General features: G+C 42.3%; 7 protein-coding genes and 1 long non-coding RNA gene across 42 annotated transcripts in view; 4 read left to right on the top strand and 4 right to left on the bottom strand.

Annotated features, from left to right (window-relative positions):
- Positions 1–15905: 15905 nt before the first annotated feature.
- Positions 15906–18828, bottom strand: pigh (phosphatidylinositol glycan anchor biosynthesis, class H). Its single transcript, XM_049590542.1, has 4 exons — positions 18331–18828; positions 17724–17933; positions 17498–17581; positions 15906–17008 (listed from the first exon to the last, which is right to left on the bottom strand). Exons 1-4 carry the CDS (start codon positions 18508–18510, stop codon positions 16937–16939), a joined length of 546 nt encoding a protein of 181 aa, XP_049446499.1. The 5' UTR covers positions 18511–18828; the 3' UTR covers positions 15906–16936.
- A 1507-nt stretch (positions 18829–20335) lies between these two features.
- Positions 20336–30208, top strand: zfyve1 (zinc finger, FYVE domain containing 1). Of its 4 annotated transcripts, none has more exons than XM_049590480.1 (13): positions 20336–20745; positions 21215–21710; positions 21801–22044; positions 23112–23372; positions 23449–23663; positions 23840–23946; positions 24402–24510; positions 24589–24686; positions 24890–25007; positions 25344–25514; positions 26888–27068; positions 27170–27283; positions 27372–30208. In XM_049590480.1, exons 2-13 carry the CDS (start codon positions 21222–21224, stop codon positions 27602–27604), a joined length of 2340 nt encoding a protein of 779 aa, XP_049446437.1. In that variant the 5' UTR covers positions 20336–20745; positions 21215–21221; the 3' UTR covers positions 27605–30208. The 4 variants fall into 4 exon arrangements, with proteins under 4 accessions (XP_049446437.1, XP_049446441.1, XP_049446439.1 ...); XM_049590484.1 differs by having other exon boundaries at positions 21197–21710; XM_049590482.1 differs by having other exon boundaries at positions 20336–20780.
- Positions 30209–30277: 69 nt separating this feature from the next.
- wdr21 (WD repeat domain 21) lies at positions 30278–46426 on the bottom strand. Its single transcript, XM_049590500.1, has 13 exons — positions 45921–46426; positions 45707–45831; positions 40464–40621; positions 40257–40339; positions 39701–39803; positions 39397–39540; positions 37396–37445; positions 37221–37300; positions 36871–36963; positions 36349–36446; positions 36029–36205; positions 34802–34916; positions 30278–32169 (listed from the first exon to the last, which is right to left on the bottom strand). Exons 1-13 carry the CDS (start codon positions 46037–46039, stop codon positions 31934–31936), a joined length of 1581 nt encoding a protein of 526 aa, XP_049446457.1. The 5' UTR covers positions 46040–46426; the 3' UTR covers positions 30278–31933.
- Positions 46427–46569: 143 nt separating this feature from the next.
- dpf3 (double PHD fingers 3) lies at positions 46570–85743 on the top strand. 9 transcript variants are annotated; one of them, XM_049590512.1, is made up of 13 exons: positions 46570–46966; positions 60274–60434; positions 62960–63067; positions 68076–68209; positions 68404–68499; positions 69276–69348; positions 69858–69899; positions 72997–73134; positions 73336–73464; positions 80197–80309; positions 80419–80472; positions 83223–83304; positions 83444–85743. In XM_049590512.1, the coding sequence occupies exons 1-13, from the start codon at positions 46935–46937 to the stop codon at positions 83509–83511; spliced, it is 1230 nt and encodes a 409-aa protein (XP_049446469.1). In that variant the 5' UTR covers positions 46570–46934; the 3' UTR covers positions 83512–85743. The 9 variants fall into 9 exon arrangements, 5 of the variants coding, with proteins under 5 accessions (XP_049446469.1, XP_049446470.1, XP_049446471.1 ...); XM_049590513.1 differs by lacking the exon at positions 69858–69899; XM_049590514.1 differs by lacking the exon at positions 80419–80472.
- Positions 85744–87569: 1826 nt separating this feature from the next.
- On the top strand, positions 87570–89940 carry LOC125896617 (uncharacterized). Of its 23 annotated transcripts, none has more exons than XM_049589321.1 (4): positions 87570–88030; positions 89103–89234; positions 89455–89542; positions 89587–89940. In XM_049589321.1, the coding sequence occupies exons 1-4, from the start codon at positions 87997–87999 to the stop codon at positions 89765–89767; spliced, it is 435 nt and encodes a 144-aa protein (XP_049445278.1). In that variant the 5' UTR covers positions 87570–87996; the 3' UTR covers positions 89768–89940. The 23 variants fall into 23 exon arrangements, 15 of the variants coding, with proteins under 15 accessions (XP_049445278.1, XP_049445275.1, XP_049445268.1 ...); XM_049589318.1 differs by lacking the exon at positions 89103–89234 and adding an exon at positions 88971–89058; XM_049589311.1 differs by lacking the exon at positions 87570–88030 and adding an exon at positions 88778–88882 and having other exon boundaries at positions 88927–89234.
- A 1467-nt stretch (positions 89941–91407) lies between these two features.
- Positions 91408–97209, bottom strand: LOC125896606 (protein LEG1 homolog). The gene is given in 9 exon segments (XM_049589288.1): positions 91408–91622; positions 91773–91869; positions 91973–92114; positions 92802–92838; positions 92841–92919; positions 94892–94996; positions 96361–96434; positions 96517–96603; positions 96869–97209. Coding segments are annotated over 9 exon segments (1068 nt in total). The 5' UTR covers positions 97167–97209; the 3' UTR covers positions 91408–91473.
- Positions 97210–101054: 3845 nt separating this feature from the next.
- On the top strand, positions 101055–112074 carry stx7l (syntaxin 7-like). 2 transcript variants are annotated; one of them, XM_049589306.1, is made up of 10 exons: positions 101055–101123; positions 104501–104594; positions 104832–104901; positions 105099–105189; positions 105315–105452; positions 107780–107826; positions 107913–108003; positions 108118–108190; positions 109884–109966; positions 110422–112074. In XM_049589306.1, the coding sequence occupies exons 2-10, from the start codon at positions 104510–104512 to the stop codon at positions 110515–110517; spliced, it is 774 nt and encodes a 257-aa protein (XP_049445263.1). In that variant the 5' UTR covers positions 101055–101123; positions 104501–104509; the 3' UTR covers positions 110518–112074. The 2 variants fall into 2 exon arrangements, with proteins under 2 accessions (XP_049445263.1, XP_049445262.1); XM_049589305.1 differs by having other exon boundaries at positions 107777–107826.
- Positions 112075–127959: 15885 nt separating this feature from the next.
- The window catches only part of LOC125896623 (uncharacterized), a 7757-nt gene continuing 7643 nt past the window's right edge, over positions 127960–128073 (bottom strand). The window contains exon 3 of the long non-coding RNA XR_007450305.1: positions 127960–128073. This exon is cut by the window's right edge and continues 128 nt beyond it. This is a non-coding gene — a long non-coding RNA (uncharacterized LOC125896623).

Raw genomic sequence — 128073 nt, 5'->3', positions numbered from 1 at the left:
ATTGTTGACTCATCATAAAGGAGGCTCTTAATCCCAGATCACAGAATGTTTCCATGTTTTACTTGTATGATATGATGATGTTATTTTCATGTATGTACCAGCATCCAGCAAACATCCGTCCTAAAGATGCTACAAGACTCACAGCATATTTAGATAAAGATGGTGCACATTCACAGCTCTACAGAACCGGGTGTTGTAACATTAGACAAACAGTGTGAATGTATTCCATGTCAACACAACTGCAGTTGCATAAAAGCATGCCTGTTCACCACAACTGTTTATCCCAAGAAAACAACCAGAAGCTTAAGCTGTAGTGACACAGAGACGCAGCCGACCGAAAACACAACAACACTCCTGCACTGAGCTAAAAGCCTTTTATTATTGTGACCGGTGAAACTTCAGATTTGATAGCAAAGCTGCTCAGATGTTTCCATTCCTCTGAGATATACAAGTCTTTATATGAGTGTTTTGGGACTGAGTGGATGTGTCATGTAGTCATGATGGAACAGAAACTTGCTGCAGGGCTTCCCAGGAGTCGAGATAATGACACAGTCTATGGGATGAACCGCTTTCCACTGAATCTGGTCCTGTGACACCAAGCACATGTCAGATAATCTTAATGACGCTGTTTAAAATCATTTTCATGTCAAAACTTGTATCTCAAAAAAAAGAAACCTATTTTTTCATGAGCTCCAAGAGAGGTCTGAAGAGTATTTCCTCAACCCACGAGTTCATTCAGAGTGATTTTTGCTTTAGATTAACAATAAAAGGACTGATTTGCTGTATCAGTGCGTCACTTTCATTCTGCAGTTACCAGTGAAGAAGAATGTCTCACATTTCACACACTGTGTAATTTTTAAAAGGAGAGAATTCAAGATTTTCATAGAACACAGGTCACTAAAGACGCCCTCAGATGCAGCGTGAGCAATGTTGACTTAAGCCTGAGAATGTAGGAGGTAACATCCTGTACACAGGAGACACACAGGAGATAAACTTTTGGCCAAAATTCACTGCAAAATAAATTAAAATAAAATAAAATGATAAATTAAAATAAAATATAAAAATAAAATAAAATAATAAAATAAAATAAATAATCACCTTGCATTTCAAGGCTTCCAACGTATACTATGTATTTTTTAAAATCTGAATTTCTAATTTATTTCTACATTTTACGTGTAAACTCTAAAACATGCTCCTTCACTGGTGAATGCAGCATGATATGACCTAACAGTAGAGCAAAGCTTTTCTTTCACTGTTAATCTAGAGCAAAAATCACTACTCCTAAGTTTATCTCTAAGGTAGGAGATAAAATCCAGTATGTAGGAGATCAACTTTGGGCCAACAATGTCTGCATAAAAAAACACATTAGAGAGAAACTGTCACCTTGCATCTCAGGGCTCAATAACCTGCACTCTTTTGAAAATCAGAATTTCTCATTCATGCATGAAAATGACCAGCCAAAGCCTGAAGACTTGAGCCAATATTGCACATTAAATTATTTCTCAGAGCTTTTATAGTCGCAGCACAATTACCCTGTCTTTATCTTCACTGCATTCCAAACCTCACTCACTCACCTCGTCCATCGTCTGTCGCATGTGATGTCATTTCACGTGTGGAGCGTGTGCCGTCGGTATGTGGACTGGACACCATGGGTATTTGTGACACATGGGACATTACATCTCCACAATTCACATCTCTGCAACAGCTGATTACAGAGCAGGCGTACAGCACTTATCTTTGACACACATAGAGAACGTGTTCATGCCTAACTATTACCAGACATGGAGGAAACATCCCTGTCATTACACAGGAAGGTGTCTGAAAGGAGTTTCAGTGTCGGGATGAATCACTATTAGACACAAGAGTTAAAGATGAGATTCATCAGCAGGCTTTAGAAAAAGCATTAACAGGGTTGTAATCACCTGTTTACCATTGGAGGGGTGGGGATGTTCAATCTACACCTTTGATGACTCACCCTCCAAGGGGGTCTGGAGGGAGTTACCCCCAGGATACATTTTTAGAAACTTCACAGCTAAACTGACCATTTTAGAGCAATTTAAAACAAGATCAGGGGTGCTCAGAGTTTTGAAGACTGGGTGCCATTTTATGCAGTAAAGATATATATATCTTTATATAAAAGTAAAGAAAAAGAGAGACAGGGCCATGTTTGACATTGGTTCTAGCTACCATGGATGTATAAAGAGAAATGGATACAGCATCGGAGGCGGGGCCCCACCTGTTGCTCAGCGACACATGAAACCAAAAAAGTTTGACTTCCTAGGTGTAAAATTAACACAATCTTTGGCATCAGTGGTGTAAATATAAACAGTGTAGGCAGTGTAGTTACACTGGGGCCACCTGGAAACACACCTGTGTTCAAAGAATGTATTATTATTATTATTATTATTATTATTATCATTATTAATAAGAAGAAGAACTCAGGTTAAATCAAAATGGAGATATAAACCCATCTTCATCATGGTGACATAATGACACTCTTTGCGGGCTCATGCTTGTGTGAGAATTTTTGGGGTGTGAAGAAAATATATGGGTAGCGGTTGCTGTTGGAGCTGTGACACAGCCCTGTTTATTGTTTTATTGATTATTCAGTTAGGTGAACCCAGGGCGCTGGGTTCTATCTATCAGTCAATAACTTATTCGAAAAATTCCAGTCCAGCTTTCGATCACATCATAGCACAGAATCAGCTCTCCATAAAGTTTGCAATGATCTCCTGTTGACTCAAGATGCCGGCGAGTGTTCCATTTTAGTTCCCTTGGACCTCAGCGCCGCATTTGACACGGTAGACCATGACATTTTAATTGACAGGTTGTGGGCAGGAATCACTGACGTGGCCCTGAACTGGTTCAGGTCTTACCTTTTTAACAGATACTCTTCGGTATCTATAGCTGGCTCTGTTTCTTCCCCCACTGATGTCTCCTATGGTGTCCCCCAGGGGTCGATCCTGGGCCCTATTATCTTTTCCATTTACGTGCTCCCTGTAGGTGACATCATCCATAAATACAACGTCCATTTTCATTGTTATGCAGACGACACACAGTTGTACATCCCAATCAGTCTAATATAGCAGCCCTCCACAACTGTATCACAGAAATAAAATACTGGATGTCAAACCATTTTCTCCAACTCAACCAGTCAAAATCTGATGTCATTGCTATAGGTCCATCCACAACAAGAAAACTAATTTTGGAAAGCCTTGGCGATTTAACACCTCTTGTAAAACCCTCAGCCAGAAACCTCAGTATCATTTTTGACCAGGACTTTGAACTTCATGTAAAAAAAAAGTGGTCCTGACATGTTTTTATCATTTGAGAAACATAGCCAAAGTCAGGTATTTTATCTCAGCCACAGATTTGGACTCATCCATGCTTTTATTTCCTCACGCCTCGACTATTGTAATGGCTTATATACCTGTCTCAGCCAGAAATCACTTCACCATCTACAGTTAGTACAAAATGCTGCAGCTCGGCTTTTAACTAAGTCAAAAAAATGTGACCACATCACCCCTGTTTTAGCATCCCTGCACTGGCTTCCTGTTCATTTTAGGATTGATTTTAAAATTCTTTTATTTGTTTTTAAGGCCAGACTTGGGCTGGCCCCTGCCTATATTTCAGACCTTTTATCCTCACACAAACCAGCTCGCAGTCTGAGATCCGCTGATAAGGCCCTGCTGGCTGTTCCAAGGTCTAGGCTGAAAACAAAAGGCGACAGGGCCTTTGCAATCAGGGGCCCTAGACTCTGGAACGATTTGCCTGAGGAAATCAGGTTTTCAGAGTCTGTTCCTCGTTTTACATCACTCCTCAAGACACACTTTTACAGGAAGGCTTTTATGAAGTAATGTTTAAGTTGATGTAATGTTTAATTTGTATGTATTTTGTGTTGATATTGAGTGTGTGCTAATATTTTATGCTGTAAAGCACTTTGTTATTTATATTGGAAAGTGCTATACAAATAAAGTTATTATTATTATTATTATTATTATAGTGTAGAACCCCTCGTAACTACCTTATGCCATTGTTCTGCATCAGTGGGCCCATAGTGCAGATGCATTACAGACTTCTGCCAGTCGAGAGGCGAACTTCCTGTTTCGCCCTCTGCTAACTTGAATGGGAATTTAATCATGCTGCTTTTCTAGACTTTCAAAATGTTATCAGACCAAGTGAATCCTGATAGTGAAACAAATTATTTTGTGGTGACTGTGATGTTAAAAAAATGTATTCACTGATTTACGGATGTCTCTTTCTCAGTGTAAGTCTATGGGAAAGTCTTTTTGGGCCCAACTGTGACGGACCCAGAAGGGATTCAATTGTTTTGCCACAGTGAAACTTGGCTTGGAAGCCTGGCACACTTCCTGGAGGCCTGGTATCTACCCGCAACGGTCGAGAAATCTGCAGTGGTGCGGCAATGCCATTTAGACAAACAATATGCTGAAGTGCACTGTAACACTGCAACCAGTAGTAATAAATGTCAGTTTGTTACGTGTATTTATGATTATGACTACACTTGCTAAGGATTAGTCGTAGCATTACAAGTCTTTGTCTTCATATTTTTATATCACTATAGCGTGTGGGGGACATATTTAGGGTGATGCGTCTCCCACAGTATATATTATATATTATAATTACTGCCTAGTAGCATCAGCAAAGTTATAAAAGTTGGTGGTGTTTGTTTGTGGTCGCATTCTTCAGCCTCAACACTCCATGAATTAAAAGACCCTCTGTAAGTCACATGTGTTTATTAACGGCCCCTTTTTAATGTATCGCCTTTAAAGTTTAATGCAAACCACATTATTTCTGACTCCATCACTGGTCACAGACACTGCGGCACCACTGAGAGTCAAGACACAGAGGAGCTGTCATCACACAGCGATGGTATACGACTGATATGGGAGTGGGACTGGAGCGATATAATGAGGAGACGCACACAATAGAGGGACAATCAAATCACTTATCCCCAGAGTGATACAAACACAAATATGACCAGAGGATTTGAATATGGCAGTTTAGGCCTGCCTTCATACAAAGACATAAAACCACACGCTCATACGCACTCATACGCACAGTGGCTCGGCTCTTTTCTCTGGAGGCAAACAGAGAAAACGGATGTGTGTTTGCAGGCGGCTCTCTGCTGTCAGCTCCCCTGATGGACCTGTAGAGCAGGATCCTGCCTCTCTTATCCGCTGCCAGCTGGTCTGACGAGAACTCTGTCTCAGTTACCTCACATCTACCAGGTGACGCTGCATGGGCGTGGCCTGAGAGGAATTGGTTTCATTTGATTCATTGTCGTTTCTTTTATTCATTTGCATTTCAACCGACTGGCAGATTCAAAAACTCAAAAGGAGGGAGCCTCCTGGGTGGCAGCGTGCCAAAACCTTCAACAGGATCATCAAGTCGTATTAACAGTGCCATTAAAGGTTTCACTGAGGAGCAGGGTGGTTGAGGTGATAAAAGCTTTTGTAAATACATTTTGGCAGCCTCAGTGCTGAGGTTCAACATCGTCACATGTGAGACGACAGAAGGAGGGCAGCACCGGACTTTCCTGTCCAGGGAGTAAACTGTTCCCTGAGCAAACAAGAGCCAAAGTCTTCCCCTGAAGAAAAAACCTGTAAATCACACTGGCTGCAAACATCCAAAGCAAAGCCACTGCCTTCAGCTAAAGATGGATGACATTAATGTCAAAATTATCAGGGTTCAGTTGTCAGCTGATTATTCCATTCACATTTATTCAAAGTACCCATTTAAGACAAAACAAACAACGCTGGCACAGCTTTGACATCAGGACACAAGGCGGCAGGTGCATCATTTGAATCAGAGATAGACGGCAGTTTTTTGCTGCTGCTCAACGACCCTTCCGACTAGAGTCAAGGGTCACAAGCTGCACGTTTGGTCTCCTGTTGTGACCTTTCTCCACGATGAGCTGCAGCAGCTACAGTGTGCCTTTAGTCACGGGTCATGTTACAGAAAAGGATCCGAAGAGTTTTGAAAAGCGTTCCTTTGTGCCAAGACCGGTTCTGCAATGCCACCCAGGCTTATCCCTCGACCTGCAACTCAGTCTTATCTGCGCTCCTGTTGTCATTAATGTGAACACAGTGTGGTTTAATGTGGAGGAGGCTGAGCACGGTTGGACGTGAATGGATTCTGTTTTTCTTTAAATGTCCACACCTGTTATTAACACTGTGTGTTGTTATGTGTCAGTGAAAAACTATGAATCTACAGTTGTTTTTATTATCTTTTTTATACAGTCAGCTCTTTACTCATATGAGAATTTTGTTGTCTTAAAGGGACAGTTCACCCTAAAATTAAAAATACATGTTTTCCCTCTTAGCTGCAGTGATATCTATCGATCTAGATAGTTTTGGTGTGACCTGCCGAGTGTTGGAGATACCGACCGGAGAGATGTCTGCCTTGTCTCCAATATAATGGAAATAGATGGCACTTGGTTTTTGGTGGTCAAAGCGCCAAAAAACAACAACAAAGAAACAAAACAAACTTGCAGCAATGTCTCTTAACAGAAATCATGACCCAGGGTGCTGTCACACCTGCCCTCTTTGGTTCGGTTCAACTGAACTCAAGTTAATTTGCCCCCTCAGTGCGGTTCGTTTGGGCGGGTGTGAACCAGAACAACCGGACGAGGCCTTCTTGAAGAGGTGGTCTCAGTCCGGTTCCAAAGGAACTCTGGTGCGGTTGGTTTGTGGTGAGAAGGTGTTCCGACCTGGATGTGAAGCAACTGCAGTCACATGACACATTGTTTGGGTTAAACATGAGCATGTTACAGTCCTGGAGGATTATTAATGTGCACCTCCTCCTGTACTGCCTTAATATGCACATTCAGCACATCCAATGCATCAAAACATTGTTTTCTAGTTGGAGCCGCGTTTGCCTCGTTTTCAAACTGTATGCTTTGACTAAAATGAACAATGACAGCAATATAGTCCACGATGAGCAGCGCTAAAATCAACCTGCGTAGTTGTCCCTCCATTGTGACATTAGAAAGTGTCACATTTATCTTGCAAGTGTACTCTTCTTCAACGTTTGCTTTACTTCCTGGATTTTTCCCACATGGAAATTCTGACCAATCAAGAGCAGCTTTCTCACACAAGGCATTTGATCTGGTCCTCTTGTAAATGCTGCCGTGAGAACACCAACCAACTCTAGGCAATTATACAACTTTGGAACAACATGAGTCCCTGATTCAGACCAGAGGAGACCACTCTAGGGCTGACAGCAGCCTTAGTGAATCAAAATAATCCACAGACATTGTTGTAAGAAGTTTCATGGAGGAACTTTTTCTTCCTACCGAACTATACTCAACAGCTAGATCACTGTACAGAAGGAAGCGTGCATCTACTCATGGACGAGAGGCTCATGCTTGTGACAGTGTGAGATGTAAACATCAATGGTGTCCTCCTCAACTGAGCTGTAACGTTAGCTAGCTCAGTGGTGCTAGGTGAGCTACATGCTAGTTCAGTAGAAAGAAAATAGTTCCTACATGAAACTGCTCACAACAAGGTCTGTGGATCATCTTGAGTAACCAGGTCATGATTTCTTGAAAGAGACAGTGATGTTGAGGTTTTCAAATGTTTTTTTTTTTTGGCACTTTGAGCACCACAAGCTGAGTGCCATCTAGTTCCATTATACTGGAGAGAAGGCAGACATCTCTACAGCTGATATCTCCAACACTCACACAGAAACAAACTAGATGATAAATATCACTACAGGTAAGAGGAAAAATATGTATTTTTGATTTGGGGGTGAACTGTCCCTTTAAAAGCTCTTATTCTAGACATGTCCCCTATGGTTCGCTTTCTCTGTCAGTGATAGGTTGCATTTGAATGTCTACACATTTTGTAAATAGAAAGGTGATCAGGTACATTTTGACCGTTAGAGAGAAGAACAATAAGGTTGTGCAGTTAGAGTCTCTGAGGTAAGCTCCAGTGTCAGACACACAGAAGACACTGACACACAGCCTCAAATTATCACCTCAAACTCCTAACTGCTAACTTTTGAGGGGGAAAAATTTCAACATGACACACAGAGAAAATGGCTCGCAGGGTAATATGTAAATACACTCCCACAACAACAGTGTGTGTTCAGAGAAGGGAGAATGAAGTGACCGGCAACACTCCCTCCTGACGTTAGCAGTAAAGCAGGGAGGGGGTTTGTGAGATTCAAATTCAAACTGACATCGAGTTACACCTGCCTGTATGGACCGGTAGGCAGAGTGGATAAACTGACACATCTCAAACAATACCTTGATGCTTTCTTCCTTCTGCGTCTGTCAGCCAATAACTCAGTACACAAGGATAACAATACAATGATCCAATGCCACACTGAATCATGGCTTTGTATGAGAACAGTTTCTGTTGCGCTAGATGGAAAGCCCTGTCACACTATTCATTTCTGTCAGCTTTACTGGTGTATGTGTATATTTTCTCTTTTATTCTTTTTGCTTTATGATATGTCTTATTAGGGTTCGAGCACCATGTGGGGCGAGGACCCTATTGAAACCACTATGTTTATTATTATTATTATTATTATTATTATTATTAGCATTATTATTAGCATTTATGATTTTTATTTGTTATCTATGAGTGCATTTTTTGGGGCTGAAGATAATTAAAAACTCATGAAACTTTACACATACATCAGAACTGGTGAAAATTTTGATATGTTACGGGTCTCATGCTCAGGTGCAAAACAAAATTTCTACGAAGCAGCCCCCAACGCTGGTTATATTTAAGTTCTTCACTATTTTATGATTTATCTCTTGAATTCTTATTTTTCATTTTTACTGGAGTTTTTCTGTCACACATTTTGCAGCAGCATTGATAGAGGATGCCTACAAACAACCACTCCACTGTAACTGTTGTTCACGAGACGGTTAAATACTTGAAACTTTGTACTGTGACAGAATATTCTCATACAACAGATTAATGATCTACTAAATTAGCTCCTCAAAAGTCAAACAAAATAAAGCATACGACAAAAAAAAAAAAATTACATGCAAAGCAGAATCAAATAATAAACAACTTAAATGGTATTGGTCATTTTTTAGATGGTGCTCCGTCTTTATCCACCATGACATCGAAAGTACAACCAAATCCTTATAGATACATCTGGTAAAACTGTTATGTGTTCAGCAATGCCCGTTGCGTACCGCTTACTTGAAGAACACTCTCTGTAAACACGGCTCTTCTTCTTCTTCTCTCAATTTATTGGCGGATTGCAAACAACTTCCAGGTGCATACCACCACCTACTGTACAAGAGACTACTCCCTACTACGTGTCATTTAGCCTGTTTCTTAAATCCTACTGGTAAACACGGCTCCTTCTTCTTCTGTGGTTTTATGGCTGCGGGCCGCTGACTTACTTCTGCCTCCGGGTGCCATATTCTGGTTTGCTGACTTCTGCTATGTCCAACCCGACTGAGGCTACGCTAAATAGCCATATAGAGAAAGGCTTTTTTGTCACTGTTGGGTTCAAATAAATATGCGGATCTTCAAGGGGGGGGCGATACGAACTAGGGACAGTTTTATAAATGGTAAAAAGTTCCGCACAGCTGCTTTAAAGTAACTCAAAGTTCACTTGGTTTCACACAGGCAACACTTTCTGGAGGAAAGTCCTGTGTCTGTTTGACCCATCCACCACCCATACCTTCGTCCTTATGCAGACTTTCACTCTTTATACTGCTTCCTTTGTTAATCCACATTGGTCATGTAATTGCAGCCTTCTTGTTTACGTGGGTTATATGAATTACTGATTCATGATTACATGACATTGAATTCTTATGCTTGACTTTACATAGGTATACATACAGGTATACCTGACTGTAAATATGAAGCTAACCCAGCAGCCTGCTGGGTTAGCTTAGCTAAAAGACTGTAAACAGAAGAAAACAGCTAGCCTAGCTTTGTCTAAAGGTAGTCTACAATGTGTTCACAGAGCATTCCAGGGATCGCCTCCTCTGTAGGTTGACACGGAGGTTAGCATCACACTGGTTCCCTCATCAAAAAGCCTATGGGGATTTTTCATTGGATTTTATTGCTAAAAATAAGCTCTGCGGCAAACAAATGTTTATAATATTTACACATTTTGTTCAGCAGGATAGTCTTCACAATGAACAGCACTTTTATGATTTTTGAGGTCTGAATACAATCGCAAGAAGTATAAAGCTAACGTTGGGCTATATGCTACAGTCGCATGACCTGACGTCACCACCATAACAAGACTTTAAAGCCATGCTCAGCATGACGTTTTGTAGTCTCATTTAGCAACTTGTTAGCAACTGCCTTTTTAAAGACACATAAAAGCTACAGAATTCATGAGTGCTGATTCTACTGACGTATTTTATATCAGAGAACAAAATGTTAAAGTTTCTTGAGGTAGTTTTCACCACAGACATTATTTCAGAATGCTAATTCATTTCAGATCTTTAGGACTCATTCCTGATGGACTCTATTAAGTGCTATTTAGACTGGAATACATGAAAGTGATATCTTTGTGTCATTTAGCAGTCAGTTAGCTTAGCTTAGCATACATACTAGAAACAAGGGGGAAGTTAGCCTGGCTCTGTGGAAAGCTTACGCAATTTGCCTCCCAGCATCTCCAAAGCTCACTGATTAACATGTTGTACTTTGTTTAATCCAAACAAAAAAGATTAAAAATTAGGGATGTAACGGTACACAAAAATCTCGGTTTGGTACGTACCTCGGTACACAAGTCACGGTTCGGTTTTTTTGGTACAGTAATGAAAAAAATAGACAACTATTAAATATCTTTTACTTATTGGTAACCTTATTAAAACATACCACCACAGCAGTTAACTCTTTTTACACAGTTTTTGAATGAAACAAATATATATAAAATTCTGCTTTTTCACATTGTGTGAATGAAAATAGAAATATAAAAGTGAAAAATAAAATCCTGCTGTTTTTTAACACATTTTTTGAATGAAAAATATAAATATACATTTCTGCTTTAACAGTTTTACTCAATTAAAATAAAAAGTATAGTGCAGCTGGTCAGCTTTAAAGCCTGCTCAGATTCAGTTTTACTAGGAACTTACTTAGCTTTCCCACTTTGTTAAAGTGCAGTAAACAAAACATGCTTATATCTAAAGTGCAGCTTAAACAATTTTACTCAACTCCAATGGCGTTGGTTATTTCTTTAGCACGATGGTCAGGGAAACGCTCTCTTTTTAAACGACGATGATTTCGTAGTTTGCACCAGATTGCTTTTTCTAGTCGTGCCGGTTAACGTTCAAACTCGGGTGGTGTCGCTTTAGATGCGTTAGCATGTTAGATGTGTTTCCAAGTACATACCCGACCGCTGTTCTGCAGTGTCGGCACACTGCTTTTGTCTTGTCAACTTGTTTATTTCCATCTTCGTATTTTACCCTGAAACCAAAGTGTTCCCAAACAGAGGACTTAAGGTTTGCGGGTGGGTCTTCAGGTTCGTCAGGCTCACTTGCCATGTTGTCAAAATGCGAGAATGCGCTGCACAAAGTGAAAGCGGAGATTTACGGTTGGACTCGGTCCGTCGCTCAATTATGTCCGTCGGGAAACTAGATATTTTAAATGAAAATAAAAACAAAAATAAAACAAAGTAAAATAATATCCTGCGCCCAATAATTCGGTACAGGGTCGTGCCAAACCAAAAGTCGCGTACCGAACGGTTCAACACAAATACATGTACTGTTACAGCCCTATTAAAAATGTAAATTTGTTGTTTCAGAGGGGGATCATGTGCATGAATATTTCTTGACTGGGTCCAATTGTTCCTTTCGCGAACCTCACACACACCAATGGAAAAATGTTTAAGTTTCTGCAAAACACGGATATGTTACAGTTGGATGTTATTATATCGTGGATAAGTTGCAGCTATGTGGATAACTGGTGAGGTTTAGGCACAAATACCACTTGGTCGTGGTAGGAAAAGATCATATTTGGGCTAAAAATGTTTTTGTGTGGCTCGATCGTGGCTGCAGAAGCTGTCAATGTCTCAGTAAAAAACAACCGCTTCCCCCAAGGAAAAATAGCGATGACTTGCAATGACCTTTATTTTTGTTTGTCTTGAATAGTTGCTCGCCACGGTCTGCAGCTTGGCAGGTGTCTGAGGTATCTGGCATAGATGTCATACCATCCACCATCCACTCCACCCCTCAGTGACAAAGTCAGCTCCTATACTATGTCACTTTCGAAACATGGATTTGATGCGTGTGAAATGTGCAGGTGAAACAAAACTGTGGTTTGCAAGAACAAACAATGCCAACATTGTCATCTGGCTCTTGAACATGTCATGCTTATGTTTTGATGGAGACTCTAACATGTGCACGTGTGTTTGGGTGTGTGTGCACTGCAGGTGGTAAGGGCAACTCCCCGTCTCAGTTGGGCTCCAATCCAGCCTCTTGAACCTCCACCCAAACAATCTGATTTCACACTTGACACCCTTTGTATTACTGAGAACTAAAAAAAAGACCTATAACATACATTTAATGCAAACCAGCACCAACAAGACAGACGGTATTCATTTCTGCTATCTTTAAATATCAAAATGTTCACAGAAATACTGGATGTGAGGTACAATAGCAAATGTGCAATTACAGCCTTATTATAAACGGAGGTAATTAACAGTCCACACCTCAGGCTGAAGAAAGCCTCACTGTGTTTTGGCCTGTCGAACCTCTACACTACCTGTGATTTACACTCAGTGGGGATGCTGGTTTATGAGGCCTATTCACAAGCCCTGAGGTGTCACTCCTGGTCACTCCCAGGTTTTCTCCTCTGCCTGATTTCTGGCTGCTTCACACCTCCAGGAGGGACTATTATCCTGTCGGAGGGCCACTCTTCACAGCAGTGTAACGCTCCAGCCCGTGAAAATCACACCCTTCTGCTTGTTTTGTTGGCCTGTGGAGCGTGGAGTTCACACGCGGGCCTGACCGAGAACTGCAGATGGTCATCGGGAAGTAGAAAGGATGGAAAAAAACAAGGCCTGGAGGGGAAACACAGGCCGAGTGGTGGTGAAAACAAGGGCTCTGAAGTTAAGCTGTGGGCAAAGGAGACCCATTAAACTTCCAGTCATATTGTTATAGATTAGTTTTTGCCCCTGGCAGCTAATGAACACATCCTCTGTGCTTACACTGTCCTCACTTGAAGATGTATTTATATTACGGTGTTGCTTTACTTCAGAGGGAGGACAAAGTCATTAGCTATGTTTCCATCCAAAAGTGATTCGAATCTTTGGGAAATGTGCATTAAAAGAAATATGAATCCTGTGTGTTTCCATTAAATGTACGGACTTTGGTGTAAACTACGTCAGACTTAATTCGAACATAACTGTTTCCATCCCCCGTTTTGCGAATCAACATTTTTTCGAATCAACCAACACCTGGCTAAAGCGAGCGCATTTTAGTTTGTGCGAATCAGGGGATTTAAATTCGAATTTTGGCGTTTCCATCATAATTTTCCGATGCGATACTTCTAGATGCGCATCTAAACAGGCTGATGGAAACATGGATTTGTTGCACAGGTCCCAAATAAGTCTCAAGTCTTTGCATGTGAAGTCTCAAGTCTTAAGCTTTAAGTTTTGGGTCCTAAACAAGTCATAACCATCACCAGATGTAATGCTGTTTTAACAACAGAGTAATAATATTAAATTTACAAAAATAAAATTTGTATTTATAAGTTAAAACAATTATGTTAAAAAGTTACTTAACTGTTATACTGTGCACACAATGAGTGACATCGCAACAGCATTACCAGTTACATTACTGCTGAGTCGCCGTTGACATGTTGCTCAAGCACTAGTTGCTTTGTGACGGGCTGGTGTGTATCTGCTAGTTGCCACAAAATTACTCAACTGAATGCCATCTAAAGTTTTTATTTGGTCAAAAAAGACCCATGCTTCCATCAATGTCTGAGCTCCATTGTAACATAACAATTCCTCGCCCCACTGCCTCCCCATGTGCACCACGTGCACATAAAGCTACCATAGCATCAGCTAACTGCACTAAATGACACAGCACTGCAGCTAGAAACAAAATGTGATGCTTTACTGTGCCATCGAAGCACTGGAAAATGTTGAGGCCAGCTCAGCTTTTATTTGTAGCGTGTCACACCCGTCCACAGTGTCAAGTGTTGGGTGTCAGTTTGTAGCTTCATGTCACTAGCTTCCTCTGAAAATGACTTGTAGCCTGTTGCTGTGTCGCTTGAAGTGTGAGCACAGCATTAAGCTAACGTGAGCTAAGCGTTAGCTTGCTAACTGTGTTAGCACTAGCTTTGACACGAATTTTCAAACATACATTTTGCTTACTGCCATGTTTTTTGTCCAACAACCACTGACTTTCACCAGGGAGGCTGGTGTTTGCTTCACGTATGACTGTAAAGCCAAACATAACATGTAACATATGTTGGTTGTTTAAGGAAAAAACATCAATTTGGCTGTGAAAACATATGTTGAAACAGACAATGCATGTAACAGGCTGAAGTTGACACAGCGTCCCAGAACGTCAACAACCAACACACCCAGGGTACCTTGGACGTCATATGTGGACGTGGAAAGTCCATGACCAAACGTGGACATGTGACGAGGTCGCAGTGAGGATGGGTTGAGACCATCTTTAGTTTTTGTACGTGGACAAAATTATCTTTGGCATAATTTTGTCCCACTGGCGCTCAGTAACATAACATTAGTTGTTCTTGGTTCTCTCCTGCAACTTGACTGGATGCTGTCTGATCGGGTCAAACAAAGTGGATATGCAGAATTAAGTGCTGGCAATGAATAGTGTTCACATTAGCTGTAAGGAACATCAACAGAATTTGGGCACACTTACTTTTTTTTTTCAAATCAAAGGCTTAAGTCCAAGTGGAGTAACAAGTCACTGATGTTTAAGTCCAAGTCAAGTTGCAAGTCCTCTTTGATCTTGGCAAGTTGAGTCATTAAATCTGTGACTCAAGTCTGACTTGAATCCAAGTCAATTGACCTGAGTCCACACCTTTGCTTTACAGAGTGGATTGCTGCCAACCAAATTTCACAGAGTTTTAATATACAATGACAATAATCTCCCTACCTACAGTTAGCAGTGGACACTTATGATCATCCTTACTCAAAAGCCACTGGTTCCTTGCTTTGGTGTTACCTAAAGCTAGCTGGTTTTGACATTGAGAGTGAGTTTAAAAAGTTTTCAGAGCTTGAGCATTAATCTGACATGACGCATTTTGTTGCATCACACTTGTGATGGTGACAAGGTAACACCTGGGTTAATAATTGTTCCAGTTACAATTTAACAAGGAGGTTACAAGACAAAAAGTCATGTCAGCTTAGAGCACTTGTATACATCAGGATTTAAGACTTCATCAAACTGGTAGTAGTGTCTTTCCACTGCAACACAGTATTACTCATTCAGAACTTGATGCTACACACTCTGTCATTTAGTCCATGAGGTAGTAATGTCTCTGGAAACAGGTCTGGGATCACAAGTCTGATGTAAACATGATCAACTGCCTCTAAGAGATGAAGTGTGAGTAGTTATGAGGAAGTGAAAATATATTCAAGGAAGAAGGTGTGGATGTTTATTTATAAAGACACACTGTGAATACATGACATCTCACACTGCAGCTGTTTTCTGTAGCTTTCTGCACACACACACAGGGTCAATAGAAAACTTATGCAACTGTGGACAAAGAGCAGAACTTCTTGTCAGTGTATCTGAGGCGCTTTTGAGCTGAATCATGAAAAGCTGTGTATATATCTACAGTCTATGGTATATATATACACGTTGATGTATGAGCTTATGTAAGTGTGTTGCTGCCCCCTACTGGGGAAGGAAAGTAAAGCTCCTTCAAAAAAACCCAATAACCCCAAAAAGACACCAACTACCAGAGATGGCATGGTTTGAGTTTTAATGTTTTATCACATTTATTTTTTATCAAAAAGACAATGTGTAGATGCTTGTAAAATACAGACATTGGCATAATTAGTCAACTGAAATCTAAATTCATATATAAGTTAAAAAAAGGCTAATTTGTCAAAGGTATTTTTTAGTTTTTAATACGATGACAGTTAAAGTCTTTAGGTTTAAATAAGTGTTCTAACACCAGTGCTATTTTTCACAAGTTAACAGCCCAGTTTCCAGAAGAAAATGTTGGTATTGTGTGTTTCTGCAAACCATGATTACAGCTGCATGTTTCATATGAATTAAATCAACGTTTTAAAGTTGCAAAGTATATGAGCTGACTTTGTCATTTGGAGGTGGAGTGGACGGTGGATGGTGTCCACACTGATCACTGCAGACAGCGGTAGAGGACCAACAAGCAGCAAATCCAGCTGTGTTTTAGTGAGTCATTGCTGTTTGTGTGGGTGTTTTTTAACGACCCATTTGGGTTCTTCCAGCAGGGATAGTGCCACGAATAGCGCTTGTTTTTCTAGTGACATATCGCTGCTGTTCCTGTCAGGACTGTGTGCCAAACATGGGTATTTAGCCTTTTTCTAACCATAACCAGGTGGTTTTTGTGTCAAAGCATAACCACATGTTAACCACAGTGTTGTTGAAGCGTAAGGTTTCACAGCATCTGCTATATAACAGCATACAAATGTAACTTATACACTGTCAGAAGTGTACAATACCAACATCTTTCCTGCAGACTGGGCTGAGTTATTCAAGTAACTACACAACACAAGAAAACATGAAGACACTGTCAAACTAAAATTGGAGTTTCATATATGGCACAACTTGCTTTTGTATTCAACACATTACATTCACATTCATACAGGTGAGAAAAATCAAGAAAAATACAGTGTACATCAAATCAAGATGTATACAAATGGAATAAAAACTTCTTTCTGCTTTGATCCATTAAAAAGAAACTTAAAGAAACATTAAAAACATACTGCATGACCTAAAAAATTATGGTGTGTGTCATCAGCTCTTTGAGAGAATCTCCTGACAGCTTTTATAAACTGTCACCAAGCAGCTGAGCCTCGGCTTTGAGCTCTGAAAAAAGAGAAAAGGGGCTTCATTAGAAATGTGTTACTGTGTGTATAACAAGCCTTTATAAAAGGAGCTTAAGAAGAACAATCCAGCTGCCAGAAAATATGTCGGCATTGTACATTTCTGCAAACCACTGATATGTTACATCTGCACGTTATTATGTTGTTGATACGCTGAAACTTTTACAACGCTGTAGTTAACATGTGGTTAGGTTTAGGAACAAAAACCACTTGGTTATAGTTGGGAAAAGATCAAATACCCTGTTTGAGGCCAAAATCCCTGCTAGAAAAGCAGCGATGCTGCTGTTGAAACAAACATTTAAAACGTGAGTTGTCTGACTGAACCGGTTTTGTTTGTTGGTCTGGAACAGCAGTGTGCAGAAATGTAAAACGCCAACATTTTCTCCGGGCTGACAGGAAACAAAACACCAAATGTAACTTACTAAAGCAAGCTGCTTTATGGGACATGTGTACGCTTTGCACTGAACCTCACCTGAAACAATGGCACAACACTTGACACTGCGTTCGGATCTGAAGGGTCCTTCAGCAGCACACAAAGGTAGTAGATGATCTGATGCTGAAACAAAAGCATCACCACACATCAGTGCACTCTTCTTACAAAAGCATGAACTGATGTAACTGTAGAATAAATCATGGAGAATAATGATGTGATAATGTAATATGCACACACGTGACAGAGACATAAAATCCTTATTCACCATGTAAATGGCCTCATTGATGACAATATCCTTGATCTTGCTCATCTCGATGAAGGTGGTGGTCTCGCGGCCTGACGCGTAGCTGGAGGACAGCTGTATGCCCAGAGAGCCGATGACGAGCAGGGACTCGTGGTCTACCTTCACAAAGTGGATGTGAAGCATCATGCCGGCCAGGGTAACGAATATAGCACCTGACAGAACAGCTGTGTTCTGCAAGAGAGGGAGAAGACATTCAAAGTGTAGATCTTGTTCAGTGTAACATGTTAATGTGACTCGTTATATACCATCAACGACCATGCCACGTTCACAGTCACTTAAATCACCTTCCTTCCCCATTCTGAAGATCGAGTTGAACTTGAGCAGGTTGTCGTCACCATGTCTACATGCTTAAATGCATTGAGTTACAGCCACATGATTGGCTGATTAGCTATTTGCATTAATGAGCAGTTGAACAGGTGTACCTAATAAAGTGGCCGGTGAGTGTATATATGTAAATGAAGTCACACCCCAGCCACCCTCCTACGCTGATAAGTAGAGTACAGTCCCTAAGTGATAGCAGTACAGGCTCGGTGACTCAGTCAGGAGTGACACCTGTGTGTGGACTCACCTGTGTGAAGAAGAACACAGCGTACGCCAGCAGCCACACACAGCAGGTGTACACCATCACCTTACCGATGGACACTTTGGGGACGCTCACAGTGAACTCCCTGCAGAGGCTGGAGTGACTCTGACAGTCCAGAGATATGGGTTTGCCATTAATATCCGTGAACGCCTCATCTTCCATCATGAACGCGACAGAAACAAGAAGAGAAGAGTCAAAACGAGCCCTCTGAAACAGTTAGCTTAGCCGGCTAACACTGAGCACAGGTTAGCATAGAGCTAGCTGTGAACACACAAGGTCAGGCGCGTATAAAAACATAAAATGGTGCTTTCTCAGACGGGAGATGATGCATGACCACATACGATGCTAAGTCTCTGCTGTTAAATGTAATGTAAGAAAAATAATTACGTCAAAAACACTGAGTTTTCACAGCACAAGTTCGACTGAGCTGATGCCAAATTAAACTCTCTCATTAGGCGCACTTGTTACTCACACCGGGTACTTCCGGTTAGATGTGTTGTTGGTTGTGTGTTAGAGAAAGCATGTGCATAAAGTGTATGAAATTAAAACAATAAAGTAAAATAAAATACCATGTAAAGTGATAAAATATAAAATAAAATTAAATGGAAAAAATAAAAATAAATAAATAATTAAGAAATAAAATCATCATAAATTAAAAATAACAATAAATAAATAGAAATGTATATATAATATAAAATATAAAATAAAATATTTATAAAGCGTATACAGTGTACAAAGCATGGAAAATATGTGATAAATAAATAACAAGCTTAGGGAAGTATCTTTCAATATATCACATCGAATTTACCTGGTAAAGCTGTGTATAAAGTGTAAAGTGTGAAAAAATAAAATATGAAGTTATAAAATAAAAAAAATAAAATATAGATAAATCAATAAAGAAAATATCAATTAATAAAAAGTATATCACGAAATATAAAGAGATAACATATCTATAAAGTGAATACAGTGTATAAAGCATGGAAAATATGTGATAAATCCTGTATAAATAACAAGCTTAAGGAAGTATCTTTGAGTGTATTACATAGAATTTACCCAGTAAAGTTGTGTATAAGGAGGGTAAAGTGGCAAATTAAAACAAAATAAAATATAAAGTGATTAACTGTAGAATAAACTGTAAATAAATATGAATAAATAAGAAATAAAATAATAACAACAATAAATAAATAAATAAATATGTAATATATATATATATATATATATAAAGGGATAAAATAATAAATAAATTGTGTATAAAGCATGGAAAATATGTGATAAATCCTGTATAAATAACAAGCTTAAGGAAGTATCTTTGAGTGTATTACATAGAATTTACCCAGTAAAGTGACAAATTAAAACAAAATAAAATATAAAGTGATTAAATATAAAATAAAATGTAAATTAATACGAATAAATAAGAAATAAAATAATAACAACAATAAATAAATAACTAAATAAATATGTAAAAAATATATATAAAGTGATAAAATGATAAATAAAAATAAATGAATAGTGTATAAAGCATGGAAAATATGTGATATAAATTGTATAAATAACAAGCTTAAGGAGGTTTCTCAAAAAATATCATGTGTTATAAAGATTCAAGCTAAATACGGTTTAAAAGTATAATTTCTGTGGGCTGGAAAAACAAGTATTTTTTTAAGATTATTTATTTTCCACTGTATATACACCAGAACATTTTGGATTGATGTTGCAATTTCAATTCAATTTTATTTATAAAGCCCAATAGTTTGCCTTAGAGGGTTTTACAGCATCCCTCTGTCCTTGGACGCTCACAGCAGATAAGGGATACATTTGCATACCAAATTTGTGCACTATAAATAAAGAGAGAAACCCCTACTGTCAGTCGCTGTCTCCGCCTAATAACCGTGTAAACTCCGGTGTACGCCGGTTATAAATAAGAGTGGACACTACAGCAGCTGTGAGGTGCAAAGCATTATGGGTAACGGTTAGTAACTTGTCAATACACTCATCACATTTGTTCAAATATTTAGGTAACCGTCGTCAAGCTACATCTAGAAACCATTCCAGGACTATTAGTTATTACATGTGCTGTAAAATACTTTATAAAAAGATTAAAACACTGATTTAATCGTCGTGTTTCTTCGAGACTCCCACGTCCTCCATTTCCCAGAGTGCATTGCGCTCGTGTGACTTTTGAACTCTGGATAAAAACAAGCCGATCAGCTGATGTAAAAGCAACAACATCTACAGGGGTCTGACACAGAATAGCTCAGCTAGCTAACTTTCTCCACAACGTTAGCCATATGTGGCAGCGGGCGCTATGCTCCTAGACCGCGTACGTGTCCGCTCGTAACTGTGACCGTGTCGCGGCGGCAGTGAGGACAGTCGTCGTCGGTCGGACCGGGTAGCTTCTGCTAGGTCAGTGGACTGAAGCTTATTTTGTTCTCTCACAGGTGTGTCTCTTTCTCTTTGTGTCACAGACAAAGTGTGTATCACTCAGTTTCAGCACGTATTTTCGGGACGTTATTTCGAGCACAGCATGTTGACAGCTGCTACGTGACCAAAACAAGACGAGAGATGCGGGGCAGCTAATGCTAGCTAGCAAAGTGTTGTGCCAAAACAAAGTCATTATTATTCAGAACAAGTGTGGCTGACATTTCCACAAAGACTGGCTTTATAACAGGCTGAACACCCTCATTAACAGCCGGCGTTAATAGTGTTACAGCTGATTATTTATAGCACTTTGGGACAGTGCCGCACATGAGTGCTTTTTTAGGATAATTTGAACAAACAAGGTTACATCACATCTGCCATTGGGTTCTCACAGGAACCATAATATTGTCTTCCACTGCTGCTTGTGCAATCCCAGTCACTCTCCTCCTGTCAGGTGTGAGATGAGTGGTCAAGGTCCAGCTGCAGACAAAGGCATGAACTCCACACTGGGCTGTCAGGAGAGCTACGCCTGCGGGGGTTCAGATGAGGCCGCCTTTGAGTGTGATGAATGTGGCAGCCTGCAGTGTGCCCGCTGCGAGCTGGAGCTGCACCGCCAGGAGCGGATGAGGAATCACGACCGGGTTCGGATTGCACCGGGCCACGTTCCTTTCTGCGACTCGTGCAAAGGTGACAGCAGCTGCTCCGTCAACGGCGGTCGGCTCAGGGCGGTGGTGCGCTGCCAGGGCTGTAAGATCAACCTGTGTTTGGACTGCCAGAAACGCACCCACAGCGGAGTCAACAAGAGGAAGCACCCTCTGACACCCTACCCCCCTGCCAGAGCTCCCCAGGACAACAGCGTGAGTGAGGGGGAGTCACAGATGGAGCTGCTGAAGGCAGAGCTGGAGAGGGTGTGCAGCTTCCTTTTGGTGGATGAGAGGGAGGAGATGCAGGTAAATACCCAGCAGCCATCTTTAATGATTCCCTAACACCTCATTGATATGATGTCATTATAACGGGGCTGGTCTTGTGTGGCTCCTCAGGTGAAGGATGAGGACGACTTTGTGAGCAGACTGGGCTGCAGGCCAGACGAGCTCCTCAAAGTGGTCTCCATCTTTGGGAACACCGGCGAGGGCAAGTCTCACACCCTGAACCACACGTTCTTCCTCGGCCGAGAAGTGTTCAAGACCTCGCCCACCCAGGAATCCTGCACTGTGGGTGTCTGGGCAGCCATGGACCCTGTGCACCGCGTGGTGGTCATCGACACAGAAGGACTGCTGGGAGCCGGTATGGGACAAACAGTGGAGTCGTTTAAAGGGACAGTTCACTCCAAAATCAAATATACATATTGTTCCTCTTACCTGTAGTGCTGTTAATCAGTCTAGATTGTTTTGGTGTGAGCTGCAGAGTGTTGGAGATATCAGCCATAGAGATGTCTGCCTTCTCTTCAGTATAATGGAACTAGATGGCACTCAGCTTGTGGTGCTCAAAGTGCCAAAAAAATACATCTGAAAAACTCAACATCAGTGTTTCTTTATAGAAATCATGACCTGGTTACTCAAGATAATCCACAGACCTTGTTGTGAGCAGTTTCATGTAGGAACTATTTTCTTTCTCCTGAACGACACCCACCAACCATATCACTGTGCAGAAGGAAGCGTGCATCTACTCATCGATGAGAGGCTCTTGCTTGTGACAGTGAGAGAAGCTGTAACGTTAGCTAGCTCAGTGGCGCTAGGTGAGCTAGCAGTAGATGCACTCTTCCTTCTGCGCTGTGATTCTGTTAGCGGGTGTAGCTCGATAGAGAGAAGATACTTCCTTCTAGAGTTCTGCTAATTAGTCTGATTCCTTATCGATTCCTGATCAATCATCATTTTTTAGACAAGTAGCACTGCTGTCATCGTTCTTTGTGACATGAAGTCTTTCTTCCTCGCTGCCATGCTTCCTTCTTGTCGCGAGTATCCAGCAGCGTGGACGCATGAGTTTGACGTCAGAAAAACATGCTGGTTTCAATAAAAGTAAATGATTAACTTTGGTCTGTGGATTATCTTGAGCAATCTTGATTCTCAGAAAGAGCCATTGCTGTTGAGGTTTTCAAATGTGTTTTTTTGGCGCTTTGAGCACCACAAGCCGAGTGCCATCTAGTTCCATTATACTGGAGAGAAGGCAGACGATACCTCCAACATTTGGCAATTCATGGAAAAACAATCTAGACTGATAAACAGCACTACAGGTAAGAGGAAAAATGTGTTTTTGATTTTGGGGTGAACTGCCCCTTTAATATGATGACATGAACGGGCTGCTGGGAGGCTGATTTTCTCATTAACATGCATTTAACACTTGTCTCTCATCAGGAGCTAATCAGGGCCAGCGGACCCGGCTGCTCCTCAAAGTCCTGGCTATTTGCGACGTGGTCATCTACCGAACCCATGCCGACCGTCTCCATGACGATCTCTTCAAGTTCCTGGGTGATGCGTCAGATGCCTACCTGAAACATTTCACCAAGGAGCTGAAGGCAACGACCACCCGCTGTGGTCTCGATGTCCCGTTGTCCACTCTGGGCCCTGCTGTGATCATCTTCCATGAGACCGTCCACACCAAGCTGCTAGGATCAGGTACATGATGCTGTTATTTTTGGGATGTTGGACTCCTCCACTCTTGTCTGTCTCTGACTCTGTTTACCATCTTTAGACAAACCGTCTGAATCGGCCGAGCGTCTTCTCCAGGAGCGTTTCAGGAAGCTTGGTCTGTTTCCAGAAGCGTTCAGCTCCATCCAGTACCGCGGAACTCGGACCTACAACCCTCCCACAGACTTCAGCGGTCTTCTGCGCAGCCTGGAGCAACAGCTGGACAACAACACCACCCGCTCGCCACGCTCTGCCAGCGTCATCTACAAGGCTCTGCAGGTAGTAGATTGTAGAAAGAAGTGTGTGTCATATACTCATGCCTCTGAACGTTTTGTAATGTGACTTAGAGAGAACACTTCTTTGTGTATACACTATGAGTGTGTTAACATTAATATTTACATTGAACGTTAATGACTCATCGTGTCCCTCCATCTCCTCCCTGCCCCTTCCTTCAGGCTCTGAGCGAACGCTTCAGTGGGGAGATTTCAGACGAGCACATGACCAGTAACTCGTTCTTTCCAGATGAGTACTTCACCTGCTCCAGCCTCTGTCTCAGCTGTGGGTACGTGTCTCTCTGCACGGTGCAGCCGTAGTAGTTCATTAACCAGAAGGAGGAATTCAAATTAGTGATACTAAAAAAACAAATAACCTCCTGAGACCCTGCGTCCTCATATGAGCACATCACATTTTGGGTTTCTTGCACCTTACACTTCATTCTGCTTAACTTGGACCTGTTGTCCTCGTTTGTGGACACTTTGATGCTCAGTCTGCAGCTGATCCCAACACAGAAGCAGACAAGGTGTAAAACAAGCTAAAATGCCGTTATAAAGGAAGTACTCGTTTGAGGACATTAGGACTAAATTATCGTCTTGTTTGAAGACACTTGGACTTTTTGTTTTGCTTTGTTTTTGCACAACAATGTTCAGGTATTGAAATAACTGAAACATTTTTAGGATTTATCGCTCACTTGTACAACATTCTGGCCGTTCTCTCTGACATGGTGTGCTCCGATTTCAGTTCAGGCTGTAAGAGAAGCATGAATCACCTGAAGGAAGGACTTGACCACGAAGCCAAACATCGCTGCCGCTACTCTGCACAGTATGACAACCGCATCTACACCTGCAAGGCAAGTACAAGCACAGAACGCCACATATTGTGTTTGAGTCAAAGACGAGGTTCTGAGTGTCTCTGCTGAACTTCTCAGGCCTGCTATGAAGGAGGGAAGGAGGTAATCGTGGTTCCCAAAACGACGGCCTCGTCTGACTCACCGTGGTTTGGCTTGGCCATCTATGCTTGGTCTGGGTGAGTCCAGCTACCACAGAACCATTGGGAAGATGAGTGGAAATGGCTTCCTTTTAAACACAGTGTGATGAGCCCAAGTGCTAATCTGGAGCTATTATAGCAGAAAGCGTAAAGACAAATGTATTGCAGCTATTCAATTCAGATCAAGACCGAAGGAACAATCTGTCCACTTGATACTGGAACTGTTTGTTGTCTTTGCCCAGGTATGTAATCGAGTGCCCCAACTGTGCAGTGATCTACAGAAGCAGGCAGTACTGGTATGGAAACCAGGATCCAGTGGAAACAGTGGTCAGAACAGAGATCCAGCACATCTGGCCTGGGGTAAGGCCACAGTGGAACAGCCTAAATGAGATTCTGCCTAAACCAATTAAACAAAGTTGCCCAGCCAGGATTTCAAAGGCTTTAAGTTGAATGAATGTTGTCACGTCCACTGTGAGCTGCATTTGTGGTTTATTCTCACCCGTTGGTCGTTAGTAGACGCCCAGGAATCAAATGTCAAACGTGGTTTATGACCTTTTTTCATGTTAACATGAGGATCTAAGCATACTTAGTCAAAAGTGCTGCCATACTTAATGCCAGCCATAAAACATGCTATATGCCAGCTAGTATATTCATTCCTATCTTCACTCTGGTCCTCTCCCCTTGCTGTCTTTTCAGTCTGACGGTTTCTTGAAAGACAACAACAACGCCGCCCAGAGGTTGCTGGACGGAGTCAAATACATTTCTCAGTCAGTGTCTGAACTCAGCGTCAAGCCTGCCAAAGCAGTCACCTCCTGGCTTACCGACCAGATCGCTCCTGCCTACTGGAAACCCAACTCTCTTATCCTGGTATGTAACGAAAACTAGATGAAAGTGAGTGCATGTAACGTTGTACTAAAGTTGAACTTTTCTTCTCACACACTCCAAACCAAGGTCACCGCTTAGAGAGCCGCTGCCAAGAACAGAAAAGGTTCAACAGAGTCCACGCTGTTGTTAGTTTTCATAAAATTCAACTTGGTGCAAAGCTCAGAGCCTCAGCGCTTTTACTACAGTTATTTGGCACTTGTAGGTTTAATCTGCAGAGTTAGCTGGCAGCTTTATAATTTGTAGCATTTTAAAACAAAGGTTTGGTTTTGAAGAGTAGCCTTTGTTGCTTAGATGCATCAGTGATGAGGGGGATAGGGACAGATGGGTAAACCATCAACAGTGTTTGCACATAGTGTAGATACCACTGTTTATTACACACCTGTTAAAGGAACACATGACCCCCCCAAATGATCATTTGTGTATCAGTTACTCACCCAATGTTAGCTTGAATTCATGAAGAAAAACTATTTTTCCTCACATGCCTTCACAGGGAACGAAGAACCCAAAAATGGAGAAAATTCTTGATGAGTTGAAGTCATAGGGGTCCAAGTATAACAACAGCAGAACTATGTAAATCATAAGTTTACAAACTCTCACATAACTTGTCTCATTTATCCAGTTGTATGCCCAGTACTTCCCAAACAGACGGCCCTTTGCGATGGGGAACTGAATGGAAAGTGAACCTTAATCCATGCTCTCTTCAAAGCCAGACTCCATTCACAAAAAGAGTGATTTTACCTCACTGAACACGGAGCTGCTGGTCTACCGCTGCCTCAGATAGTTAGTTAGTTTGTGTGACTGTGACTTCGCTGAATCCAAACTAAACCTTTAAAACACCAAAGTCACACAATAACTAACTGATGGAGGCAGCAGTAGATGAGCAGCTCCTGTGTTTAGTGTGGTAAAATTACTGTTTTTGTCAATGGAGTCTGGCTGTGAAGAGAGGATTGTATAGTTTCACATTCCATTCAGTTCTCTGTCACAAAGGACTGTTTGGGAAGTACTGAGCATACGGCTGGATAAATGAGACTTGGATTATACTGCTTGAGTTGCGTGAGAGTTTGTTAACAGGTGTTTTGGTATAGTTTTGCTGTTGTTAAATGTGGTCTAGCATTACTTCTTTCTCTGTTTTTGGATTTTTTGTTCACTGTGGTGGCATGCAAGAACAGCAAAGTTTTCTTCACTAGTTCAATGTAACACAGGGTGAGGAATTGATATACAAATTGTCATTTGGAAGTCAAAGTATTCCTATAAATCCTACGAGGTTCCTCCATATCTTACACTCTATGGAATTATATCTGCTGTGTGACAGCTGGTAGTAGACTAAGGTGTCGTCCTCACTGTGTGTGTTGCAGAATTGCCATAAATGTGGGGAGGAGTTCCAGCCCAACGACACCAAGCACCACTGTCGTGCCTGTGGAGAGGGCTTCTGTGACTCCTGCTCCTCAAAAACCCGGCCTGTCCCAGAGAGGGGCTGGGGCCTCGCGCCCGTCCGAGTCTGCGACGCATGTTTCCACAACAGAGGAATCCCAACTGGTAAATTTCGACTTAATTTTCGATGTGATGTCAGTTTTGGTTTTCTGAATGTGAGTCTTACCAGTGACAATGATTTCATATGTGCGTGTACTCTCATGCAGAGTTACTGGATGCTGCCTTGGAGGAGGAAGGAGGCACCCTGATAGCCAGGAAGGTTGGGGAGGCGGTCCAGAACACTTTAGGAGCTGTAGTCGGCGCCATTGACATACCTCTTGGTGAGCATTACTATCTCTCTATCCAGCTGTTGTTTAGCAGTAAGAACAGTCGTATCAGTAACTGCTGCTTCTTCTCCTCCACGTCCAGGCCTGGTGAAGGACGCCGCTCGTCCAGCCTACTGGGTTCCAGACCAGGACATCCACTCCTGCAACGAGTGCCAGAGGGAGTTCTCCCCACGTCTCTCCATCCACCACTGCCGCGCCTGCGGCCAGGGAGTGTGTGACGACTGCTCTCAGGAGCGACGTGCCGTCCCCTCCCGCGGCTGGGACCACCCGGTGAGGGTCTGCAGCGGCTGCAACCAGAAAGCTGGGGAGCTCTAGCAGGACGAGGAGATGGAGACGGTGAAGGATACTGGCCTCTACGAAAACTGGAATTGACAACATTTTTTGACATTTGGCTAAAAGGCTTCAGTTCCCTTTTTGTCTCTTACGTGGCATTTAATGGCTGCCACTAGACTGTCCGTGGCAGGTTGAACTCTGTTTTTTTTTAACGCTGTTCTCACGTCACATCAGTCCCCTGATGCTATTTCACTATAATATGCCTCTATTTTACACTGTGAAGAATACAGTCAGAGTGAGACTTGAAAATCAGGAAGGTGGAGAGATAAAAACTTTTACGAGTGAGTATTGTACGTGCTTGCTCACAGTTGAGTTCAGGTAAATATCAATGTACCCCCGTGATCCTTTAAATTTCTATATCGATGCACATGAACCCCTTCGACAATCCCTCCCAGTGTGACACACCTGTACTATTAGCACCTTTTCTAGTCTGGGGCTACATGTGATTTAATAATAGTACTGACTGAGCATCTTAAACTGGTGACAGCAGGTAAGCACTCTCATTGTAAGATTGTTTCTGCAGGAGCCCTGGATGTAGAGTTCAGGGCCGGCTTCAAACGCAACGACGGAAAATCTGAAAAACGATCCACCACAATTAATTTGGTGGATGATGTGCAGTTATTTTCCTCTGCTTCAGCCCCGCAAAGCTTTAGCTTCTCTGCCACTCTTTGGCTTCAGGAGGATTAGAACAATCAGAAGCCAATGATGTACTGTAGCACTGAGATGCATTCCAATTTATATAATTACGTCTTACATAATCCCTCCATACTCTGTGGTTGTTTGTGCATTCGAATGGGCAGACGATAATAGAAGAGCCTTAAAGGGGAACCACGATGTTTTTCAACCTAAACCCTGTTTTCCCATGTTTTGTGTCAAAGTGACTCATGGGAACAACAATTTTTTAAATTGCTCCAGTACTGAGAGAGAGGGCTGCAGCTGGAGCAGCACAGGCGGCTACGATTTAACCACTTTTAGGAGGTGCGCCCCGTCAATTTACATCCATTAAAAGTGCTTGTTTTTGCCACTGACAGGCTCAGCTTGTTATTAACACTAGCTATGTTTCCATCCAAAAGTGATTTGAATCATTGGGAAATGCGCATTAAGAGAAACACGAATCCTGTGTGTTTCCATTAAATGTACGGACTTTGGCAAAAACTACAAACTCGCGCAAGTTTTCCGCAGAACCAGAAACAAAACAATTCTCGCATTCTTCTTCTTCTACGTTTTCTGGCGGTTGGCAACCAGCTTGTAAATGGCATGTGCAGGTATACAGTTTAGTCCCCTGTTATTTTTGCTGCATGTGTTTTTCCACAGCAGGGCAGGTAACAGAAGTTTACCTGTTGGAGGTGAGCTGTTTGCAGAGGTGCAGTAAGAGCCTGTTGTCTGCAGCTCTTAATCAACATCTCTCTGCCTTTACTCTTCCTCCCTGGCCTTTATTGAAGAAAAGCTGCTAACAAAGTTCCGCTAATTCGGTGATAAACACATTTTATTTCCTGTAGATTCTTCACAATAAAAGTCCCCCATCATTTTGTTATGTGAAAACTTTTATTGTGAAGCAGCAAAATAAGGAAATGTAAAGTTTTCGAGCAGCGAGATTCGAGCTGATTTTGACAATGTGACAAAGCCCACAAGATTTCAGAACTTTTTCTTTAGCGAGACTTGAACACACAACAGATTGGATCAAGCAAAAGCTATGAAAAACATTTCATTTCTCAGTTGGGTCCTTTCTGTAAGGTTTTCAGACACTCATAATAACAATTTGAGCCTGTCAGTGGCAAAAACAAACTCTTGGAATAGATGTAAATTGACGTGCACACCTGCCCTCAGAGGTCACACTGCAGCCTGTTTCGCTGCAGCACGCTCTCAATACTGGACCGATTTCAAGAACTGTCTCTATTCGTCACTTAGACATGAAAACAACGGAAAATAAGGTCCAGGTTGAGAAACACCTGTTCTCCTTTAATAATGCTGTTTGCATTGACTTTAAATTTTACATAGAATATATACATATATGGGGAAAAGTTTACTTTAATAGGGAAATTTTTAAATGGCCTCGCTTTGTTTTTAAAATGGTAGAACTACTATGTGCTAACAAGACAAATGTGACTGCAGTGGGATGACATGCAGCAGCTCTCACAGAGTGGCTGGCTCACAGTAGCAATATGGTACAGTTAAAGACTTGAAACCATCTTTGAGGCTGGCCCCTCAAAACAGGAGATACTTAGAGGAGTAATCCATTACTCTATCAACTCAGGCTGTGTAGCTAGTTAGTTAGGAGCACCACGTGAGAAGGAGACTGTACTGTACTGTACAATTATCTGACAAATATAACACGTGATGATGCAGTCAGGCTTCGACTGAAGGCTGTGAGGTCTGACTGCAGTGATGGTTAACCTGGGATTATTTTCAGTGACTGACTGGGAGAGTTGGTTTGGTTACAATTTCAATAAGCTGAAATAACACGTTGAACTATCTGGTCACCGTCCTGCTCTCGGAGAGACGTGTTCAATAAATATCACATGGAACAAATCAATACCTTAATGTTCATGTACGCTCATACAGTATGTATTAAACTGCAGAAACTCACGTCTCTGTGTGTGTGTGTGTGTATGTGTGTGTCATTCAGGAGCAAAAACAATGCAACACATCACCGTGTTTACTGATTCTTTTTTTTTTTTTTTTTGAATATAATTGTCAATCACCAACGATAAAGTGTTGAATCACAGTATAAATGCAGGATTTCCAAATTATTATCAGTTTGTATTAAAAATCAAAGGTCAATCACGTCATAAGAGCACTTATTCGAAAAGATTAAAGAAGTCTTAAAAAGGAGCAGTTCACCCCAGAATGATCATTTGCATGTCAGCTACTCACCACATGTCACCTTGAATTCATGAGAGAAACTTTGCTTTTCTTGCGTGCCTCCGTGGTGAACAAAGAATCCAAAAAGGCGAACATTCTTCATGGGTTGGGGACCACGTTAAAGTACAGCAAAACTCAGGGCTGGGCGATATGTCCTGGAAATTATTTAACAATATTTTTAGGCTATATCTCTATTTTTAAATTTCCTCAAAAGCACTGCATCAATGCTCGGACTGGGAGACAAAATCCAACATTATATTTCTGACTAAATACACTCTGTGATGCAGAAAAGTTTTATGGATGACCATTGTTTTGTTGTGTTCAAAACATAATGACACAATGACATTTTTTATCAATACTCATCAATAATAATTAAGGCAGGTGTTAGAACTAATAAAAGATCTGGTAAGTTTAGTCACTTTACTGTAATGCAGCCTTTAAACTGAGGGAAAAACACCATTTATGCCACATCACGATACAATATCCAGAATCTAAGACGATATATAGTCTCATATCTCGATAATGACATAATATCTTCATATTGCCCGCCCGAGCAAAACTACATCAAATCATCTGTTCGCAAACACTCGCACGTCTCATGCAGTAAAATCCAAGTCTTATTTATCCAGTTGGTGCCCAGCCCTTCAAACACACGCATTTTATGCTAAACATTGTGATTTAAAACACGTCAGTAAAGCCATAGACTGTAGATGAAGATGGACAAGGTGAAGACAAAGCACCTCCATCGCCCCCTGGTGGCTGGCTGCAGATGGGACACCCTAACCCAGGAGGAGGAAGTGGAAATGCGTTGTCCTTTTTTTTTTTTTACTGTCATTGGTACAAACAGTCGTATGCAGGGCTGTGGAGCTCATACATGCATGCTCAGGCACACTCAGGGCGTGCTACTTGTACTTGTAGGACTGAAGTGCAAAGACGTGTTTGGGAAGAACTGAGCAAACTGCTGAAATAAATGGGACTTGGATTCAACCACTTGGATTCCTGTGAGAGTTTGCAAATGGATGCTTTGATCTAGTTATGCTGCTGTTTGCCTTTTTCAGATTCTCCGTTCACGACGGAGGCATATGAGAAAGACTTCTTCCCAAGTTCAGTAACTGATAAACAAATGGTCATTTTTTTAGTGAACTGTCCCTTTAACTGTAGTAATTGTGTGCACTCGTCTATGTAGCACTTCTATTTCCTCTTGGCACAAACAAGTGGGTCGAAAATAACATTCCCCTGAGACTTAAATGCAACTCCTCTGAGGTCATCTTCCCAATCAAAAGTTCAGTTCAGCCTTGTGGAAATGAAACGTACACTGGCCGAACGCTTTCAGCTATCAAATACCTACAGATCTTGTATATGAATATAACTCCATCCAAACATTTGGCAAAAAAGAAATGTAGTTTTTCAAGAAATGATTTGTGAGATGAAGCATTCTCAGTCTTTTCCTTAATAAGCGCTGGCCGGCTGCTCTCCGCCGTCCTGGTAGTCAGTGTTGTACGGGAAGTAGTAAAGGTCGTGCTTGACGGCCATGAGGAGGCCGGGGAGTCCCCTGCAGCCGCCCAGCTTGGAGGAGAAGACCACGCTCGGGATCAAGTCGTTTGCAGCCGGGTGGGGTGATGGGATGGTCCTCAGTAGGTGGCCATCTTTCAGGCTCCATAACCTTGTGTAGCAATCCTGACCGACTGGGGAAGGAAGAGAAGAGGAGGAAATGCAAACTGAGAGTATTTTGTATTTGTGTATGTGTATTTTTTTAACTGAAGCTGAAGAAGAAGACACTTTGAAATCTGATTTGAGCGTCCACAGAGTCCACACTGAGACACATCTGTCAGTGTGACTGGAATCCCATTTCAAACCACCTCCAAATACAGTTCAGATCATATTTGCTGAAAACATATTTCATGTGTTTTTTCTTTTGCGGTCCAGATGTCCTAAAATCAATCTGGATACAATTTGGATATGAAAATAATTTGGACTGACAGTTTAAACAAGGCCTAAGTGTAGCAGTCCCTCATTGTTTAGTACAGTACAGTTTGGGTGGATGTCACAGCTCCCCGGAGTTGATGGGAGGGTAATTCAGGTCACCTGTTGTGTGTGTGTGTGGGCACTGACTCCTAATTAATGGAGAGCAGCTTGGTGCATTTCCCCTCTGGACCAATCAGGGTGTGACGACGCCCTTCCTAAGAGAGCTGAGGAAACAATAGGCTCGTTGGAGATGAGCCAGGCCTGCGCAGATTCAATCACTGGTGATCGGCGCACAATGCATGCTGGTTAGTTTTGTGTCCGACTTCATCCCGACTTGCTCTGACGTATTACAAAAGTGGACGGCGATAAAGCCGCGAGAGCGAGGCGGCTGCAGTTTTTAGAGCCAGGCGCTGCAGCTGCTCTCCACCGACTGCACCGCCTGGCTCTCACCTGATCTAACAGCTGACTGGTTCAGATGTCGACTCAACAATACGACGTTTTAGATAAACTTTTCATTTTTTGTTAGAGATTAAGATTGTATTTGTCTGATTTGAAGGTTTATTTTAATAAATGAATCTATCATAATTAAAACAACTGGAGACTGAGAACAAACTGATATATGGGTCTTTAATGAACTGACATCATTCAGACAGGATGTGAGTGTGTCTGTGACTTCCTGTACGGACTGAAGGCTGCTGGAAACTGTCCGACTTCACCGCGGCTTTTTGTCACCACCACCCGCTCTCGTCTACTTTACAGGCGAGGCGCAGTTCATCTCCAACGAGCCTATTCTCCCTCTTCCTCAACTGAATGCAGACTTGATGTTAGCAAACACTGTCAGTCAGAGGGCCTGTCCCATTACGTGCGCTTCATCACACTTGTGCACTTGGACACTTGACGTGCGCGTCCATGAGCTTAGTGTAAGAGCACAAGTGTATCCCATTTCTACGACAAACACAAGTGCAGTGCGCTTGATTTGTACTTTACCCACACTTACGGTAAGACTGCACCTGAGCGGTATTTGGCCAAGTATAAATCCCACAATGCATCACCAGCTGGTGGAGTTTCAGCAGTAAACTAAAGAAGGAGAAGCTAGTGAAGTCTGCCCACTATAGTTCAGTAAGTCTGCCATCATCGGGATTTTGACTGAGATGCCGCCGAAGAAATTTCAATGTAAGAAAAATGTTTTATAAATTTAACTTTATATCATAGTCCCGTTCATATCATAGCGTCACGATGGTACATGTTAGGAAGCTTTGTTAATGTGTCTGTGGTGAGGAAATTCACATCAAGCTTTGCCCTGGAGTTATTTACTAACCACAGAATTTATCTGAAATAGGGACCACGGAACAAACGCTCCAATTCATTAAGTTAAGAACGGAAAACGATTACCTGTTTACCGGGGCTACAAATGCTGCAGCTGATGGATACAGGTTCTTTTGATTGATGTCTTTATTTCCAACATGACAAATATTACAAAACAGTAGTTAACTTTTTTAACCCTACTCCTTTTATTCACTAATTAATAACCTGTAACTTTCCTTTAGATACCCAACGTAGTGTTATATATGCCAGCGTATTAACTGACTTCGTTAAATGGATGTCATGGAAATATCATGAACTGTTCATCAACATGAAAATATAATCATATATCCATATACACAGATCAGCTCAACATAAATCACAGCTGATTATCCACACCTTTTCTCATCCCTACATGAAAATTATTTCTTTACACCCTTTTCTAAACAGGATCATGTTTGGATAATGTTTTTGTTCGCGGAGAATAACATCCAATGCGCAATGTAAGGGGCGTTGTCAAGTCTGTCCCAATTTCTTTAAATATCCCTGCGTACTTGGCCACTTAATACGTGCTTGAACACTATAGGCAAATGTACGTTCCGCGTGGCAAAAAGTCTCCAAAATGTGTGCGTAACCAAGCGCACTCAGCCAAGTGTGGAAAAATGGGACAGCCCCAGAGACTCTGGCCTCTAGATCTGTCTGGGAATTCTGTGCTGTCATTTGGCTGAGCTGCTTGAGGGAGATTTTGTGCATCTTAAAACCTGAGTGGAGGGAATATTAAAGAATCCCTTTACACTAGGTCACCTGCACCTGGGCTACTCTTGGTGTGTTTGACCTAACATGACCCCAACCCCATATACAAACACACTGGTTCATTATCGAAGAGGCATTCCCATTGTAGAGACTTGTTTCTACTAGTGGATAATGATTTTTTTATGTGGTTGTGAACTGCCTCTCACACTTCCTCCTGACCTGTTGAAACCTGGGGAATCAGTGCCGCAACAAGTTTAACAGTAAAAGTTTTAAAAACCAAACTGTGTCCTGTCCTACCTGCCAACAGAAGCCCCTCAGGCTCATTGACGTGGATGGGAAGGTAGGCATGCTCGTTATAGTGCCCTTTGTACTCCTGCACTGGCTTTGTCACCCGCACGTCCCACAGCTTAATCTGCAGAGAAATAAGAGCACATAGTTATAGCAATAATAAAATCCACATGGGCTAATACTTTATGAATTATCTTCTGAAGAAGTTTGTGTAAATATAAGCTAGTTACCCATTTTCTTCCCACCTGGATCACTTACCTAACATCAGGGCCAAAACATGGTTAACATACTAGTCTTTGAGATGTTTGTAGGACCCAATCTATAACCCTCTGTTTACAAAAAAGATCTGTATTTTATTTGTTTATTTGACAGGGACAAACAGAGCTTCTGAGCTGCACCAGAGTTAGCTTTGAGCTAACTTACATCTGTAGTCTCTGGTCAGGAAGCCAGTACATGTTTACTATAGACTGTTTCCTAGGACAGTGGTTTTCAAACTGTTTGTGCCCGAGCCAAAATCTCAGGCCACACCTGTATTTATATATCTGCACAGTAGCATCTATGGTGTGTGTCATCACTCTTACCATGGCATGAGACTAAAAATAAGAAAAATAACACAGGTAGCTTCGTTTTCCCTTTTCTATCCGTGGTAGGTCGTCCTCACTCACTCACTGTTACCGTCTCTCACACTAGCTGCCAATCAGGGCTTTTGATGTGTCACACACTTATGATTCCCATGTCTGAACGACAACAAATAGCTTCCCTGAGGGTTTTCTAAAATTAAATTAAATTAAATCACATTTTTTAGCTACAGTTTGCCTCTTTATCAAAAATGCATTCATAACTTTTTGTGTAGGCCCGGTTGAATACTGCAGTAATAAAATACAGTAATGACAAAATCCCATGGCACACCTGGACTGGCATCATGGCACAAGGCATGACCTGCCCTTCTCTCCCTATGATTGGCTAGTGCTCGTTGTCTTCATTAGTTAGGTTGGTTAGGTTTATGCAAAATGAATGAACGTTGGTTAGTTAGGATAAGAATGTGAGGGTAAGCCAGTCAGAGGCAGAGTACAGCAGGGAAAGGTGGGTCATGTGTTTCCCTTCATGCCTGATGGGTGCGTGACTGGCCTGATTTGAGCCATAATTTTATCTTGAATTTAAAATCAGTAAAGTTGAAGCACCCTCTTATATAACTTAGTACTAATCTTCAAAAAATGTTCAAGCCAATAAGCTGACCTGGCCCAGCATGTCAGCAGCGAGCAGGTAGTTCTCATCCTGCAGGACGCGTACGGAGGTGATGGCTGATTCCTGATGGAAGCGGCTGGTCTTCCTGCTCTGATCCCTGCGGCCGCGCTGCCTCAGGTCAATGCTGAAGATCTCTCCTGAGCGGCAACCATTAAACAGCACAGGGACCTGAGGGAAAAAGTTGTTTTTTACTTAATTGCCTCTTCCTGTCTTTTAACATTGAGCCTTGTCAAAGAGGAATTCATACTGCATCATGTTCTCAGTGAACTCAAACATGCTTTGAATCACTTAAAAGGTAACAGATGACTCACCCTGAGGGCAAACTGCTGAGCCAAGACATCGCTGCCGGCGCTGTACGTCTGCGTTCGGCCCGTCTCTGCATCTTTAACTATCACCCTACGAGACAGGCCTGCCAACACATGCAAGAAAACATCACTTAGATTTATCAGTTTGTCAAGAGGAAATGTTTGCCCAATTAGTAATTACAAAATTACTAATACACTATTAATTAATACACTATTTTAATGATTTAAAACAACAATGAGCGCCTAGGTAACTCTGCATTCCAACATAAACTTGAAGCCCAAGATGGATGTCAACGTTTCTGTCCGAGTGGATTTGGTAAAACAACAGAAAATTTCTTGTTTCGATTCCAACGTATTGCTGTCGCTTTTTCTCTGCCAAAACAAATCATTCAAAGCTGTTCAACATCCTGAAACTACAGCCAAGCTGGAAAACTCACGGCTCCACAGAAGCCAGTTATTACGATGATCTGATTATGTATTTCATATTCAATCTTGAGTTTTAAAACAATGGGTGACAGCTGGACAAACCTGTGCTGAAGGTCTTGTCAAACTGGGGGTTGAGGCACCAAGCACAAGACCAGGCTGAGGATATCTTGAAGCTGCACAGCATCCCGGGCTGCTCTGAGGAGACAGAGGGACAGAGGAGAAATGTTACTATGGGAGGTAAGCAAACAAGACCAGCATAAAATATGGGTTTTACTTAATCACGGTCAGCCTGCAGACATTTGAGTACATTACAAAGTCAGGAATTTTGAAGCCCAGTGAGGGTTAATGAATTAAAAAGGGGTCAAAATGAATTATTCTGATTACTTAACATCATATGAAGGCAAACATGAATGTCTTAAACATCATGAGAAACCAAAAAAGATGAGTACAACCTGGGTTAGAGTTGCTGAAGAGAGAAGCAGGAAGTAAACTGACACAGCCGGGGGTGTCTGCTGCTCCTACCAGACACAGCCTGACAGTCAGCTCAGTCAAGGGAAATACAAGCAGTGGTTGAGTTTTAACACATGTAGACTGACTAAGAGCACCATTCATGCTGAAGAAGGATACAAGACGTGAGAGTCTGGGTAGTTGACTGAGGCCCAGCAGATGGAATTCACCTGAAACACAATTAGACAAACCTTTAGCTCATGGGTAGCCAAAACAAAATGACAGGTAACCAAACTAACAGGGTTTACTATGCAGGAATTTGGGTGTCATCCTTTGGGTAGTGGTGTGCACGAGGTCAGAGGTCAGAAGCCAGTTCAATGTACCCAGGATATCTTTTCGTCATCTGGCTTGACTCACCCGTCACATCGGCCGTCTGATAACCACTGCCACAAAGCTGGTTATTAACCAGTTCAGTCAACTCTGGGTTTTCCTATCCAGCCACGAGCGCGTTCATGTGGAAGTGGCAGGGGTGTTAATTACGTGTGACATCATCAGAACTATGAATGAAAGAGGCTGCGCCACGTGATATGTGATTGTGAATTATTTTACTAATGAAATAATATCTCTTTTATCCCAGTTCTAATCACACAGGTGTCTCATGTTATTTTGAGCTGCAGAGTGGAAAGGTGCAGCACTGTAAGCGATCACTGCAGACTAAAATAAACTTTGTGTAAGTTCAAATCCTGCTAAAATCATGTGTTTATTGTTGTAAACGTTTTCTCCGTTTGTTAGAAGCTCTGTTTTAAAACCAGTGGAAACAGATCCCTGAGAGAATGAAATGATTCCACTGAACGATAACAATAAAAAGGCTCCTCTTTTTTTATCTGAGACTTTTGTCCATGGATACTTTTTCTTAGTGATCTGATTGGTCACAGGTCGGGGTGTTGAAAAGTTGTGATCCGATACTCTGAAGTTAACCTGCTCCGGAGCAGGTCAGCTGTTCAGCTGTTAAGCTGCAATCAATATCCTTTATTTAACCAGGTAAAAACTCATTGAGATTTAAAACCTCTTTTCCAAGAGTGACCTGGCCAAGACGGCAGCACAAAAGCAAAATGGTTACACCAAACACACAAGACACAAATTAAGTACGATCACACACTACAGGAAAACCACAGTGGGATTACATGATTACACAGTGCAATCACAAGATCCAACTGAACTCAATTCTCTGTCTTTTATAATTGGCTTGAATTCCCCCAGAGTTACAAGATGTGTCAGTTTCAAGTCCTTCTGCACATCGTTCCAGGTAGACGGGGCAGAAAATTTAAAAGCCTTTTTGTCCAGTTCAGTTCTGACTCGCGGGACTTTTATCTGTATGATGTCCTGAGAACGCAGGCCAAATCGGCTGAGGTTTCTACACACGTGTAAACACAAATATGTAGGCAGAAGTCCAAGAATAGACTTATAAATAAAAGTCAGCCAGTGAGAGAGTCTACGAACATACAAAGATGGGCAATGTGCGATGGCATATAAGGAATAGTGCTGCACACGATAGCTGCAACCAGTAATAAAACGCAAAGCACAGTGGTATACAGTACCCAATTTCTTTAAAAACTGATCAACTGTGATTTATCCTGTTAAAAAGAGAACCACCTTCATAGTACTGAAAACCCAGAGTTAACCCCGATGTTACCTCGCTAACTTTAAATTCTGCTTTGTAGTACAGGCCTCAGGACTCCATAAAAACATAGCGACCAGGCTACATTACGGTCTCTGGCTCTCTGCTCTGCTCTGTGGATGAAAGCTGCAAGTCTGCATGTCTGTGTGATCGAGGGCAAGGTTGAGCTACACAGAGCAAAGAAGCCAAGTGGACAGGGTGAAGCATGTGCTTTCTGAACTCACAAAAAGTTCAACAAGGCAGCACCTTCCTGCAGGGCTGTGAGGAGGAGTGAGTGTGATTATTTGTGCTTTAAAACACCAGAAAAAAGCTTTGTTCTCTTTAACATTAATTCACTCTCAGTCTTGCTGGAGCACCGCTGCTCTCTCAGTTTGGTTGAATCGAGAAGTTTGAATGTTGTGTTTACCAACAGTAAGTGACAACTCCTGCAGAGCGTGCCTTTAAAATGTAAGAAGGAACATGGATACACATTCAGAGTCACTGCTCCTGTGAAACACTCCCACCTTGCGGTTGGTGAAGTAGAGGTTGTCGCACATTTCCACAGACAGAGATCCTCGGCTGCTGCTGCTGAAGTTCATGATGCCGTACTTGCAGCCTCCATGTGACACATCGTTGACTGTGAACACTCGCTCGCATGCAGAGTCCCCCTGAGAGAGACGAGGAAGAAGAGGGAGGATGTACAGACCAGCAAGTACACTGGGAAAAAACAGTGATGATTTTTCCAACTCTAAACGAAGTATAAAATGTGTTTATACAGTGCGACTGATGTACTGTATGAGTTCAAGTGTGTTTGGTGTGTGTTCTCACCACTATGAGTCTGAAGTTGTCAGTGTTGGGGTTGCTGTTGTCCGTGCTCTGGATCTCTAGTTTGTGGCGTCTCATTCCACTGACCTTCACCTCATGGACCAGCCTGGAGACGCACAGTAACCACGTTAACACTGACTAGAAACATCTGCAGACGACCAGGATCATTAACTCCCCTCCTCTCTGCTCTCTGACAATGTGTCTGTGTATTTATGTGTGTACAGAAATGTTTGACATGAGGATAAAATAAATCATGTAAATAAAATGTATTCATATAGTTGAAACTGTCAGGCTGCACGACGTTATGACTTTGTTTTAGTATGTTTCTTTTCCTGACCCGTTTTTTTAACCCACATCAAAATTGATCAGCGTCATTATTAGTGGCCCGGCAACGCTCCAAAGAAAACTCACTCTACACATACAGAACCGATTATCATTACAGTTAGACTGTTTTGCTGGGGTTGTTTTCTTTAATGTATTACAGCTGTGAGCAATGTGGATAGGATACAAGAGGACTAGCTCTGCGTCCATGTATACACACAGCAGTGTGATACAGTACCTGCAGTAGGAGTTCTCAGGCAACAGACCAAGATGTCGTCTCTGCAGCAGCAGCGAAGTGTTCAAACCTTTTCTTGGTGCTTTCTATGAAACAAACAAACATGGAACCCAAAGAGGTGATGAGAAGAAGTAGCACTGCAGTTTCAAACACAAGAAATAACATCACAATGCTACGAGCTGAAGAACAACTGAAATAATTCTGACTCACTTTTCTGGGTTTTTCATCCTCTGCCAGCATCTTGTTTCTCTCTTTCTCCCTTTCTTTCTCCTGTATCTGCTCTCTGGTCAGCGGGTTGCAGTTGTTGTGTCCGGGCAACAGGCGGAAGTAACGATTTTTCTCCGGGTCAAAGTAGAAACCAGGCAGCTCTGGCAACAACCAGTGGTAACGTTAGTTAAGTTTATTTGATATGGACATATATCAGTGGCATTAGAACTGTACATTGATGCACAAGAACCAGATGCAGTGTCTTTAGTGAAGCTTTTGAAAGTTAAAATAGTAAAAAGAAGAGAAAATATATCTACAAGTACATGAATAGTAGTTGTTCTTGCTATTCAAGTTCCTGATCATGTCATTTACAGTTGGAATAACCATGTACTGATCAGCAAGGGTTTTGTGCTGCAGTGTTTTTTGATTAAGTCTTCATGTGGGCACCAACTGTATTAAATTAGTGTGCGAGTACCAGTATGCAGTGCGTGTTATGTGTCATGGATGATGAGTCATGACTGAACACTAAACCTCTGTGTTCAGAACAAAAATGCTATGATTAATAGCTCTTCCAAATCAACTAAAACCACAGACATATATTTAGCAAGCAGACCTATCTGAAATGTAATTTTCTCTCTGTAACATATTTGTGTGATAGCATTTGAGCCTGCCTCATTATTGTAACAAAATCAAATCTGGTTCCTCTTTATGGCCTGTTAAATTATAAATAACAATTTAATTATTAGTTTCGCAGTTTAAAACCTAAAGCACCAGTCTAAAAAAAAAAGCACTACATTCTGGAAACATGATTTTGTAATAATGCTCTGTTGGTTCTCAACGCAGAGGTCCTGACCCCCACTAGAGGTTGCCAAAGCTTCACACAGGGTCACGAGGCCTTCTTGATTTTAGTGGGCCTAAATCTTACAAAAAAAAAAAAAAAAAAAGTATTGTTATTTTTAAAGTTTAGATTATCCTTCAAGATATAACGGTTACAGGATGAGGGCATGTTGAAGACCTGAACACAAGCAATAATTACAGAGTCTGAGTCTCTGCTAAACAGCCTCCCCCTAAATTAGAAAAGTATGCGGATAAAAAAAAACAAAAAAACAAAAAAAACAGAGCTAATCGAGCAATGGCAAAGTTTAAAAGAGAAGGGCACATTGAATTTGTCAGACAAAACAACACAGCAGAAGCCTATTAGGTGTGTAGGATTCTCAAGAAAACAGACTTGTATAAAAACTTTATAAAAATATCAAGAAAACTCATGTGTGGTGTAACGATCTCAGGAAAAAATAATCCAGATTGCTTCCTTGTGTTCACCGGTTTGGTTAATTGTACAGTTTATTGTTAATGTTCTGCACTGAATATAATATAAAATATCAATAGACATATGTCACTTTGTCAGAAGTTGTCAGCTTACTCAGTGATAGAAAAGGGGTCCCTTAAGGGAAAATTTTAAGTCATTTTTATCATGAATTGTATATTTGTGCAGTATAGACTCTATATACATTTTAATATAATATAATAAAATATAATAATATATAATACATTCTACATTAATACTTATTCTTTCTGAGCTACCTAACACAGGTCTGAAACTCCTTTTTACGCTTCACGCTGATGCAACTCATTTAAAACCCGTCTTAGTTGATTTTATTTGTTTATTTGTGGTTTATAGTTTGAAGAGAGATATTTGCATATCAAACTGTCCCAGATGTGGGTGCATTGGAAAATATCACTTGAGTCTTTGAACAGAAAATCCCGCACACTGCTCTTGCTCAGCTTCATTCTACAATTCATACAATGCTGTGATTTTATGGTATCATTTTTTAAATGACTTTTTCATCTTATGATTTTAAGATTTGTGGCTTTGAATCAGTAAATAAGTTTGCCTGTTTTACAGTTCTCTCATGTAACAATTAATACTTACTGTGACCATGTTTAAAGATATATATTGTGCAGAATATTGTCAATCAGCAGCTTCACTTCAAAAGAATCTGTGTCAGGAGATGTCTGGATAAATGCACATGTAATGACAGTGAGAAGTAGACTGACTGATAGATTGTTGAAAATTGCACTTATTTTTCTTAAGACATCTCAGGCTGCTCATTTGTTTTGTGAAAGGATGGATGTCCTCAGACTGTACTTGTAATTTCTTACACAGAAAAAGGCAAATATTGGAGCTGATGGCTCTTATAGGTTATGGTGCGATGGTTTTATCGGTCCGGCCCATCTAAATCAAACTGGGCAGCATGTGGTCCATGAACTAAAATGAGTTTGACACCCCTGATGTATACTATGCATTCTCAGAAATGATAATAATAATAGTAATAATGACAAACTTTCTTTACATAGCAATGTTCATACAAGAAATGCAGCACAACAAGAGGCCCATTTCCACCGCAGGAACTTAGGGGTAATTTTACGGGGCCGGGGCCGTTGGTGCGTGTCTCCACCGCAGGAACCACCCCCGAAGGACAGAGTTCCAGAACTTTAGACCCGTTTCCACTGAAGAAGTTTCTGGTACTGTTTGGGGGGCAGGAACTTTACAGGAAAGTCCTCTCGCTCCGCCCTCTCAACCACCGTGTCTCCACTGAGAGGGCGGACTAGGAGGAAGGTTCCTGTAAAGTTACCGTGCTCTGGATGAGACCAAAGAGCATGGATATCAAGAGGTGAAGCTCCGTTGAATTTTTGCCAACAGCCACTAAGGGCGCTGCCGCCATTTTGGACTGTTGAGCTTGGGCTGTTGCGCCCAGACATCATGCAAGATGTCAAGGAGAGAGGAGGAAAAAAGTAAAAGAAAACAGCGTAGTGCAATTAACTGCAACAACTATCAGTGGAACACCCCGCACCTGGCCTTCCACCATTTCCCGACAGGTAAGAACTCCTGAGGTGTAAATTTCAAAGTGTTTTCATATCAATTTAATATGCCCGTTTTGTTTAGTTTATATATATATATATATATATATATATATATATATATATATATATGGCCTCTTGGACCATTTATATCAGAACTGATTACTGCTTTAGCATTAAAATATATCATATTAAAATAGCCTATATATTATTATTATTATTATTATTACTGTCCCCTTACTGTACAAACTGTAAATAAATCTTTATTCCTGACTATGTGACATCGCCATTAATGTGTTTCTAATTGATGTTTTTTTTTTTTTTTTTGTGGTAGATTGGCTTATGGGGTGATTTTGAAGGAGTAATTATGTTAATCTTCTCATGAGTGGATGTAATATGTAGAGATGCCATCTAGGCAGTTTTTCCTCGTTTAGTTTTTTTTAAAGTCTATATTTTGCTTTACAAAAACGTGAAAAAGCAGCTGTGACCAAGCTATCACGAGGTGAGTAGCATTGTAAGCATAATTAATAGCGATATACTTCAGTTTGTCTGTGTGTTTTTGTATGCAAGCGGGTCTGCTGACAGTCCAAAATGGCGGCGGTAGGACGAAACCATGGGCGAGTCTGTTGCTGGGGGGCGTTCTATTGAGCTTCGCCTCTTGGTGTCCATGCTCTTTGATGTGACTCCTTTTAAAAAATGCGACTCCTCGTCTGCTGAGTTTTATAAATGTCGGCTATTTTGTCGCTTTCTGTTGACGTCACATCCCGCCTTTAGTATATCCAATCAGCACCAAGTAAACCCCAAGCCCCAGCCAGGAGTTTCTCAGGGCCGTTCTGAGTACCTGCTCCGAGGCAGGGACTTGTTTAGCCCCTGTAAAAAGGCCCGTTTCCACCGCAGGAACTTCGGGGGAATTTTACGGAACCAGGGTCGTTGGTGCGTGTCTCCATCGCAGGAACCACCCCCGAAGGACAGAGTTCCAGAACTTTTACAGGGGCTAAACAAGTCCCTGCCTCGGAGTAGGTACTCAGAACGGCCCCAAAAAACTCCTGGCTGGGGCTTGGGGTTTACTTGGTGCTGATTGGATATACTCAAGGCGGGATGTGACGTCAACAGAAAGCAACAAAATAGCCGGCATTTTTAAAACTCAGCAGACGAGGGTTAGCTCGTTCATATAGCTTCCTCCGCCATGCAAACGAAGAGACACGCCAGAAACCCAGCAACCACCTCAGCTCCGTCCATGTTGATAATCGTCTTTCTTATGTCTGCTTTCTTCTTCTTTGTTGTTGTTCTTCTTTGTTTGTCTCTTTGCCGCATCACCCTGGTTAAAATGGTCGCGCAATGATTATGTTTCATCCAGAGCCCGGTAACTTTACAGGAACCTTCCTCCTACTCCGCCCTCTCAGTGGAGACACGGTGGTTGAGAGGGCGGAGCGAGAGGACGTTCCTGTAGTAGTTCCTGCCCCCCAAACAGTACCAGAAACTTCTTCAGTGGAAACGGGTCTAAAGTTCTGGAACTCTGTCCTTCGGGGGTGGTTCCTGCGGTGGAGACACGCACCAACGGCCCCAGCCCCGTAAAATTACCCCTAAGTTCCTGCGGTGGAAACGGGCCTCTTGTTGTGCTGCATTTCTTGTATGAACATTGCTATGTAAAGAAAGTTTGTCATTATTACTATTATTATTATCATTTCTGAGGATGCATCGTATACATCAGGGGTGTCAAACTCATTTTAGTTCATGGACCACATGCTGCCCAGTTTGATTTAGATGGGCCGGACCAATAAAACCATCGCACCATAACCTATAAGAGCCATCAGCTCCAATATTTGCCTTTTTCTGTGTAAGGAATTACAAGTACAGTCTGTGGAGATCCATCCTTTCACAAAACAGATGAGCAGCCTGAGATGTCTTAAGAAAAATAAGTGTAATTTTCAACAATCTATCAGTCAGTCTACTTCTCACTGTCATTACATGTGCATTTATCCAGACATCTCCTGACACAGATTCTTTTGAAGTGAAGCTGCTGATTGACAATATTCTGCACAATATATATCTTTCAACATGGTCACAGTAAGTATTAATTGTTACATCAGAGAACTGTATGCTGGTCAGGGAGGAGAAGCCTCTGAAGCAGAATTTTACATGAAGAAGACAACACATTGTTTAACTTGCTCCTCAAACCTGACACCTCCAAGTCATCTAGCGGGCCGGATTGGACCATTTGGCAGGCTGCTTCTGGCCCACGGGCCGTATGTTTGACACCCCTGGTATACATCATATAGTGTGCCTTGGAAATGTCACCTTCATGAGGGTTTGCCTTGGAACAATAATGTTTGAACAACACTGTGCTGCTTGTTCAGTTATGGAAAGAGTTGGTGAGTGTTACTGACCTGGTGCAGTAGTGCTGGTCTCAGAGGAGGAGGAAGAAGATGAGGAAGATGAGGAGGAAGTGGACTGGTTCTCATATCTCCTCTGAGGTGCTCTGTATGATGGCCCAGCATCATCATGGCCAAACCTGACAACACAGCACCACTCTTACTGACGTCACAGACACACATCACTTTCTTTAAAATTAGCTATGCGTCAGAGTGTCCTTAAACATACCACTGCTCCTCCTGTGTTGACCTTTGCCGGTTGCCCCTGTACCAACCACGGCGTTGACCACCACCACCACCTCGTCGCCTGTACGGCCGCTGCCCTTCTCTCCAGTTCCACTTCTTCATCCCTGCTGTCTGGGCCGCAACGTACGGATCCCCACGCCACTGTCTTTCATTCACTTCTGTGTGTACGAGTGTTTAAGGCTAACTGAAGCGGCATGTTTACGTGTTAGCTAAATTAGCAAGGGGTATCCATTAGCATTCGTTAGCTAACGTTAGCTACACATCTTTTTCGACACCTTTATATTAATGTCGGAGATTAGACATGAGTAAACGTGAATACAGTTTTAATAGCTCAGTAAAAACGCCTTCCGTTGAAGGTTAACAATCTTTATTTACTTTATAAATGAACGTAACGTTACAGTTTAAACACCTTTTAAGCTAACTGTTGCACAGTGAGTTCCTGCCATGTTGTCCCGCCTCCCGATGCCGCTCATTGGCTGTTCGCTAACAATAGCGGCTGACGTCGCAGGCATTCATTGGTTGTCTTCTTTGTGAGCCACTAACCAGAATTATAATGAAGGAATGTGTTTTATTATATTTGACTGACAGACGATGGACACTGGAAATACTAATACAAAATATGCACCCTCTTATTTTACCCCCTTTTGATTTCAATGAATTAAAATAAATGGTTGTATTACAGGCTGTTATTGTATAAAAAGCCCAGAATAAAACCTGTAAAGGCCACTGCAGCAGAGCCCATGATATTTAACACTCTTATTTAAAACTCTTTCACTAAAATAAAGACAGCTGGATTTTATTCTGTGATATTTACTACTCTGAGGTCTGGGACATTGATGTTGACAGATTTCTCTGAAGCCACGCCTAATGTCTTGATGCTGGTGTTGTATTGGTAGGGAGCACAGTGCCCAGGACCGCATTGGCTGTTGTGTTTTTTTTCATAAGGGTCCCAAACTACACCGAGATTTGGAATATTACGTTACAGTCCTGCAGGAAAATGGCGACAGTCATTCATAATCCTCTAAAATCGTAAGTAAAATTCATTTTTTTAAAATTAAAACATTGCACATTTGACTGCATGTAAGGTAGTGACTGATCTGCACAGGGTTAAGGGTTTTAAATAAGAAGCACAAAAATGAACACAGCTGCCATGCACTTCTTGGACAGTCTCCGTGCGTTATCTGCAGGTATCGTTGTACTTGCTGTGTTGTGTAACACTAATATTAAAGCATGCACTCGTGCACAATGTGCAGAGAAAGCGTCTCCAACCCGCGCGTAAATGTCCGCACTTTGTTTCTCTCTCCACCTCATGCACTTGGTTTCACTTAGACAGAAAGTTGCCACCGTGCACATTCTGCTTTACAAACACGGCTGACAGAAGTTTGCATGCAGGTCTTCTTTGTCAGTGGCAGGCGGGTGGATTTGCATAGATAATTTCATGCAATTAATGTCACAAAGCGCACATTGAGAGGGCGACTCTCGCTCGCTGCGCGGCTCGGGCTTTTTGCTGCGAGTGTCAAACGCATGTAAACAATGGATGGCGGTTTGTAACATGTTATTAATATACAGTGTTGACCTCCTTTCGTGCATGTGGAGGGAAGCTGCGATGTAAAGCAGATTTAGGGGGCGTGCAGTGTCCCTGAAGTTAGATTTTTACAACGGATGACTTAAAGGTGGCAGTGTCAGATCTTTGCAATGGGCGCATGGATGTTTTCTGATTTGCCACCTTTAAGAAAATGTGCAAAAACTGCCAAATATATAAAATAAATAATTAAAAAAGACCCTTCTTATGTGTGTCCTGCAATAAGAGCACCCGTAACTTCCAGCTCAGGCCATTTTACTGAATGCATGTCTGTCTTCCTGCTGGCTGACAGCAGATGTTTACCACTGGGCATGTGGAATGTGCACAGAGTTAAGACCCTTATCCTAAAATCTGTTGTGCAAAGGGGCCATACATGAATGTCTCTGATGCCGTGGATAAGTGTAGCATAATCCACATCTATGCTTTCATTTAAAAAAAAAAGTAATAACATGGAAGTGTGAAGAAACCTTGTTGAACTGTCATCAGTCATCTGCTGTGCATCCTCTTAAACTGACAACAAAACTGAACCATTAATGTGCCAAATAACATTTCTCTGTATTTATAGTCAGAGGAGAAAACAAGGAGGGAGAGAGAGAGGACTCAGGATGCTCTTGTTTTGCAGAGCTCTTTGTTGACAAGCCAAAGAAGATCCTACTGTACAAAAAAGGCTTTAAGCTGCTGTATTCTACTGAAACAGATTAGGCTGTGGAGAATGTAGGTATATGGGTGTTTTGTGTGTGTGTGTGTGTGTTTGCAGTTGTGCAAGCAGAACAGCAGATTAGGATCGTCCCAGTATTCTCCTGGGTCCATCTGTTGAGAGAGGGAGAGGTATATGTAAAGACAGACAGACTGATGGAGGAAGGGAACCCCATCTGCCCTTCATATATGACAGGATTCTCTCAGACAGGATTGCCCCCCCCCCCCTCCCCTGCATGTGATATCTGCAAAAAGGGAAAACAATGTGTGCATATTAAGAGAAAACTGTCTTGTTGGAGTGTGTGACTTTATGGGGAATAATGTTGTGCTGCAGTTTTTAAGGCCGTTTTTGAGTCCACTGTATGAAACAATAGGGCCGGCTTGTCATCTGTCCTCAGGATGTAGCTGGTAAATCATACGCAGTCACAGAGAACGTGATATAATCTTGCCTGCTCTGAAAGATGAATTGCAACCATCAGCAGCTCACAGTAAATACGTCTGGCTCTCCCTCGGCTCACTCAGACATGTTTAGCTGTGCATATTTACTTGATTTATTTAAACTCTCGTGTTTTTCCCCTACAAAGACCTCTTTGTGATTGAAACCTGGGTGGCCTTGGACTTAATGAAGAGCTGACATGAGAAGTATTCAAATGAGCGATGTAATTTACATGCAGAGATGTGCGTGTTATGTGTGCTTTTTCTATCATTAGGGTTGTGATGAGGAAGAAGAGAGCTCAGGTGGAAGGTGGTTTGGGTTGTGTTTGCATGAGGGATTGAAAGAACGCAGGCTGAGATTTAGGGAAATTTTAAAGGAGGGGGTCAACGTGTGTGTTTTTATTATGTGTGTTTGTTGGATGCGTGGGCGGTTGTGTAGCTGCCCACCCCTCCCCCAATTTGCGTGAGAGGGAGCGTGAGTGAGTGATGGAGGTTTGGGGGGTAGGTGGGAGGGTGGGGGGGTTGTCTGTCTGGCTGCATTTACTGCATACATTTATACTACACCCTCAGCACAGCGGCGAACCCTGGCCTTTGTCTATGTGAGCCCGGGGAGTGGGAATGTCCGGGAATGGTTTCCAGGCATTGGGAGTTAAATGGCCAGGAACATTTTTTATAGAAAGCTCCATGCAGTGATCAATCCTTTTTTTCCTCCCCGTTGTGCACATGGAACTGGCACATGTTTCCCTCTTTATGTTTCTGTGTGTGTGAGATTACTGACATGTGAATGGATGTTGTTCTCCACATAGCATCTGAAACTGCATCTGAATCAGGGTTTCCCCTTTGCGACACCCTTTCCTCCCCCCTCCGTCTGCACTCTGCACCTTTCCCTTTCATTCCCTTTGTGTGTCTGTTTGCGCACGGACAAGCACGCGCGTGTGTGTGTGTGTGTGTGTGTGAGTGCGCTCGTGCGTACACACATCCGCGTGTTTGAGAGAAAATGAGTGTGACAGGGTTTGAAAGGGAACACGTGTGCCCCGGGACATATCGGACCCCTCCTCTTCCCTCCCATTCTGCCTCCTTGGCTCCTCCTCCTCCTCCTCTTCTTCTTCGTCTCCCTCCTCTCTGCTTCACCCCGCTGCTCGCCCTACAAAGTACCACAAAGACGTCTATCAGTGCCCACATGCTGCTGCCACTTCCTCTGGGGCCTCTTACCTATTCCTTGCCAAAAGTAAGCTTCCTCTCCCCGCTCTATCTTTAGTGGTGCACCCCCATCATTCCCTGACACTACCAGTGGTGTTAAAATGTTCCTCTGAGGTGCTGTGTGTGCGTCCTGGGCAGATCTTTATGAGAAAGATGTGTCTGATTGTTCGTTGGAGAGGTTCGTGTTGTGAAAGAGTCAGTCGTTGATACAGTTTCGCATTACCTCTGAGTCAGTGAGCTGAATGAGGTCATGCAAACAACATTTAAACAGTTCATGCTGAGAAATGCTGTAAAGTCATACCGGCTATTATCAGCTCGTCAGTGGGCCCTTTCAGTTTTATATATTCCAAAATTATAGTATGTCAAAGACACGTTTTGTACTATGTACATTAGATGTGATTTACTCAAGTATACAGTGCAAAAAGACTCACAGCATGATACTAGTACTCAAAAACAACATTCATATTGAGCCACTTGAGCGACTGCGTAGTTACCACTAAATGCAATGTAGTGCTACTCCAAGAACTCTTAGTTACACAAAAAAACGTAACATAAGCATCACTTATGAGCTTTTTCTAGCACTTTCAACTGCATCACGAGGCCTTCCCATGCTGTTCAAAATATTCTGAATTATAAAGCATGTATCTAAAACCAGGGTTTGTTATGGAGTTAATCAGAAAACATGAAAACATCCATCCATCCATTGTCAGCCGCTTATCCAAGGACGGGTTGCGAGCAAAGTATTCTAGACGTTCCTATTCCCAGCAACGCTTTCCAGCTCCTCCTGGAGGACCTCGAGGTGTTCCCAGGCCGGACGAGATGTATATATACTCCTTCCAGTGTGTTCTGGGTCTGCCCCGGGGCCTCCTACCAGTGGGATGTGCCTGGAACACCTCTAACAGGAGGATCCCGATCAGATGCCCGAGCCATCTCAACTGACCCCTTTTGACGCGAAGGAGCAGCGGCTCTACTCCGAGCTCCCTCCAGATGACTGACTCCTCCCCCTATCTCTAAGGCTGAGCCCAGACACCCTACAGAGGAAACTCATTTTGGCTGCTTGTATCCGCGATCTCATTCTTTCGGTCACTACCCAGAGCTCATGACCATAGGTGAGGGTTGGGACGTAGATGGACCAGTAAATCGAAAGCTTCCTCAGCTCCCTCTTCATCATGACGGTCCAGCACCAAACTGCAGATCCTTCTCATGCTCCATTCTCCCCTCACTCGTGAACAAGACCCCGAGATACTTGAACTCCCTTGCTTGATATAAGATGCAGTAACACTGATGTATCCCTAACGCAGGATGTCTGTGCACTCAGAAGCACAACTGTTATGAATGTCCATGAGCTGTTGAACAAGTGTCCTATTTTATGCCGTTGTTTGTTGGGGGTGCAGCTCAGGATACAGGAACAAGATCAACAAACCGATCAGCAAGGCAGGATCCATTATCGGCCTGACCCCTGACTCATGAGAACAGGGTGTCTACAGGTCGTCTTAAAATGTCTTAGATTCAGTGTTGCAACAGTAAGGCCTTAAAAGTCTCACATTTGAATTTGTGAGGTCTTAACTACTACAAACATTTGATCTAATTTTATTTATCCATTTTTAAATTTCTTTTTGTGAAAATGAGTGAAGCCATTCTCTGTAAAAGTCCACACTTCTAATGTTACAAAACTATAGTACCGTCATTTTACTTCATAACCATATTCCTACGTAACACTGACCTCTGCACAAGACCACATATATACCACTTGCCTGCAGTGCTTAAATAAGTAAAACAAGATTTGTCCAAAAACCTTTCCTAAATTTGGTTAAAAGGTGTACTTGAAATTGACCCTAACCCTGAAGACATTATCATGGAGCAAAGAATAAGTAGGAAGCTCTAGAGTGTTGTGCAAAATGAGGATCATCGTTCAGTGTTTTTAGTGAGCTGAAGAGCTCTGTTAGTGATCGGCTCGTTGTGTCCAATAAGTCCTTTGAACCTGCTGTGGTGACGTTTTTTAAGACCACTGTCACTGAGTGTTACAGTCACACTGATGTTGCACTGTTTATTACACTGCTGTGCTCTCCACTTATTTTGCATTGCCTTGAGTTGTGATTTGTCTCTCCTGTTGTCTCACTTGTTATCTGTCCTTTGCATTGTATTGTATCACATTACATTAACAACATCTAATAAGTGTTAAGTTCTTTTCTCGTGCTTCCCTGTTGTTGTTTCAACAGAAGGTATAAATCATAGCACCTCCTTCAAATGTCATATTAAATGTTCATAAGTACAGAGACAGAGCAGTATATCAACACCACCACAGCTCTACTGCACACACACCTGCAAGAATGTCAGCACACACACACACACACACACACACGTCTGGCTAAAAGCAGAGTCTGACTTGTTAATCTAATTAGAGGTTTCATTTTGTGGTGAAGAAATAAAACCAAATTAGTTGGTGGTTGTTGGATGAAATCCAGAGTGAAACCTTTTGCAGATCACCAGAGGCTTTTATGTTTCTTTAATTTTCCAAGATGAACACCTGAAAGTCTTGCAATTCAATTTTCACATCACAACAACAAAACATAAAAAGAATATGTTTTTAAATCTGCAGCTCAGTTTCTGTCGTCTCTTGTCTGTCTGTCTGTCTGTCTGTCTCTGGTGATGTCACTGATGCTGTAACCTCAGCCATCAGCCTGGATGCTGCTTCAAAGCAGAGAGCTCATTAAAATGATTGACAAAGATGTGATTCTAGTACAAGACCGACAAAACACCTCCTGCCTCAGGGCTTTTTTTTTTTTTTTGCTTTAACCCAAGAAAGAAAACAGTGTTTTTCATCATTTATCAGTCCGTTCTGCATCTGATTATTTTCTGAAGTAACTGAAGAATGATTTAGTTTATAAAATGTCAAAAAACAATGTCCGTTATATTCAACGTGACGTATTGGAATTAGGGCTGTCAAGCTATTAAACAAATTAATCTAATTAATTATAAGCTCTGTGATTAATTATTCTAAATGAATGGCATTTATCAACTTTTGCTGTAACGGAATTTAAAAAAATGTCAATTCAAATGGATTTTGGACACAACTGTCCCCCTGTCCTCTACTGCTGAAAATGGTCTGCAGTCCATTTTGTAAGGGACTTAGTTAGTCGGTCACAGGTAGACTTAAGTGGGATTTATACTTGTGTGCAATCATTCACAGACAAACACTTGTCTTTATCTGGACACATTTTCCCCACAAATACAACATGCTAATGTTTTTAGCACAAGTCTATGGCATTTTGCATTGTAAAACTTAGCTTAGTGGCAAGCGGACTCTTCCTCTGCTCATATGAAGCCAGGGACAACAGCAACATTTAACAAAGGTAACGTTACAAAATTCAGCTCCATTACAACTCACAAGGTTCACTGACACAACAACTGTCTAGGGCTGTACCCAAATATTAAGATATTCTAATATTCGTTTCTATGGGTAGGTATTGGTATAAAAATTTGGTATTCGATATTCGTTTGGTTTTTTTAAAACATATTTTTTTGGTGCTAAATGTAGTCTTTTTGTTGTTGGTAAATGTAGGTTATCAATAAAAATAAAAATTTTAAATTGCATTGTCAAAAATGTGAAAATATAGTATCGCCTACCAACTGAGCTTGTGCGCACGGCATGCTTGAGCACATCCGTCTGAGGCTGTGGATCAATGCCAAGTTTTACCACTTTATCACTATTCCCTCTAACTTGTGGCTGTTTTTTCATTATCTTTTGAATTTAATATGAATTATGGAACCGTTTTTGTCAACGTTTGTTTCCCCCGTTTTGTACAATAAATTATTGTTTAAAGTTTCTTTTGGAGCACGTGACACAAGTGTGTTTTGAAAACGGCCTCGGACTGTCACCTGCTCAACGCATCAGTACCTTCAGATGCCATGACAGTAATAGCCAATAACGTCAAAATATCATTTACAGACCGATTTAACAGACAATCACTGCTGCCTGACCCGCAGGTCCATTTGCGGGTCTCGTGGGTTACAGGTCGACCCGCGCTTCACAACTCAGCTCAGTCTATAAGGCTGTGCTTGTTTCAAGGGTTCCGATTTAATCAGAAGACAAATTAAACAGGATGACTAGCAAAAGAAAAGAAAGCATAGAATAATGTACTGAAGGAGACTGTTGTGCCATCACATGTTTTTGTGGTTTGAGAGCAAAGATCCGGTTGCTGCTGTGCAAAACTCCGCAATACACTTAGGTCCATTTCCCTGCACAGTGGCCACCTTGTGGTAAAACATATTAATGAATGCTCATTTAAACTATTAGTATGGGCTTATTTAGATGTAATAGGCTACTAGGTTACCTTCATTATAATGCTCAAATATGTTTTCAACTCCCCACAGATTTTTTATTTTATTATTTTTTGGGTCAAAAATGGCTCTTTTGATAGTAATGGTCGCTGACTCCTGATCCAGACTATGTTCCTTTTTATACATGGCATTAACATGCGTCTTGGGTGATCCGAACACAAGTTGACAGAGCTAAAAATGTGTAAACAACCAGCGAGACACATTGTGATCCAATCACTCAAACCACTTGCTGAGGTGGTCTGGGGACGCATTTGACCACATATCTTTTGTAGTGTAAACACTAATGCGTCCTGATGCGTCCCCAAGAAGGACTACAGCATCAGTGCAGGACGTGGTGGTTGTTTTGGTAGCGGCATGCTAATGTCTGGGTCTTTAGATGTGTGTTAGTTTTCAGAACTTGTCGAAACAGGAAGGAAACATGTGGATGAAATGAGGAAATGTAGGGAGAAATAGGACAGTGATTTATTATGCCACTGATGAGTTCTTTGAGTGATTAATTATTCAATTTAGCACGGAGCGAACGTGCTGTGAGCAATACATAACAGACAGAGACACGTTGCGGATTAGAGTAAGATTGATGGCAAGGAGTGACAGCAGACATCCAAACAGAAGGTCTGATTAATAGAGATGACGATTAAGCTGAGGTTTGAATATGCATAACGTCCATAAGCTCTGTCTCTGGGAGCTTTTACCTGGAAACAATGACAAGACTGGCCGTCACACACAAAGCTCCTTTGTGCTTGTATGGAAGCAATTGAGACAATCACAGTGGTATACAGACACACACACACACACACACACACAAACACACACAGCAACTGCAGATTCCATCAGTATCCAGGAAGCTGTTGACCAAGAGGAATGTGTTTCTCCGACATGCAAAACTCCTCTTACATAAGCTCCATCACTAGGATCAGCCATACAGTCGACTAATGGGCACAAACAGGAGCACAGTACAATCTCTGATGGTTGAATCTGGTTTGGGCGAGTGGGGGGAGGAGGTATCAGGACACGCAACCCACAGACAGATGGTCTTGGAGGCATATAGACACACACACTGTCTCTTTACTCTCACTTAGCCAAACACATGTACACACACCTCTCAGACAAAATGCACAGCAGTCAAACAAACAGGCACGAAACACTCGCTTATGTAAGAGTTTATGAAGCTGCCCGAGGACGTCACACAGACGCTTTGTTGCTGGAAATGGGACAGAAACGTACAGGCGATATGGGATGACACAGGGGAGGAAGAAGAGTGGGGAAGACAGATGCCTGTAGGTCCACACACACACACACACACACACACACACACACACACACACACTTCAGCCCAGAACAACAAATAGTGAAAGCAGAGATAACGCTTCACCTCTGGGAATGTGAGTTATGTGAAAGGAAGTCTCTTCTGGAGATTTGGATTTGACTGGATCAGTGCGACTGCTGGTCCGTCGTCATACTGTAAAAACACGCGTGGCTTAAAAACACCAGCTGCCTTCCTCATTTCTGTAGGTCTCCTGACACAAACCCCAGCCAGCAAATGCCACATGTGTTGAAGCGCGGACGTTAAACATACACTGTGGCGCTGGATGTGCACACAGAGCCACTATAGAGGTTTTACTTTAGCGTGTTTGCTGTGGTGCTGTGAAAACAACAGTTTGTGGGTTTAAGTGTGGTGTTACATGCTGGACTATTTGTTTACTGGTAGCAATGACTTCCTGGAAATAGACAGTATGCAAGGTGTACCAAGGTAGCTGTACTGTGCCATATGTCAGATTTGTCCAATGTTCCTGTTTCCCCTCTTTTTACTCATACTTTCATTTCCTTTTTTCATGGAGCTATATATACGTATTCAGAGCATTAATGTAGCAGCAAACCACTGTTTGCTATGTGAAGATATAGCAGAGTAATGGCGTTCTGAGGAGAGAATGAAGTCACACCTATTGAAGTAATCCAAGCTTCTCTGTTCGTTGTTGTGGTACGTTACAGCTGTGCATGCATGTTAGTGCATGTGATTCCAGTGTGTGTATCCCACTGGCTAGCTCATCATCTCTGCACTGCACTTAAACAGTGGTTACTAAAGAAAGATGGGAAAACAAAGGAAACTTTGTACTATCACTAGAGGATTGGGAAAATTTAAATTAAAACTAAAACTAACATTTGCTCTAAGACTCAAGATGGATCAGTTTGAAAAATGCTGGAAAGGATGGATTGATTTCATTAGCCCACATAGATCAGACTTCAGGCTATAACGGAACACCATTTGTAATGTAACCCCCATGTTTTTTCTATGCTACACGCCGTCGAGTGATGACGAAGGTCCAGTCCGACCAAAATGTTAGTGTTACTTATAAACTGTGAAGTTGAGCAAGAGCAGTGTGCGGGATTTTCTGTTCAAAGACTCAGATGATATTTCCTAACGCACCTGCATCTGAGACAGCCGGATGTGCAAACATCTCTCTTAAATGAAAGAAATTTTTCACAAGGGGGGAATTCTCCACTTATGCCGTTTTTCCATACACTTGCTGGCTTGGCTTGACGTGGTTTGACTCAGCACGTCAGCCCAGTGTGGCAGGGATTTACATCTACATTAAAACAGGGCTACCCACTTGAAGGTGTGTCTAGTGATAATGTCGATGACATTTAATAGTAGCAGGTTGATCCATGGCCAAAGGTCTCCCGTCATTTTGCAGTGTTTTATCATCAGCAGTAACTTAAAGGGATAGTGCACCCAAAAATGAAAATTCAGCCATTATCTACTCACCCATATGCCGAGGGAGGCTCAGGTGAAGTTTTAGAGTCCTCACATCACTTGCAGAGATCCAAGGGGAGAGGAGGTAGCAACACAACTCCACCTAATGGAGGCTGACGGCGCCCCAGATTCAAACGTCCAAAAACACATCATTGAAACCACAAAGTATCTCCATACTGCTCGTCCGTAGTGATCCAAGTGTCCTGAAGCCCCGACATAAAAAGTTGTTTGGAAAAACCTCATTTGAACTCTGTTTTTAGCCTCATTGTAGCCTGTAGCTCTGACTGCCTCTCTGGGCACCGCGCTCATGTGTGCGTGCCTGCGCAAGACCAGCGAAAGTGTTTACATCACGTGACACGTGCACCGCAGGGGGAGACGACAGTAATCACAGTAGCTAAAAGATCATTTGCACTACGGTCTTTTAGCAAAGGACAGCCCAACATGTCTGAAGACTTTTAAACTGAGGAGGAACAGCATTTCTTGGTTGAGCCGTATTTGTTTGAGCCCGAGTATACGGACGGAACTCAGGCTACTGGACGAAGCAGCCGCCGCAGCTCATGAGCCTAACCCTCAGCCAGCCGCAGAATACCGGAGTTGAGCACTGGAAACCTGCTGGTGTAGTTGTTTCAAATGCAAAGCAGTGCTAACGGATGAGGAAAGTCTTTGCTGCTCAGACTGGGAATTGGCGATGCCTGCACTTGAGAATCTGGACATCAGTACAGACGAGACTGCTGCTCTTCAGAGACCGTGCATCACCGATCACCCTGTGCGCGAACACGTGAGCGCGGAGCACAGAGAAGCAGTCAGAGCTACAGGCTACAGTGAGGCTAAAAACAGAGTTCATATGACGTTTTTCCAAACAACTTTTTATGTCGGGGCTTCAGGACACTTGGATCACTACGGATGAGCAGTATGGAGATACTTTGTGGATTCAATTTTGTGTTCTTGGACGTTAGTCTGGGGCGCCGTCTGCCATTAGGTGTGCTAGCCGCTCCCCCCGCCGATCTCTGCAAGTGATGTGAGGACTCTAAAACTTCACCAGGGCCTCCCTCAGCATATGGGTGAGTAGATAATGGCTGAAATTTAATTTTTTGGTGCACTATCCCTTTAACACAACTTATATACTGGTTAAAGCCAAGATTCATTCAGTCATTTTCCATAACTGCTTATCCTGATACATGGTCGGGGTGGAGCCTATCCCAGCTGACACTGGGTGAGAGGCAGGGTTCACCCTGGACAGGTCACCAGACTATCACAGGGCTGACACATAGAGACAGACAACCATTCACACTCACATTCACACCTACGGACAATTTAGAGTCACCAATTAACCTGCATGTCTTTGGACTGTGGGAGGAAGCTGGAGCACCTGGAGGAAACCCATGACAGTAAAATAAAGTAGATATGTGAAAGTATAAATTGGGACACAGGAGAGAAACTAAACTCCAAACCACAAAGATTCATTGAGAAGCTATAAAAATACTATGAGCTGAACACAAAGAGACTTTTAAAAACGTGCTTCTCTCTGGTCTCCTGAGAAAACAGGAGTCGAGGGTCACAACACAGGCTTGTTTTAGAAAGTAAAGGGGGATAAGGGGTATCCGTCAGGGTCTGGCTGTGGTTGGCGAGACGTCAGTGCTTCCCTCTTGGAGGTGATCTGGCACACTTTTGGCCAGACTCCAGAGACAGGTGATCTCAGGTGCAGCTCTGCGCAATTCAACACGTTAAAACTGACGATGGGAACACAAGTCCGCACGGCTAGATTTGACACCAGAGGTGCCAAAGGAAAAGCCCTACTAAATGCTTCACATAGGGGGTATTTATACATTTTAGGGGGTGGGTGGTGACTGTTTATGTTTTGTAACGTTGCTGGTAAAAGGCACAGCACTGTACATTTTACAACAACCCACCAGTTGGGAACCACTGGTACAGAGCTTCATTAACCACAAATCAAGTCCCTTCTCCATACCTGTCTCCTCCTCTGAACCCTCCCCCTTTCTCCTCCATCAGTACATGCACTACCTGGCTCACTCCCTGCTCCAACCTCTCACCCTTCTCCCTCCATCCCTCCATCCCCCATCCTCTTCCTCCTCCGTCCACCCTCTGCCTCCCTCCACCTCCAAACACTGCACATCTTTGTGAGATTCAGTGCGACCAGTGTGCTGGTCTTTGTCCAGCTCCGAATTCTTTACATATCTGCGCTTGGCCAGGCAGACAGACAGGGTGACAGACAGGCAGACAGACATGTATGCACATAAACAGAGAGAGACAGACAGCATCCTGCTGCTGCTTTGGGGATCTCCAAAGGATACTAGTGACATTTCTTCTTCTTTTTCTTTTTAACATTTTTTAACTTTAAATTCACTGATTGGTTATTAGCATAGGACGAGGTCTGGAAATCATATACAGCAAACTGTGCCCAAAGACTGTTGACTCATTCACCTCTGGAGCTGAGCCATGTGTTCCCCTGCTGGCTAAGACCCCATTAGAGCTATATTTCCTCTATCTCCCCCTCTGGATTTCAGCTATGTGATTAAATAAAGAATAACCTACTTGAGGTGGATATTTTATTTTTGGCAAAACTGTTAATCTTGTTTTTTTCTGTCTGTCTCTGAACATCTTAGCTGCAGAAATCTTCCCTCTAGACTGGGGCTGTGGAGGTTATTGATGGCTCACATCCTGATTTAAAACCTCATGTGGGTCGATAGTGTGTGCGTGCATGTGTAGTGTGTTGTGTGGACTTCGATCCGTCCCTCTCTCTTATCCGTCATTTTGACAGGATGAAACATTTCTTCTTATTCTTATAGTTCATTATCGTTTCCCTGCATAAGTGTGTGTGTGTGTGTGTGTGTGTGTGTGTGCGTGTGCGCCCTCACAGCTCTCATTGTGCTTGGCCTGTATGGATGCTCCTTCACCTCGCCTGTCTTCATGCTTCGTCTGCTTTATGCAGCAAATCCAGACTTTGCGCAACACACTGAGCCAAAATGCAGAGAGAAGTCTGGGCGTGTTATATTAAGCTAAAGTTAACCAGGACTGAACAGGCCCGCTCGTACTTGATTTGCAGACCATACCAACTCTTCAGCCGCCCAGCACATGTTATTGCCATTAACCATCCAAAACTGTTAGTGTTTAGCTGATAGGACTTTAAGAGCAGGGGTGACTCAGCGCACAGAAAGCAGAAATTGAAGCCGCATGCTGCAAATAGCTGAAATCAATGACGGAAATGGGACCAGAATGTTACTTGTGGTCAACCTGAGCCTGCTTCTTCTTGTCTGTCTGTCTGACTGTTTACCTGCCATGTTCTCTGTCTGTCTCTCTGTCTGTGCTCAGGCTCGGTGACCAGTTCTACAAGGAGGCTATCGAACACTGTCGCAGCTACAATGCCCGTCTCTGTGCTGAACGCAGCGTGCGCATGCCCTTCCTGGACTCGCAAACGGGTGTGGCGCAGAACAACTGCTACATCTGGATGGAAAAGTGCCACCGTCAGCCAGGTGGGAAACACAGTCTGATCCACTGAACACACTCAGCTCATATGGCTTTAATGTATATGTAAATATTTATGTTCTGAATACTGTAGATCTGGTTTTTGTTACCATTCCTGCTTCATATAAGGAACAGTGTGACATTCTGGGACATATGTTTGTCACTTTCTTGCTCAGAGTTAGAGGAGCAGCTGGTTAGCTTAGCTTAGCATAAAGACTGGAAACAGTGGCAAACAGCTAGCCTGGCTGCGTCCAGAGTTTAAAAAATCTTTTTGTTTAATCGCACAAAAACTAAACTGTACCGTCAAACCATAGACTGTACAAAATAATGGACATAGCCACCGTGATGCCACCTATTAGTTTGTGGACTCCTGTTTAAAAGCCTTGTGTCTGGCGGTTTGACCGTCGCCATCTTGGATTTTTGAGGCCAGAAGTAACTAAATTTGGAGAAGAGGGTGGAGGTAACCATAAGGGCTGTGTCCACCAAAGTGCTTCAGGTCCGTTCTCTGTCTGTGGGACAAGTGACTTTCACAAACTTCAAACTAGGGCTGTGCCATATCATAATGTTCATGATAATACAGATATCATTTTTAATATGGTATGAAAAATTCATATCTTGATAATCACAATATTTTGACTTGTTGACATGTGACGTCATGCTGTTACCCACGGCAACAACAAGCATGGCTGAAAGAGAAATTAATACCAGCTCCGCGGTGGTTCCAAACAGAGGAGCAGCTTCGGTAGTGTGGAATAAACTGTGAATGTTTTATGAACAGCTCTGGACTTCTCAGACTCTTTTAGCGACTTACTGCTCAGAGGGAACTCAGTCAGCGGCTCCTCTGGCAGCAGCACAGCGTCTCTCCCTCTCCTCTCTCGCTGTGTGCACACGGGAGTCGGTGACATCAAGTGATTTTGTCATAAACCTTTGGTGATGTAAACCTACGTGACGCCCGCAGCTCGACAAAAAACTGAGAGAAAGAAATGAGAGATAGTTTTTTTTAATTTTTTAACTGAATATTAGAAGGCAAATTGTTGACATGTAAAACTATATCACTTATTTTGTTGCGCATCTGTGTTCTTGATTAATAATAAAATGTTCTTTTCCTAATTTGTCATGTTGTGAAAATTACCCTGAAATATTGTGATATTATTTTAGGGCCATATCGCCCACCCCTACTTAAAACACGTGGAAATAGTGGCAGCTATGGCTACACTACACTCTGTTAACCTGGGGTTATGCCATGGTTACGTTAACTAACCAACGCTGTCGCTGTGGTAACAACTTGTCACCACCTGTCACTCAAAGTGACCACGCCCTTAATTACACATACCTTTAAGCCTTTTATTTCTGCTGTAAAGTTGGACACTTTTACTTTGGGGTCTGTGGGAATTTACTTGCTCTTGGAGCCAGCCTCAAGTGGCCATTTGAGGAACTGCAGTTTTGGCACTTTGGCATTTGCTTTATTTTTCAGCCCCGGAGGTGTGCCAGACTATTCCTAGTGATTACCTGGAGTCTTGGAAACCATCATTGCCAGGCAGCCAATATAGACACCATGAAATCTGACATGATAATTAGTGAGCTTTAGAGCGGCTGGTAGACAGATTTCATAGACAGCTGTTTCTCCATTTTCAGTCCATATGCTAAGCTAAGCTAGGCTAACTAGCTGCTGGCTGTATATTGAATGCACAAAGAGTGGTGTCAATCTCCTCATCTAACAGAAATGCTGAAATGCATAAGAAAGATTTAATTTATCGATCTCCTCCCTCAATAAAAGTGAGTCACCCCTTCCTACAGTTAACACTTGATGATTTATCCTGAGACATGCAGTCAAAGTGCACATCTGTGTCGCCTGAACAACCAAAGGGAACAATCTGCTTTTTACCGAGAGCTGGACACAAATAGCCTGTCCTCCATCTTGTATGCAAAGCCCTTCAGGCCACACCCTATACTTTGTGGCAGACCTAACTCACATTATATGCATTTATTCTGGGTTTATCCCTCCGCCCCCTCCTTCTCTTTTTTTTCTATGCTCATATTGACAGAAAAAAACACGCTTACTTCCCTCCATCTCTGTCCTCTACCAAGCTAATGGTGGAATATGATTAGACACAGATAACCAAAATATTTTAAGCACAAGACGTCTGCTTGGTGTCAAAGCAAAAGTATTTAAATTGCTTTTTGGAGAAAAACCATCCTCGACGTGAAGTTACATTTCTGATAGGTCTGACAAAGTTCCCAAAATTCCAAGTTTTATAAGAGTTTCTGGAACCTGGCTATAAGAGCAGGAGTTTTCTGAATATGTGGACCATTAGCCTGAGCACTGACAGCGGGACATATTAAGTGTCAGGAAAACAAAACCAGTCCACTGTGTGTATTTCTGTGTGTGTTTTTGTGTGTGTAGGGGTCTCAATGCAAGTTTTGTTAAAGTTGTAAGCCTGCCAGTGGTTGTTAAAATTCTTCCTGTGTGCCTGTGTCTCTGCATGCGTGTTCGCCTATACGTATATGAATATGTGTATGTGTGTGTGTGCAGGCCAAGCAGCAGGACAGATGTATACCTACCCTGCTCGTTGCTGGAGGAAGAAGAGGCGACTCCACCCTCCTCTGGATCCCCAGCTCCGCCTGTGTGAGCTCAGACTAGGTAAGACAAACAGCACATACATACACACGCTGCACATTGACATTCATTGCACAGTGATGGCTGCAGCAGTGTTGACCCACAGTTACACAATGAAAGCTGCTGAAACCGGTGCATCCGCTCCTTTTTGCACTCGCGCCACTGTCACCTAAATGCACATGTATGTTGTGCCCTCTGCGCAGAGAGCTTAGGCGTGCTCAGTGGCGTTAATGTTCGCTATCTGACCATCTGGCTCTGGTTAGCCCCGTCTCTCTCGCCAGGTCTCCAGGTTCATTCTCTCCCTTGAATCAATGCCTTCTCTCACTGTTCTCTGGCAGTACACACACACACACACACACACACACACACACACATACATAAGCTCACAAACACCCCCACACATGACTCTCGCTCTGTGTTGCAGCACAGAAGCACCCTAGCTGGGCCTCTATAATCATTTGTCCATGAGGCATTAGAATGTAAGTGAGTCTTATGAGGTGGAAGTGTGTGCATTTTTTTATGTGCATGCATATGTGTGTGTGTGTTATGGGGGATTTTAGGAAAGGAATGCCTCAGGAACCTGATAAGGGGGAGAAATAAAGGCGAGTCTTTGTTTCGGCTTTGCCGCACTATTGTTTCCCCCTCGCTGTCTTCCAGACGCAATATAATACTCCACAGCGTTCCCCCAAGAACGATTCAGCTTTAAGCATAAGAGTCATTTTCACGGAAAAGAAAGAGAGAAAAAACTCCCCCGAAGCGACTAACTAAAGGGAAAGAGAACTAGCGATATGTTGTAGTTAACAAGAGCAGGAAAAAGCCTTTGTAGGGTGAAAGAAAGAGTAGAAGTCTCCAGTTTAGTTTTTCAGAGATCCATTTCTGCAGTTTGGCCCAGATATCTATCATAACACGACAGAGGAATGTGAGTGCTCCCCTTTCAGGCTTTTGGAAACGCTTTATGTTTATTTAATGCTTCCTGAGCAGAGAGGTTTGTCTGTGCGTGTGTGTGTGTGTGTGTGTGTGTGTGCGTGAGGATACACAGTCACAAGGTTGCTTTGAAATAGTTTTAAACCAGAATTGTTTTGTACAGTAGATTCTTGGCTTTTTCTTCATGTCACTGCTCAACTTGTGGCCGTGCCTCAGCAGCCATTTTGCTTCCATCAGTATAAACTCCGTATTTAATCTGATTTAAAAGGCGAAAGTAAAAAGAATAAGAGCGAGATATTTTTGTGATACTCAACATGAATTTTAAGATTAACAAAAAGCAACAAGCAAACACTTTGAATCCACTTCTTTTATAGTAATTTTTTGTGTGTTTTTCTTAGTTCATGTCTCTTAACCTTACTCTGTGGCAGTGGCTAGTTTTTAAAGATTATTTTGGGTGGTGTAATTAGGTTCATTTTGTCTACTCAAAATAATTAAGTGTACAAAGTTTTTCTTTTTCTTGTCTTTTTACCAGACATTGAGTTTTTAAGGAGATGTAGTTTACCTTGGCATGTTTCGACTGTCCCTTCAGTCTTCTTCAGAAGCGTCTTCTTCAGAAGCGTCATCTGATGTGCGTCATGACGTGTCAGCTGGTAGTATCCCGGAGGCGTGACCAGCCTGGCAATCTGACAGATTTGCCAGGCCGGTCTGCGAGCGCATACAGAGGACAATGAAAAAACACAAAATAAACGCAATAGTAAAACCTCACGCAAAACTCTGCCAGCTTTTAGTTCACCCAAAAGACAGGATAAACACGGACAAAAAATGCAACGTAATATACGAAATCCCATGCATAACGTGACAAAACATACATAGGAGAAACAGGAAGAAGCTTCAGTACAAGAAAAACAGAACATAAAAAAGAATGCGAAAAGGAAACGACAGGACGTCTCACAAGATCACAAAAAGAAAAAGCAGAGCAGGTGAACCTAAAATCAGCCATATCAGATCACTGCAAAATAATCATGTCATGGACTGGGACAACGCAAAAGTCAACCGATCATGAAGCAAAAAGTTCAAACGTTGGATCAAGGAGGCCATAGAGATCAGGAGGCGGGCCAGGGACACCATCAACCAGGATGAGGGGGCTTTCATGCTGTCACACACCTGGGACTCTCTCCTCCAAAGAACACCGGGCGGTGGGAGGCGTGACCAGCCTGGCAAATCTGTCAGATTGCCAGGCTGGTCACGCCTCCAGGGTACTACCAGCTGATAAAGACACGTCATGACGCATGTCAGATGATGCTTCTGAAGAAGACTGCAGTGACAGTCGAAACATGTCAAGGTAAACTACATCTCCTTAAAAACTCATTGTCTGGTAAAAAGACAAGAAAAAGAAAAACTTTCTACACTTTTTTTTTACACCAAAATTATTTTGGGTGCTTTTGCCTTTGATTGATAGGACAGTGCTGAGTGTGAAAAGGGGAGAGAGAAAGGGGATGACCCATGGCCGCTGCGGCAAGGACATTGCCTATGTACGTGGGACGCCCACTGAGCCACTGGGTGCCCCGGCATTGGCCAGTTTACATTACAGGGTCACTCCAGAGAATACGTTTAGCACTTCCATAAAGTTTAATCCTGATGTAAAGTGCCTAATAAGGGTCAAGCTCTAAAAATTCTCGATCCATTTTCAAGCCATTTTAGACAGAAGCACTCTTACTTCCATATGATGAAAACGGGCTGCCAGTCGTCAGGCTCAAAGATTGGCTGTCAGCCTCCTGTGGTATGCAAGCACAGCACAGCTTGAGCTTATCAGTGGCTTTGAACAACACCAGGACGTGGGTTTGATACCTCTCTGCCTCCTTTATGCATCTTTGCATCTTGTTTACATGTGTACATCTCGCCTGTGCTTAGCTGTTTTTACAAACTGAAATGGAGTCGCTACAGCCGTTAAAGTGAAACTGATCTTCAACCAGTTCTGTCATCCCAGTTGAGAGCTGGTGGCACCATGGTGGCATTGGGGAAAGCCCAACACTAGGGATGCACGAGATTGGATTTTTTGCCGATATATAACAACTCATTTGGCTGATAACTGATGCTGATATATCCACTTATTTCCCTACCTAATTGTAGTGATCATCAAGTCTGGAGTGGAATTAACATCATATTATTCATTCCTCCTCTTATCATGACGGCCCACCAGCAGATGGAGACGTTAAATACAATGCTTCTCAATGTATGTAATATTCATTCATTGTGCACATTAAGAAAAAGCATGTTGACTGGTTCTCATAGTTTATTTTAAAGCCGATATTAGCTGATACCGATGACGTGCCGATATTATCGTGCATCCCCACCAGACACCATTCATCTGTGCACCCTGCCCACACTGCCACGGCAGAGCTGGTTGAAAACTAGCACAGTCGGCAGACCTTGGGGCTGAGGGTCTGATCCTGGACTTTATAAAAAGGTGGCAACTAGGTGCCAGATCGTTAGCAGCACTCACCCAAGAGGAAGCTACGAAAATCATGGACACAGCGTCAGAAAAAAAAACACAAATATAGCGAAGGAGAGTGAATCTGGGGTTGTCTTTTACTTTCACTTTTTCTGGCGATGTTGACAAACAGTAACTGAGTTTTCTTTGCTTTTCGCCGGAACATTCAGCATCACATTCACTCCACAATGTTTAACCTGGAGAGTAAAAGAGGGGAGGGTGAGGAGGTTATAAAGGGGAAGAAGGATGGGTATGAGTAAAGAAAATGGGGGAGAGGTAAGCAAAGGAAGGAGGGATTTGGTGTAGAGGAGGAGAGAGTTTGTCAGCAGAGAACGGAGGTGAAGGAGGAGGCATAGTTTGGGGAGGGGTTGGGGTCGGCCAGGTTTAGGGACTGTGGAGAGGGAGGAAATGTCTTGTCAGTGCCAGCAAGTCAACCCACACAGACAGACAAAGAAATGAGAGGAGGAGGAGGAGGAGGAGGAGGAGGAGGAGGAGGGAAAGGAGGAGACCCAGAGGTACAGCAGCTCTGTATTCAGTAAGAACATCTCACAGCCCACTGCCTTTCTTATCACATCCCTACTTTCATTCTGTTCTCATCCCGGTGTTAGAGTTCAAAGACGAGGACAGAGAGTAAATGCTGCAACCAGTTCATCTCCACGGAAATGAAAAGAGGGAGAGGAGGAAAGATAAAGGAGAAGCAAAAACAAAAGAAAAGACAGAGTGTTTTTTAGTTTGGTTCATTATGTCCTCCTGTCTAACTGCGCACCTGGTGCCACTGTCACTAACACTCCCTTCACATCATTTACAGAGCAGCAGAGGGAACGCTTACACAGTGTCCACTGTGATACTGATACTTTTTATCTGCTTTGGCCAATTGGCGTTCAAGAAGCTTTTTAGGTGTTTTCTAAATACTTTGACCATTTAGATCATACATCAGAGTTACTGCCTCAAGTGAGGGAGTTCAAGTATCTCGGGGTGTTGTTCACAAGCAAGGGTGGAATGGAGAGTGAGATGGATCGGCAGTTTGGTGCGGCGTCTGCAGTGATGTGGGCGCTGTGCTGGAGCGTCAAGATGAGGAGGGAGCTGAGAAGGCAGAAGCTTTCGGTTTACTGGTTGCATGGTCATGAGCTCTGCGTAGTGACCGAAAGAATGAGATAGCAGATACAAGCGGCTGAAATGAGTTTCCTCCATGGGGTGTCTGGGCTCAGCCTTAGAGATAGGGTGAGGAGCTCAGAGATCCGGAGGGAGCTCGACGTAGAGCTGCTGCTACTTGGTGTCGAGTTCAGGTGGTTCAGGTGTCTGATCAGGATCCTCCTGGGCGCCTCCTGTTAGAGGTGTTCTGGGTACATCCCACTGGTAGGAGGCCCCGGGGCAGACCCAGAACACACTGGAGGGATTATATATCTCATCTGGTCTGGGAACACCTCAGGGTCCTCCAGGAGGAGCTGGAAAGTGTTGCTGGGGAGAGGGACGTCTGGGGTGCTTTGCTTGGCCTGCTGCCCCCGCGACCCGGCCCCGGAAAGGATGGATGATTAACTATCAAAAGAGTTTTATAAATTAATTAAGGAAGAACACCTGCCATCTCAAATGCTTTTTTCCTTCTCCTTGCCTCCACAGAGGCCGAGCTGGCCCCTAAGCGCGAGGCTCCCCCTGGCGAGGCCACAGCCTTGGAGGCCCTCCTGAGGGGGGACAGCCTGGTGGAGAAAAAAAACAGCATCTGTAAAGAAGAGGAGACGCTGCTGGAAATACAGGTAGTTAATGATGTGTTCATTATGTACAGTACAGTTGTATGTCTCCTTGTTTTACTCCTGAACTTCTTCATACAGTTTTTCTTACTTTTACCGAACCCTCCTGCTGTCTGTCTGTCTGTCTGTCTGTCTGCCTGTCTGTCTCTATGTGTGTGTGTGTGTGTGTGTGTGTGTGTGTGTGTGTTTGTGCTCTGCAGAGAGTTCTGGAGGCGGAGGAAAATGGGGACGGTCTCAATGATGACGAAGACTTTGACCTGGATACTCCAAAGAGAAAGAACAGAAACAGAGGCAAAGTGAGTGTCACAGATGGAGACACAGAGGCACACACATGTTTGTGTGTGTGGTGTAAAAGTGAAAAGTAACACAGTTTCATCAATGCAAAATCTATTAAATGTAATTATATTTTATTCCTACAGCATCTTCTTTCCATTGAAGCAGAAGTATGTCGGATTATGTGAAACTTGTGCCACATCTTAAAGGTCCCATATTGTGAAAAGTCAGATTTCCATGTTTTTTAATTATAAAGTAGGTAAAGGTGCTCTTAAATACTGTGTATGTATCCAAACGCTCAATCATTAGAGAAATGCACACAGTCCATATTCTGTAACTGCGCCTTTTAACAAGCTGTCAGGACTTTCGTGAAGTTGTGCTGTCACAACTGTACTTTATAAAGATAGAAGTTCCACTGTAGTGCCATTACAGTCATTCCTCTGGCTGCAGTGACAGCGCAGAGACGGCAAAAGCGCAGGCGTTGAAGACCTGGAAACACTGACCAATTAGAGCAGACTGGGCTTTTTTGAGAGTAGTGGCTTAAAGAGACAGGCGTTAAAACGGAGTGTGGGTGAATACATGTATATTCAGAGAAACAGTATGAGGAAAGTTAAGTGTTTTTAGACATTGAAACGTGTCAACATGTTCGAGCAGGCACTCAAAATATAAGTATGACCCCGGAAATGGGCGTATAATGGGACCTTTAAGGGCTTTGTTTCATACCAAATGATGAAATGAGCATTTGTGTGGAAACGTTGATACATGGATTTTGAAATATCAAATGTTTGTTGTGCTTCAGAACAGAGGATCCAGTCGTAGGAGGACGGAGCCTGTTAACATGGACGACCAGGACAAACCATACGTCTGTGACAGTAAGGGAAAAGAAAGCTGCATTCTTTCTACATCATGTGATCGGTGTCTTTAGTGGGTTTTTTACATGCTAGTTTACCTAAGTTCAGAATCACAATGTTTCCTAAAGCTCAAGGAAGTGAAGAAAGTCTCCGCTCATCGAATTTGGCTAATACAAACGTTAATCCCTTTAAGATGTTTGTCAGGAAACCACACTCTATATGCTTGTTCCAGATTGTTAGATTATGTGTTTAGACACCTGATGAATCCAGCAGAAGAGTCATTCTCTCTCGTCTTACAGTGACAGCCCGCCTCTCCTTCTGCTCTAAGAGCTGTCCTCTGCAGCATGAAGAAGAGTTTGTTGTTAATCCAGACCTGACTAGCATGCCACTTGCGTACTTGGACAGGAATGGATGCGGATGTGGACAGGGATAGCCTCGTTGACTGGGCCTCAAACAGATGAATCTCATCCTCATTTTGTGTCTTGTGCTGTCTTTCCTTTATCGTTTGCTTTGTGTCTTCTCTGTTCCAGATAGATACAAACAAAAGCATAACTCAAAAAAGGCTGAAGAAGGTATCTGAACCTGTCGCCATCTTCTTTTTCTAGGGGCTGCTGTGAACTGTCTTTATGATTCGCCTCTTTTTTTTTTTTTTTTGCTCATGGGCACCTGGTGTGGGAATGGCTGACTGGTTGCTAATCCCTTGGACATATCTAACGCTTTAAATGCTGTATGCTAGTCCAGGTTCCTGAGTTCAGTGCAAGCACTGCATGACACTAACGCTACGCCACGTGCTTTAATGCTTGCTCATTGCAAGGCATGCACTAAATGATGCTTAAGCAGCAGCAGCTCCACTAATGTCGCACCGAGGGATGCATGTTTTCTTAAAGCCGCACTAGCTGTGATGTGATCCGCAGATGTAGCCATTGTAGAAGTGTTTGCACTGGGTGGAATCTCTTCACATGTTTTATATGGGTATGTTTTAAATTGTGGGATTGGACTGGTGAAGCTTTGCAGCTTTGTGGTATAATATGCAAATTTGTAAAGTCTGAACAGAAATAACAGCTGTATTGGGGCGTGGGAAGGAAAGCAGCAGAAATATACAGTATAATAAGAAGCTTCTATGATGGCTACAACTCTAATGTGCTCATCAAGTTCTCAGTGACCCAGAGATTCGGCAGTATTACACGATAGATCCTGTTTTTTTTATTATTAGCACATAAAATGCTCCCAAACCAATCCTGTTTTTATATGTTAGATTTGTGACCTACAAGGCTTCACAGAACAGCAACATTAGAATAAAAAGTGTCTCTAAATAATCTGTACTTAGGAACAGTTGAAGGTGAACCTTTAAAACATCCCATGCCATGTCTCCATATCGATTAGTTGTTTCACGACCTTGTTATATAGTCTGTGTATTTTTCATTTCAACTGTCTGTCCTGCCTGTTGTTCCGCCTTAAAGGGTAACTTTGGTATTTTTCAACCAGGACCTTATCTTTTCCATGTTTTTGTGTCTAAGTGACTAATGGTAACAACAGTCTTTGAAAGTGGTACAGTACTAAGCAAAGAGGCTGCAGCCAGTAGCAGCGACACAGGCTGCAATGTAACCACTCTGGGCTTTTTAGCACCGTCATTGTACATCCTCTAAAGTCCCGTTTCCACCAAACACTTTCAGTATGGTACCTTTGGAACCAACAGTAACCCTTCAGACTTGGTACCTAGACCCTAGCCTTTCCACTGCAAACAGTCCTCTTAAATGTGGGCAGGGCTGTTGTCACTCACTGCTCCGTTCAGCACTCGCTGTATTTCCTCATCACTGGTGACACAGAGGGAAGTTAACGGTTCTTTAACCGCCTGGAAAACGTGAGGTCAGGCACTCCTCTGTGCCAGCTTTCAAGAGCATGGTGGCAGGTTGCATCTGAGGTTTGCGAAGGAACCTTAACAAGCATCGTATCATAGCCTATTTACCCAAAATCCTGAGTGCAGAGGGGGGTATTGCACTCAATAGTTAAATAGTTTAGTGTGGTTCCAGTGTCAGTCTTTGGGTGGGGTGGGGGAGTTGATGGCTTTGACGGCCTGGGGGAAGAAGCTGTTAATGAGTCTGGCTGTTCTGGCTTTAAGAAAGCGGTATCTCTTTCCCAGAGGGGAGGGGGGAGAATAAGGAATGTCCGGGGTGAGTGGGGTCTGTGCTGATGTTTCTGGCCTTCCTGAGAAGTCGGCCAGTGTAAGTGTCTTTGAGGGGGGGCAGTGTGGTCCTGATGATCTTCTCTGCGGTCCTCACCACCTGCTATAGGTCCTTCCTGTCCTCTGCGGTGCAGCTGATGAACCACACTGTGCAGCAGTAGGTCAGGATGGACTTGATGGAGGCCCTGTAGAAGTTAACCAGCAGTGGGCGGGGGAGGTGGGCCTGCTTTAACTTCCTGAGGAAGTAAAGTCACTGGTGGGCCTTCCTCACCTGATAGGAGGCGTGGACGGACCAGGTGAGGTTGGCCGAAATATGGAGACCAAGGAATTTAAAGCTCTCCACCCTCTCAACTTCCTCTCCTTTGATGGAGAGGGTGGTCCACGATAATTTTCTTGGTTTTGGCTGTGTTGAGGTCCGGGTTGTTATGGAGGCACCAGTCTGTCAGGCGTTCAACCTTCTCCCTGTAGGCTGACTCATCGTTGTTCCTAATCAGTCCTACAATGGTGGTGTCGTCAGCGAACTTGACGATGGTGTTTGTGGGGTGGATGGGGGAGCAGTCATCGAATACAGCCGATGGGTTCCGAGAATGGTTCGGTATGCAAACTGATGTTGGTCAAGGTCAACAGGGATGGCAGACTTGATGGAGGGGAGGATGAGTCTGTTCAAAGTCTACACAGACAATATTAAACCGATAAAAATCATCTTGGTTTGTCTTTCCACTGTTTCAACAATCACCAACTCTGGTTTGGTTAAATAAACCCTTAATTCACCCAGTTAGGTGTGAAAATATGCTGGATCTATACATGCTAAAATTACAATATATTTGAATGGAGTCCGGTGGGTTTGGCCACAACGATTTTGGGGTTGTTTCTGGTTAAACAAAAAGGATCTTACTCTTCAACAAAAGGTCTATCTCTGTAGGGATCCTTACCATAATGATGTCCAGCTCATGAAATCATAATCAGAGCTTGTCAGTGGCAAAAACAAACACTTTTAGTTGACATAAACTGAAGGTTCGCATATGCCCTGAGTGGTATAATGGCTGCCAGCTGCAGTGGTTAATTTAAAACTTTGTTGTTCCCATTAGTCACTTACACAGAAAAACATAAGAAAATAGAGTCCAGGTTAAACATAAATACCAGAGTTACCCTTTAAGTTAGCCATATTTGAAGTTATTAAAACTATAAAAACATTTTCTTGGCATAAAATACGTAACAGATAAAACTTCTTTCTTACTGTCTCAGCGAGAGTAATATAGCCTCTCAGTAACACTGTCTAAAACTAATGGTTACATCCCAAAATGCACTTGGTGTTAAGGTTGCTATAGTCAACAGCAATTTGAAGTTCCTGCAAATTGTCTCCGACACCTTTCATAAAATCTGTTAAGGCAGTGATGACAGATGATTTCGAGCAGACTCTTTGTCCACTGCTCTACAGCACAAGGTTTTTACGAGTTACTGATGGACCCGTGATGTTTTATCTGTAGTCTGTGGAAAGCGCTACAAGAACCGGCCTGGCCTGAGCTACCACTACACCCACACTCACCTGGCGGAGGAGGAGGGCGAGGAGGAGAAGGATACAGAGATGCCTCCGTCTCCTCCACACAGCTCAGACAACCACAAACGTAAGCTGCTGCCTAGAATGTAATTACGTAGACAACAAAGAGTTTCAGTAAGTGCTAGCTGGGGACAGAAACCCCCCAATGCACACACTCACACAGCTTCCCAAATCACAGTTTATGATAACCTAGATGGCCTCAAGCTGTCGGAAAATGAATGGCAGCTCATGTGTCCTTCAGCTTACATGTGTGTGTTCCTGCCGACAGCTCAAAAGGCTGCGGATGGCACCATCATCCCCAACGACTACTGTGACTTCTGCCTGGGAGACCAGGACTCCAACAGGAAGACAGGCCAGGCCGAGGAGCTGGTGTCCTGCTCTGACTGTGGACGATCCGGTGAGTCCCAAATCTCCACAGCATGGAGGGTTTCCGTCAAAGCTTCAGGTTCTTTGTTGACGTCAGCTTTAGATGTAGAACACAAGTAGTGTTAGTGGATTTTAACGAACAGTTATTTCATTAGGACAGCAAGAAAACTCCTCTTAATAATACCACTTTTATAAAGAGTAATAGTATGAAATTTTGGGAAATACGCTTATTCGCTTTCCTTCCGGAAGCTAGGGCCAGGAGACGCTTACCTTAGCTTAGCTCAGCTAGCCTGTCCAAAGGTAACAAAATCTGCCTGACAACACTCGAGCAACTCACTTAATAGGACGTTGTATCTTATTTATGGATGATAATTTTGGTTAATTTTGCTTTTGTTAGCCCAGCACCCTTTAATCCGTAACTAACTGTTTTTTTTTGTTTGTTTTTTTTTTTAAAAAAAGCAAAATGACGTGAAATACAAGAGGCCTTTTCTTTTACTTGGTCGCTCCATTGACTTTATGAACGAACTTTAGTGCCACATTTCAAAAGCTTTCCACTGAGAGGTCTTAAAATTTAAATGTTTGGTTATGTAATTGTGTTGCCTTTTATTTTATTTTCTGTTGGCTTTGCTGACAGACAGCCAGCTTGCCGAGTTAATGCGCAGAAAGGTAGTGCCCACCCTCAGGTCTCCATTGGTTAGCTAGCTGCGCTGCACTGCACACCAGCCGGGCAGGAGCTAGCTAACAGCGCCACTCATTTGGTGATAATTGCCAGTAATGCTGTCCCAACCCATGGTTGCTTCAGAAAAATAGTAGCCACCTTTCCAACAGGGTGGGAGCTAGCTAGCAGCGCTGCTTATTCTGCGACTACCGCTGGTAATGCCGTCCCGTCACCGGGACAGTGTTGGTATGGAAATACAGTAGCCCCCCTCTGGTCTCCCCCCACATGCCTTTTATTTTATTTTCTAATGACCTTGCTAACGGACAACCAGCTAGCCGCGTTAACATGAAACATAGTGCCCACTGCCCACCCTCTGGTCTCCACTGGTTAGCTAATAGCATTGGCAGCTCTGCACTGAACAGCAGCAGGGTTGAGTGGGAGCAACTAGCGGCACCACTCATACGTGATTACCACTAGTAACGCTGTCCCGTTAGCGGGATGACATTTCTATAGTGGCCACCTCTGCTGTCCCCCCAGGAAGCCCTGGCTTCATTTTGAGCTGCGAAACCCCTTTAGCATTGTTAACCATGCTAGCACCACTAGCTGTGTTGACACTGCTAATGGTGCTAACAGAGCTTACAGTGAGTGGAGGGTGGGCAGTAGGCACTATGTTTCCACATGTTACCGCGGCTAGTCTTGTTTGTTTAGTCTGTACAAAAGCTGAAGTGTAAAAGTTGTGTCTTTACAGAAGGTTATGTACTGGATTATTCCTTGGCCAGTTGCAGTGACTCCCTGGAGTCGCTGGGAGGTTTTTGTACGAAATAAACAAACTAGATATAGCATGTGAAACAGCGAGATTTAAATTTGCTGTTAGACTTACGATGTTATCTTGGGACAGAGCCAGGCTAACTGTTTCTCCCTGCTTTCAGTCTTAATGCTAAGCTAAGCTAACCGTCTCCTGATCGAAGCCTCACATTTAATGAGAGTTGTATCAAGCCTCTTGTCTCACTCTTAGGAGGAAAACGAATAAGCGTATTTCCCAAAATTTTAGATGCTTCCTTTGGGAAATAATTGAGATTTTTAGGAGTTAGTGTCATACTTTAATTTGTGTCTACTACACATCTCATTTTTGTTTCCCTTTACTTCCTTTTTATCCACAATCTTGTTCATGTCTATTCCTCGCTTCCTTGCGATGTTTATCTTTGTTACATGGACTAAAACGGTGCTTCCCCAATGTGGTGTTTAGAATAAAAATTACACACATCAATAAACTATACTATTATTATATTTACATTAATGTTCACACAGTTGATTTAAGTCCAGTTATTCCAAGTCACCATTGTTCAAACCAACCTGTGTCTTTACCTGATGATGTAGATGTGATTATACATTTATGGCGTGCAGTGAATTTGAGCCTCCATGTTGCCACAGTGTCTTTTCAATGGGTTGTCAATGAGCCTTGTAGATCATCAGAAGTGAGAGCCAACTGCTGGAACTCCTCAAAATAATATTGATCCCTAGGCTCCGCTGCTTGCTTCCATCCTGCATGCTTCTCCATGTCAGCCTCGCCCATCAGGACCTCTGCCTTTAGACGACATGCATTCTCTCTTTTGTTGCTCAGTTTTCACGCATTACCTTATGGCACATTTGGCTGCATATTTTTGTTTCCTTTTCTCCCTTTTTTCCCTCCACACTGGCCAAAGCCGCCTCTGCTGGATATCTCAGCAAAACATGTCTCGAGTCAGCTCGACCGTCTCATGCAGTAAGAGAGCATTCATTTCAACGAGTGAGATGTTTTCTTGCTACGGTAGACTTTGTTAGAACAGCTGCGAGAGAGTGTGTGGCCTTGTGTGTGTTGCTCTGACGCTGATGTTTTCATGGTAGCTGGAAGAGGAAGAGTGAAGAAGGATGGGAGGAAGATGAGTGCTCTAGAGGAATTGTTCGGCACCGAGTCAGACAGCGAGGCCTCCACGTTTCATGGCTTTGAAGATGCAGAGCTGGAAGACATTTTGTTTTCAGACGATGATGATGCTGATGCTGATTAAGGGACTTCTTGACCACCTGGACCTCGTGGCGATGAAACTGATTTTCTGATGTTTTTATTGAGGGCACACTAGAAGACTGGACTACAGTGGTGGACTTCATCTAGAAGACACTTCTGACAGAAAATCTCCAGATTTATTTTGATATTTTTTGAAGATGCAGGACGTGTATTCCTTCAAAAGACACATAAAGCCGTCTTTTTCTTGGAAGTTTTGTCTTTGATGGATACAATTGCAATTTTTTTTTTACCGTGCTCCGATGGATTTTACTGTGCAGCCTGTTAAGACGTTTTCCATAAACCAACAATAATCTCCTCACACTTGACTTTGCTTGCGTAAGATAATCATAGACTAAACTTCTCGACCAAATCCTAATTTACTCTGGACCGAAAAGGTAAATAACAAACACCGTGGACCAGAGAAAAAGGAATAAGTTACATGAGGGCCGCTAATGTGGCAGGGGGAGGGCTGCACGTGGACTCTTGAGTCACTCCATTGGCTAAAGAGGACAGGTAGCCGAGAGGTAAGAGCCAATCGGCACTCCATTGCTCCTCTGTGTCTTTTCTTTTATCAGTAGTCGCTGGGTAGAAATGCTTTTCTACTGCCTGCTGCTAACTGGCGTCCATTTTATGGAGGATGTAAGATGACTTACGTATCAATAAATAATTAAATAAATAAATAAATTTGTAAATAAATACAGGAATAAATAAGTACAGAAATAAATAAATTTATGAATAACTACAGAAATAAATAAATAAATGTATGAATAAATAAATAAATACAGGAATAAATAAATGTATGAATAAATGTATGAATATGGTAAAAAATAAATATAGGAGAAAATAAACGAATAAATACTGGAATAAAAAATGTCTAAATAAATACAGAAATGAATGTATAACTAAATAAGAGACACAAGAAAAAGAAAAATTAAATAAGAAATAAAAGCATAAATAAATATGGAAATAAATAAACGGAAGAAAAATAAAAAATAAATAAAAATAAATTAAATTATTAAATAAGGAAATATTTAAATAAATAAGGAAATATGGAAATACATAAACAAAAGAAAAATAAATAAATAAAATAAATACATTTCTGAAATAGATACAGAAATAAATGGTTAAATAAAAAAAGAATAAATGTTAAAATAGATTAAATTTGATAATAAATAAATAATGAATAAAATAAAAAATACCTAAATGCAAAAAAAAAAAAAAAATTCGATACATAAATTAATAAAAGTTGAAAATTAAACAGGGCATAAAACATGAATATCTTAAATTTATTTTACATTTATTTATTTTTGATTTTCTGTGTATGTTAATGATACACAATAAACTCTTTATTTCTTTATTTTGCATTCATTTATGAAATTATTTCCATATTTATTTCAGCATTCATTTCTTTTTTCTATTTATTTATTCCTGTATTTATTTATACATTTTTTTTAATGTAATGATACTTGTGTCATTTTTCGTCCTCCATACATTTAGGCTGATCTTTTGAACTGCCACAGCTATTTTTCTCACTGACTCTAAATCCTCAGTTTAATTTGGGAAGCAGGCAGCAGCTTAAACCTCTGTGCTATAAATTTCACTCAGATCATGTTTGTCTTTATTCACCAGTCACAGGCTGAAGAACGTCTCTGGCTGCTTTCCCAGTCCAGATGTAAATCACTTCATCCTTGATTATGGCTCATTCATGGCTCATTGATACCCCATTGATACCACGGTGATGCAGATTACTGTGTGCATGAGAGGCTGACAGCACCGTGAAGCTGCAGGGAGATATTAACAGACGTTGGCGTAGCTGTAAAATGTTTGTTAATAAGACAGGGGAACAAGGAGACAATTTTATAAATGCCAAATATTCGTTATGAGTTTTCATAGCTGTAGATTTATAGTTCTGCTCGGCTGTGTTTTCCTGTACACACATCACAGCTTGTGTTTTGTTTTCCAGACATATAATCACTCGTCTTTTGTGGCCAGTTTGCTTTTGATGCTACATTTCATCCAGCTGTACAGACTGAAACACTATGGGCTGCAATTACAGACAAAGTTAACACTTAGTGCTGGTTCCTTTGAAGTCGTCTTCTTTTGAAGGAAGAAAATAATGTTTTCAAATGTTTTTCAATAACTTCAGCAAAAAGGGTTTTTTGTTTTGTTTTTTTTGACATGAGATGACCATGTTTAGTCGACAGCATTACAGGTAAACTTTGGTGTTTTTCAACCAGGACCCGATTTCCCCATGTATCTTACTATATACTGAGGAAAACTGTGTGTGTGTGTGTGTTCCATGTTTTTCTCCTCACTGACTTGGTCAATCCATGTGAAATTTGGCACAGTGGTAGAGGGTCATGGGAGGATGCCAATGAAGCAATATTACATCAATTGGCCAAAGGGGGGCGCTATAGCAACCGACTGAAATGTCAAACTTTGAATGGGCATATCTCATGCCCCGTATGTGGTAGAGACATGAAACTTTGCACAGAGATGCCTCTCCTCATGAGGAACACATTTGCCTCAAGAACCCATAACTTCCGCTTATAGAGATTTTCCGCCATTTTGAATTGTTTGAAAAACACTTCAAATGGATCTCTTCCTAGGAAGTTTGAGCGATCTGCATGAAACTGGGTGAACATAATCTAGGGAGCAATATCTAAAGTTCCCTCTTGGCAAAAGTTGGAAAACTTCCTAAAACTGAGCTTCTATAAGGCAATGAATATTGCGGAGGGCGTGGCTCATCACATAAAGGTGTAGAACATCTCAAGGGTTTCACCCATCACCACGCAACTTTGTAGGCATATGACCAACCATAATCTGAGGGGACCCCTCCATTATTGACCCCATCAAACAAAATGGGGGCGCTAGAGAGCTCATTTCTTATCTAGGCCTAACCGCCATATGGATTTTTACTAAACTTGGTAGATATGTAGAACAGGACGCCTCAAGGTGACTGGAGAAATTTAACTCTAATTGGCAACTGGGTGGCGCTATAACAACAGAAAAATGCTTCAAAATGGCTAAAATGCAACCGATCGCTGTGGCTCCCCCTGTGGACCAATGTTGGTGTTTTCTAATCTATCTGCCTTTCAACGTGCTACCTCAACTACTAATGTACAGTTTTAGCCCACTAACTATCCCACTATTGGCAATGGTACTACTGTACTTTCAATAAAGCAGTCCTACTATCAAATTCACACTGTCTCAAAAACACTCTGTCTGAATACATTGCTCTTCTTAATGGGTTCAGTTGACTATTTAATCTGCAGTTTCCTATGACCTGTATCCCAAACACACACCATGTGAAACTGTACGTGGGCAACTGTGCACTCAGTGGGTATGGACTAGTCTAAGTGAATAATGGGGAGAACAATTTTTGAAATTGTGAAAAAAAAAATACTCCAACAATCACCAGCTCTGGTTTGGTTGAAATAAACCCTTAACTCACATACTTAGATGTGAAATTATCATAGTCTGTAAAGGAAAATATACCAGCTCTATACGTGCTAAAATTACTGTTTATTTAAATGGAGTCTGGTGAGTTTGGCACTGGTAATTTTGGGGATGTTTCTGGTTACAAAAAGAGGATCTTACGCTTTAAGAAAAAGGCCTATCTCTGTAGGGATCCTTGCCATAATGTTTCTAGACACTTATAATAACAATCTGAGCCTGTCAGTGGCAAAACAAGCACTTTCTTCCCATTAGTCACGCAGACACAGCAACACGGTAAAGCAGGGTCCATGTTGAAAAGCACCAACGTTACATTAAAATCAAACACAGCAGAATCTGAGCACAGTGGAAAAACCCAGCCAGAAGGAGGCACTGGGGCCGTCAGATTTAGCTACACATCATGTAAATCAGCTTTTTGTGGATTATGTAAATATGCTCAGATGTGTGTCAGTCTTTGTCTGCTGTCAGCTCCAATTAACAGCTTCTGCCGCATGTCTGTCGGCGAGTACATCCGAAATCACCGCTGACTTTGCTTTGTAAACTCCTCTGTCACTCCTTCCTTCCTTCCCTCTTCACTCCTCTCGCCTCTCCTCACCGTCCCTCCGCAGGTCACCCCACGTGTCTGCAGTTCACTGATAACATGATGCAGGCAGTGAGGACGTACCAGTGGCAGTGCATAGAGTGCAAGTCCTGCAGCCTGTGTGGCACCTCAGAGAACGATGTATGTATACTGTAGGAGAGAGGGAGCTGTGTGATCCTGTGTGGCTAGATTTCTGTGTGAAGTGCACCAAAGCTGACATGTTTTCCTTTTGATGTTGTGACCTTTTCAGAGTCGGCATTCAGCCTGTCATGGACTATACATACTCACCATGCAGATATTACATGTGATAAGTCACCCTTGATGGGATTTTTTTCATATCAGTGACTGGCTCAGAAGTGTATGAAAATACATCTCCTGCTTTTTTGGATTACAACATTTAAATGATCATAAATTAACGGGAAGGCCAAACATGTTTATTAGTGCAGCACAATTTAATTTCAAATCCATTGCAGTCTGATTTACAAGATATCAAGAAGGACTTTACTGTGCAGAATTATCTGTTACTGTAAACAAGCTCACCAGTGAAAATGAAAGTGAAAGCCTGATCCAGATTTACTCTCGTTTGGTGTTTTGCCTCGCTATATCTGCTTTTTTGGTACTGTGTCTCTTGAGCCACATTTCCACCAAACACGTTAGGTAGAGTACCCTGAGACATGAACCTGAACTGTAGATCTGTTTTCATCATAGACATTACTCCGTTGTAGAGGAACGTCTGCTCCTCGCTGATCGTCCACAGAAAGGGGTTTCATTCGACTTTCAGAACAAAAAAAGAGCAGGCGTGCAGTGTGGATTAAAGACTCTGCACCACTTTTCTTAGTAAAGTGAGGAAATAGAATTAGAGATGAACCAATACCACTTTTTCCTTCCTGATACCGATTCCAATCCCTGAACCTTAGGTATCTGCCGATACCGAGTACCGATCCAATGCCAGTGCTTAAAACAAAAATGAATGGGATATGAATTGTTGTATGTCTCAACTCCTAAAACTCTGTGTAAAATATTAAGAAATAAAAACATAATAGTAGAATGAATGCCATAAAACTTTTAATTATTATTATTATTATCCAGTGGAGCCACACAATTTGGTAAAAAAGACATTTTAAAGTCTACAGTAGAATGCTTTTTAAACTCCGTTTTAAGCTCCGTTTCTGTTTCGTTTACCTGTAGCGTGCGTATGTGTAATGACATGAGGCATTACGTGGTATCAGATTGGTTGTAGGCTGTACTCGCCGATCCTGCATTTTAGGCAGTATTGGAGGCATTTCTGATACTGGTATCGGTACAACTCTACAAAGAATATTCGCAGTTTGAATGCTTGAAGATCCAATCATCTCTAAAGTGAATGTCATGCAAGAGAGACAATAAAAATGAATAAAACTGTCAGAGTTGCAATGCAAGAAAACATTCCACCTTAAAAGTCACTGCCGGCAGTAGCCTCTGAGCAGCACAGTGAATTCAGGTATTTTTCTCCATCTATAGCCACTAACTTTTAACTAGTAAAGATGAAACGGCAGCAGAACATCCTCTCATTTTGCTTTCGCGGAACCCATCGGCTGTATTCAGCGTCTGACTTCCGGCAGACGGCGATACAGCCTCTGGGGGCAGACCCCCGATTTTTTGGCATTCCGGTTTGAGGAGGCGAATTTCCGTTTCCGACTTCTGTTTCCTCCCCCTGCTCATGTAAGTAAATATGCTGAACCATTGCGATGGAGTCAGAGTTTGCAGTGACGCCAATTATGTTCCGCCTCGTTAGTTCACCGCACGGAGCGTTTAACCTGGCAGCAACTGCAGCCGGCTCAAACATGATTGGTCAATAACACGCGGACTACAAACAGCCTACAACCAGAAACCAGGGCTCTTCCGCTCTTCTTCCGGAGGCAAGATCTCTGGGGTTTGCCTACAGACTCTCTCTATATAGAGACTACTTATTTTGTGGCAATACATGACCAATGTAACTTGCCACCTTAGGAACACTGGCTACAGTCGGGGGCGGCTCAGAGGTAGAGGGTCGTTTATACACCGGCAAGATACAGAACCCCAAATTGCTCCCGCTGGCTGTTTGAGTGGTCAGAAGACTAGAAAGGTGCCGTACAAGTGCAGTCCATTCACCATTACAGTCCACTGTAGTCCGAGCAAGACCATTGATTCTCTATTGACCAATCAATGGTCTATAGTGTTCTAACTCAACCTTTTAGTATCGGATAAGCGTGCTAGGTACCTCATCAAAGGGTTGACGGAAAAAACAGAATGGAGTAGAACGCTTCTGTCGGTACCATCCCCAACTTTTTACAGTGGAAACTGAACCAGCCTGCTTGGTGGAAACGAGGCTCTAGATGCCTGCTGCTTACGGTCTCTCACCTGGTCGCTACCTTTTTACAAAGCTCCGACCTCACCTGACCACTGTAGTGTACACACCCATAAAGACCCTTAACACGTTTGGCATTCAGCCTTTCTGTATTTGTGTTGCTTTGGTGCTGTGTCTGCCAATTCTGTAGCTTCCCCTTGGATGCATGCTGCTTATTGTCTGGCACCTGGTCACTACCTTTTTATGAAGTCCCGGCCTCCTCTGCACACAGATAATATAATGGAATACACACTTCTAGTGGGTCATTCATGTTATTGGAAGGGATGCTTCTGTATGAGTGTATTGTTGTCTAGGAAAATCCTCCATAGAATACATTTAAAGGAATAAATATCTACCATAGCAAACATTATGTGTGTTATATAAGGTTGCATGTTGCTTAGCACTTTCCTGACAGGTGTAGCAGCACTTTGGACACAACACATTTAGCCTGTTTGAAGCTCCATTAGCTCTCCCATGATGCTTTGAAAGCTCCCAGTGCTCCCACCAGACCTCTTTCATAGCTGATAAATACCACAACATAATATGAGCCACATTTATAGCAGCATTTGTAACTCTGATTTACTCACTGCAGTGTTTATATCTTCTTCCAGGCAGGGTTTAATTCTCTGCCCCCTGTACGTGCTTTATAGACATTATATATTGAATGCAATGGTGTGTTGCTAATGCAGGACCAGCTGCTGTTCTGTGATGACTGTGACAGAGGATACCACATGTACTGCCTGAAGCCTCCGATGACCCAGCCTCCAGAAGGTACAGCACAGGTTTTATTATACATCAGTGTGCTGATACTATATATATGTCATGTGCTGTATATTTAAAAGAGGCTACAAGCAAAGGCCTATATATGGAGAAGAGATTTCACCCCCTTTCTCCGTCTCTCTGTCCGCAGGGAGCTGGAGCTGTCACGTGTGTCTGGATCTGTTGAAAGACAAGGCCTCAGCCTACGGAGAAGCATAACTTCCTCGGACACAGTATATATAGCTGTACCTACACATTAACTGTTTGACACGTTGGCACACACTCTCTCAGATAGATTCAAACACACACAGATACACTCGTCCACACACACTCCAGTGCATTAGCAGGCTCAGGGCAGTTTCCTGTGTAAGGCGTATACTGTTGCCGAGCAAAGCGGCATCAACATGCAATCTTGACCATATGTCGGCCAACAGCAGGTCTGCCGTTCAGTCATTTCTCTACCTCACCATTCAGCAGACGGCAAGAAGCCAAAGCAAGATTGATAACGGCCAATACTGTGTAGTACATGTGTGTGTGTGGAATACATTAGAAACCAAACGTCTGAGCTCCCTGGACGTTCCCCCTGATTTACATTTGTTTGATATGAAAGACGTTTGTCGCAGACTTTCTTCTGAAGCTGTTTTCATTCGCCTCCCCTCGCCGCTCGCAGCGGGTTTGACTAATGTTTGTTTAAATTTCTCCTCCCGGCTCTGCTCCTCTCCTGTGTTTACACTTTACGGTGACATTCCTATTTCATATCTGGACAGACTCAACGTTAGTTAGCCATCGTTCACAGGTTTTTGTCAAGCTTGGTGAAATTTATATCCTGCAGTGAGAGGAAACGGAGCGATAAAAGAGTCTCGGCTATCATTACTGTCGGAGCGTGGTGACATTTTTAATCCACGTCTGTTTTTTGTATCCTGGTGGTTGCTAGGATACCATGGTGCTCAATTTGACACTTTACAGAAATTCTAACATAGAACGAAATGCTTATTTATTTATTGTTGATCATGGTCCAAATGTTACTGTTGAGGAGATCATTACTGTAAATCAGTGGTTCCCAGACTTTTTCTTTCATGGAGTATTTATGCACAACAGACACAAAGTTCACCTATTATTTAAACAGTGAACTCAAGATCAAGATTCCTAAAGCTTTGGATTTGACTGACAGGTTGATGAACCTCAACTATTCTTCTTTTCTTCCCTGTCAAGGCTATTTATCTCGAAGGTGTCTCACGTGTTGGAACCTGCTCCGTACAGCTGGATCACTAATCTGAATCTTCATCGTCTTGATAGCATCAGAGCGCTCGTGTTTCTTTGTTGTTCCCAAATGAACTTTTTTCACAGCAGACAGTTTGACTTTTCATAGCAGGAAAGGCACAGGTGGAACTAACAGAATACCTTTCTTCTGCAAACCTCCTCCTGTCTTAGTTACTGTTGCTATGTCTGTCAGGGTATTTCCTAGCTAATGACTTTTGGTTTTCTTGGCAAGTAGGTAGAGCTGTGGCTGGAGCAGCTACATGACTCACCCACTCAGTCCAAGATCAGACCCCTTCACCCCTCAATCCAAAACTGGAAGCCTTGAAGAAAATGCTAAGCTAGCATTTAGCTATCCATGAAGTATGAAGTAAAAGAGAGGTTAAGGTAAGGGTCATGGTGAGGGTTACATCTCGTTACTTATTAAGTGAATCAGGTCTTCGGGTATAATGGCTGCAGTTTGTAGGGACGTGGCGTGTGTTCTTCAAACAGAATGTGTCTGCAGCTATACATGTCTCTTTCTAAGCTGGCACTGGAAGATTTATCAACTACAGTTAGCTAGCTAATTAGCGCTAAATCAGTGAGTTGGTTCAAGAAAAATAAAATTGATCTCCAGGCACTAATTTTAAACAAGAACCCTGTAAAAGGAAATGAAATATACATGTGATGGCTACATACACAATACAGCTAAAGTATCATGTCCTTAGCTAAAAGGTTCAGCCTCCTCACCAGTTGCTAAAAAGACATCAAGAAATAGCCTTCATGTATACAGTTCTCCAAGGACGATGTTTTTCCACTGGCCAACACAGAGGTTAACATTGCACTGGTTCTCTCGTCAAGCTAATGTTAAAGGCATAGTGCACCCAAAACTGAAAACTCAGCCATTATCTACTCACCCATATGCCGAGGGAGGCTCAGGTGAAGTTTTAGAGTCCTCACATCACTTGCAGAGATCCAAGGGGAGAGGAGGTAGCAACACAACTCCACCTAATGGAGGCTGACGGCGCCCCAGATTCAAACGTCCAAAAACACATCATTGAAACCACAAAATATCTCCATACTGCTCGTCCGTAGTGATCCAAGTGTCCTGAAGCCCCGACATAAAAAGTTGTTTGGAAAAACCTCATTTGAACTCTGTTTTTAGCCTCACTGTAGCCTGTAGCTCTGACTGCCTCTCTGGGCACTGCACTCACGTGTGTGCGCTTACGTGCGAGACCAGTGAAAGCACGTGAACACACATGAATGCAGCACCCATGTCTCACGGTCTCGCACAAGCACACACGTGAGCGTGGTGCACAGAGAGGCAAGTTACAGTGCATGAGTGCAGGTAAAGAAAACAAACATTTGGATGTTACATTTTTTGCTTCTGTGACCTTTAAGGGATCAGAAAATACCTGTGTGCCAACTGACCCTGGTCTCCCCTGCTTCAAACTCTTTAATACTCATTGTAGCCCTCATACATGCACCATGCACCATGCGCATGCCTCAATATGTCAGCAAAACCAAAAACTGGAGAGGTCAGCCATGCCATAATGGTTGCTTCAAGGTGATTGGACAATAGCTGTTTTAGGGAGGAGTTCAGTGAACAGTTAATACACCTGTGCACCTGTGTCGGACATTTCAAAATAATCTGCTGTGAAAAGGGTTTTTTACCTTTTTGTTTTCTCGTTATATGAGTAATGTGTGCCCCCTGCAATACCTCCATGCCCCTCTAGAGGGCCTCACCCCACAGTTTGGGAACCACTGCTGTAAATGAACCAGGTCAATGTGTGTTTTATTATCAAACCTTGATTCATGACTGTTTTAAACTAGCCTGAAGAAGCAGTATTTACTGGTGAGTCCTGTGTGGAGGTTGGCACGGCTTATATCTGAATTTATAACATTTCTTTACCCGGTTATAACCAGAATATATTCTGGACAACCTGGATGTTTATTACCCCATAAATGAGATTAATATGTAAAACTGGTTTCTTGTAAAATCTTTAAAGCCCCATCGATGTAATTTATGTTTCTGTACCGAAATCTAATGCTCTAAAAACAAGGTTGGTCATAAATAGGAAGAACCACCACCGCCGTGGTGTGCAGGCCTTCACAGGATATCACAATCTGCATTTGTGTCTTTTTTATTGTGACTTTGTATTTGATATTGCTTTTCCACAGACAATCATGAGCTAGCGTAGATACATGATGTTAATAATATGCAGAGGGTTGTATTTTGCTTTTCCATGGCGGGTTCAACGACCCTTTGTGTCTTCCTTTTTAAAACATGTCTTTGCTGTCATTCTTATTTGATGCCGTCACCTACAGTGATTTAAAATGTGTGTTGTGTTTTGTTAAAGTAAACGTTATGTTTTGTGTTGAAATAAAGACTTTTTTTCATTTAGTCGTTTCCTCACATGTCATCTGTGAAAGTTCCTGCTTACTGTATCTTCACTTCCTGTAAAATATATTTACAGAAATACTGTTTGAAGTATTTTTGTTCCCTTTCAAGAATCCATTACCAGGAAACCCTAATGCTATGTATCCAAATTAAAAATAGGCATTGAGTGTTAATGTGGCTCTGGCCAAGATGGCTGAGTCTGATATGAATCCATTATACTCTAATGGACAGATGAGTCATGTCTCCAGACCATCTCTGTGTTCGGATGCTCTCTCCAGCGACACAGAATTAACTTTAAAAGAGGTTACAAATGTGGATTTCCTCTGCAGTATCAACCTGTATGTGTAACACTGTGCAGCTAATATAATGCTGTCCAAACCCTCATGGATTTTATTACCAGAATATATTTTATTTAATCTTATTTCAGGTTTTACTTCAAATATCCTGGACATCATATTACTGGAGATGTTACTGGGTTTGTGCTTCACCCTTTGGCAATTCATGATGGGTTAGCACTTACATCAAATTACCACTAGGGTGAGCTATTGGACTGGAGTAGAGCTCTGGATGGACCCTGTCTGAATATACAGTTTATTATTTCTGGAATTAACTTGGATATCAGGTTGAAGAAGTGCTCAGAGGTCAATGACATGTCATTTTTAACCACACTAATACATCATAATTAAGTTGTTGATATGTATAGGGTGGCAGGGTGGGGCATTGCTTAGCATTGTCACCTCACAGCAACAGGGTTTGAACCAGGAACCAGGAATCCAGCCCCTTGGTGTGTAGTTTTAAAGATATTTTTTTGGCCATTTTGCCTTTAATGGACAGGACAGGTAAGCTTGAGGGGGGAGGGGAGAGAGACATGGGCATGACATGCAGCAAAGGGCCACAGGCTGGATTTGAACCTGGGCTGCTGTGCATGGGGTGCCTGCTCTACCACTAAGCCACCGACACCCCTTGGTGTGGAGTTTGCATGTTCTCCCTGTGTCAGCGTGGGTTTCCTCCAGGTGCTCCCACATGTTCTCCCTGTGTCAGCGTGGGTTTCCTCCAGGTGCTCCCACATGTTCTCCCTGTGTCAGCGTGGGTTTCCTCCAGGTGCTCCCACGTGTTCTCCCTGTGTCAGTGGCTACGGTTACATGATGGCTTCTCATTCGGAATGAAATGAATCTGAATGAAATCATTCGGAATTAAAGTGTTTCCAGGTAGTTTACATGGGAAATATTAATTCCGAATGAGGGTTTACATGGGAGATCCGTTCAATTGCCTTTATTCAGGTCTGCGCAAGGTTTGGGGCAGGGAAGGTTTCTGATTGGATAGGGGGCGGGGCGGATGTTACGTGTTTCCGTTTACCGGAAGAAAACACTGTGGTCCTCGCTCCGGATAACAAGATGCTTGACGACGCCGTTCTTAGTGCCTTTTTCGGGCTTGTTTTGCTTATATTCTTGAAGCAGCAGTACGACAACAACCTTGTTCTGCTAATGCTTCATCTGTTGAGCAGGAGAAGGGAGGTAGAAGACCGTGCTGTGGCGAATGGAAACCGGTGAGTGCAACGAGTCCGACTGCTCTAGCTCAGCCCGTTGCTATGCAGCCCGTTGCTATGTGCGCTATATACGTCATCGCACCAGAAAGGCAAGGAAACGAGCATGCGCAGAAAGACCGGAATGAACTCAAAGAGGAATGAGTGTATACATGCACACAAAACTCTTTCATTCGGAATGACAAACGGAATAAACCACCCCCTTTAATCGGATTTAATTTTCAATCGGAATGACCATTTTTCAATTGGAATGACCGTTCATTCCGATTAAAAGTGGAATTAAACTGTCCATGTAAACGTACTGAGTGTGGGTTTCCTCCAGGTGCTCTGACATGTTCTCCCTGTGTCAGCGTGGGTTTCCTCCAGGTGCTCTGACATGTTCTCCCTGTGTCAGCGTGGGTTTCCTCCAGGTGCTCCCACATGTTCTCCCTGTGTCAGCGTGGGTTTCCTCCAGGTGCTCTGACATGTTCTCCCCGTGTCAGCGTGGGTTTCCTCCAGGTGCTCCCACATGTTCTCCCCGTGTCAGCGTGGGTTTCCTCCAGGTGCTCCCACATGTTCTCCCTGTGTCAGCGTGGGTTTCCTCCAGGTGCTCTGACATGTTCTCCCCGTGTCAGTGTGGGTTTCCTCCAGGTGCTCCCACATGTTCTCCCTGTGTCAGCGTGGGTTTCCTCCAGGTGCTCCCACATGTTCTCCCTGTGTCAGCGTGGGTTTCCTCCAGGTGCTCTGACATGTTCTCCCTGTGTCAGCGTGGGTTTCCTCCAGGTGCTCGCACATGTTCTCCCTGTGTCAGCGTGGGTTTCCTCCAGGTGCTCTGACATGTTCTCCCTGTGTCAGCGTGGGTTTCCTCCAGGTGCTCTGACATGTTCTCCCTGTGTCAGTGTGGGTTTCCTCCAGGTGCTCTGACATGTTCTCCCTGTGTCAGTGTGGGTTTCCTCCAGGTGCTCTGACATGTTCTCCCTGTGTCAGCGTGGGTTTCCTCCAGGTGCTCCCACATGTTCTCCCCGTGTCAGCGTGGGTTTCCTCCAGGTGCTCCCACATGTTCTCCCCGTGTCAGCGTGGGTTTCCTCCAGGTGCTCCGACATGTTCTCCCCGTGTCAGTGTGGGTTTCCCCCAGGTGCTCCCACATGTTCTCCCCGTGTCAGCGTGGGTTTCCTCCAGGTGCTCCGACATGTTCTCCCCGTGTCAGTGTGGGTTTCCTCCAGGTGCTCCGACATGTTCTCCCCGTGTCAGTGTGGGTTTCCTCCAGGTGCTCCAGCTTCCTCCCACAGTCCAAAGACATGCAGGTTAATTGGTGACTCTAAATTGTCCGTAGGTGTGAATGTGAGTGTGAATGGTTGTCTGTCTCTATGTGTCAGCCCTGTGATAGTCTGGTGACCTGTCCAGGGTGAACCCTGCCTCTCACCCAGTGTCAGCTGGGATAGGCTCCATCTCCCTGTGACCCCCAACAGGATAAGTGGTTACAGAAAATGAATGAATCAGTAACCACTGACACTCTCACGCACCATTGGAACAGCCATCGGGAGCAATTTGGGGTTTGCTATCTTGCCTAAGGATATTTTGACATGTGGGCTGGAGGAGCCGGGGAGCGAATTGCAGATCTTCCAATTAGTGGACGACCCACTCTACCTCTGAGCCACAGCCGCCCCCGAGCCATGGCCATGAAAAGTAGTAGTAGTAGTACATTTCTGATTTACATGTACGCTTCAAAGCATCCAGACCCCTCAGGTGATCTGGGACAGGTTAAATCAGTGTTTCCAGGATCAAAACAAGATGAAGCAGCTTTTAGTTTCTGTAGTCCACAGCTGTGGACCGAGCTCCCTGAATACCTGAGGTGTGCTGAAACTGCTCGCTCATTTAAATCAGGGCCTTTACTTTTATCTACAACTATTAATTTAAGTTTTTCTGTAGTTATACTCCCCCACTGCCATTTGCCCCACACACTGTGACATTGTCCTGAGATGAATTCTTTAAGACGCTCATTGATTGCAGATGTTCTGTGCAAACAAACCTCACTGTGTATCTTCAAGAACACTTCAAAACAAGTCAAGATTTTCCTTAAAGTCCATGTTAAAGCTTTCTGAAAATAAAATCAGTTGCACAAAACACATCTTTTCCATCACATTTCCTTAAAATGTTCACTTCTATATCTTGGTCTTACACTTAAGGAATCCCTTAAAGTTAATACACCATTGCACAAAAGACTTAAGGTATCACAAGCTTGAGCACAAGCATGCACATGGTTGTCATGGAAACTAGTATTTTACCACTGTGTGATCTCCTTCAATGCAGTAAATGCTTTGACATTTTTACTTAACTATGGAGACCTTCTAAGGGATTCTATGGGTAACGCAACACCCTTAAGTAAGTGTCACAGCTCAAGTTTCTTAGGTTATGTTTTTTATTTCATTCATTCATGTTGTTTCCTGTTTTGCTGTTTCAGATCACTTCACTTCCTGCCCCCGTGTGTTTTCCCTCCCTTCTGATGACATCACCTGTGTCTGATTGTCTGTCCCGCCCTGATGAGTCTCACCTGTGTCTCGATACCCTTCCCCTCACCAGAGTATTTAGTGTCTTGTTTTGTCTCAGTGCCAGTTTGTTGCTCCCAGTGATGAAATTCCAGGAAAATTCTTAGAAGTGTGATGTTTTTCTTTTAGAATTTCCCATTAAAGTTAAGACTAGGTCCTTGTAAAGATAAGTTATTCACAGAGAATCCTAGACCTTAAAAGACCTCCTAAGGTGAAAAACTGTTAGGAGCAGAGAGAAGGACTTTTAAGACGTCCTAAGCTAGGACTCATTACTTTAAATGCTAAGTTAGAAGCTCTCTGAGAGGACTCTCTTTGTGAATACGGCCCCAGGAGGAGTGGCAGAGGAAATGTTTGGCTGTAGTCGGACACAGATTAACGTACAGTTAGTACAATAATGACAGTAAAATGAGTGTTTTCTGAAGCTTTACTGGGGGACAGTATATCCACAAGAGTGCACAAGAGAGCACCTGGAGGTCTCAGCAGCCACTCATTCCTGTTACGATGGACATGAAAGTGGACGTGGCGTAGCTGGGATTCAGTAGGAGCTGCTCCAGCATCTCTCTTCCTTTGGCTCTTGTGTCCACTGAGCACATGGCACGTTTCCAGGAAGACACCAGTGACCCACCTGATAGAGACATGATCATGATCATCCTTAAAAGCTCACCGATTCAATTTAGAAAAAGAAGCCATGGTACAATATTTGTGTGTGTGTGTGTGTGTGTGTGTGTGTGTGTGTGTGTGTGTGTGTGTGTGTGTGTGTGTGTGTGTGGCCTACCCAGTAGATTGTTGATGTAATTCATCCAGGAGAAGGTAGACAGTGTGTGGTTCTCTTCCTTGGTCATATCAGCTATGTTAGGCGCATTGTCGCCGACCTACATTCAGATTTGACAGACAGAACAAAGTAAGACAAAAGCACAGGTTGTAAAATGTGACAGGTTTAGGAATGAATGCATGGATGCAGCTGTAGTTATGTACCTTTAAAACGCGACTTGGGAGGGGCGCAATGAACATCGCAGATTTCGTCAAACTGGATTGGAAGTGTGCCGCAGAAACGTACTCGGCTGAGTTCAGCCAGCTGTTTGCAAATGACACCTCTACAGAGGAGAGGTGGCTCTGCCTGAAGGAGAGGAGGGAACAATAGAAGGAGACAGCTTACTGGCTTTGCTGAAGAGAGAGGTGAGAACAGTGATACACCTCTAAAGCCCCGTCTCCACCAAACCCTTTCAGTCCAGCACTTTTGGAACCAGCAGTAAGCCTTCAGACATGGTACCTAGACCCTCGGTGTGTTCAGACAGTCCTCTTAAATGTGGGCGGGGTTGTTGTCACTCACTGCTCCGTCCAGCACTCGCTGTGTTTCCTCATCAGCGGTGACACAGATGGAAGTCTGCACCTGGTTTATCGTCCACAGAACGAGGCTGCACGCCCACATTTTCAACATAGAACCAGACACAACTCAGCCCTGAGCAGAGTGAGCGTCCTCTACTGACCAATCAGACTGCAGTGTTCACAGCTCCACCTTTTAGTACCAGATCTGTGTGCTAGGTACCCCAACAGAGGGGGGACCAAACATGGGGACGCTAAGGAACGCTTCTGTTGGTACCATCCACAACTTTCACTGTGGGAACGGACAGAGCCTGGCCAGCTGTTCCCATCTTTATGCTAAGCTAAGCTAAGCTAAGCTAACTGGCTGCAGCCGTATAATTGACAAAAGGAAGGGTATCTGTGTTTCTCAAAAAGTGTATTTCCAAAAATGTCAAACTATTGGTTTAAGATGGATGGATGGATGGATTGATAGAAAGATTACTTGGCCTTGCATGCAGCAGAGGCATAGGTTGAAGCCACTGGGCCTCCCAGTAGAGACCAAGGAGAGTGTCTTTCTTCTCATCGTTGGGTTGAGGATTTTCATTTGCACCCTTCAGAGCCTTTAAACACACACATGAAAACATTTCAGCTTCAAAATGTTTGGAAAAAACAAAGAATAATGACATATTTAATTATCAGGGAAACATATTCCCAAATCAATCCCAGGGACTCGAATAACAATCTATCCAATATGGTTGGACTGGTTTATTTTGGTTTATAGACCTAATGGGGTGAAAAATTTTGAGCTAAATTAGCTGGAGCTCTTTGAGTGATCCAGATTTAGCCAGCAATCCTTCTACACATGAACAGAACTTTTTGTAATTATATCAAATGTTTGGACTGACTTTCTTCATAATTTTGCCTAACAGGGTGGAACTTAAAGAGTTTTACAAACAATTTAAAGGGATAGTGCAGCCAAAACTGAAAATTCAGCCATTATCTACTCACCCATATGCCGAGGGAGGCTCAGGTGAAGTTTTAGAGTCCTCACATCACTTGCAGAGATCCAAGGGGAGAGGAGGTAGCAACACAACTCCACCTAATGGAGGCTGACGGCGCCCCAGATTCAAACGTCCAAAAACACATCATTGAAACCACAAAATATCTCCATACTGCTCGTCCGTAGTGATCCAAGTGTCCTGAAGCCCCGACATAAAAAGTTGTTTGGAAAAACGTGCACACGTGAGCGTGGTGCCCAGAGAGGCAGTCAGAGCTACAGGCTACAATGAGGCTAAAAACAGAGTTCAAATGACGTTTTTCCAAACAACTTTTTATGTCGGGGCTTCAGGACACTTGGATCACTACGGACGAGCAGTATGGAGATATTTTGTGGTTTCAATGATGTGTTTTTGGACGTTTGAATCTGGGGCGCCGTCAGCCTCCATTAGGTGGAGTTGTGTTGCTACCTCCTCTCCCCTTGGATCTCTGCAAGTGATGTGAGGACTCTAAAACTTCACCTGAGCCTCCCTCGGCATATGGGTGAGTAGATAATGGCTGAATTTTCAGTTTTGGGTGCACTATCCCTTTAACATTACGGAACATGGGGATAAAAATTATGCTCACCTTACTTTACTCCCCTTTTGAGTTCCTTCCTAAAAATGGTCTCAATGATTTTTTATTTATTTTTTTAAATTTAATTTAATTTATTTATTTTGGAGGGTAAAAAACTACAAACCAATATGATGGAAAATGACTTCAGGGACACAAAATAAGTTATAAATATAATTAAATTATTAGATATAAATATATTTAAAAGTTACAAAAACATGCAAATCTAATTTATAAACATGGTTAACAAAATAAATACATTTCTACCTAACCATAGAGAGTTTGATATGGCCTATAAAAGAATTTATCATTAATGAAAATTTTAACTTTACAGCTTATAGTTCTTGTAGAAGTTGATTATTTGTACTCTGGGGACAAAATTCAACACATGTTTTTTTTGTGTGTTTATGTCATAAAGAAAATCTCAATCTTGTTTTAAGACATTACTAATTATCAATATGTGGCACAGAATATACAGAAGTAAGTCACTAGGACAGAAATGTTGCTGCACAATATGAAGTGACCCAGTTGCTTTAACAATTTTGTACCACAGCTCCAAAAAGTTGAGAGACTTCCTGACTTCATACTTTATTGAGCCTGTTTTTATTTTATGTTACTGTATTTTATTATTATCACTATCGTTCTCAATTTCTATTTCCCTTTTTAATCGACTGTTTTTATTGTTTTAAATTGTGTCTTGTTGCTTTTAATGTCTCTGTAAAGCACTTTGAATTACCTTGTGTTGAATTGTGCTATACAAATAAACTTGCCTTGCCTTGCCTATACTATGCATGGTTGTGTTTTTCAAACTCCAGGCTCCCACTTTATAACATGGGCCTGCTCCCCATGGCTGGTGATGTTAATTTGTATTAAAGCAGCCCCTTTTGCAATTTTTTTCAGTGTGTGTTCAAAAGGGTTAGCATTATGAAGCACTGTCCACTTCTGCCTTGCTATATCAAACTCAGTGATGTGTATCTCATGTACCTGGAAAAAGGCGTCCCACTTGGTCATGACGTCAGGGTAGCTCGCTGCACACTCGGTATATGTAGTGCAATAGCCTTCGACGCCTTCAGGTACCTGCATCGTGACCTAAGAGAAACAAAATCAACCATCAGTACAATCATCATCAAAATATCAAAATGGGCTTCAGGTTTTTGTGAGAACATTTTGGCCAGTTGGTAAACCACTGACGGCACAGGCTGAAATATCACAACAACTATGGGATGGATTTCCATAAAGTTTGGTACAGGCGTTTGTGGTGCCTTTAGGGTGAGTTTCATTGATGCGGTTAATGATTTGGTGATTCATGTCCCCCTCAGAATTAATTACAACGACTTTGGTTATCCCTTAAAGGGACAGTTCACCCCCGAATTTAAAATACATATGTTTCCTCTGACCTGTAGTGCTTTTTATCAGTCTGGATAGTTTTGGTGTGAGCTGCAGAGTGTTGCAGATATCAGCTGTAGAGATGTCTGCCTTCTCTCCAGTATAATGGAACTAGATGGCACTCAATTTCTCAGTAATCAGTTTCATGTGACTGTCGAGGCGACGCAGACCCAGCGCAGACTGAGGGGGCTGTGATTGGTTTGCTCGGTAGCAATGCATTTCCAGTTCCGTATTTCCAGATTGCGCTATCCTCGCCATCTTTAAACATTATCTGTTGCGATATAGATGTTGCAGTATTAACATACTTTCTTCGACATCCGACATCTCTCTCGGCTGCCATTGTTCACTGTGACCGGAACAGCCAGAAGCTAAACAAAGAATCAACTAGAGACAACGATGACCATTCAGGAAAGGAACGCAGCCCCCTACTGCTCTGGCGGTGAATTGCACTGCAATGAAATGGAGTGACGGAGAAGTTCGAAGGGTTCATGACGGCATCACGGCAACGATGTAGGTACGTCGTAGGTACGCCGCAGGATCATAAATCAGGCTTTAGCTTGTGGTGCTCAAAGTGCGACATGCCTCTTTCCAGAAATCATGACCTGGTTACTCAAGATAATCCACAGACCTTGTTGTGAGCAGTTTCATGTAGGAACTATTTTCTTTCCACTGAACAAATAAAGGAGGTGGCATCTACTCATGGATGAGAGGCTTGTGTTTGTGATAGACTTGTAAACATTAATGGCGTCCTCCTTGGCTGAGCTGTAACGTTAACTAGCTCAGTGGTGCTATGTAAGCTAGCAGTAGATGCACTCCTCCTTCGGCTGGTGCATGTAGTTCTCCATCTAGTTCCATTATACTGGAGAGAAGGCAGACATCTCTACAGCTGATATCTGCAACACTCTGCAGCTCACACCAAAACAATCTACCTACAGGTAGGAGGAAAGATACAGGCTTTGGATTCGGGGTGAACTGTCTGTCTAACTTTTCACCGTCTGTCTGTGTGACTCTTTGACTTGTTTTCAACTGTCTCACTTCCAGTTTGAGACGTTCAGCTGCACTACTACCTGGACGTCTGCTCCCATGAGGCCTTGCTGTGCAGCAGACAGGAAGGGCAGTGCAGACACAAAGTAGTTCACACCTGGAGGAGAAAGAAATGGTTTTGTAATTGCTCAGGTTTTAATGTGTGTGAATGTATACATGTGTCTGTCTGCCAAACTTACAGGACCACCAGCTCTGAGGAGAAATACACGAAGCATCTCCAGTTTCCAGGCCGCAGGTCGTAGCACCGGTTGGATCAGCGAGACGCCCTACAGTGACACGTTTTACATAACGTCATTAGGTTGTGTGTATGTTCTTTGGTAGCTGGTGGCATTGTGTTGTCATGGTCACTCAGTTTAGGACTCAGTGACTGTGGGACTCACAGTATAAGCTGGTTATTTATTCGTTATATTGCTGAGAGTTTGAGTTTTATATAAATATTCTTAGATGACTCATCATCCATGTTTGCACCAATTATCATTAAAGAGAAGCAGGCAAACAATGGAGTAATTCTTTAAAGAAATGTCATCTTACCTGAGGATTTCATCCATGCAAGCTGCAGTGGCAGTCCCCACACTGGACTGTCTGTGGCGTTTGTCCCCATGCATCCCATATACGGGTCTGTGGCAGCGATCAACAGCCGGTAAAGGCTCATGCGGTTAACGAATGTCCACGGGTCGGGGGTCACCACGTCATTCTGTTTCGGCAGGGCAGACACTTGGTCGACCGTTTGCGACCACATGAGGGGCATGCCATTGTCTAGGACTGGCGCAGAGCTGCTAAGAGACACTGCGCATGCCAAGAGGAGGCCGAGGAACGCTGCACACATCATGGCTGAGGAGCTGCGACTGCACGGAGGGATGGAGTCACAAGGCTTTTATACTGTTCTGTTCACATCCAAAGGTTCTGTCTACGGTCATGGACTGTCCATGTGACGCTGGGTTCAATGGACCCTCAGTGGCGGACAGATAAGGTCTGTGTACACACAGCTCAATACTGTCCAAATATGTAGAAACAGAAAGTCTTTCCATTAAACTCGCACAAACACCCACACAAAAGATAACGCAGCGTAGTGACATAGCGCCGACACTCTACTCACAGTAGATTAGAACAATAGATGACGCAGCAAAAACAATACTAGGACACACTTCAACAGTTGTTACACTCAGCTGTGTTTTTAAGGGCTGTGATATTGGCCAATTTGCAGTATTAGTGAAGCACAGTGGAGACTCTGACATACCGTCCAACTCAAACATGATGTATGAATCAAAAATTATTATTTTAATAGCTTAGTATTGTATGCACCATGAAAGAGTATGGTACTTTAAGCCACCCCACACTGTAAATCCCAATCCATCCATTACACAAAATTTGAATATAAAGTTCCCCAGATTGTCAAAATCACATAAAAACTTTATGTACAGTTGACACACAAACTCATCCCTTGTGAGCTTGACATAATCTTTTTATGTCAAGTCAACAGTTTTTGAGTTTTAAGTTAATTTGACTAAAATTTATGAAGCGAATTTCACCAAAGGCCAAAGTGAAACACAATCATTGTGCACTTAACATATTGTTGCCAGCTGGGGCTAAGTGGGCGGAGTTTCCAACATGCTGTGAGCCCATGTGTTTAAAGGGATAGTGCACCCAAAACTTAAAATTCAGCCATTATCTACTCACCCATATGCCGAGGGAGGCTCAGGTGAAGTTTTAGAGTCCTCACATCACTTGCAGAGATCCAAGGGGAGAGGAGGTAGCAACACAACTCCACCTAATGGAGGCTGACGGCGCCCCAGATTCAAACGTCCAAAAACACATCATTGAAACCACAAAATATCTCCATACTGCTCGTCTGTAGTGATCCAAGTGTCCTGAAGCCCCGACATAAAAAGCTGTTTGGAAAAACATGCACACGTGAGCGCGGTGCCCAGAGAGGCAGTCAGAGTTCAAATGACGTTTTTCCAAACAACTTTTTATGTCGGGGCTTCAGGACACTTGGATCACTACGGACGAGCAGTATGGAGATATTTTGTGGTTTCAATGATGTGTTTTTGGACGTTTGAATCTGGGGCGCCGTCAGCCTCCATTAGGTGGAGTTGTGTTGCTACCTCCTCTCCCCTTGGATCTCTGCAAGTGATGTGAGGACTCTAAAACTTCACCTGAGCCTCCCTCGGCATATGGGTGAGTAGATAATGGCTGAATTTTCAGTTTTGGGTGCACTATCCCTTTAACATTACGGAACATGGGGATAAAAATTATGCTCACCTTACTTTACTCCCCTTTTGAGTTCCTTCCTAAAAATGGTCTCAGTGATTTTTTATTTATTTTTTTAAATTTAATTTATTTATTTTGGAGGGTAAAAAACTACAAACTAATATGATGGAAAATGACTTCAGGGACACAAAATAAGTTAGAAATATTAGATATAAATATATCATAATGTTGTTTTGTATATTTTCTGTCCTAAAATAACCAGGTGCTGTAAACTGATTGGTTATGAAACTGATTTTCACCTCTAAAGAGCCCAAAACCTGTTCTGTCAGTCAGCAGTGTTGAATCCCCATCTGCACTGTGTGTTCACTTGTTACTGTTTACCAGCAGTCACTGATCTGGCGCCCATGTCAGACCTGAAAACTCATCCTGTACTGTACTGTACTGTACTGTACTGTACTGTACACTGTATGCTCCATGTTATCGCATGTTACAAAACAGGAGGGCAATGTATGTTAGACCATGTGCAGTAAAGCTAATATGCTTTAGTCTTGCAATCTCTCTGTGGTCTTGTTTCTGCTGTTTGATATTCATTTTATTTCCCCGATTCCCAGCTGAGTGCACACAGCAGCTGTGATCCTGACAGGCTGCTGGTGTGCAAACCAACACTGAACAGATGTGGGTAAAACATTGTATGACCAGAAACTGGAATCTGTTCAAGAAGCTGTGTGGTTAACCTGCCTGAACCTGGATGTCCCAACAGTGTGTGCTGCGGACAGCAAATCAATCAATTCAATCAATCAATTTTATTTATAAAGCCCAATATCACAAATCACAATTTGCCTCACAGGGCTTTACAGCATACGACATCTCTCTGTCCTTAGGACCCTTACAGCGGATAAGGAAATCAGATGTCCTCAGTCACCTAAAATGGCACTTACTGGACTCACACATGTTCAAGACACGTTTTTGTTGCACTGATATTTGATGTTTGCAGCTTTCTTTATGCTTCGGAGAAGATTATAGAAAAATGAGTCCTTGTTCCCCCGAAAACCTGCACCTGCAACATTCTGCAGCATTTGGACCGGGCAGACAGAAGAAGCTCTACAACAGTTTTTATTTATTCAGCTCAGTTTAATTACATTTGTTAATTGCCGCAGTATAAAAGTCTAAATGCAGTTTTCACAGTTTGCTCCACACTGCCAGGAATAATCCATTATTTATTTATTTATGGTTGAAAATCCTGCACTCAAAATTTCACTTTAAAGTTCACAAGTGTCAGCAACAAAATATTCTTCATGTATCAAAATATCATGATTTATACTGTCGGTGTTACTGTCAGCGCTGAGATGAGAGTTCAGATCCATGAGTTAAAGCACTGATACCACAATTTAAAGTATGTTACAAATAAAAGTTTACTTATAAATTATGAAGTAAAAGTTCTTGCATGCAGGATGATCCTTTTAGTCTGTTAGATTCTCATATATACTGTACACTGCAGTGATGCATTTAACTGCCAGCAGCGAATGGCAACAGGTTGGAATTGAGCCCACGGTTGTTGGGGTGAGGACATGGCCTTTGTACATGGAGTGCCTGTTTTACCAAGTGAGCTACTGGCGCTCCACTATTTCATTATTTTTTTTTAAATATTAATTTGGGGTATTTAATTTCCATTCTGATTTAAGCTCTTGTGATTGGTCAGTGATGGTCTGATGTCAGATTTTTTTCATTGCAGTCCTGAAATGACTTTTGTCCCTGTTTTAACATGTAAAGCCCTTTATTATCATTATTATTATTGTTATTATTATTATTATTATTATTATTATTTATTATTTTTTATTATTTATAATAATAACAATAATAATGAAAACCTAATTTATAGAGTGCTTTCAAAACAGAGTTACAATGTGCTTTACAAAAAATGTAGAAAATTATTTTAAAAAAATTAAAAGCATTGTAAAAGTTATACAACAAGGCACTAAGGGATCTATACATCAGAGAAAATGAAAAATGATTAAAATAAAATAAAATGAATAAAACAATCAGTGAAATAAAAGTTAAGGAAATGCCTTAATTGTGGGTGTTTAATTTCCATTTTAAGTTAAGCTCTTGTGATTGGTGCGTGATGGCAGATTTTTATTTATTTATCTTTTTTTCAGTTTCCAAATATTATTATTAGCAATAATGAAAATAATAATAAAAACTTCATTTTTGTGTTTTTAGATGCGTTTTGACTTCTGAAATATTAAGCTGTGTGCTTATTAATTAATATATATTTGATTTGCTGCTAAAAGTCCCCAAAATTACAGTTTGAAAGTTGATTGTATATTTATATTTATATATTTATATAATTTGATAATTAAATTAACATTTACGTCCAGACAGATTCTTGTTAAACTTGTTGTCATGACATTTATTGTCAGTGATTTGTTTCTGTCTTTATTCAGCCCAGCCTTGGTCATGAACTTGTTTTAATTTGCCAGCAGCAGGCAGAGCTCATCATGTGACGGGGCGGAGCAGAGAAGCAGGAAACACACCGCTGCTGCTGCTGCTGCTGCTGCTGGAAGTCACAAGAAAGGTAAAGTCTAAACTTTTACACAGCTGAGCTCAACATCCAGGAATCATTGACTGTACTAATAGATGAACATGATGGAGTGTGTCTCATGAAGCCGTCTCGTGTTCAGCTGCAGCCACAGTCACAGCAGTCTGTTCTCCGGGACACGGCAGAGACAAATGTTCAGACTGTGACTTTGTGACTTAAAGACGTGTGCAGCTGCTGCATGTTGGACACAACACGGACATTAAAGCCACATGAAGACAGCTTCAGTGATTCTAATGACAAGTGTGTCGTGTAAACAGAGATCATGTGAACACTGCTCTTCATGTCAGAGGACAGCTCCTGTGATTTCCGCATTTTTCTCGCAGCCAGCCTCTGTGTTAGTACAGGGACACACACACACACACACACACACACACACACACACGCAGGCAGTCTTCATTACAGTGCAGTTCATGAGTCAGTGTTTATTGTATTCCAGTAAAAACCATCAGACTGGTTCCTGTGCAGCAGTAGACTAGACTCGGGGCTGAGCAGCCTGTGTGTGACGGTTCCTGAGCAGATGGTGATTTGCATACTGACCATGGTTTCAGTTGTCTTCAGTCAGCAGCACAGGAAGTGTGCTTCACTGCGTTTAACATTCCCAGCCCTCTTACATTTAAGGCCATACAGTAAATGAGAGCTCACGGTCCGTTAGAAAATGCACAGTAACTGCTTTTAAAATAGGCAAACTTCAGTAGTAGCTCCTCATGGAGCTGTTCTAGGGACTGTTCTTTATTTATCAGAGGAGGAGGGTGGATGGGGTGTGACCTCTTTTTTTTAGTTATTAATTATTTTGACAATCCCCTGAGTGAGTGGCCTAACATGCACGGCCTTCACTCCTCTCTAACCCTAGTTGTTAAACGTACCTTTAAATGAGACTAAAGTGATGTTGATGAAACATCACTATTTTAAGCTCTGATGTGGTGATGTTTTTTTCTGAAGTATGGGGCCGTACATATGGCGTATTTTTTGCGCCCTCAAATGAATTGTTTTAAACATAGCTGCACAGCAGGCACACTCTAACGCCAGAGAGACGCCATTGCAGCTTGACCGCGTTCCTTAGTGCCTAATTTTCAGGGCACAGCAGCTGCACTCTGAGATGAACTGAGTTCAACTTTTGGAACGCAGCAGCATTTGACAAGGACCGACCAATCACAGCCGACAGATATCTTTCTCTTCTTCCATAAATATCAGTCTGTGATAAATACGGAAAAGTTGATCATGTTAGTGCAGAGCTACCCAGAGCTTTACATCTGTACGCATGATAGGCCTACACACTTAAACAGCGCCTGGAGGAAGATCAGCTCTGTGCTCAGGGTTTTAGGTAAATAGGCTATGGTATGGTGACTGTTAATGTTGTAGCATCCAACCTCGCGTTTTCTAGGGGGTTAAAGACGCAGCATGTGTACATTATTCCCACAGAATGTGTTCAAGGACCGTCGGAAATTGGACAATCCAACGATAATTTACATTTTCTTGTTTCTTGCTGTGATAAATGTCTTTCAAGCCTGCTTGTGTTCTTTAAAAATCAGCTGTAGAATAAATGCAAAACTAGTCCATACCCACTGAGTGCACAGTTGCCCACGTACAGTTTCACATGGTGTGTGTTTGGGATACAGGTCATAGGAAACTGCAAATTAAATAGTCAACTGAACCCATTAAGAAGAGCAATGTATTCAGAGCTTTTGAAAAACGTGGGACATACCAAACATTAGAAAACACCAACATTGGTCCACAGGGGGAGCCACAGCGATCGGTCGCATTTTAGCCATTTTGAAGCATTTTTCTGTTGTTATAGCGCCACCCAGTTGCCAATTAGAGTTAAATTTCTCCAGTCACCTTGAGGCGTCCTGTTCTACATATCTACCAAGTTTAGTAAAAATCCATATGGCGGTTAGGCCTAGATAAGAAATGAGCTCTCTAGCGCCCCCATTTTGTTTGATGGGGTCAATAATGGAGGGGTCCCCTCAGATTATGTGTGGTCATATGCCTACAAAGTTGCGTGGTGATGGGTGAAACCCTTGAGATGTTCTACACCTTTATGTGATGAGCCACGCCCTCCGCAATATTCATTGCCTTATAGAAGCTCAGTTTTAGGAAGTTTTCCAACTTTTGCCAAGAGGGAACTTTAGATATTGCTCCCTAGATTATGTTCACCCAGTTTCATGCAGATCGCTCAAACTTCCTAGGAAGAGATCCATTTGAAGTGTTTTTCAAAAAATTCAAAATGGTGGAAAATCTCTATAAGCGGAAGTTATGGGTTCTTGAGGCAAATGTGTTCCTCATGAGGAGAGGCATCTCTGTGCAAAGTTTCATGTCTCTACCACATACGGGGCATGAGATATGCCCATTCAAAGTTTGACATTTCAATGGGTTGCTATAGCGCCCCCCTTTGGCCAATTGATGTAATATTGCTTCATTGGCATCCTCCCATGACCCTCTACCACTGTGCCAAATTTCTATTGGTGACTGACATGAAAACACAAATGGCCCTATCTAGAGCCAGTGTGTGGTTTGTTCATTCTGGGCTACTGTAGAAACATGGAGGTGCAACATGGCGATCTCCATAGACGAGGGCCCAATCACAACCAGTGGTACTTCTACCCCAGGTTGGGAATCGTTGTTTTTAAGAATAGTTCCATCAAGAGAGACTTTATGTAAGAGTGACGTAAATCAGTAGACATGGTGCAAAATTAAGTTTAGAGTCTGTGGTGACAAGAACCCATTGTGACATCATCAGTTTTTTAGGGTTTTTTTAGAGACGCCATAAGAAGTTCAGGAATATCGCTGTATAGAGTCTAAGGGAAATGTCTGGAGATCTTGATTGATGTGGAGCAGGTGTCTCAATGATGGAAGGAACGCTGGGCGCTGGGAATGGAGTGGAAGAGGGTCGCTTGTTGAGGTTGTGGCAAAATCTGGTTGGTTGAAAGAGTGAACGCCCGTAGTCAGCTGATTGAGTAGTAAGAGACAGAGCATAAAAGTCTTTCTGAATGAACTTCCACTAAGCTTCGATTTTAACTTGAACAATGTGCACAAAACAGAAGCCATGAAGACATGCTTTTCTACGTTTGGTGTGGAGGACCTTCCCAGCGTTCAGGAATGAGACGTTCGACAATCGTGTACGGGTGAAATTTTTTGATGTCACCTTTGGCCATTAGTGTTGCTCTCAGACGTGTCAGTGGGATTAAAGCTGATGACTGAGACGCTCCCGCACACAAAAATCAAACTAACCGGATGAGTTCAGCCCAAAGGATGTTTCATGCCACTAGCCTGCACAGTGCAATGGCTGCAGTAACCATGGTAACAGACTCTGTCTCTGTCTGACCCCTGACTGTTGCTGTTGTGTGTCCTCACAGCTCTCCATCATGGCCTACCAGGCAGGGTTTCCAGAGGAGCCCAGCGCTCTGGTGAACAACATCAGCTCCAACATCCATAAGCTGACACTGCTGAGTAATTACAACCCCCCAACACACACACACACACACACACACACACACACACACACACACACACACACACACACACACAGAAGAAGTCATCATCATCATCATCATCATCATCATCATCATCATCAGCTGCAACATTCATATTAAACCCACTGTACTGACCTTACTGTGTGAGTCATGGTAGATCCGTAGAGATACTTCAGTACAGATAAGTAACGTCTGCGTCTTTCTTCTTCACCAGCGTCTGAGCTGCAGAGGGCAGTCTCTCTGGTGGGGACGGAGCAGGACAGCAGCCAGCTACTACACACCCTGTGAGTTATGAGGGTGCAGCCGGTTTAACTGTAACACCTTAATACAAATGGTGGAGAAAAGGTTAAACCTTTGAAGCACGCCTGTCCAAAAGTCGTCAAGTGATCAGTCATCAAAATACATCTCAGCAATCTGTTTTCTTTATGTGTCCAGTATTTCTCTACTTTAACAAAATCAGAATTAACGTTTTTGTCACCAGGCAACAGAAACAGCAACAAGGCAACCAGTTAGCGAAGGACACTGACAAACTGATGAAAGCATTCAGTGCACTTCCTGTTGGCCCCGATCAGGTGCTGAACTCTTAACGTCTCCTTGACCACAATTGCTCAAAGTCGTAATTTCCCTGTTAGTCAATACCATTTTGGTTCCACACTGTTTGTTTGTCTCCATAACTTTTGTGTTTTGTGTGTTTTAGCGTCAGAGAAAGTTACAGAAAGAGCGTCTGGTGAACGACTTCTCCGCCGCCCTGAACAGCTTCCAGAGGACACAGCGGCAGGCGGCCGACAAAGAGAGAGACTTTGTGGCGAGAGTCAGAGCCAGCTCCAGGGTGTCGGTGAGTAACCTGCTGTGTCTGACCTGGTTACTCAAGATAATCCACAGACCTTGATGTGAGCAGTTTAATGTAGGAACTATTTTCTTACTACCAAACTACACCTGCCAACCATATCACTGCGCAGAAGGAAGGGTGCATCTACTCACAGACAAGAAACTCATGTTTGTGACAGAGTGAGATGTAAACATTGGCGTCCTCCCCAGCTGAGCCGTGACATCAGTTAGCTCAGTGGTGCTAGGTGAGCTAGCAGTAGGTCAACGCTTCCTTCTGTGCAGTGATATGGTTGTCGGGTGTGGGTTGGGAGAGAGAAAACAGTCACATGAAACTGATTTTGGTTTGGGAGTGAACCGTCCCTTTAATGTTCCTAAATACAGTCAGGTTTTTTTGCACTTTAATACCATCAATAGCTTGGTAAGTGGAGACATGTAATTAGGTGGAATGTAGGAGGGTGGCTAGTGTGACCATCCAACCTCAGTTAGGGTTAGGTTAATATGAATGTGAGAGGCAGTCTGCACAGTGACTACTGTAAGATTCCCACAGATATAACGACGCTACATTTTGACCTTCAAAGGCTTTAATCATGCACACGTTCAAGTGAACAAAAAGCAGACAAATGGGATATCGCATGATTCAAAACAACACGAATGTACTGTCCGTCTGAGTCTCATTCACAACCTAGAAACCCTTACGTTCTACAAGTTACTGTACAAAGGACCTGTACAGCTTACTGCCATAAAGGTTACGCTGTGAAACACGTGCATAATTCTTCTGATGGGAGAGGCTGAGGATTAAGAGGGGAGAACTGCAGTAGGTTGGCTGTATTTTTAAATTCTGCCTTTTTTTGCCTTATGCGTGACTGGCAGCACAGTGGTGCAGTGGGTAGCACTGTCGCCTCACAGCAAGAGTGTTCCTGGTTCGATCCCGGGTGTGGGAGCCCTTCTGTGTGGAGTTTGCATGTTCTCCCTGTGTCAGCGTGGGTTTCCTCCAGGTGCTCCAGCTTCCTCCCACAGTCCAAAGACATGCAGGTTAATTGGTGACTCTAAATTGTCCGTAGGTGTTCCGGTTACGGAAAATGAATGAATGAATCCAGAAAACTGCATACCCCAACTACAACACACTTTCTGCTGTATTGCTGTTTTTACACATAGCTGTTACTCAAAATAATTCCATTCTGTAACACTTTACTTGAAGGTATCTACATAAGAGTGACATGACACAGTCATAACTATGACATGACACTGTCATGAACTTGTCATAAACATTATGTACATGTCATAAATGTTCATGACTGCTGTCATTAAGGGTCATTTGGTTTTTGTAATGACAAGTTGACATTAATCAAAGTGACATCACCAGAAGATGTCTTTGTCATGACAGTAGTAATCATTATATCAACTTGTCATAAACACAAAAACAGGTGCATTTCTTGTTAATGTCAAGTTGTTATGACAAAGACATCTTCTGCTAATGTCACTTTGATTAATGTCAAGTTGTCATAATCAAAACAACCCAAACAATGTCATTACAAAAACTGAATGACACTTAATGACAGCAGTCACAAACGTTTATAACATGTACATAATGTTCATGACAAGTTCATGACAGTGTCACGTCACTCTTATGTAGATACCTTCAAGTAAAGTGTTCCTTACATTCTAATGGAGATACTGATCAAAATGTAAATGTACAGTTTTACAGTACCCACATCTGCTATTATATTACACATTTAAAGACTTCAGACTTGAACTTTGAAGTTTTTTCCTCTTCTTCAGATGTCTTCGTCCTCATGTCTCTGAATTATAAATCAAATCTTTGGACACACACAGACTTCCTTTGGATCTGGGATCAGTGAGAACTGTATTCTGCTACTGTATATTCATAAAGTCATAAGAAATCTGAACAGTAAGAAATATGTTGAGCCTGTATTTGTTGTTGTTGGTGTCCTGAATATGATTTTGAACTGAGAGTTTAAAAGAGAAGTTTCACGGGACAGTGCCACTTAATGATTCCCTCTGAAGAGCCTGCTTGGCAGTTCGCCCCCTCACTGCTTATCTCACAGCACAGGAGTGTCTGTATTTGCTGTGGTCATGCTGATAAGCAGGAACAGTTCCCTACTGCTTTAAATGGTCAGTAAGGAACGTGTATCAGCTGGGAGCTAAAAGCTACAGTACAGTTTACTCTGTCACCGTGCATGTGTTTATGACAACTGTTCTGTTGATAATTAATCAGATTGAATTCAATGAGGTATTATGATGGTGGGCACTGCAGGTTTTATAGCACCCTGTGTATACTGTAATAATGACAGGCCTCCTGCTTTCCTTTAGCAGGGAGGACAGCCTGATGACAGCGTTGGAAATGCGCCTCCTTTCCTCAGGTGGGGAAACGATTTCTGATCATTATTCAAAGTTTCTGTTGTTAGTATCACCATTTTTATTATTTCATCTACATGTGTCCCCGCAGTGACGCCCAGGTGCAGGCTCAGGCTGAGGCCATCACTGAGGAAGACCTGAGGCTGATCCAGGAGAGGGAGATGTCCATCAGGCAGTTGGAGGTGCAAATAAGAATCAGATGTCTCTACCAGCACGGACACTAATGTGTACAGTATCTAATCAGCTCTGTGTTTCCCTTTCACATGAACCATCTGTCTTTGTGTTGCTTGATTCAGTCTGACATCACAGATATCAATGACATCTTCAAGGACCTGGGGATGATGGTCCACGAGCAGGGAGACATGATAGGTGAGATTTTATAGAAAACTGCACTGAAACATTTACTTTACTTACTTTTCTACCAAAGCATTTCACTGATGTCACTTAACTGAACTGATTTCTAATGTAGGCGCAGAGGCACAATGTTTTAGGGAAAAGGTAATATATATATAATGATGCATGTTTAGGCCCTTAGATAATGAAAACTCCACCAAAAACCCAAACAATAGTAAAATTACAGTAGAGAGCATCTCATAATGGGATCACTCCAGCCATGACACAGGGATCCATGACATAAGGTCAAGTGTGCAGGATTTAGTAGCATCTCAGCCTGGTAAGACCATCGCTCTCTGTATCAGTCAGGGTGCCACCCTGCCTTGTATTCAGAAATTAAAATCCGTTCAGGGCCAATCAGGGATGGACACCATAGTTGACAACGTAAGCAGCCAATCAGGGACTGCAGTGTAGTTGAGGACTAGTGACGGGATTTCTAGTTGTGCGGCAGACCCTGTGCTGTAGCCTACGCCGTTGTGAGCATTTATACTTGTGCGGTTGTGTGTCTGTGTCACTCTGCAGTTACACCTCCAAAACACTAGTTGGTGGTGTAGGTTTGTGTGAAGTGCTGTAAAGTTTAGTTGATTCAAAACACACATTAAACACATTAATCACACATTAAACACACATTAAACATGGCTTAATAGAGACAGTTTCAAACACAAGTACACAAATCAGCTTTGTTTCCACTGAGGGAAATGGTTTCAGCTTACAGAAATACACAGGAGGTCTGCGTCGCCGTAGTCTCGCTCACCAGTCCTTTCTCAAGAAAAGAAAGGTCTGGCTGCGCCGACTCTCACTTTGAGATTGGAGGAAAAAAACGCCCCGGCTGCTTGTATTTCTTTCAACCAATCGCAATCGTTCTGGGCGGTGCCACAGCAACGGTGCGCTTGCAAAAACATTGCCGGGGGGAAACAGGTTTTGGTGTAACACGCCCTCAAAAATATCACCTACAGGACGCGAACCATGGCAGAAAATGGCTACATCCCTGCAAGATCAAACACCGAAAAAGTTAGTAAAGGGCGTGTTGAAAACAGTTGAAAACTGCTACACAACCGGAGGTGGTAGGGCGGGACTTCAGCAGGTGGCTCGTTCCGCCCAATGAGAGGCTGATCTATGCAGCAAATTTCCACCCACTCAGACTAGCGTCGCCGCAACATGTAGTTACATTTCTGGACAGGTGCACGTCAGGCTATGGCGTAGGGTACATGCCATAGGCTCCAGAAGAAGAAGAAGATATACTTTATTAATCCCCAAGAGGAAATTCAGTTTTTTCACTCTGTCATACGCACACAGGCCTGAAATACACACACATGTACAAACAGGACCTCTACATGCATTAAATGGAGAGATGGAGCTACCAGTCCACACTCAGCGCTTAACATGGATGGGTACTTGAACCAGCGACCCCCCAGTTTCAAACCCAAGTCTATGGACTGAGCTACTGCCACCCCAGAACAGTAATGGCAGAACCCCTGAAGCCACAAGCACTAATACCAGCTGTTGCAACATTGCCGCGCTGGTTAATATGAAGAACATTAGATAACTAATGAATAAACAAAACAAAGAATGAGATTTTGTCCAAGTGATGTTCTGTGCTGACAATTCCACATGTGCTCGCCCTTCCGATCTGCTGCACTTTAAAATGTGTTCCCTGTGTGTTCTGCAGACAGTATAGAAGCCAACGTGGAGACTGCAGACGTGAGTGTCCAGAACGCCACCCAGCAGCTGCAACGTGCTGCAGAGTACCAGGTAAAACACCGCCGGACAGAGAGGATGGATAGAGGAAAGATCGATACAAAGAAAGGAGCAAAGAGAGAAGACGCATTGAAATGTACACACGTTTGAGAAGTTAGCTTGAAACTAGTGAAGCAATTAAAAAGTCTCTGAGGTAGCAGTATGTGTGCATGTATGACTCCTCCACCTCCTGCACTCCCTTGTGTAACCATGCTCTTAGTCAGTTGGCTTTGGTAAATAAGACGTAGATAACGAGGCGTAAGGGAGAAAATAAAAGAAAAAGCTGAGTCACAAGGTGATCTGATTCATGCTGTGGTTGTGAGTCACTTCAAACCATCAGCTGTCCAGAGTAAATCAATCCATGTCTCCATTAAAATCCAGATTATATCTAATACTTGTATATTAATTATCTTCTGACTAATAATTGATTTAATGCACAAACAACCACTTTGTGCTTCTTCTCCCCCCAGCGGAGCTCCCGGAAGAAGATATGCATCATTTTGATAGTGCTGGCTGTAGCGATTGTTATTATTGGACTCATCATCTGGGGTGCTCTCAAAAAATAAGGGCTTCTTCCTCCTCTTCCTCCTCCTCTCCTCTGCCTCTCCTGTTTAGTCATCAACCTGGGCAAAGGATGAAGCAACGTCATTCCTCTCCTTCTCATCCTCCTCCTTTTCTCACCCCCCTCATGAAGGGGAGTCGTTGAGTCTGTCTTTCTTTGACTCGATTATATTTTTAAGACACCGTAGTCCTCTTTGACGGGACGGCACACTCCTTCACTGTGAAAACAAAACTAGCACAGGTAGCTTTATATAATCAGCTTTAATTGAAGAGTGTCTGATTTAGGCATGATTTAAAGGTCTGAGTCTGCACCTGATTGTCAGATGGAGGTGTAATGTAAACATGTGGAGTATTGCTGTGTTCAGTGGCAGCCATTTTGGCTCCACCGGCTTTGAATGTTGAGTACTTTACAGACAATGCTTCTGGGTGCAATGAAGCAGCAAGTTGCTGTAAGCAGGTGAGAGGGGATTAACCTTTGGATCAGTCATACTGCTGCAGCTGCTTCCTTTTGGAAGGAAAAAAAAGCTCATGTGCTAAACCTTACTCAGCAATTAAACTTTGAATAAAGTGCACTATGTAAATTTAAGATTAAACAAAAGCCAGCTTTGGTCCATAGCACAGTTTAACTGCACTCAACTTATTGCAATGCAGAGTTCTAAGTGACAAAACCCTCTTTTTAAAAATCTGTTTTATAGAAGCTCTAAACAACATTCAGAACATTAATATAGCAACAAACAACTATTTGCCATGTGAAGATAAAGTGGAGTAATGACATCCTGTGCTGAGAATGAAGTCACGCTCTCTTTGTGTGTTGCAATCGGAGCGTCTCTGTTTATTGCTGTGATACAGTCCGGCCACAGGTCCATGTTAGAGCATGAGTCCCTGTGTGTGTATCCCACAGGCTAGCTGATTGCTGCCACTCTAACTGCACCCATACAACAGTTGCCACTGATAACGGGATGATGTTGTTGAAGCGTAGCAGCCACCCTCCCAGGTTAACACCTATAGCTTTTTAGCACTGTTGCTATTTTTAGCACTGTTTCAGCTGTTAGCACAGTTAGCTACTAGCCACTAACTCAGTCACCTCCATGTTGAGAGCTGTGTGGAGACAACCGCTAAATCAGTGTTTCCCAAAAGTGGGTCGGGGGTCCATAAGTAACTTGCTAACATATCAGCTTTGTAAAAAACACACTTTATTTTTAAGTCCACTGAATTTCCAGCACAGAGCTTTTATTTTGAAGTGCCATTTCCTGCTGTAGAGTGAGTGACTAACGAACAGCTACTTAACAGATACAGCAAACTAGCTCGACACATGGCCAAACACAAGTATAATGCTGAATATGCTAAACTGCATGGACCTTTAATGACAAAGGAGAAATCTGGACCCTGTAGCTGCACCAGCTCTGCTCTGAATCATAGATGTGCTCTGAATATTGTATAGAGCCCCTTGAAGTTGTAATTACACTGAACAAAAATATAAACGCACCACTTTTGTTTTTGCTCTCATTTTTCATGAGCTGAACTCAAAGATCTTAAACATTTTCTATACACACAAAAGACCATTTCCTCACAAATATTGTTCACAAATCTGTCTAAATCTGTGTTAGTGAGCACTTCTCCTTTGCCGCAATAATCCATCCCACCTCACAGGTGTGGCATATCAAGATGCTGATTAGACAGCATGAATATTACACAGGTGTGCCTTAGGCTGGCTACAATAAAAGGCCACTCTGAAATGTGCAGTTTTATCACACCGCACAATGCCACAGATGTCGCAAGTTTTGAGGGAGCGTGCAATTGGCATGCTGATTGCAGGAATGTCCACCAGAGCTGTTGCCTGTGAATTGAATGTTCATTTCTCTACCATAAGCCATCTCCAAAGGCGTTTCAGACAGTTTGGCAGTACATCCAACCGGCCTCACAACCACAGACCACGTGTAACCACACCAGCCCAGGACCTCCACATCCAGCATGTTCACCTCCAAGATCGTCTGAGACCAGCCACCCGGACAGCTGCTGCAACAATCGGTTTGCAAATAAAGCAAAACTGCACATTTCAGAGTGACCTTTTATTGTGGCCAGCCTAAGGCACACCTGTGCAATATTCATGCTGTCTAATCAGCATCTTGATATGCCACACCTGTGAGGTGGGATGGATTATCTTGGCAAAGGAGAAGTGCTCACTAACACAGATTTAGACAGATTTGTGAACAATATTTGTGAGGAAATGGTCTTTAGTGTGGATAGAAAATGTTTTAGATCTTTGAGTTCAGCTCATGAAAAATGGGAGCAAAAACAAAAGTGGTGCGTTTATATTTTTGTTCAGTGTAGTTGAGATTAATTGTTCATTTCTATTAAAATATGTTCTTCCAATGATTCTAATATTAATGATAAATCAAAAAGTACTGTACATATCAATCCCAAATCTTGTTGTTAGGACATTTTATTACGCTCCAATTTAAGCCAATCATTCCATTAGGAGAAGATTCTGTTGTTACTTTAGGTAGGTGGTGTGTTTCCTTTGTTTTTAACTATGCAGCCGAGGGAGATTGAATGGACATCATGGAAAATCTTTTTTATTGAATTACCTGTCACATTACGGATGATCACACATAAAGAATGTCAGTGCAACATGTGATTGTTAAATTTGTGTTTTATGGTTTGTTTTAACCTACAGTACTTCGGTATGTTTCTTTTAAAGGCATCGTACACCACACAGGTGTTTTCAGTTTCTGGCTAATTAGACCTGATTAACACAGCTATGGTTCCCTTCGACATGTAATCAATCGTGGTCCAGAGGAACGGTCTAATCAGCCCAATGAAGTGAAAACACCTGTGTGGGTTGACAGTTTGTGTTGAGAGGCTTTACCCATAGAAAAGTACTGATAGTCAGTTGTCATTGTTTTTCTGTGACTGGCAGTCCACAATAACGTCTTTATCATAACATTCTTACATCCAACTCATCAAATACTCAGGCTTGATTGACACGTCAGACTACGCCGCTCTAGGTACCTCACCAGTGTCAGTTTTGGATGCTCGGGGAGGGCGTATCAATTTATGCAAGTTACATGCATTGCAGCTTTTCAAAATAAACTTTAATTTTTGCAGGAAATGTACCATTTGCGCTCGTCAAATGCATCCCGTCTCTTTTCAGAATGACCTCAGGACAAATGTAAAAATATCTTTACCTCGTTAGGTTTAGGCAACAGAAGTACGTGGTTAGGTTTAGAAAAAACATCATAGTTTGGCCTAAAACAAGTACATTTATTACTAGCATAATGCAGCGTCATGTGACATATGTCAGTAGCATAGCATGGTACACATACTATGCTGCTATTAAAATATTGTGAAACTTCAATTAAAAGCCTAGTCTCAATTAAACACCCAGTCCCATGTACTACCCTGGTGTACCTATACATTTTTACAAATGAAGACCTGTCCCATATGGACGCCTGTCCCAAATGAAGGCCTACTGATTTCAGTGATTTAAGCAAATAATAGCCCGGGCTATTAAGTGAAGTTTTACAGTAACTCAATTGACTTTTGATTTCACACGGAAAGTCTCCCCCAAGAAAGTTTGGAGTACTATGGTAGTACCTCAGAGCATCAAAAAATGCTGCTGCCCGGTGCATCTCATATCACCGCTAATAAGTGCCTTGGTGCATCGGTATCTGATACAAAAGGCCACTGACCAAGCCTTGGCATTGGACGAGTTGGAAGTGAGACAGAGTTATCTTTATCTCTTTATTCCTGATATAAAGAAACCACAGTTTTTATAACCCAAAGTAAAGTAAGTGAAGGCAAACACTAATAATTATTTGCTACAACAGTTTGACCTGTATGTAAATTTAAGATCACATGTATATTTTTAATACTGAGATGTCGCTGCCTACCACGAGCTGAATAAAGTACCTGAATGTACGAAACTTTAAATGAGAAGAGTGTTTTTTTATGCAACTCTGTAATTCTTAATATTATTTTTAATTTCTGAGTCACCACTTAAAGTTTATTCTTTTTCCAACACAAAGTCTCTCTAGTTTTAAGAAGTCCTTTAATTACTCGTGCATGACCCATTCTGCAGAAAAAATACAGTATATTAGACTTGTTTTTATTTAAATAATCTCAGATACTGTGTGTTTGGGTAAAGACTATTCTACAGTGTTCCTCTAGTACCAAAAAGCATAATTGTAAACAACACTGGAGAAGCAGATTGTTGATTCAGTAGTTCGTTTTATAACCAAAGTTAAATAAATGAGAGACAGATTGGCAGGTTGCTGGCTGACAGTCAGTGCACAGGTCACTTCACATAACACTGGGTACTCATTTATTTGTATGAGTGTCATTCCCCTCCTTTGTCAAGGATAGAGTTAGGACCATATCTAGGTAAGATGATTAAGGAATGGTCTTCATACACTCAGTTCCTGTTGATGACTTTCTTACCTTTGTTCAAGACATTTAACTCGACTGCCTCAGCATGACTCAGTTATGTGCTCAGTTAACTTTGACTGAGAAAGCAAAGGTTTAAATGAGGTTTATAGGCGCTTACATCATTCTGATAAACATAGATTGGTACAGTGGCTGAACTTTGTTGCATTTGTGTCTGGTCAAAGTAAGTAATGATACTTCTACTATTTGCTTTGAAGACCATCATGATTTGCATCTGCCTGTGATGTGTCCGCGTTTCTTAAACAGCATTAACTCAGAATTTATTGCCTATAAGAACAGCCTACACTCTCAAGGCTAAGATTGAACTTCATTTAAAGCCCATGCATTTTTGGGGCAGAGCCAAATAAGACAAGTGTAAAACTGTGAAAATCTACATTTGACATGTTTGATTTAGAACATAAAAAACATAAATAAAAGAGGACCAACAACAGATCCCTGTGGTACACCCTTTGTCAATACTATACACATAAAATCTAGTCTGAAAAGACTTATAAACACAATAAATGTCATCACCTTGATTACCCCACAGACTGATAAAAGTTGAATTGTAAACTTTGTAGACAAAACACTTCTGCTGGTTTGACAGTAGAAACAGAGATTAGTAAAGTGGAGACTGGTTATAGGAACACATTTAGGGAAATGATTGACTAATGGTCCTCCTACCCTCGGTGACTGTTGATGACTATCTTGCTTTCCCTTTATCAAAACATTTAACTGCATTGCTTCAGTACAGCTCAGTACCCCTTACCTGAGGACAGTAAATGTATATTGTGGTTGATGCTTGAAAACATGATGTGCCCAGCTGACTTTGATTGTAAATATAAAGGTTCAAATAAGGTTTTTGGGCCTTACACCATCCAGATAAGTAAAAGACAAATGGTACAGTGGCTGAACTTTGTTGCACCATAGGTAATGTCAGGTCAAAGTGATGATACTTGTTGTGCATTAAGGACACTCATGATATTTGCTTGTAATGGGTCCCTGTTTCTTAAGAACACCATTAACTCAGCAATTCCTGCCTATAAGAACAGCTTACTTTCTCAAGACTAAGACTGAACATTATTTAAAGCTCATTTATTGTTGGGGCAGAGCCAAATAAGACAAGTGTAAAACTGTGAAAATCTACATTTTACATGTTTTGATATAGAACATAAAAAACATAAATAAAAGAGGACCCACAACAGATCCCTGTGGTGCAACCTATGTCAAAACTGTACACATAAAATCTAATCTTAAAAGACTCACAAACACATAATATGTCGTCACTTTGTTTACCCTGCAGACTGAAGAAAGTTGAATTGTTAAGTTTGTAGACAAAACACTTCTGCTGGTTTGACAGTAGAAACAGAGATTAGTAAAGTGGAGACTGGTTATAGGAACACATTTAGGGAAGATGATTGACTAATGGTCCTCCTACCCTCAGTAACTGTGGATGACTTTTCTTTCTCTTTATCAAGACAGTTAACTGAATTGTTTCAGTACAACTCAGTATCCACTACTCGATGACAATAAATGTGTATGTGGGCGATGCTTGAAAACAACATGCTTGCTCATTGCTTAGTTGACCTTCACTGGGAAAATAAATAAAAGGACAAATAGTTCAGTGGCTGAACTTTGTTGCATAATAGGGAATGTCAGATAAAAGTGATGAAAGTTTTTGAAGACAGTCATGAACTGTGATTTCTCTCCTCAGCATTTCCTGCTAATGAGAACAACTTGTGTGCTCAACTGACTTTCCTTGGAAAAGTAATAGTTAAATTAGGCCCTGACATCATGCAAATAAATACAGGAAAAAATGGTGTCGTGGCGGAACTCTGTTGCACAACAGGGAATGTCCGGTCAAAGTCAAGTCAAGTCAAGTCAAGTCAAGTTTATTTCTATAGCACATTAAAAACAACCTCAGTTGACCAAAGTGCTGTACAGGCAAGGAAGTTAAATACACAAATATAAATTAAATAAATATAAACATCCCTCTCTAAAAACACATGATAAAATAAAACAATAAAACGTAATAAAATCACCAATAAAACCTCATAAAACAAATCAAGATAAAATAAATAGTTCTAAAACCAAGATCTCATGCTTAACTAGTGCTGAAAGCTAGTGAGAAGAAATGGGTTTTCAGCAGGGATTTAAAATGCTCAAGAGTCTGAGCAGCTCTTTTATGCAGTGGCAGGCTGTTCCACAGATTGGGGGCTGCCACCGAGAAGGCTCTATCACCTCTGCTTTTAAGTTTAGATCTAGGAACCTCCAGCAGCAACAAGTTGGTAGACCTCATTGCTCTAACTGGGGTGTGGGGGTGTAGTAGCTCAGACAAATAGGATGGTGCCAGGCCGTTAAGACTTTTAAAAACGAGTAATACAATTTAAACTGGATCCTGAAGGAAACTGGAAGCCAATGTAAGGAAGCCAGTACAGGTGTGATGTGGTCATGGCGTTTTTTTCCCTGTTAATAATCAGGCAGCTGCATTTTGAACAGCCTGCAAACGACGCAATAAAGACTGGTCAAGTCCAGCATACAGAGAGTTACAATAGTCTAAACGAGACGTGATAAATGCATGAATTACTCTCTCAAAGTCATGTGGAGGGAGGTAGGCCTTCACCTTACTGAGGAGTCTTAACTGAAAGAAGCTCGTCTTGACAACTGAACTGATCTGTTTATCCAGTTTAAAAACAGCATCGAATATCACGCCAAGGTTCCTCACAGCAGGATGACAGAAAGATGCCAAAGGACCGATGGCACTATCATAGCCATCCAAAAAATTAGTTTTACCAAATAAGATTATCTCTGTTTTATTTTTGTTCAGGTTAAGGAAGTTTATCTCCATCCATGATTGTATATCATTAAGACACTTCAACAAAGCCTGGATAGAGGCATCACTGTTTGTTATTATGGGCAGATAGATCTGAAGGTCATCCGCAAAACAATGGAAGGAGATGTTGTACTTTTTAAAAATAGACCCCAAGGGAAGCATATACAACGAGAATAAAATGGGGCCCAAAATGGAGCCTTGTGGTAACCCACAATTAAGTGGGGACGCAGCAGAAGAGTACTGGCCAAGATGGACAGAAAAACTCCTATCTGACAAATAAGACTGGAACCATTTTAGCGCTGTGCCTTTAATGCCTACACAGGAATCAAGACGTGACAGAAGAATGTCGTGATCCACTGTGTCAAAGGCGGCAGAGAGATCCAGAAGAACCAGGACAGCGGAGTTACCAGAATCAACAGTTAAAAGCAGGTCATTAAAAACTCTTAAAAGGGCCGTTTCTGTACTGTGTCGCGATTTAAAACCAGACTGGAATTTCTCAGCGATACCATGTAAGTCAATGTGTGATTGCAGTTGCTCATAAACTACCTTTTCCAGAACCTTTGATAGAAAAGGGAGCTTCGAAATGGGCCTGAAATTAGACAAAACATCAGGGTCAAGATTGCTCTTTTTAATGAGGGCTGTACTACAGCATGCTTAAAGGCAGCTGGAACACAGCCAGACCTCAGAGAGGAATTAATTAGGTCAACAATACATGAACCAAGGGTATTGAAAACATCCTTGAATAGGCGAGGTGGTATGATATCTAAGGGGCAGTGAGATGGCCGCAAATGTTGTACTATTTCAGCTAAAGAGGGGAGGGACATCTGCTCAAAGTTCTCAAAGACAGCTGAACATGAAGGAAGAATAGCAGGATCAGAAACGTAGGGAGAAGGAGAGGGCCTAATAGCAGCAATCTTGTCTTTAAAAAATGTAAGAAATTTTTCACACAATATAAGTGAAGGCACAACATGATTGGAGTTACCAGGGTTAATAAGAGTTGAGAGTGTTAAAAAGAAACTGAGGTTTGTGACTATTACTTGACACAAGGTTAGATAAAAACCGGGTTTTTGCTACTTTAACTGCTCTCTGATACTCCAATAGGCTGGTTTTTAAAATATCTAAAGAAATTTGAAGATGATCTTTTTTCCATTTTCGCTCAGCGCGTCTACAAGTGCGTCTGAGAGCACGCGTGGCGTCATTCAGCCACGGCTCTGTCACTGGCTTGGAGCATCTAATCCTAAATGGAGCCACCAAGTCCAGTAAATCATTACAAGAGGAATTAAAAACAGCCATGAACTCATCGGGACTAACATTACAATCCAGAGAGTGGAGCGCAGAATCGTTAAAAGCTGCAGAAAACCGAGATGCTGTTGAAGCAGTAATTGTACGCACCCTGTGCGCCGGGACGCACGGTTTAGCTTGAGAACAAGGCAGCGTAACATTGAACATGACAGGAAAATGATCAGAAATACGCATATCACAAATGTCAGTGACACATACACTTAGACCGAATGACAACACAAGGTCCAAAGTATGTCCCTTCTCATGTGTGGGACCAGTCACTGACTGAAAGTGATGATACTCAGCATAATATTGGCAACAGCTGTTGTGCATTTAAAGGTGCAGTATGTAATTCTGAAGAAAGATAATTGTTTGGTAAGTTCCCTCCCGGGTCATCACATATCTATGGAGTCTCGATCAGAATCAGGATCAGAGTCAGAAATACCTAATTGATCCTCAAGGAGAAACTGTGATTTGTAACAGTCGCTCTCATGTAAAGAGCAGAGAATTATAAAATGTAAGAATAAGAGTATGAAATAGAAGTATGTAAATATAAAGCAATAATATGAACTATCATAAAACAGGAATGAAAATGTACATTAAGATAAAAAAAAATAGAATGTGCATTATGCTACAGTGTTTAACACTAGTACTTAAGATATTCAAATGTTAAAAATAAAATATGTATTGTCACTGTGCTGGGGCTGTAAGTGTGACATTTAACTACAATATATACATCAATAGAATAAACAAAAATAGATTAAAAGTAAACTTAAGAAATGTGTACATTTATGCTCATGATAAACTATACTGAAAAATATTACACAGACAATCCCAGGTTGTCAAATACTGACACTTCGGATTGTGGTTTGGTGGTCTGGTCTGACTACCGACCCATGGTTGTTTGTATTTGATGACCTAGGAATCAGACTCAGCAAACATCTTTTTCCAGAATTGCATTCTGAACCTATAAGACAGTAATCCACTGCATCTGCATGTGATGCAAGAGCGTCTTCCTGTTTCCTGAGAACAGCAACTCAGCAGTTTGCACCTATAAGAACAGCCTACGTTCTCAAGGCTAATGTTAACTGGAATTAAGTAAATACCTCATCAACTTTTGGGGCTGAGCCAAACATAACAAGGTGACATCTGCATAGATACACAAATTTCACAAATGTTTAATGCTTATACATTAAAAAGAACATGTAAATTTAAGAAGACCAAAAACAGATCCCTGTGGTACACCTTAAACTGTTTTGAAAACATAAAATTGTGTCTAAAAAGAGTTAAAACCCACATTCTATGCCATCTCCTTGTTTACCCCATTGAAAGTAGGTTTCAGGCAGCCATGAGAGAATGAGATCAAGGAGCAGACGGGAGTTAGCCTGTATATGTCAGAGCAGATGGTGTTGGACTTGGACTGGGATGTGGAAGTCACAGACTGCTGTGACGCAGAAGGCAAAAGTTTCCTTGGCAGTGTGAGATGTGGAGGATTTGGACACAGTGTTGTAAATACATCACTCGGGCAGAGAACAGGTTGAACTGGGCGTCAGTAGGACAGGGAGTATTTTGGGCTGGTTACACACACACAGAAAGTAGCACATCGCTGCAAAGAGCTGAGCAGGATTTTCCTTCCAAACAGAGATGTCACAGCTGAGGAGGGTTGGGAAAGTCTGACCGCGTGCAAAGTTACTGTAAAGGAAGCAAGAGGTGTTTGGTGTGAGGTGGACAGACACAGAGGAAATTTTTAGGTTGTTTTTCAGTTTACGCGTCACGTTCTTTTGCATTTTTTGTAACTGCTAAGAAAAATGAAAAACAGAAATACACGTGATTCTGGCAGACATGAATCGAGGGTGGAAATAACCTGTTTATCTGTCTTCTTTCTTATAATAGCATAATGTGTCTGGGGCACAGAGGCGGATTTTGCCTGCTGGTGTAGAAAATCACAGAAAATGACAGGAGTTGGACTCACTGGAGGAGTGTACATAGAAGTTTCACTCTGCTGTGACGCACATCAATTGGAGAAATAACTCATCTGGGCAAACACTGAGCTCACTGTGTGCACTTTATGCGCGTCTCTAGAAAAGAACTGGAGAAAATAACATGTTGCTATTAGTTTTCCTTTTCCGTTAGTAAGCTGAAAGTAGCTCTTCTAAACAGTCATTGTTACCATTCTCCAGGGCAAAGACACGGGGCTGTGTTCCAGGTCAATCTTTTTTTTTAACTGATTTTGTTTTTATTTTTGTTTCATGTCATTTGTGTGTATTTTTAAGCCCCAAGGAAACTCAAAACCTCATTAGCGAGGCTAACGGGGATCATATCAACTATAAACCATGAAATAGTGTATTGTAATATGCAATGGTATTTTAGCCGTACGTCTAATGTGAGAAATGATTTCAAGCTAAAGTTCAAGTTCTTTATTATCCTATGCAAAGCAGTTACAAAGAAACAGTGGTTGGCAATGAAAAATGTAGATCTCAGGCTCCCTTCAACAATGCTTGTTAAATATGTATATATAAAAATACTTATATGGTAGTGGTAGTGTTGCAAGTGAATAAAAGGTCTGTATTCAGTCGTACTTTTCATGAGGATTGGAGGACTTGTTGGAATAAACTGAATGTAAACATGAGTGTAATACATGTGAGAAGTAAATAAACACACATATATATATAAGGTTAAGTGATGAGCTCAGGAGCTCAATGTCTCATTCTGTTGTTTGGTCCAGCTTCTACCAACTCAAAACCATCTCCAAAATTAGGCATTTCCTGTCAACCACTGATCTAGAAAGAGTCTTTCATGCACTAATACCATCCAGGCTGGACAACTGTAACTCCCTGTACCTTGGCATTTCTCAGGCTACCATCTCCTGTCTGCGACTAGTTCAAAACGCTCATCAGTTATTAACAAGGTCAAAGTAACAAGATCACGTCACCCCTACCTTTGCTTCCTTACACTGGCTCCTTGTTCATTTCAGGATACACTTCAGAATTCTTCTAATTGTCAATAAATAAATAAAAGGGGGTTCTTCTGGCTGCCACCTGTTTTTCTTTGCTCTGTTTCTCCGTCATTGTCAAGTACTTTGGTGCAAAACCTGTTTTGCTTTTTAAAGTGCTACACAAATAAAATGAAACTTGAAACCTGCAGGACAAACCTGTCCCTGAGCCTGGGGGTGGTGCTGGACCTGGTTTGTGTGCAGATAGTTGTACACAGTAACATCTCAGCAATTCTTAAACTCAGTGCACTTCTAATCACATCTTTTACTTCTTGAAATGTGCACCTGCTGAATGATGGTGCTGAAACTTGCTAAAAAAAAAAAAGTCTGTCTTTGCATCTTTGCACAGGAGCAAAGTAGATAATTATTGCTGCCAGCAGAGGGCAGTGCTGGACTGCTTACTATAACCACCATAAGTCCACAACATATGCAATGCTGTCACATTGTATTGGTATTGTATGTACAATAACACAACAGCCACACAGTATACTGCCATTGTACATTGTTTACAGTTGTACGCAAATACAAGGGGTAAATGTATCTGTAGAATAACACGTCATATTATGGAGTAACACCAAGTGCCACTAAACTGCATTAGACTTTTATCACAGCCAGTCTGAGCTTTGATCTCTCCCCAGCGAGGTTTTTCTGGTCCAATCCATGTTAAGTAGCTCAGATCAAAGTCCAGACTGTCCTTCAGAGCGGCTGCTCAGTTTCAAGCCCTTCAGCAGCCATCATGCAGAATGTCCTTGAGAGAAACAATGAACCTCTGTCTGCTCCGGGGCGCAGATCAGCTAATAATAATTATCATCAGATGGAGCAGTAATAGCTACAGAGTAGTACATTATTTTTTTAGCTGAAATCCTCTCCTCTCTTCCTATGCTCTTATTTCTCGTCCTCTCTCCTCCCCTCTCCCTTACAGCACATCTACGGTGCTGTATCTATGGCTGCAGATGCCCTCACTATTTTTAGGGCTGGCCAATACCCACAGGATGTCAGCTCTCGTTCAGGACAATCATGACATCATTTCAGGGTTGCAAAGCTTGAGTTCTGATTTGAAATATGACGGTAGCTGAGTCAGTATATTAAAGAGCTAACATCTTGATTGTGTGTCTGTTAAATCAGACTTTACATTCAACAGAGAATCATTAATTCTGAGGATTAAAATTGAGATTACATCAATGTTCATTTAATACATTTCATATGTTTAGCAGCCACTGCTCAAGTCTGCAGATCTGACACACAAAGATAAACCACTGAAATGTGTAAATGAGCTTCTCTTGCTGACATCCTCAAAACTCACCTGTAACAGAGCATCCCAGTCTCCATCCGAGATCCCTGACTTGTAATCCCCGGGTCTGCTCCAGATCCCCAGAGGGCAGCATTCCTCCCAGCAGCAGGAATGTAAACTTTACTTTGGAGTCCAGCTCAGGTCCAGCAGGAGGAATGCAGTGAGTTTGCCGTCAAAATGTCCTCCCCGAGGTGTGCTCTCTCTGAAAGGGAATATTTTGAGTCATAAATAAAGATGTGGTAGAGCTGGCACTGGTGGGATAACAACTGGCACTAGAACAGAAAAACACGCCAGCGGGTTTTTTAGATTTAGAGGCTTCTGTGTATTCTGGTAAATATTGATGTTTTTCTGAAGAGGAAGCGGCTCTCAGGTATGTGACAGGATGTTCCACGCTGAGAGGAAACTGCTGCACTCACCTGCCGTTTCAAAGTTAAAATTCTGAGCTCGCACACCGAAGAAACCCTCAGTACACCTGTGCAGAAGTGTTTATTCCCTCTGCACTGAAAAACAAATAAATAACTAGCATCAAGTGAGCGCAGAGGCTGTGTTTTTGAGCTTCTCATATTTAAGCCTGCAGCAGGAACCTTAAGATGCTGGTCGATGCTGGTGGGAGCCGGTGGTAAATGTCTCAACTTCAGTGAGCAGAATCCATTTGATGTGATGTCAGTAAACAGCATGCAGTATCCTCTTATTAACCATAGTGACAGCCTTTCATACCAAAGGTCACTAAGGTCACAGAAAGTCGAAACATCTGCGTTAGCCTCGGTAAACCTTTTGTTAGTGGCCATACACTGTATCACATTTTGCATTTGGAAAAAAGACAGTTGTCTTAACTTGTGGGAATAGGACCCGGTTTGTCTTTGCAGCCTCATGTGACACATAGTCGTGTGTCAGTTGTGATCAAGTGTCTTTAAAGCTGCACTAATCAATATTTTATAAACTTTATACGTAATGTCGTAGGGGCCGCTCATAGTAATTAACTCTTAGAGCATTTTCAACTGACTGCTGTTCCCCTCGAACCTACGAATCTTTTTAGTGTTACCGAATATAGTATATATAGAAATGATATGAATGTAGCCATGTGACGACTTTGTGGAGTCCTGTTTGGAAGCCTCCAGTTTGGCATTTTGCCCGTCGCCATCTTGGATTTTTAGTCAGAAGTGTCCGTATTTGGACAAAAGGGTTGAGCACTCCAACTCTAGCTGCTAGCTTGGTTGCACAGTGCATTTACAGCTATGGTTAACTGTGCTAATGCTAATTTTCGCTACTGAAAACTGGCTCAAAACCATTAAAACAGAACATCTGACTCCTTAGAAGGTCTTTTATTACAACTGAACACTGAGCAAGACTTTTGTAGGCGACCAAAACATTACAATTAACTTTCATAAACTGTAAATACACTAAGAGAGGGACAGCTACGGCTATGCCTATTTACGGCTTTCAGATGAGGGCTAGTTAAGTCCGTATGAATGCCCCCCTCTTGCGGTATTCATGACCTCATGAGGGGAAATTTTCAGGAAGCTCAGAGTTCACATGTTGTGACATATTTGCCGACCTCTTTAGCAATGGTGAAGGCCATGAACGTTCATTTTTTTTGTTGATTGTGGGTAAATATATTGTACATTTAGTGGTATAGAGATGGTTCTTTGTAATTTTGTAGGCCAATATGTCTAAGGAAAATATTCAGCCTCATCTTTTTCCTCTGTCATTATGCCTTTGCCTGTCCTGCATTATTCGCTAGCTTGCTAATTTGTTAGCCTTGTTGGCTTTTATTCGCTGACAGTAGCATTAATGTTACTGGTGCCTAGCAGAGGTTCTCTCACCACTTGAACACCAAGCATGTTGTATACACAAATTTATGTCGCGACCGTGAGCTCATGAGTGGTAGTGACTTCTAAACGGACTGCGCCCACCTGTCACTCAAAACAGCCACTGAACGCACTGTTGTCATGAAGGGGGAAATTAGCTAGAGAGACAAAAGAACATTATTGTGTACCAGGCTGTAAACATTTATTTCTGCTATTAAATTGGGCATTTAACATGGCTGTCTATGGGGATTGAATCACTCTTGGAGTCAGCCTCAAGTGGTCATTAGAGGAACTGCATTTTTTGGCTTCACCTCCACAGGTTGCTGCTCAGTAATGATATGTGTTTACAACTTGTTGCATTGCCTCCAAGTGGCCAAGAATAACATTTTGAATTTGGTTTAAGTCATTTTTAATCCAACTATCCCAGGTGTTATTACCTGTTGTAGTTGGATTGAATCAGTTGTAACTGTTGTCATATCTGTATATCTTGTTCCTCTCTCCTAGCATGCAGTTTCTCTAGATATCACTGTAAATGTCTCACGGGCCTGTGTTCCACATCTCTGCATCACAGGGCTACCACTGTATTTTCATAAGTCTGGGTGCGTCCCAGTTTGAAAAACTCCCTCGTTTGCATTTTAAAAAGGTCCAGTCTCTGTTACCCTACACTCTGTTTACAGTCTCCAACTTGTTCCTGTAACTACTTGTACCTTGTGATTTAAATGCTGACCTTAAAACCTCGAGTTGTATGTGAGGTGTGAGCTGATATTGGAGGATGATTTGTGTTAACGCTTCCCTGAACTCCCAGTTTCTCATCCTGCAGACGTCTCTGATTACAGCACAAATTGATTTATTCATGTGCAACAACGGAGAAGTGGAGAGAGGCCTCTCTAACCTTCGCCTCAAATATTTTTTGTTACATCCTGTGTGAACAAGTTAAATACCATCCTGGTTTGCTCACCTCAAATCATCTCCTATATGTGTAGGGAACTGTTTGTTTAGGGGAGCGCAACCAGGGGAAAAAATGCAGGAAGACAAACTAGGGTGACCTTGTGTAACGCAACACACGTCATAACTCTGCAGCCGCCTCACTGTTGGTGGGAATGAAGAATGAAAGATGGAGGTAGGTATGGAGGAAGGCAGGGAGGTAATTGAGGAATGGATGTGTGTCTCCTAGGTGGCCATGTTGTTGCTCTGGAAGGATGTGGGCACCGGTCAGACCACACACACATACACACAAACAGAGACACACATACGGACACGAGTAGCGAGGCCTCGCCAAGCTTCAGCTCTTATTATTGTTATGCAGAGGTAAGGCTTAAACTCTGGGGCTTCACCATGGAAAGGACCATGGAATTAGAGTCTGGTTAAGTATACTGGTAGGTATTTGATTCTTGGTTTCTATAATGGTGGGTAATAAATTGTGGGCGTTTGTCATGTTGGGACTGGAGGAATTTGGCTCTGGGTTAGAGGTTCCTGTGGAAATACAGTTACGCTCTGAGGAGCCGCACGAAGCAGGAAAAACATGCCAGCAGAGTAAGCTAGGCAGCTTCCCATCCAAACTGCATAATTTTAGGTAATTAGGGAGCAGAAACTACATCATTTTCTACATTAGTTGTTCTTCCATGATGATAGCTACGTGCAGTCTAGCACAGACTGATATTAGGCTGTAAAATGTCACGGAATAAGCAGAGAATAAATAACCTGAATTACAAGCATTAACAACATTAAATATTCATAAGCAACTTTCAAACTTTGTGTTAAACCCTGAGGTCCACATTAAGGTAATGTTTTCCTTGTTTTCAGTTTTTGTCAGTATTTCCTGTTTTATTTTGATACTCACCCTTGTGTCTCGTTTCAGGTACTTTACTTCCTGCCCCTGTGTTTCCCTGCCCCGCCCTGATTGGCTTCACCTGTCCCTCATTACCCCTCCTCACTCGTGTATTCAGTCCTTGTGCTGCCCTTTGTCTGTTGCCACTTGATCCTCAGTCGTCTGAGTGTATGTCCTTGTCCTTTTCCCGAGTGTTCTCTTTGGATCTCATCAGGTTTTGATACCTTTGTTTGTGTTTTTAGACTCATTATCTGTGCACCAACCCTTTTTTTTCCCCAATAAAAAGATCTTGTGTTTTTGAGTCCTGCATCTGAGTCCTTTCTTTGTTGGCTCCAGTCTGATATGTTTGAAATGATGGGTATGAAGAAACATACCCACAACTGTTGCACTTCTATTAATACATTGCTAACTCCTCATTTGTGCAAGGAGATACATGACATCGCCTTTTTTCAACCTCGCCTACTTCTCACCAGAGAGAAAATGTTGAATGGCTTGCATTTGTATAACACTTTGCTAATCTTAGCGACGACTCAAAGCGCTTTACAACAAAGCCCTCATTCACCCACTCACACAGACATTCATACATTGGTGGCTGGGCTACCATAGATAGATTTATAAACAGATTTATCTGACAGTCATAAATACAAATGAAACTGCCTCACCTTAAGACAGTATTACAGACTGTACATCTACAACTGACAAGGATTAAATAACACATGAAATCTGCAGGCTGTTTTCCACTGGGATTCCTGGGGGGTCAAGATGCCAAGACCGACAAGCACAAATACAGCATCCATATCACAATCAGAAATAAAAGAGTCATTAAAGGACGACACCGTATTAGATTTGCGAGGTCAATATTATGACCTCTTCAAAGCTGGCCTAACATTTCTCTGTGCTTCAGTCAGTCTCAGAGATACTGGTAGTTCACTCCGTTTGGTTGCAACCGTATATGAAAAGTTTGTGTTGAATGACCTCATTATAAACAGTTTCACCAGTAAGGACCGCGCCACAACAATATGTCGTTTAAATGTTTATTGTAATTCAGGAGGTGTTAGTTGCTGAGGACTGGTGAATGGGTGTAACTGGAGGGTTGTGGTGGA

The sequence above is a fragment of the Epinephelus fuscoguttatus genome, linkage group LG11, assembly GCF_011397635.1.
Source record: "Epinephelus fuscoguttatus linkage group LG11, E.fuscoguttatus.final_Chr_v1".
NCBI lineage: Eukaryota > Metazoa > Chordata > Actinopteri > Perciformes > Serranidae > Epinephelus > Epinephelus fuscoguttatus.
Note: the sequence above shows the minus strand (reverse complement) of the source record. Positions and strands in the feature narration are given on the sequence as shown.

Coding starts and splice junctions, on each gene's coding strand:
- pigh (XM_049590542.1), bottom strand. CDS start 18,510: ATGATGGAAGATGAGGCGTTCACGGATATTAATGGCAAACCCATATCT. Junction 17,582..17,723: donor TCAATGAGGCCATTTACATG/GTGAATAAGGAT, acceptor CTTTTGTTTCAG/CATCAGATCATCTACTACCT. Junction 17,009..17,497: donor GTGTTGTGCCATTGTTTCAG/GTGAGGTTCAGT, acceptor CTCTTTTTTCAG/AGCTCAAAGCCGAGGCTCAG.
- zfyve1 (XM_049590480.1), top strand. CDS start 21,222: ATGAGTGGTCAAGGTCCAGCTGCAGACAAAGGCATGAACTCCACACTG. Junction 24,687..24,889: donor GCCATCTATGCTTGGTCTGG/GTGAGTCCAGCT, acceptor GTCTTTGCCCAG/GTATGTAATCGAGTGCCCCA. Junction 25,008..25,343: donor TCCAGCACATCTGGCCTGGG/GTAAGGCCACAG, acceptor CTGTCTTTTCAG/TCTGACGGTTTCTTGAAAGA.
- wdr21 (XM_049590500.1), bottom strand. CDS start 46,039: ATGAAGAAGTGGAACTGGAGAGAAGGGCAGCGGCCGTACAGGCGACGA. Junction 40,622..45,706: donor GACCAGCACTACTGCACCAG/GTCAGTAACACT, acceptor GGTTGTTGCCAG/AGCTGCCTGGTTTCTACTTT. Junction 40,340..40,463: donor AGGATGAAAAACCCAGAAAA/GTGAGTCAGAAT, acceptor TTTGTTTCATAG/AAAGCACCAAGAAAAGGTTT.
- dpf3 (XM_049590512.1), top strand. CDS start 46,935: ATGGCGACAGTCATTCATAATCCTCTAAAATC. Junction 73,135..73,335: donor CAGCTCAGACAACCACAAAC/GTAAGCTGCTGC, acceptor TCCTGCCGACAG/CTCAAAAGGCTGCGGATGGC. Junction 73,465..80,196: donor CTCTGACTGTGGACGATCCG/GTGAGTCCCAAA, acceptor GTCCCTCCGCAG/GTCACCCCACGTGTCTGCAG.
- LOC125896617 (XM_049589308.1), top strand. CDS start 88,805: ATGTTCTCCCTGTGTCAGCGTGGGTTTCCTCCAGGTGCTCTGACATGT. Junction 89,235..89,454: donor TCAGCGTGGGTTTCCTCCAG/GTGCTCGCACAT, acceptor GGTTTCCTCCAG/GTGCTCCCACATGTTCTCCC. Junction 89,543..89,586: donor TCAGCGTGGGTTTCCTCCAG/GTGCTCCGACAT, acceptor GGTTTCCCCCAG/GTGCTCCCACATGTTCTCCC.
- stx7l (XM_049589305.1), top strand. CDS start 104,510: ATGGCCTACCAGGCAGGGTTTCCAGAGGAGCCCAGCGCTCTGGTGAAC. Junction 104,595..104,831: donor CCATAAGCTGACACTGCTGA/GTAATTACAACC, acceptor CTTCTTCACCAG/CGTCTGAGCTGCAGAGGGCA. Junction 105,453..107,776: donor GAGCCAGCTCCAGGGTGTCG/GTGAGTAACCTG, acceptor GCTTTCCTTTAG/CAGGGAGGACAGCCTGATGA.